The sequence below is a fragment of the Melospiza melodia genome, chromosome Z (assembly GCF_035770615.1).
Source record: "Melospiza melodia melodia isolate bMelMel2 chromosome Z, bMelMel2.pri, whole genome shotgun sequence".
Classification (NCBI taxonomy): domain Eukaryota; kingdom Metazoa; phylum Chordata; class Aves; order Passeriformes; family Passerellidae; genus Melospiza; species Melospiza melodia.
Window position 1 is genome coordinate 78,737,406 of NC_086226.1, and position 123,965 is coordinate 78,861,370.

A 123,965-nucleotide genomic window follows, 5' to 3' on the forward strand; every position below is an offset into this window, starting at 1 on the left:
GAGCTTCCCTCTAAAGCACGCAGATATATTCAAGCACCGAGGACAGATGCAATGATGATGAGAGAGACATTTTTGGTGTGATTTTCCAAGGGGTTTAGTCTCAGGAAAGATCAGAGACGAAAGCTGAAGAACACAAGTGTGCAAGGGTTTATATACAAGGGAGGTCCCAGGGGTGGGTTCAATTCTTTAACCAATAGAGAGGAAATGGAGAAGGAACAAGGCAGGGATTACACTACTTAAGCCACTGGGGAGACACAAGTAAGGGGAACAGTTTAAATGCACCACCAACATACACAAGCCCAGAGGCACATCTGCAACATCCAACATGCAACGCAGAAGCAGCCTTACTGGCTTCCCTGGGCAGCTCAGCATCAGCACAGCAGCACTTCCCAGGACAAGCAAACCAGGGACTGGCTGTGAGCACTGAGTGACCCAAGCAAGATGTGCCTCAGCTGGGCCCTTCTGCTCCGACCCTCCTCCCCAAGCTAGCTGGAGCTGGCAAACAGCCCATGTTCACCCCAAAATTGCTCTTCTCTCAGTTCTCTCCCTCATTGTGCTCACTGCCTCCCTGGCCCAGGAACGTGCCAGCATTGCCTCGGCCATGCCTCTGACCTCCCAGTGCCCGGCCTCGGCCACACTCCCACAATGGGGCTCTGCTGCATAATGAAGGGACACGGCCTCAAATGCCCCAGCAAGACCCAGAGCCAGGCACTGCCTCCTCCTCTGATCGTCCCCTTTCCACCTCCTCCACAGAACAGAGCACAAGAGCCTCAACACAGAAGGCACCAGGGCCTGGGCTGACACTGCCCTCAGGCCTGATGCCTGTCCACTTGGAAGAAAAACAATCCAAGCTCTTGGAGAGTCGGATCCCCACGGTGAGCAGTGCCCAAACCAACCGCTCATTCTGCTGCTGGCATGGCCAGGAGAAAATGCCACGCCAGCAGCATGCCAGAATGCAGAGCTTGTCCCTGGCTGCAGCTCCAATGGAACCAAGCATCACATTGTGCTGGGCACACCATGGTTTACAAAGAGCCTGCACTGCTCACAAGCTCCAAGGAGATGACGCACATCCTCTCTTGCTCTGGCCAGGCCTGCACCCGCTGCTGAGAATGCAGCACCCGCCACAAGAACCTGCAGGCACACAGAAAGGAAGGACAAGTGCCAAGGTCTCTGGCACTTGCCCCAGCCATGCCCACCAGACCACAGATGCTGCCCAGGAGCCACAGCTTGGCCACAGGAGCTCATATTGCTTCTGATGGCATTGCTGATGTTTCCATGTTCTGTCTAGAAAAAATGATATTCCATTCCCTTTTAGACCTACATTCCCACTATGGTTGCACCAAATCTTCACTCCTGTCCAGTCTCCATCTCCAGCTGCATCTCCCTTGCTGCTACATCTGCACCTCAACTACCACTCTGCCCATCCAGGGCCTCAGCAAGGACATATCCCCTTCCACCTGCAGCTCACACATCACCTCTGCCACCAGCTGCTGCCTGTTCCTGGGGATACAGCACTCGACACTTCATCTCCAAATGGGGACTCACAGGCCAGGTCTCCATCTCAGGGCCATTGGGGTCACCAAGCTGTACTGCGTCCCACAGTCCCCACTGACCATCTGCCTTGACATGAGTAAGAAATCTCCGGTGCAGCGGTCTGCGGCCTTAGGATGGCGACGGTCCAGCTAACGAAGCAGCCAGTGAGCTGCTGCAGCAGTGAGGAGTCGACCCCGGTGGCAGAGCCCCAGGGTCGCTCCTACGAACACCCCTCAGCGTCAGTGGCTTTGGGCTGCGTTCGTGTGGACGAGATCGCTGCGCTGAAAGATGAGACACAAAGATGAACGCTATCTGGGGACAGTCAGGTTTTTTGCCCAACAATGGTCTGCTAGACAGTGACCAAGACACACAGGTGAAAGTAACTTATATAGTGGGAGGAATCCAGGGGAGGGTATTACAATGGGACCAATCATAGTAGGAAAGGGAGTGGACTTTGGATAACTGACATACCAGGAGAGCCAAGAGTTACATATTTAGGGAGGGATCCCGGTACCACAGGCAGTCATATCTCCCAGAGTGTAGAACATTCCGGAAAGAAGGGTGGAACAGGGAGTGACTGACTGGGCCCAGGGAGGGAGGAGTATGCTCCCATATAGGGAAGCAAGGGGAGGAGAGCTTACATAACCTGGGGACTGACACAACATAAGGCAGGAGTAACCATGGCAACAGAGTGACTGGCATAACTGAGGCGGGAAAACCAGTTGAGGGCAGAACCATTATGCAAAATGGGGGAGGAATCAAATAAACTAACAGAACACACTACAACACTCCGGGACCCCCAGCCCCTTGACACCAGCAACCTGACAGCCCCAGGGCAGCAGCAGCTGCTGCCCCACCTGCTCATCTTGCAGGTGAGGGCACCCCCATCATCTTGCAGCGAACGAAGCAGTGCTGAAGACACCACAGCAGCCCCTCAGCAGCACGCTCGCGGCTGCGTGGCCACCCCACTGCTCCGCACTGGGGCAGGGATGGGGCACTGCCACAGCACAGCCCCAAACACGCCTGGTGCCCCTGGCTCCCTCTCCACCCAAAGCTTTAGGGAGTGCCATGACAATTCACCTGGCAGCAGGTGTGGCCACACAACTTGTTCCTCACAGCTCTGCAACCACAAATACCCACATCCTTCCCCTCACCAATACATCACACAAACTAGAGACACACAGAAATTAACAGAGCCAAGGCCACTGGGCATACGCCCCTCTGTAGGGCCAGGAAATTTTCCATGCAGGATAACCCCAAGGCCCTCCTCTCTGCCTGCCAAGCTGGCTCAAGGGCACAACAAGGTAATCTTAGATGACCCAGTAGGTGCCCACAGCACAACCTGACCCCACTGCATCCACACAGGTGACTCACTGAGCCCAAGCCTGGCACCCAGAATGCCCACAGTGTCTGACAACAGCACTCCCACGCTTCATGTGCATGGGGACAACTCACTATTGGCATTTTATGGGGCCACATTTTGCTTGTCTGGAGAACTACAGAGATTGTTCTTTCAGATGCTGCTGCTGGAAGCTTCCACCACGTGCCCTACAGGTCCACAACACCTCTCAGCCAGGCCCCAAACCACAAACACACACAGGCCCAGAGACACATCTGCAACATCCAACAGGCAGGAGCATCCTCAATGGCTCCCCTGGGCAGCTCAGCATCAGCACAGCAGCACTTCCCAGGACAAGCAAACCAGGGACTGGCTGTGAGCACTGAGTGACCCAAGCAAGATGTGCCTCAGCTGGGCCCTTCTGCTCAGACCTTCCTCCCCAAGCTAGCTGGAGCTGGCAAACAGCCCATGTTCACCCCAAATTTGCGCTTCTCTCAGCTCTCTCCCTCATTGTGCTCACTGCCTCCCTGGCCCAGGAACGTGCCAGCATTGCCTCGGCCATGCCTCTGACCTCCCAGTGCCCGGCCTCGGCCACTCTCCCACAATGGGGCTCTGCTGCACAATGAAGGGACACGGCCTCAAATGCCCCAGCAAGACCCAGAGCCGGGCACTGCCTGCTCCTCTGATCGTCCCCTTTCCACCTCCTCCACAGAACAGAGCACAAGAGCCTCAACAAAGAAGGCACCAGGGCCTGGGCTGCCACTGCCCTTGGCCCTGATGCCTGACCACTTGGAAGCTCTTGGAGAGTTGGATCCCCACGGCGAGCACTGCCCAAACCAACCGCTCATTCTGCTGCTGGCATGGCCAGGAGAAAATGCCACGCCAGCAGCATGCCAGAATGCAGAGCTTGTCCCTGGCTGCAGCTCCAATGGAACCAGGCATCACATTGTGCTGGGCACACCATGGTTTACAAAGAGCCTGCACTGCTCACAAGCTCCAAGAAGATGATGCACATTCTCTCCTGCTCTGGCCAGGCCTGCACCCGCTGCTGAGAATGCAGCACCCGCCACAAGAACCTGCAGGCACACAGAAAGGAAGGACAAGTGCCAAGGTCTCTGGCACTTGCCCCTGCCATGCCCACCAGACCACAGATGCTGCCCAGGAGCCACAGCCTGGCCACAGGAACTCATATTGCTTCTGATGGCATTGCTGATGTTTCCATGTTCTGTCTAGTAAAATGATATTCCATTCTCTTTTAGACCTACATTCCCACTATGGTTGCACCAAATCTTCACTCCTGTCCAGTCTCCCTTACGTACATCCTGTCTCCATCTCCAGCTGCATCTCCCTTGCTGCTACATCTGCACCTCAACTACCACTCTGCCCATCCAGGGCCTCAGCAAGGACATATCCCCTTCCACCTGCAGCTCACACATCACCTCTGCCACCAGCTGCTGCTCGTTCCTGGAGATACAGCACTCAACACTTCATCCCCAAATGGGGACTCACAGGCCACATCACCATCTCAGGGCCATTGGGGTCACCAAGCTGTACTGCGTCCCACAGTCCCCACTGACCATCTGCCTTGACATGAGCTCCCAACCCTGTAAGAAATCTCCGGTGCAGCGGTCTGCGGCCTTAGGATAGCGACGGTCCAGCTAGTAAAGCGACCAGCGAGCTGCTGCAGCAGTGAGGAGTCGACCCCGGTGGCAGAGCCCCAGGGTCGCTCCTACGAACACCCCTCAGCGTCAGTGGCTTTGGGCTGCGTTCGTGTGGACGAGATCGCTGCGCTGAAAGATGAGACACAAAGATGAACGCTATCTGGGGACAGTCAGGTTTTTTGCCCAACAATGGTCTGCTAGACAGTGACCAAGACACACAGGTGAAAGTAACTTATATAGTGGGGGGAATCCAGGGGAGGGTATTACAATGGGACCAATCATAGTAGGAAAGGGAGTGGACTTTGGATAACTGACATACCAGGAGAGACAAGAGTTACATATTTAGGGAGGGATCCCGGTACCACAGGCAGTCCTATCTCCCGGAGTGTAGAACATTCTGGAAAGAAGGGTGGAACAGGGAGTGACTGACTGGGCCCAGGGAGGGAGGAGTATGCTCCCATATAGGGAAGCAAGGGGAGGAGAGCTTACATAACCTGGGGACTGACACAACATAAGGCAGGAGTAACCATGGCAACAGAGTGACTGGCATAACTGAGGCGGGAAAACCAGTTGAGGGCAGAACCATTATGCAAAATGGGGGAGGAATCAAATAAACTAACAGAACACACTACAACACTCCGGGACCCCCAGCCCCTTGACACAGGCAACCTGACAGCCCCAGGGCAGCAGCAGCTGCTGCCCCACCTGCTCATCTTGCAGGTGAGGGCACCCCCATCATCTTGCAGCAAACTAAGCAGCGCTGGAGACACCACAGCAGCCCCTCAGCAGCACGCTCGCGGCTGCGTGGCCACCCCACTGCTCCGCACTGGGGCAGGGATGGGGCACTGCCACAGCACAGCCCCAAACACGCCTGGTGCCCCTGGCTCCCTCTCCACCCAAAGCTTTAGGGAGTGCCATGACAATTCACCTGGCAGCAGGTGTGGCCACACAACTGGTGTCCTCACAGCTCTGCAACCACAAATACCCACATCCTTCCTCTCAGGAATACATCACACAAACTAGAGACATGCAGAAATTAACAGAGCCAACACCACTGGCACGAGTCCCTGTGCAGGGCTAGGCAAGTGTCCATGCAAGAACACCCCACAACCCTGCTCTGTCACTGCCATGCTGCCTCAGGGCACAGCAAGGCAGCCTCAAATGACCCAGCAAGTGCCCACAGCCCAGCCTGTCCCCACTGATCCTACACAGGAGGCACACTCACAACACTTCCCTCACTTTACACCTGTGACACGCAGAAACACCCAAAAACCCTGACATCTTTCCCAAATGTAGCAGCAGCAGCCTACAGACCTCGTAACTTCTCAGCCCCCAAACCCACAAAGACCCAGAAACACATCTCTGACATCCAACATTGCCCCATGGTCTGCAAGAACCACCACATAGATCCCCAAACCAGAAACAACAACCAAGCCAGCAAAAAAGGAGCAAAATGCTGCTTAGCGCTTTGCTCCAGGCTGGTCTGACACAGCACTCTGATGCTGAACCCAAAATGGGTCTGGTGAGCACAAAGAAAACGTAACACCCAAACTTGGAAGAGCTGCCAGTTACAGTGGGGCCGTGAACACAGCAAATGGAGGTGGAGGCCCTCAAAGTGGAGAGAGGACCCTTCAAATGGAGGGGGGGGGACACCCCTGTTGTCGTGTCCTCTTTGTGACCATCCTGTCACTCCCAATCAGCCCTGACACAATGGATGGCAGGGGACACTGTCCTGTGCCCCTGGCTACAGGAGGATGGCTACGGTTGTAAACCACTAGTCAGAGGAGGCACTGGCAGATGATGGTGGAGGAGGAAGGAGTTGACTCTTCCCAGGGTTTTAGCCAAGGTTTATTGGGAACTCCGGGGCAGGGGGGAAGCCCTATGCCTCAGCATGACCAGGTACCGAAGCGCACAGACTGAGGTCTTGCAACAAGTTTTAGACGGGGGGGGAAGCAAAGGACAGATTAATACAACGAATGGGAAGAACTGGGGGCGTTGAAAATGGGGAGATAGATAGGAGGAGGCACAAATTGGGAAGCACCCTGACCTCTGACCAATCACGCTATGCCCCTGATGGAAGGTTCTGGAAAGAGGAGATGTGGGTCCATGTGAGTGACAGAGGCCCAGGGAAGACACTGGGGAATGAATTCAGCAGAAAATTGGGGGTGGTAGGTGGGGAGTGGAGAGGCTTGACATAGAGGAGGAGGGAAGCAACTTGGGGGAGTACATAGATGAAACCATTACAAACTGAAATAAAATAACACAACACACACAAACAACTCTGACTGCCATACAAACTAATGCAATTTAATTAAAACCTTAAAGGATAATCCAAAACCATGGTTATAGAAGGTGGAACAGTCATTTTCTGGACAAGCCTCCCAGCACTGCCCTTTCTGCTTCGCTGACTTTTTGTGAGTTCTCAAGAAAACCTTTTTAGCTTATTGTCACTTGGGGTCCAAGTCATCTAAAACAGTAATGCTCTAGAACAGTCAGAGCTTATCTCAGGATAGAAATCCATCAGAAATGGACACTGGATATACAGCAGTGACCACTTGATCTGCAAACACAGACTTGGTGGTCAGGTCTCCATCTCATGGCCATTGGGCTTACCAGGCTGCACTAGGGAGTCACGGCCCCTAATGACACCTGGCCTCGAGAAAAGCTCCCCAACCTTTTAAGAAATCTGGAAAACCCATAACCCCTTTACACCCATATGGGACCTACAACCTGCTTCAAAACACTTTGCTCAACATCCCTGTGGTCCCTGCAATCCCCCCAAAATGCAGGACATTTCAGTGCCAACTGAACCCCACGGCCATCCCAAACCCATGCAGTCCCTCTGGCCACTTGGTGTCCCCACACCTCTATGGTGTAGCTGTCATCATCTCCCTCGACACCACACCAGCCCAGGTACCCACACAGCGGACACTCGCAGCCCCGAGGCAGCGCCCACAGCGCGGGCACTCTCGGCCTCCCCACACCCCGGGCTGGGGCAAGCCCGGCTCCCAGGAACCCTTTCCACACCACCCTCAGCATCCCCACGCCTCATGGGCATGGGGAAAAGCTGTATGGGGCAGCATGGTCGGGTTTAACAGCGTGAGGTCTGGTTTAACTTCTCAGCTTCTCTGGGAAGGTGCTGGAATGTTCCTCCCTGTCCCGCAGAGCCAATGGCGCCGGCTCCAGGACGGGCCCGCCGCTGGCCAAGACTGAGCCAAGCAGCGTCCGTATTAACGCCTCTACAACACTATGCTCGAATACGGAAAAAATAAACCAAAAAAAGGAACAATGCTTCTTGCAGAGTAAAATTCTTCAATATACTTGAAAATACTTTAGTGCCAAAGTCACCATGTCCTTCCTCTCCGTAGCAGCTCTGGAGAGGAGCACATGACGTTTCCTTTTCTGTAAAAATGCGTCTCCTGAGGGAGGTGAGGATCGGCCCCTCATTGCGGGACTTAAGCTTTCAGCCGTTCGAAAAGACGATTTCCCTCCTCGATCATCTGCTGGGTAGGTACCTATCTTTCACTAGACCGAACAGAATGACCTGTGAGGTCCCTATGGAGCTCGCACTTGAGTGAAAGGCGGCGAGTCCGGTTCTGAGGGAACGCGCCGCCCGCTCAGCTCCGCGCCCCGAGAGAGAGTGGCGCTGGTAACGCGGGTAAGTGGTTAAAAATGTCGGTGGGTCTGCCCGGGGGCGGTCCGGGGCAGGCGGAGGTGGGGCTGATCCCCGCCGGCCCCTTCACTCACACCGCCCCTCGCTCAACTCCCGACGGCGGCGGCTCCCGGCGGCGGCGGCGGCTCCCGGCGGCCGGTCGGACGGGGAGGGCGCCCGCGGGACAGGTAGGCACCGATCGGTCCCGTCCCGTGCCGTGCCGTGCAGCAGGTGCCGGGTGCGGCAGCCTCGGGGAGGCAGCGGGGCTGAGGCGGCGTCGCTCCCTCCCGGAGCGGGCTTTGCCCTCGGCAGAGGCATCCTCTGGGGAGCCGGTGGGGTGCGCGGCCGCCCGCGGTGCCTCCGCCTTTGCGGAGCCTCCCGGCGTGTTTGTCTCCGCGTTCGTGCGGGGTGATCGGGGTGGTGGGGCGGGATGCGGGAGCGCTCCCGCGGTCCCGAGCCAGAGCGAGTCTGTTCAGCTTCTCCTCAGAGCACTTTTATTTATTTATTTATTTATTTACTTTCCGCAAAGTGCCTGTTTTTAAAGGTCATCCTTTTTTCTTGGAAGGCTTTTGGCAGTCCTGGGCAGAGACAGGAGCAAATGTACGCCCTGGAATAGAGGGATGCTTGTGTATAGATGTAAATTAGCGTGACCTGCACGTCAAAATGCACATCTGTTTAATACCTTGATTTCGTTCCAGCATATGTCCCTCAGCAGAAGCTGCCTAGAGAAATTCTCAGTTGTGTGGTATCCTGCGCAGATTTTCTTTTGGCGACAGTAGTAGCAGCGTAAACATTTCCTACTTTGTCTTTCAGCCAAGGAGTAGGTTCAATCTGGAAATGTAGGCACAGATCAATTAGGAAAAATACGCAGCTGCTTTTCCTAGAATGAGCTGGGAATGGACAACTTTCAGTAATCTTATTAATTACTTAAATGTTGCTGCCAGTCATTGAGTACTGAAGTGTAGTCAAATTGAGCATGCATCTCCTAGAATCATGCACTGCTCTGAAGTTTTTCCAAAGCACCAGCTTCTCGCTATAGAATGAGTTTAAAACCTCACTTGGAAAGTGTCTTTGGTATAGAAGATGCTTCATAGATTATTTTATCAAGTTGGTAACTGAGCTTTGGCAGCAGTGTTTTAGAAAGCTGATTAACATAATGACTCTGTATAGGAAAAATGTTTTTTTCCAGCATCTTGGAAGAACAAAGGGAAAAAATCTGAAAAGACAAGTCTGGAGAGTAACATTTGTTTCCCAGCAGATAAGCTGCAGACCTTTGCAGAAAAGTCTTAGATTCTTTGATTGAGCAGCATGTCTGATGTGAGACTGAAACTGAAAGCTGGCTTCAGTTGCCTTGTCAACATCCCTAAATGGTATTTTTCCCCACAGCACAATACTTGGAGGAAAGCATATGTAATTAGGTATGTGTGTTCTTCTTGACGTGGAGGGAGTGGGGGTGCAGCCATCTGAGCTGGAGACAGAATTTAGCCAAATAACTATTTAGGCCAAATAACTATTGCTTGCTGGTTACTGGCCTTGCAAATGAAGCAGTATTAGCATGTCTAGTTTGATTTCCCATCTCAAATCAGAAAATCCAGCTGGGCAGGTGTGCTCCAGATTTTTAATAAGCTGGACAAACTCTAATTTAGGACCAGGTTTCTACTTGTTTGCCTTTGTAACTCATGCACCTGTGCAGCATCAATATATGGCACCCTATGTAATAAACTTTATTTAAATTTTCTTATAGAGCCAACCATGTGGCCTTGTCATACAATCAAATTTAAGCATGTGTTGCTCCCACAGGGGGTGAATCAGTGGCATCGTATTAGTAGTGGTTGTTAATGTGCTGTGGAGATGCCCTGGCTTTGTGTGTGGTTCCTTAGCGTGTGGTTTGGAGTCTGGAGTGTTCAAGTCTCTAACAGAGCAGTTCACAGGACAGGCTATGAAATTTGCCTTCTTGCTCACTGATTACAGTCCATATCGGGCAAAAAAATGTTTCTGAACTGCAGGCAGCTCGGTGACCTGTGTGAAGTCAGGAGGCTGTGTCTCTCCCTGGAAACAGAGCTCCCCTTTTCTGGTGTGTATCAGGTGGTAAAACGGTCCGGAGGTGGCACAGCTCTCCAAGGCCAGGGCTGTGCACGCCAGGTTTCAGTCCCCACAGATGGAAACGGTACTGCCCTTGCCTTAGGGGAAGATGCCTTAGCCCTTGGTATCTGAATTTCAGCATTTAGATGTCTACTTTAAACTGGGGCAGCTAATGCCGTCATTTTGAATGTGCCTGGTTGGGTGGGAGTGGGCACCTGGAGGACCTGTCCAGGGGTTTCACTGTTAAATGAGCTGTTCTAGGGTGAGCAGAAGGGTTTAAGCAAGTGAACAGTCCCCCGGTGACTTGCATAACCATGTTTTCCACAATCAGCTGTTCAGCTGTACGGGTACACTCACCCCCCCAAGGAAGCAAGTGCAGTTAACAAAAGCAATTAATTCATCTATGCAAAGAACACAGGAACTGTGCATTACCATACTTAAGTTTGATTAACATCTAGCACAGTTTGGAGTGGGCTTTTGACTGCAGCTGGTGAGGGTCCCTTGAATTTATATTCAGATTACTTGGCAGGAGTTTTGCATGGTTTCTGTATGTTGCTTTTTCTTGTCTAGGCATTTTCATTTCTTGTTAGGGAAAGCAAGTGGCTTTTGAGGGAGGTAAAAACCAGCTTCTTTGTCCACATGCCACAGTTTTAGTCTAACCAAAGATGTGTTGGTTTAAAAAACCCAAAGTTATGTAGACAGCACTGTAAAATGGATGTGATCCTATTTTTTATAAAAATTATTTTGATGGAGCACGGTGTAGATGAGTAGTGTTTCTTTAGGTATGGACAGGAATGGTGTAATGAAATGACAAAGTTCTTACATCCTTACTCCTGTTAAGTGGTGTCTTCCTTGACGAATGATGCCAGTGGAATCAGATTTCAGTATGTAGTAGTTATGTTACTGACTCACTGCCAGGAATTTGATCCTGATTTTTAATACTAACAGATTAGTTTGTCAGTAATTAGTACTGACTTCATATGCTCCAGTCAGCATAGCATAAACGTAGATATAAGTGCAGTATTTTTTTCATCTGTGAGAAAAATCTGTGTCTTGATATTCCAAATGTTGGGGGTTTTTTGTTTTTTTTGGGGGGGAGTTTTTGGGTTTTTTTTTTACTTGTGAAGAGAATATGTATCATCTAAAGCCATCTGTCAGAAAACAAGGAGAAATATTCTGGGGTGGGATTTGCTTTACTGGAATAGCTTTATTGATTGTGTCAGCATTCATGTTAATTAACCCATTCAAACTGTCTGGTCTATAATTGATGTTTTGCCTGTGTAAGGATTTGTGGTTCATGCCTTTGGTTGTACACATTAAGCTTACATTAAAATGTGGACAGCCATCTCTTCCAGTTTTATCAGTGTTTTGTATCTGATTGTCAGGGAAATTAGCCTATAGTCAGCAGTGAGATACCAATTCTGAGCTCTTTTGATATGCAAGACAATGAAAACATACAACAGAAAACATAGTTTTAACTTTGACATTGACTTGCTGTGTGATCTCAGAAAAGAAATGTAATAATTTTTCTGTTGCTGTAAAAGAACACCCTTCTCAGCGTACCAGATAATTTTGGTTGAACATGCAGAGGTGCAAGTGTGCGCAAAATTATTTTTTCAAAGAAACGTAAAGACTTCACATTGGTGTGTCATTTTAGACTTAGGATCACTGGCACAAAGAGCTGCAGCTTGTATGGCTCTAGTGTCCACCACTGCAGCCACAGGAGATGTACAACAGCAAAAAATTGTCTTTCCTTTTATAATCTACACCCAAGACAAAAGGCAAGAGGAAGTAAGGAGAGACAACAAAATAATGAAGGCAGGTGTCAAGCTAAAGTCGTGTTATTTTTCATCAAAAGTCAACTGAAATTCATACAATTAAGGGAATTAACAATAGGTGTTTTTAGATGAGTCTTTAAATAGAAAAAAGTGAAGAACTGTTTCTCTGTAATGCAAATATATTGCCAATGATGGCTAGAACTAAGGCTTCACCAAAACAAAGGGCCAACATCTTGTGAAGTACCAGGAATGCTGGGCGTGGGTGGAGACCGTGAAAGGCAAGGGGCATCTCAGAGAAGCCATGACCTTAAGGATGATGCCGAGGGTGAATTTGTCAGGCTGGACAAGAGGGGACCAGCAGGGGTTTGTGGTCTGGGTAGAATTGTCCAGGAAGGAGCCAGGGTGGCCCTGACCCGTCGTGGTGTTGTCTCTGGGGCAGCGCTCATCTGGAAGGGTCTGCTCAAAGCGGCAGTGGAGGGTGTGGAGAAGGAAGAAGGCTGGCTCAGGCTGCCTAATGAAGAAAAAATATCCAGAGGAGGGTAATATGTGTTTAGGGCCTGTTTATGAGCAGTACCAGGGTGGAACGCCACAGCGGGGCTCAGAAGTTGCGTTACTTTGATGGACTGCAAAGGAAAGAAGAATGAACCAGACAGTTTGCTGTTCCGAGCACAACCCCATTTCTTTTGGGAAGAAGCCACTGCTTCCCAAAGTTTTCTGCACATCACAGGTGTTATGTCATGAATTCTTCCCACGCAGTGCCTGTTTCTTTGGGGGTAGGTCCTGTAAGTCCTCTTCAGAGTGAGTGGTGCTGTATTTCAAGCGCAGTACGAGACAAAAGTTTCCAGTACAAAATTATTCAAGGGACAGTATGGGCAGGAGGATGTTTTTCTTAATATGGTTTGGTCTCAGCCCCGTGAGACTACTTTTCATTAATGAAAACAGAGACATCCGTATAGGGTTTCAATGAGTTCAGCATGTTTAAAGCAACTTTTGAAGTTTCTCCTATACAGAAGTCTTCCCTATCTATTTTCTTGGCAGGGGAAGGGTTGGGTGTTCTTGGTGAATTTAGAAGATTTACAGAGCAAGTAGTAAAATAACATTGTCACCTGGCAAGTTACTTGTCTTTGTCCTGTGGAAATGTTTTGATTTTATCTTGCAGACGAATATTCAAGGTGGAGATAACTTGGACTTGTGATTTTCTTTTTTCCCATCCCCCACTTTTATTTGGAGCACAATTCTCTGCTGTCAGAGGGCATAGGAAAAGTGATTTAAAGTGACGTAAATAAATGATGACTATGTTACATTACTTGCCCCGCTCTTCATGTGGCCTGTAGAGAAGCTTCATAATCGTTTGATTTGGATGAGAGCTTTTGAATCCTGACTTTTAAAGTTTCAGCGTTGCCGGGCTGATGAACTAAAGAGCAGCACAAGAGTTTCGATCGCAGGGCTCTGCCAAAAGGAGCCCCCAAAGTGAGTGTTCTGTGTGAAAGCATGCCTTGCAGTTTGAGCCCAGAGTGACAATGATTGTAACACAATGCTGCTCATGTGACAGTGAGACAAAGAGGCCATTATGCACGGCTGACTGGCATCAGATCCTCCAAAAGCCAATAGTCAGACCAAGCTTGATCGCCCTGAGAATGTGAACACACTGGAAGCACTTGCATGTTAAAAAAAAAAAAAAAAAAAAAAAAAAAAAAAAAAAAAAAAGAGAAGGACATGTGTGTTTGTGTGTGTGCGCGCCAAAGCCTGGTTGAGTTTTAAGTACAAAATGACATAATTGGTTTGTTTATGTTTATTTGGAAGCTGCTGTCAGGAATCAGCAAAAAACATGTAACATATATTTGAGAGCAGACATAGTGGGAATAAGACGGAGTATGCCAACAGGCCAAGTGGATCTTCCACTTCCTTTGCTTCTTTGCTCCATTGCTTCCTTCTGCGTGCTTTTGAGCATGTCTAGCTGAGTTTTCATTTCCTCTGAAGTGTTTACAAAATTTTGGACCACACTGGTCTGTCAATACACACATCTCATGATCACTGGAACTTAAGCACAAATAATGACTATGTGTGTTTGTGGGAAGCATCTGTTTGGTGTCTTATAAACCCTCTTCAAAGGGTTCAAGAGCACTTGATACATGAAGAAATGACCCTGATGAGTTGTGAGCTGTGGCAGTCTTGGTCCCAAAGGCTGCAGGGCTGGAAATCTACTGAGTAAATAGGATACAGCAGCTGGAGTGGAGAGCTCTTCAATTAGAGAGGTATTTGTTTAAAAACCACTGGTTTGCCTTTGCAACCTTGAGGGATGGATTGACTTCTGCAGCACATCCATCACATGGGAGGTGGCACCTGATGATGGCCAGAGTTACTGGTGATCACACCCTGCAAAGAGGTTTGGCCGTATTCCCTGACTACTGCTGTATGTCACTTTTCCTTTTTACTGTTTTCCTACCGTAAGAAAAATTTCACAATCTGCACAGGCTGCCTGAATCCATCACTCTGTCACCACCAAAAATCCGAGGCTGCCTCTTTCATATCCTCTTCTTGCCTGTGAAAACCCCACGTAACTCTCTGGCCTCCTTCGCTCCCAGCTCCCTCCTGCTCAAGCAGTGAAAGTGTGACGGCAGACTGATGATTTGGGGCCCTTTTTTGCAGAGCTGTGTGTGGGCCCCTCCGGATCGGGGGAGCCCCCTCGGGAGGGAGCCTGGACAGGATATTCACCGGCAGCTCCCCCGTTCAGCTCGTGGCTCGGCCCGCCCTGTGGTGGAGCTTTCCTGCCTTTCTAATCCGCGCCACATGCGGCTGACCCGAGCAAACCCTGTGGGAAGACAGAAGCCCTGTTGTGTGTTCGTAGAGCAGTTGCTCGGAAGCTGATGTACAGCTGTGGCTGGGCTTGTTTGGAAGTCAAGAGTAACTTGATCTTTTAATCTTTTTTTTTTTTCCCTTCGTCTTCTTTTTTTTTTTTCTCCCCCCCCTCCCCAGACTGATACTGCAGACAACAACTGTTTCTGAAGGATACCTGCCAGTGAGATTGAAATGTGTATTTTAAATTGAGGGGTGGAGTTCATGAAGATTCTATAAGTCTCCAAAGAATGTAATTTCTGTTTGTTTTTTTTTTTAATAAATTAATTTTAGCTAGTTTCATTTCTTTTAAAATAAAAGGTGTAACTGTAGAGAGGCTGAGAGTCCAGTTTTCTTACTTACATTGAGTAAACCAGGAGTGACTCAAGTGAGATCAGAGTAGCTGAGGTGAAGTTCATGATGCCAGACCCATTGTTTGTGCACTTTAGGATCTGTGAAGACACGCACATCTACTTTTTATCCAAGTATACCAAAGCTGCCTCTACCAAAGCCAGAACAACTGGCCTCTTTTAACAGATAATTAAATTAATAGATAATTAAATTTTCTTTTAGCAAAAAGCTGAGCTGCCAGCGCTGTGATGGACTCTGCTGAGAGCGCATAGGATGCTCTCTGTGCTTTGGGGTTGGTTTGGATTAAAGGCACTACATATGGCAGGTTCTTTAAAAGAGAAGATAGTCCTGAAGAAAAAAATCACTACTTCCAGGGAACTTGTTTACACTCTGAACCCACAAAAGACTGCATTTTTAATTATTGAGTAAGAAGATAGGGTGAGTAGTTGTTGAAAGAGTAAAACAAAAACACAGCAAGAGAAAAGCTTCCTTGTTTTAAGTATCCCCACTGCTTGTCAGTAGATTTTTCAACCTCCATAACCCATTTCAGGGAGCTGGGAGACTTAATCTCATCTCTGGAACAATATTGTTGTTCTGCAACTTTAATGCACTTTTTAGAAATGCTCCATTCTTTCTTGCTGAACACTAGTTCATGCCAATTTGCATTATGTATGAATAATGACAGCCAGGATGTGCATTCATGGTAAGTGAACCTCAAAGGATGCAGTGGTTTGGGGTTCTGGTCTGCACCACTAATATGCAGGAGAAGGGGGTTATTTTTGTGCTTCTGCAGATTGCCAAACTTTCTGTGCGTATTTTGACAGTGTATCAACTTCAGAAAAGAGATTTTTGTTTGGCTTGTTTGCTGAAGTAGTGTGGGGATGCAGGGAGGAAATGCCCTCTCTCATCTAGCAATGAGACAAGTTGTGAAGAAACCCTGAGGTTGCTGCTGCTGCCTCTTGGTCTGTACAAGGTTTTTTTTTTTTTTTGGAATTAAGTAGAAATCCATTGCAGTCACTCCAAAAATGTCCAATGCCACTGAGTAATGTTTCTGGAGCCTGGCTTCTAGATACACTCTTTAAACTTTTATCTTCTCTTGTGGGAGTCTCTCCATAGACTTTTGAAAATTACCCTGCTTTGTGTTTCATGGCCTATCTTCAGGGAAATAGCAAAGCTTTAGTACACTGATGTTTGTTTTCTCTTCATTACTGTTTCCAACAAGAACACCAGTGGGAAAAACAGGCAAAAAACCAGACTGACGAGAGGGCATTATTGGCCTCTTCAGAGGTGACCCAAATCTGTAAAAAAAAAAAATTCTCTCAGTCGTGACATTGGGTGTGGTGGTTCCTTTGTGAATGTTTAGGACCCAGAAGTGTGTATTTCATTATTTGCTATACCCAGTTAGTACCATAAGCACGATGCTCGTGTCATTGTCATCGTGGCAGGATATCAAACTGGAGGCATGGGTCCTGGGCGTGGGCTGAAAATGGAGACTAAAAGATCTAAATTCTGTTTTCAGCCCTGCTGTGGACTTGTTTTGTGAAACAAGATTAAACACTTAGACAGACTGGAGCCGAATACTTTGCATGTACAGTGTGGTTAATAAGAGTAGCCTCAAGAATAAAATGCCTTGCAGTGTTAGACGAAGAGTTGTAGATCTTATAGGGAAGTATGTCAATTAAAATACTGTATGTAAGATTATTACATAATGTATATCTTAAATGAACGTGCTTAAGTGAGTGCTATTTTTTGCTGTATTCACTAGGATGAGGGAAAACAGATATTTGCAAAAGAAAAGAGATCTCAGAGTAGAGTGCCATGTGGAAACTTTCTGGACCCCTGTGTGGCATGGAGCAGCCTTGAACTGCTGAGAGCACAACAAAAACCTTCAAACAGTGACAAAGAGCATCTGCCCTGGCTTGTCTCACCCATTGGGGCAGACTCCTTCCAAAAAACAGTCACTTGCTGTCCCGGAGGGGGAGAATCAGTGTCTCAATCTGCCCTGCAGAGAGAAGACAGATACACACATGGGTTAGTGCAGTGGGCAGCTGACAGGTTGGGTCAGGCTGAGTGCCCATTGCTTGCCCAGCCCATGGAGGACAGCTTTGCTTCAGCTTCCAGCACAGAACCATCCTTCCACCTTTCAGAAGTGGGTATTGGTGTATTTTTTGTTGCTCTTCCACATATATTTTTACCTTTCTCTGCGCTCTCTGGAGCAGCAGAGAAAATTGGTAAGGAGGGTCAAATAATCCCTTGCTCCTTATTGGATGAAGTGGATGAAAAGTAGTTTTCAGCAATACTGCAGCTGGCCTGTCTGTCTTCATGCTCACAATAGCAACACACATTTCTGTGCTCTTGGTAGAAAGCCTGTGTGAAATTGGAAAAAAGAAGTTAGCTGAGGGAGAAAGTGTCATTTTGCTATGTCAGGACAGTAAATGCTAAGAGTGTGGGTTCTAGAGCCAAAAGAAAATCAGCTGGTCATAAAACCAGTTATTGGCAGCTCAAGGCAGGTGGGATTTTCACCAGGTGTCATGATCTGTGGATTTCAGAGAAAGGCAGTTCCTGAGCTCAGCTTTCATCCCAAGTTTCCATGCAGATCAGAGGAGAGTGTCCATTCCATTTTTGCTCTTCCCTCACTGTGATTGTCCAGTCCCTTTGCAAATGCTGTGCTGTTTGTCACTGTCCCCTCAGCCCTTTGCTCATCTGCTGGCAAAGTGAGGCAGCAGATGCACCACTTAATGTGAAATTTCACGTGGTGCAATTTCCAAATTCTGGGTTGCTCTCAATCACTAATGAGAAATGACACATTCACACATTGAGGTAACCACTGCTCTTCCTTCTGAAAATAGGGACTGCTTTTAATTTATCTTTAAGAAAGGAGAAAAAAAAAAAAAGAAAAAAGGAAGAACAATTTGCAATACTTACTTTAGTTTTTAATGAATGACTGAACCAAGGCCAACGTTCCTGTAGTTTTAACTGAGAGGCAGCAGAAGCTGTAACAGAGATGCTGCTAGTGCCAGTTGGGCTATAAGTTATAAGTCTACTTTACAAAGTTTGCCTGTTTTCTGGCACAGTCTCTGACACATACACTCCAGTCAATCAAAGTAAAGTGCCTAATAACAGATGTGGCAATTAAGCTGAAGAATTCTGTCTCTCTCGTTTAATTTTTATTACAGAGAATAACAGAGTACCTCATTAAACCCAGCATCATAGAGTTGGGCTTTTTTTTTTTTTTTAATTTGGCATACAAATGTCTGCAAAAATTAGATCTCTGAATAGGGTGCGTTGTTACGAAAGGTGCTTTGTCTGAAAATGATATGGACAGACCATTTTTGTATGACAAATATGTGCTTGTGCTGCTGCTGTCCTTTTGCACACTGCAGAGGTACAGGCTTAAAGAAGTCAACATGTGTCCTGAAGGATGGTATTTTTTGGGATTTAGGGCCTTGTGTTCAAGTTGATAAGAACATGGTCTTGATTTTTCTGGGTTCAAATTACACTGCCCTCAACTGAAATCAGCAGCAGGCATTTAAAAAGATTTCGGATAATCTGTAATGCAGGTAAATTAACATATTAAAGTAAGAGAAATTTTCTTGATGAACAGTATTAATTGCAACCTGAAACAGTTGTCTTCTGATTGTTGAAGCTTCTAAGGCATTTGCCATCATTAGCTTCTTCTACTGATGTATTGGGCACTCTTTTTAAAAAGGCCTCTGCTTCATCATTAGACAAAGTTAATTAAGGAATTCAATGATTTGAGGTGCTCTAAAATTTATGGTTAGAGAAGACTGATACTGATATAAATCAGAACAGGAAGCTTTGTTATGAAATTACTGTGTATGAAAGGCATAAAATTACAAAGTTGTTTACTTGGTCATTCTTAGAAAGAATCTGCTTTTTTACTGCCTGCCACAAGTGCTGGTAGCAGGTTTATTTCTTGGAGGTTTTATTTATCCACTGAAGCACAGCATCTTGTCCTACAGCTGCAACTGATACTATAGGAGTGTATTGAACCAGTTTGTGCCTGTGTACGTTCTTTGTCCTTTTTGCATTCTACATATAAAAAATGTTTATATATTCTTAGCGTGCAGAAAACTTGCAGACACCACTGGCACCTGGCAAAGTTGAATTTCTCCCCAGGAATTATTTTTTCTTCTGCTGGCACATAGGGAGTGCTAGTATTAGGTACTAGAATTACACAACTGCAAACATGGTTTTAAATTTGTATTAGTGTTTACAGAGGATGTAATGTGTTTAAGCCAGTTTACCATGAAAACCACATGTTTTGCATGTTGCTCACTCACCTGTTTAGGCTGTGTTGTAATCCCTGTGAAAGTTCTTCAAGGCAGAAGTTCTTCAAGACTTAAAGACAGGATTTATCCCTTTAACTGTGGGTTTGTTAAAAAACTAGAATTAATCAGTCACTTTCAGTTTTGAATTATGTTCTTCCATTTTCCCCTTTGAGTGCAGGAGTACTACATCCATTCCAACCTCTGCAAATCCCCAAGATAAAAGATGGAACTGAGTGAATGAACTGTCAAAGGAAATGCTTTTGCCTTCCCTATTCTTCTGCTAAAATGTTTTGAATTTCCTTTGTAGGGTGGTGGTTGTGGTGGCATGTGAGGCTTTGTGCAGTGAATCACAGATGCTTTGATTGCTGGAGGTGGACAAACTGATCCATAATGCCCTGAAAGGTTTCAGAAGCTGTTAAGGGGAAATGGCGTCAAAATGAATTAATTTTGGGGTTTTTTTGAACAGATCATTTGAAACATTAAGTTTTTAAGCTGTGATAAAGATTTACAGAAGTGTAATGCTTGGTGTAAATCATGAAAACAGGAGCTAGCTGGAAAGACAACTTTATTTTCATCTGGCTGTTACATGCAAAGTGGCATTTTACTGGATGATTTACAAGGACAAAGGTTCTGAAGCAGAGTTGCCAGCAAATTTTTTTTCACAAACTCTAGCGTTTTGTTAGCAGATAGAAGTTATAAACAAATGCAGGAGTGCATATGTCTGATTCTCCTAGCGAGAGGGTCTGTCACAAGTGCAGGGAACTGCAGATTGAAGAATTTTGCCAGTGATAACAGAGGCTGTGTCTAGGAAAGGGTAGAATGTAATGCATGGTGAAAATGTGTGTGGAAAAATAGAAAGTGCATGTCATGGGGGAGGGAAGGCAACAGAGGCTGTCTTTGAAGAGGGCTGGAAAGCAGAAGGCTTTCAAAGGAAGGTGGGAACATTTGAAATTGATCCTAAATTGCATAGGAAGCTCGAGTAATTATCTGAGTCCTTTGACTGTGCTCTTTTATATCCTGGCAATAAACTGGAAGTGACACGGTGTCTGGGAGGCTGGTAATAGGAAAAGAGGGGTCACAGAAACTTTGTTCAAGAGAGGGTAAAACCATGAATGATAATTTCCACAGCAGTGGAACCAGGGCATTGGTGTATTTAGGCAACCACAGGATTGTCCCAGGCAACTTGTCAGCAACCACAAAGTTTTCACAGTTACATCCACGAGTGCAATGTCCTTTTTTATTATTTGCATTAGGGAAAAAAACCCATCAGAAATGTACATGCTATATGGCTGAGGGACTATGACAGAAGTTTGATACAGATATCTTTGTTGGGTAACTCAGTAATAAAGCTTTCATGCATGGTAGTAATACCTTATTTCAGAAATAATTCTCCTTTGAGACATGCATTTAGCCATTTTTACTTAATTCTATAGTCTTCTAGCCTTGTACTATTAAAATTGACTTGGGGTTAAAATAAAAAGATGTTTCAGTTAGGAATACATTTTTTGAAAAAACATTTTAAAATATATTAATTTAAAAAAAGAAGGAGGGGGAAGCAGAGGGGGATATGATTTTTGTCTCAAGCCTATAGACTCTATTAAATTATGTTATTTGCCTTTTCTGCTGAGAACTAACTATCAACTCCCAGCATCTTCCCTGGGAAAGATGCCTGGGGCTGAGAGGTGCCATCTGTGTATGGACCTGACACAGTTTTTCATGTTTCACCTGAAACGTCTTGTGTCAAACAGGCAAATCAGGATTTATGGTCAAGGTGCTGTTTCTTCTTCTCCAAGTGTGATTTTCAGAATCTTTGGTTTGGATTCTACACAGTTTTAAGTGTCTTTATTTGGTAAATTTTCATCTGGGTGGGGAAAAAAAAAAGCAGCATATTTAGTCAAAAGATTTTTGTTAACAGCTCATCCTGCTGGCTACCTGTGGAAATAATCTTTAAACATGCAATACCGTGGGCTGTAGGTAACCTTAATGGTTCAACACCTGTACTTGTTATCTGCCTGAAAAAAAGGAAATACTTTGAAGTGAAAGGGCCCTAATTTATCAGACAATGACAGCTGCAGTGGAGTGACCCCATGTTTGTGATGTTTGGCAGCCTTCCTCTGAGGAACAATAATGTGTCCATCTGCAAAGTATCTGGCATGCTGGCATTTTTCTTTACTGTGCCTCCTTGCCTTGTGCAGACTTGACTTGCACTGAACTGTCTTTCCTGCCCTTTTAATGCTAATTTGAGGGAGAAGAGGACTGATAAGTGGATATATGGTCCCTGCCAGCTTAGCGGCTTCAGAAACTCGCTGAATGGCAGCGAGTGAAGTCAGCAGGCCAAAGACAATCTTGCTTTTCAAGAGAACAATTCCTAAAGCAAACTCTCATGATCATTTGCAGAAAGAACAGGTCTTGTAAAAGATACTGCTGAGTGTTCTGCAGGGAAGGACAGGGCCCTTGAGGACCTTGTTGCAATATTCCTGTGCGTTTGGGTCTGTGCTGCAGCATGATCCATGCCATCCAGCCACCCATTGCATCTGGAACTTTGTGGCTTTACTAGTGCATATCCACATATTTGCTGGGTGGTAAAGTTTCCTGTTTCCTCCCGTGTTTCCAGTTATCTTACTTCATTCTGTGCTTGTAATTACAACGCAAGAGGTTGGTTGATGCTTACAAAACAATGTGCGGTGTGGCAGCTCCCAACCTCTCCAGGTTTCCACCAGAAAATGTTTAAGGAAAAAAAAAAGTTTAACTCCAAAATTAACTCTAGTTTACATTTTTAATACAGTTTGAAGGCTGCTCTCTGTTATTTAAGATCAGGTCACATCTTGTTGCATTTATATTTAGTAGGAATGGTAGAGAGATTCATTCTGTGAAATTACAGCACTACCATGAAATAAAGGACTGTGATGCTGTTGCTTTCAAAACTGGTAATTCCATCACTTAGGGGCAAATAAAGCCTGGTCTCCTCCAGACTTGTGCATTATCACTGGATTCTCTAGAATTCCACAATTCAAGACTTCTTCCCCACTCCTGCTTTGAGTGACTGATAAATTTACAGGTTATTGGGCACGAGGCCAGAACACACAGACAAACACTGTGATTACATAAACCTCATTTTCTTAGAAGCCTCTGATAATTAAAGAGAGACTGAAAAATAAAAATGACCTAATCTAATAACCAAAGAAAAATGGTCATTGATTACTGATTTATTTTTCTTTGCAGCGTAACTTGAAAAAAGTAGCAGCATATCTGTCTCCATCAAGGAGACTTGTTCCAGCTCACTCAGCCTTTGATTTGTTTATTCTTCAGACATCAGTCTAAATGAATTGTTTTTCCCTCATCCGTGCTTAGCCCATCTTCAACACCTCTGCACTCTCCAGCTGTGTCAGTCTGCTTCACAGTGAGGTTTGAAAGCAGAGCAGCCCAGGTGAAGAGGGTCAGATCTGATTAGGCTGCATCAAGAAGGGCTCTTATCATCTCTGACCGTGGAGGGTGTGAATGTGTAGAGCCCTTCCGTGTAGGGCACTATTGGGTTATCCTTTAGCAAACTCTCATGCTGGCTGTGCAGATCCCATGCGTTTTCTGTCAGCCCTGCCAGCTTGGCCTGTCCTGAGCTCCCCGTGACAGTGACAATCAATGCTGCCTTTGGAGTGATATGTTCTGAGGATTTGGGAAAAAAAGAACAATCAGCTTGCATTTGCTGTGACTGTACATCTTCAGCCAGCCTAGGGTCTGTGTGATAATGCTCGTAATTCAGGTTATTTTGTATTTGCTTTATGAGTGAGATTTCATGTGACAAGGTGTCAAACTGATTTACTGATTTCCAAAGGGAAAACGCCTTCTGCTCTTCATCCATTAATTCCCTAACGTAATCGATAAAAGCAATCAGTTGTGGATTTATTTTTTTTCTCACGGAAGCTAACCCGGGATTAATCATCATTGACAAGATTAGGTCAGATTCAAATTTTGCTCTGCCTGACATCAGTTGTGAGAGAGATGTTTTTATTAGCAAATTGTGTCTCTGATAGAGGAGCTGAGCCTCCAGAGTGAAGAGTGTTAGGAAGAAGACTGTAGGAAGTGAAAGACCAAGCAATTCTTCACTCAGAAGTGCCTAGAAAAACTCTTTTATCTCACGCAAAGCTGTAATTTCCAGTTGCAGTCACCAAGTCTGTGTGGGGAGCTCTGGAGCGAGTGAGGGCACGGACACCTGCAAAGGCCTTTGCACAGATGACTGTGGGCTTCACAGTTCAGTCTGAAATTTGAAGAAATCTATGACGGACAGAGAGATGATTTTCTTTGAAGTAGCACTTGCTATACATGTAGGTTGATGCCATATCAGTGCAATTAAGAATAGGTTTGCAGCTCAGAAAACATTTTGATGCCCCTGTGCCCTACCACTGTGTGTAAAACCTTTGAGATGCTGCAACAGAGCACAGAAGGTTCTCACTGCTCTGGAGTTTGTCTTCTAACTGAATGGCCCATTCCTGCTGCATTTTTCATGTTTCAATGGTAAAAATGCTTCTGCAACAGCAATGGGAAAGCTGCATCAGCATTTCCCTTGGTCTTGGGTCCATTATGTCATGTTAGCAACTGTGTCGTACTATTCTCTGTTGCTCATGCAGGTCTAATCTTGGTTAATTCTCTGGAAGCACTTGATTTTGCTGACCAAAAAATATTTGTTTGCAGCCTTGAGCAACCTTCGCTTCTTTTACAGTGTCCATCATATCTTCTCCTGCCCCCCTCAGTTCCACCTGTATTTATTTGCCTTTTATTACAGGAAATCTGAGGGAGAGCTGTGCGCCCTCAGCTTTGCCTGTGGCTCTGCTCTGGGTGGGTGGAGAGATTAACTTGTAAGCATGTTGTAATTTTCACCTCATAAAGAAGAAGCATTTTTTTGCCTCTTTTTCTTCAGTTATCTGTTCTTTCTCTGGTTTTGATCCTGAACTCTCCATGGGGAAAAAAACTCTCAAACCAAATAAAAACTGTCAAGACAGTTACTAGTGGCAGAGAAAGTGCCTAACAATCTCAGATATTAGGTATTAATGGTTAACTGTCTGTGTTTACACATACATGGTGCACATACTCATATGATTTTGCATCAGCTTACTAGTGAGAAAAATGTAATTTATGTAGTTGCTCAAGTTTAAATGTATTTTAGGGGAGTAATTTATAGGAGTATATTTTGTACTCTTTTTATAGCATTTTAAAATGAGCTTGTTAGTAGTTATAATAAACCTTGGGGTGTTCAGGTTTATTTTTTAAAATTACTGTTACTGATTATCTGTTTTTTTATAAAATAAATATAAAACTAGTTTAATTTCCTTAATTAGCTTACAGAGATCAAAAGAAGTACTCTACAGTTGTTTAATGCAGCTGCACTGCTTTCTTGTTAAAATTTTTACATCATGGGTATGGATTAAAGTTGAGGGAAACAGGGAAGTCTGACCTGAACAGACAGTGGCACTGCCTTAAAGTTCCTGCCTGAAATAGGAATAAAGATACAGCTTTGTCAACGAGAGGTTTTGCCTCAAGTGCTGCTGAAAAAACTAACAGGCAATAAAGCCTGTTTAATGTTCTGTTGTGGAAGGAAGTCCTGGTGGTGAAACACCAAGGAATGTCTTAAATTTGTTGGGGTTTTATTCCTATCTCATGTATGTACTAATTTGCACAGGGAAGGCATTCCTCAAAATGAGCATTTTCAGTACTTAAACTACAGGTTCTGTGTACGTGTAGATAATTGAAATACTCTTGTGTTATTGGATGAGATAATTTGAGCAATATATGGTATGAAAAGTGAATCTCTGAACAGTTGTTCTTGGTGCAAACTGTAGGCAGCAAGAGTTAAATGAATCATCTACATCTTTTATTGCTAATATCAACACTTCAGCAATGCTAATCAGCTGTACTGATTTTCTGTTTTGATTTTCCTTAATAATTAAGCAAAAGATCTGGAATGCAATCAAGTTTTACTCTAGGGGGTTCATGCAATTTTTTTTAAATTTTAAATTTTGTTAAATGTATCCTGGAAAAGGAAAGTTGCTGAAGTTGAGAATAAAAGGAAGAAAAAAAGGGAAAATACCATTTACAGTGTGCTTAATCAGAGTGACTATTTTCAATGAAATCACAACTTCATTGCAATTATTAGGTGAAAATACAGCTGCCGTTGAAATAACTGCACGTTGATTGCTTTGCTGCATGCAGATAAATAGTTACAGACCATGAAATACCTTTCAGCAGCCTGATTTTTCAAGAACAATTCAGCAAAATAGGATCATCTCTGTATCTTCAGATAAATATAATTGTTTCATGTTGGGAGCTTTTTTTCATGTTGAGTTCTGAAGTGAGAGTTAAGTAAAGTAAGACTACTTTGTCTCTTTTTTTCCCCATGGTCCCGTGGTCTTCTTTCTCATATAACAATGTGATTGATGTAACTTGCTTTATTCTGTTGCATAATATTTAAAGTAAAAAATTACTATTTCTGGATTAATTTACTATGTTAAAAATATTTTTATTAAATCAAATGTATTTATTAGAAATTATTTTCTAATTATTTTCATTTATGACATTACATTCTTTTAGAATTATTTTCGAATTATTTTCATTTATTACATTGAATTATTTTCATTTACTATAGATCAGACTCAAGAATCTCATTTTTTTGTTACCTCTGTAACCACATAGTGTTAGAATCAGTGTGAAAGTGAGGAAATAAGGTCAAATGTTCACTGAAACAGAAATGTAGCTTAAGTCATTACAAATAAATTACATGTTAATAGCATTCATTCTGGCATTTGTGGATTAATGACCACTTGGATTATGAGTGTTTCAGCATGCAAATTAAAACAATTTGCTTAGTAAAAGTGTTAAGATAATCTTTTCAGACCTTGATGTTACTACAGCAGCTTTCTTTAATGAATGTTTAGTCTGTTCTGAAGCTGTACAGCAGGCTGAGGTGGGGGAATTAAGTTTTGGGGCATTCAGGTTCGAAGAGCAGTGGCAGTGCAGGGTGCCATGTGAGGCTGTGCCGGCCATGGGGAGGAGGCACAAACCCTTCCTGTGAATGAGGGCCATGCAGGGCTTGGGTGCTTTGTCCCAGCTGAGCCTCTCGGCTCCTGTGGTCCTGAGCAAGTGGCGGCCTTTACTGCAGAGCTTGGCTCTGGCTCTGGGAGTGGGCACAGCATGGCTGAGCACTCCCAGCCTTTACTGCAGGCCTCGGCTCTGGCTCTGGGAGTGGGCACAGCATGGCTGAGCACTCCAGGCCTTTACTGCAGGCCTCGGCTCCGGCTCTGGGAGTGGGCACAGCATGGCTGAGCACTCCCAGCCTTTACTGCAGGCCTCGGCTCCGGCTCTGGGAGTGGACACAGCATGGGTGAACACTCCCGGCCTTTACTGCAGGCCTCGGCTCCGGCTCTGGGAGTGGGCACAGCATGGCTGAGCACTCCCAGCCTTTACTGCAGGCCTCGGCTCTGGCTCTGGGAGTGGGCACAGCATGGCTGAGCACTCCCAGCCTTTACTGCAGGCCTCGGCTCTGGCTCTGGGAGTGGGCACAGCATGGCTGAGCACTCCAGGCCTTTACTGCAGGCCTCGGCTCTGGCTCTGGGAGTGGGCACAGCATGGCTGAGCACCCCAGGCCTTTACTGCAGGCCTCGGCTCTGGCTCTGGGAGTGGGCACAGCATGGCTGAGCACTCCCAGCCTTTACTGCAGGCCTCGGCTCTGGCTCTGGGAGTGGGCACAGCATGGCTGAGCACCCCAGGCCTTTATTGCAGGCCTCAGCTCTGGCTCTGGGAGTGGGCACAGCCTGGCTGAGCACTCCCAGCTTGGGTGTGGGATGAGGGACATGCAGGGTTCTGGTGCTGTGTCACAGCTGAGCCTGTCCGCTCCTGTGGTCCTGAGCACTCCCAGCCTTTACTGCAGGCCTCAGCTCTGGCTCTGGGAGTGGGCACAGCATGGCTGATCACTCCCAGCTTGGGTGTGGGATGAGGGACATGCAGGGCTCTGGTGCTGTGTCACAGCTGAGCCTGTCTGCTCCTGTGGCCCTGAGCGAGTGGCGGCCTTTACTGCAGAGCTCGGCTCTGGCTCTGGGAGTGGGCACAGCGCTCCCAGCATGGCTGAGCACTCCCGGCCTGGCGGAGCGCACCCAGCATGGCTGAGCACTCCCAGCTTTTACTGCGGAGCTCGGCTCTGGCTCTGGGAGTGGGCACAGTGCTCCCAGCCTGGGTGTGGGACACTGGAGGGGACAGCAGGGCCCCTGAGGTGCCGTTTGCCACCAGCTCACCTCATGGGAAACGCCTCTGTTTGGGCTCTCCTTCCACAATGGGCATGGTGTTGCTGCTTCCTTGAAGTATCTATCCATTGCTTTACATTAATCATACGTGGGTCAACATTATTATCTTCTTTAAATTCTCTATGGTATTACTAATGTACTATTTCTTTTTCTCCTCACAGCCATCTCGTTGGAAAGATGGTTCTTCATTTCAACTCCCTTTTTGGCTTCCCTGTCATACTCCTGTACCACTGGATGGGTTCAGCTGTGTCTTTGAATCTGGAAGATCCCAATGTGTGTAGCCACTGGGAAAGGTAATGCTTTCCTTTTGGAAAAATAAGTGATGTAAATTCTGATGTCATAATTTTGCTTTGCTTTGCTTGGCATGCTTCAAATTATTGAAGGCTTTTAGCTGTGTTTAAAAACAAGGGAAAAGAATTCATTTTACTGCATGGGCAGGTGAGTTCTTGGATAAGTAAAAGACTGTTTGGCAGTGGGCTAAATGCATCTTTGCATTGGGGGTTAGGATGCAAAGTACAGTGGTACTAGCAATGTTACACAACCATCTGGGTACTAGAAGTGAGTAAAAATAGCTCTTTCCAATTTAGGTGAAAAGAAGTTTTACATATGCAAAATATAATTAACCATATTGGAATTTGGCCAAATTTGATTATGCTGATTCCTTCCTATTCAGCACTCACAGGATCTGAATTAAGATTTGTTGTTTAATTATTTTGATGAGGTTCAGAAATTTATAACATGCAAAATGAAATTCATCATCAATGTAGTTGGTCTGTTTGTTCATCCAATTTCATGTGAATTGCAAAAAGCCACAGTGAGTTGGGAGAGGTTGAGCCTCAAGCATCTGCTGAACTTCTTTCCTTGTGTGAAGGTTATGATAGTGAAAACAAGACTTCTGGTCTCATTATAACTGTTGTGCCTGTAATTGATCAGATGGTCCATGAGAAAGTCTTAATTTTCACTTTTCACTTGAGGACATCAGTATTTCCTGCACTTAATGTAAACTCTGTTTTGTGCTTAGTCATGGGGAGTGCTGCTGAGCCACTGTACATTCATTTTTGATTATTGTGGCTGAATCTTTACAAAGAAAATTGAAACTTGTATTTACTTTTTTATAAAGTCTCTATATTAAAAGAAAAGAACAAACCCAACACGTAAGAACACTCTTTGGGAATTTACCTCAGCTTCATGTAAAGGATTTGGCGCCTCTGCCTCAGCTGCTGTGTACAGTTCATGCAAGAATGTGTATATGAAGTAGTCACCATATTAAATACCTGTTTGTAGTAGTCAGGAATTTGTCTACAGTGTTACTGTCCTGTATTGTGTGTGCTTTGTTTACAGTTTTTGTAGCTAGAAGTGGTTTTGGGGAAAGCTACAACATAGTGAAAACAAAATGGGAAAAATCCCCGAATATAATTATTTACACTACATAATGTAATTTAAAACTAGCCGATCAAAGTCTGCAGAAGGAAAAATATACCCAAAAATGCATTTAGCAAGCATGCCCACTTTGTTGCATGAACTTTCTTTTCCTTCTTGTGCTATCTCACAATCAGGGCAGAGCTCCAAATAAACTCAGTGCAACATTCTTGCTGCTGCCCAAAGCAGGTGACAAAAGGACAGAAGTATGAAAGGGCAAAGCCCCAGACAGAAGCTCCTAACTGCCACTGTCACTGATGTGTGCTTTAAATAAAAAACAGACCTCAGTCAGTGGTAAAATGATCTTTACAAGTGGTGAGAAGGGGTAGAGAGTGCCCTGCTGCCTCAGGGTGAGAGCCCGGAGCCTCAGGCAAGCGCCAGCATCCCGCTGGAATTTTGTTGGGCTGGGACAGCTGGGTGGATTAGGGCTGCTGATTCCTGCTTTGCCTTCTTGCAGGAAAACAGGGAGTAGGGCGTGTGCAGTTAGGGATGAGCGGCTCTGGAGGTGCTCCCCCTTGGCATGGATGATGACAGCAGGATGAGGAGACCTGGCTGTCACCCTGCACTGGGGGCTCAGGCTCAGAGAGGGGCTGAGTGGAGGAGAGGCAGAGCTGGGTGAGCTGTTCAGTGTTCTGCTGCTCCTGGGAATCAGTCCTGCTGCAGGAGCTTGCCATGCATTCCTGAATTTTCAAGCTCCCTTGCGCAACCCAGGACTGGCTGCCAGCACAAACAGCTCTCAAAGAGTTTTCTAGGATGATTCAATATTTTCCCCTTTTGAGACAGGGTTCTGCTCCTCTTGTGTCCTACTGACAGCTTTGGAAGCTCTCAGCATGGATTTGTTTCTAGGACACTGTATAATTGTGTAATTTGGCAAAAAATAATAGTAGGATTTTGTATTTCTGGGGGTGTGGTGTGGGTGGTTCTCTGTTAAAAATTATCCAGTAAGCAAAAGAAATTATGGTCTTCAGTATTCATTAATTTCTGATTGCTGAGTAGACTGACTGGTGGTGTGCCTGTAATGTAATTTTCCAGTAATTACTACTCAGGTGTATTTCTGTGTTAACATTCATTTAGTATTTAAGTGCACTGGATGTCTTCCTATAGGCCCAGTTTTTTTCTTGTAAAAACTTGATCCCTATAGGGGTCAAGTTTTTAAAAGAAATTTCTCAGAAAGTCCTTTTTTTCTATTTTGAGTGATAATAGAAGAAACCTCATTTTCTGTCTCTGTAACTAGTTGTTCAGTTATCTAGTTGATTAATAAAAGTTTCTACAGGAGAACACCTAAAATGCACTACTTCCATTTGCTGCCTGTTTGAGTTACAGCCATTCTCACTTTAAGAAAAGTTAGGCTGACATTACATTTCTTTAAATGTCGAGTAGTGGAATTTCATCAAATGTGTTACACAGTATGAACATGATGACTCTCTGCATGCTTATTTTTCTTTGCAAGCTTTCTGTGTCACTTTTTTAGGCATGAGTATTTTGTTATATTTTTTCCATTCTGTAACAGGATTCTGTAAAAGACCTAAGTAAATGAGACTGTACTAAAAGGACTTGCTTGATGATCTCCCTTTTTTCTCTCTGTCTCTCCCCAGTTACTCAGTTACAGTGCAAGAGTCATATCCACATCCTTTTGATCAGATTTACTACACCAGTTGTACTGACATCCTAAACTGGTTCAAGTGCACACGACACAGGTGATGTATAAATCCTAATATTGTCAATTTGCTTATATTGTTAAGAATCTTGACTCAAAATCAAGCATCATATGTAGGATTTTTTAGCAGTACTGTCCACCCTGTCTAACTGCTGTGATTTGTGTCAGCTGGAAAATGCCTGTCCAAGCAATGTCACCATGAATTTTAATAGCAGGTTGGGGTGTACCATCCCATGGAGTGCCAACAGAAAGCAAACAGCTTGCGAAAAACTAAATTCTCCAGACCCTGCAAGGTGTATCTGTTCAGAAATATCACAGGGAACCCTTGTGTTCTGGGGGAAGTAAGTTTATGCTTCTTGAAAGAAAAGTGAAAGGATTTGTTAAAGGAAACTTCCTGTGCAAGCAGAAAGCAAGCAAGGGTTGAGTGATTAAAAACTGGTGACATCTGTGAAGAGCGTTTTCCTCAGAGGAATATGCTGATAAGTATGAACCATCACAAGTGACAAATTCCCCATTCTTTTCCTGCTTTCTGACCACCCCTGAACCTAAGGCGTGTCAGGAAACCCCTTGGACTCTTAAAATTAGCAACAGATAAATCAAGGCAACTTGGAACACTTTATTTCTTTTCTTGTGACACCTGAATGTTTTTTTTAAGATGTGTAAGAGCGCATCCTCTGGTGCTTCTGAGTCAAGGTATGTGACAAACACTCCTTCCTCTCTTTAGGATCAGTTACCGCACTGCCTACAGACATGGTGAGAAAACGATGTACAGGCGCAAATCCCAGTGCTGCCCTGGATTCTATGAGAGCAGGGAGATGTGTGTCCGTAAGTTCAGCTTCTTGTTACCATTGTTTTGGCTTTGAAACTGTGCTGGTGTGACTCCCCTCTGATGGGTGGTTCTGTGGAGGCTGGCTTGCAGGAGCTCAGTTACTCGCCAGCAATGTGTTTGCAGCTCTCGTTGGAGCCAGCTGAGGCTGAGATGCAGATGCAGGTGACAGGATGGTTGGATTTTAGGTGTCTGCACGGCCAGCCAGCTTTCATGTGGTTCTAGCTAATGACCGTGTGGAAAATGCGTTGTGCAAGCATCAGTGTTTTAAACACAAGGTTTAAAACCATGAGGGACGTGGAAGTCTTTTCTCCTTGGAGCAGACCCCAGCAGATCCTCATGCTGAGCCACTCTTGGGGGTACAGAGGTCTGTAACAAATCTTTGGAGGTCTCAGCACCTTTTTTGGGTGGCACATACCTCTGTCTAACCCAAAATTGGGAAAATTTGTGTCTGGGGAGTCTGGAGGCACCCTTGGCTCCGTTCCTTGTCTCTCTCGTTTGGCCTTGTGCAGACCTAGGGAGGTCTTAAAATGGTGTTTGATAAGAACATGTTTTATGTCCTGGAATTTGAAAAGAAGAAGCTTTGATTCAAAACATTTTCTGCTTGTGCAAAAGCAAGGTCAAAATATTTTTTAGAAAACTAATATATCTGATAATAATAAACTAATATATCAGACTGGTAATCCTTTTAGCTTTTTTTTTTTTGGTAATATGTATATATTAGACTTACAAGAACCAATTTCGGACTACATTTGGTTATTATACAGCCTGTGTGAATAATGATATTTAATTTTTTTATGAGGTAGAATATTTTTTGAAGTGTGTTACAGTTTGATTTGTGATGTGATGACAGGTGTGATGGTGATTCTCTTATGTGACTGCAGCTTTTACACAGCTATAGCATATGTAGTAAATTCATTGTGTTAACACAATGACATTCAGAACCTGAAAAGTTCAAATACCATTGGACATACTAATTTTTCCTGTTATTACATGAAAATATGCCTGATTATGGTACTCAGGACATACCTGCTCTGACTTCTGAAGTGATTGTGCAATGCCTTAGACTTTAAATCATGTGAAAATACAGATCCTTCAGTGTAGCTGAGTTTGCAGTTATTTGACCTTGGAAGAAAGAGACCTTCAGTCTTCATCATCTCCAGCTGGAGCATTTTCATTACTGCAATTTTATTTCCATGCTGTGTAGATTATTTTCTTTACCTAGTGGAAGGATGTAAGGTGCCTCTAAAAGGCTAAAATTCTTGTGTTGTTGTTGACATTTTGTTGTTTGTTTGTTCCTTTATTTGACTTCTCAATTTAGAAAGGTAAATTAGAAAAGTCTACTGTTTAGATAGTTTTTGTATGACTCGACATTGCATTAATTGAAATTTCATCGCTGCTTCTCAAAAATAATAGGAATCTGTGTCATTTTGTCTTTAGGTGGGTTGACATGAAAGTGTATTTTAATTTTAATTCCAACATTATATGCAGTCAGTACTTGGACTGTTTATAAGAGTGTAGTTATCTTGTTAGTGAGTACTAATTCACTTTCACTAAAAAAATGTGCTTTGTGCTGTCCTCATGAAACTCCTGTTCACAGAGGATACAAATAATGCACAAATTTCTCACCTGTGTCTCCACTACTGCCAGCACCTCTGTGGAGCAGTAGGTGAAGTGGACCTCAAGCTGTTATTTTACTCTTACGTTTAGACCTGACACACTTTCTGAGATAATCTAAATGCAGTTTATATGCGGATACAAAGGCAGAACAGTAATTCTGTGAAGTTGTGTTAAGGAGCTGAATCCTGGCAGAGTGGGTGACTGAATTTCTTAGTTACTCCAAAGAATTTCCTGCCACTTGTCTGCTACTATCAGTGGCAATCCCTAGGAGATTTGGCATATGAATACTAGGCTTAGCTACAGACTAGAAACTTTTTCAAAAAGTGCAATTTTTTTTTTTTTTAGTGTGTTTCTGAAAAGGAAGATTTCAAATGTTTTAAGACATTTTCTAGTGGCTTTCTTGAAGATGGACACACAAGCAAAGGCTGATTGTTCCTGGCAGCTTGAACATTTGCCTCACTTAGTTTCTAACAACGTAGTACATTTCTAAGCATCTTAATGGAGAAGTTTTTATCAATCTTAATACTGAATTTCCTCAAAACATGAAATAGGAAATGCGCCATTCATCTTAAGGTATAACTGGATATCATTCACTTTACTAGCAGTTAGCCATCAAGCACAGGAAACAAGGATCAAACAAGGGATCAAACAAGAACACTGTATGTTGTAGCATACAGTGTAAAAGTGAAGGATATATTTGAAGAAAACATGTTTATAGTGTTGTTTAATAAATGATTTATTTTTTCCCACGACAAATGCTTGTTTCAATTAATTTGGAGGAAGTTGGAGCTAAACCTTGCAGTCATTTAATTTATGTGCATAGGAAGTGTTTCAATTTTATGTTAACTGGTTTATGGCTGGCTTTTCAAAGTGAAAAAGAAACAGATCCTAAAATGCATGCATAAACTTACATCAAAGATAAAAATACATTTTTTCAAGTTTTCTTTTTAACATCAGATAATGAAGGCAAGAGTGTAGAAAAGATCCTGAAAGAACAATAAGGCACAAAAAAAAGGGGAAATAAGATGTAAAAGCCAATGTGCAAGACTAAACCCAGATTGCTTTTCTTACAATAATTGAGGTTTTTCTTGCAAAAAAAGAAAACATGGCAATTGCTGCCAGGGAGTTTTTTCACACTCATCAGTAAAAAAAGAAGGCCCTTCATGTTAAGTTTGTCACCTACACCTGCGTATAAGCATTTTTTTTAATACCATGCCAAACAATTCCATAGAAAACCAACAGAAAGTATTTCATCTGTTCCTGGTGTTATTCACATCTTTTCAGCTTCATCTAGGTCATTTTTCTGTTGTCCTCACCTCTTTGTAGCTCTGTGTAGTAAATTTGGACACGGTTCTCTCATCCCCATATCCACTGCAATCTTCTTTTTTAACATGTGCTGTCTCTTACAGATGTAGGATTCACTTGCCAAGAATCAGTTAGCCCAGAAGGTGTCTGGAGAATAATTTCTTTTGGTTAGAGAATAGGTTTTTGTGTTTATCCAGAGTGTGGATCCATGTTCTGAGCGCGGCATGAGGGGCAGCGCAAGGAGCTAGGTCTGGTTTCTTGCAACGTCTTTATTTTTCTGCCCTGCTCCAGCTGCCTCACAGAGGAGGTGGTGGAGCGTTGCCTCATTGCATGTAGGGCTCAGTGCTCAGAAATGCGGGCTGGGGATGTTTGCATTCCCTGGGTCGTTCCTACGAGTGCTCACACTGCGTGTTTACAGTGACCTGCTCCTGCCTCACGGCTTGCTGGCAAGGGTTTCACACATTTGGTTTGTGGAGAGCCTCAGGGCCCAAGGCAGCACTAACTAGGAAGGAATCTCCAGAGATGCAAGCGATTCACGTCAAGTTACAAGACTAATGGAAAATTGTGATGTATTATTTAAACTCAGTCTTTCCATAACACATAAATAGGCAACAGCGCTCTGTGTTGATGCCTTGCTTCATCAAATGTTTAAAAATTATTATTGTCCCTGTTGATTTCTAATGAAGATCATTTTAATGCACGTCTGAAAAGCAGCTTGTTAGAAATAGTTGAGAATTAAAACTGAAGGCTGTAAAAATAAGCAGTTAATGGCTGGGATCCCGTATAATAAAAAATTTTTTATTTTATTGATCTTTGTGTGGTTTTCCTTTTTCTTGGACACACTAAATGTAAAGATGACCAATGTGCTTCATCATCTTTAATTGAGAAAAGCCCAGAAGTTGCAAGTGTTTTACCTAAATACCTAATTACTCTAGAATATTTTCGGTCATTCAGAACCCCAGTGATTCATATGTAGCCCCATGAAATTTCTTTTTAACATCCGCTTTGTCTTTTTCCCTTTAACTTTATATTCATTTATATAGCAGTCAGATTTCCAGTTTCTCTGGATATGTTGGTACAAAGAAAAATCTCATCCTGCACACATTTTCTAAGTTTTATTGTTGTTTAAAGTGGAAGGAAATTATTACAGCACATGTATTTTGGAAAATTAGGGGTACTTTGTGATTAATATGATGACAGCAAATTGTTGCTGGTCAGAGGTTTTTCCTCTTGGGTGTATTATGTTCTGGCATTGATAATGCTGGATATCAAAGTAATTTCAGTTTTTTTCTTAGATGTTTCAAACAAAAGGTCTGTTTCAAAGGAGGACTTATCTTAGAAACGTGTTTGCAATTCATAAAAAAGAAAATAAATTTAAGTGCACCCTGTTTAGCACTTAGAATAAAGGCTGCAGTGATTCATAAGTTTTATATGTCATGCTTTACTTCAATCACTGTCACTGTTTGTTTTGTTCTTCAGTTGAACTGTGCAATCATTTGGAAAAGTTGATACTAAAATGTCAGTGTGTTGCAAATCTTACTTTATCCATGCTGTTGCAGAAGAGCATTTCTTTGGATGCCTGCTGAAGTTCCCCTCTTTTTTCTTGGCATGAGGGTCACAGGATGGCTGAGGTGGGAAGGGACCTGTGGAAGTCATCCCATCCAAGTTCAGGCAGGGACAGCCAGAGTGTCTTGCCCAGGACCACAGTCAGATGGATTTCCAGCCCAGATCATACTTTGACTCTTTTTTCATTAAATTTGGACCACTTCCTCTGAACTATTTGCGTAATACTAACACATTTTTAGCTGGATTCTTCAAACTTAGGAGAAATGGAAGAGACTGAAGTGAAATATATTTTTAATAGACGCCACCAAATACACCGGTATTTATTTTGCTTTTAAGAGGTACTTGAGACACGAAAGAATTGGGTTAGGACTATTTTAGAGTATTTTAAAAGAATATTTTTCCCGGTGGTAGGAGTTCTGTAATTGTTTTTTTTATTCCCTTCTCTGACAGCTCACTGTGCTGATAAATGTGTGCATGGCCGTTGCATTGCGCCCAACACCTGTCAGTGTGAGCCTGGCTGGGGAGGACCCAACTGCTCCAGTGGTGAGTTTTCACCTGCTTCTGCCTGTCTTGTACTTTTTCCGTGGTGTTGTCCTCTCTTTTGGGCAGATAATCATCAGTTCTGTTCTGGGCTTCTGCTCTCTGATCAGGGCTTTTTTCTGAGTTATCAGGTTACTCGGTGTAACCTGATTTTTCTTCATTTACTTGCAAACACTGTTCCCACGTAGCAGCACTAATGAGCTTTCTTTTTTTTTTTTTTTTTTTTTCTTTATGTACTCGGAGACATGCAGATTGCACAGTATCTGGAGTAAAGACATAGTTTTATTTTACATGTAAGAAAATCTCACAGTTTTTACTTCACTAATGTGTGAAGTTTGATGGTGCCAAGTCACATTTAAAAGCTATGAGGAAAGCCTTCCTAGCAACTCTGTCCTCCTTTTTCACTCTGACACTGACTCAACCATTTTTCCCTTCTCTCTTCACTCCCTGAACTCTCAATGTCTTTCCATTGTACTCTGGTCAAATTTCTCCCACATCCTTCCTTCTCCTTTCCCTTTGCATGTGCAGGAGATGAGGAGAGTAGAATTGTGTGGAACACAAATCATTATCTTTTCTTCTGAAATACAGTTTCTCAGAGTAATTTTCCAATTCATTATACTTCTTTATTTATTCCAGCCTTGTGGCTATCTTTTTAAGATCTTTAAAAATGTATTTTTGAGGCTAACATAAAACCACATATTTTGATAAAATCAGGTTCAAGGTGGGTCTCTGCTAGTGATTGTGCAGTTGAAAGAAATGTATTTTAGCCAACAATAAAATCAATTGTATTTACAAGTTAAAGTCCATAGACCTTGTAAATCTCTAACAAACAAATTGCAAAGATACTACACTGCTAATTTCCTTAGTACATGATTCCTATAAAATTAATAACTCCCATTATCTTTCTTTTAAAAAAGGGGAAATGTTCTTCAGTTTTCAAACATGTTGCTATCATAATTCATCTGGAACTGATCTGTTGCTCCAGCATCATATTTGTTGGCATGAGGAAGAATTTAACTCTTTTAAAATTAACTACATTTTTTATGTAGTTTTTTTGCACGCTTACATGGGATTCATGTATAGCTCCGAAGAAACACCCAAGTTTTGCATAAGGCATAAAACTGAAAGAGCCATTGTTTCTTCACAACGGAGTGTTGCTGTAAGACTGGTCTTAATCTAATGTACTGAATTGTCAAAATAAATTGTCAAAACATGCTATCTTTCTTTCTGAAAACCTTATGCATTAAGCTCTTCTGTAACTAATCATACATGCAGAAGAAATGTGAATCATTAGACAGCACAGATTGCAAAAATACTGTTATTTACTGAGATTTTCAAGCCTGAAAGTGTGCTTTAGATGAGACAGGAACCTCTAAATCTGCCTTTGGAAGTAACCCTTCCTCTCGCAGGATTTCTGTCTGGTATCATTCACTCTAGGTACACCTCCAGCTCTTTTCCTCTGCTTTTTTCTCAGCTGGTTGCCTTTTGTGTACCTTTGAACAGTGATCTCTGGAGAGGCTGGTGATCCTCTAAAGGCTCCTGAGTGACATCAGGGCTACCTGGAACTGCCAGAATTCGTTTGGGATTACTGCTGTAGCCTTAGGAGAAGGGGGTAGGCTGGGGAAGGGGATATTCCTGTGCATGTGCTACAGGAATATTTGTTCTGGGATTTATCCCCTTCTGCGTGCACAAACCTGAGAAAGTTGCTGATTTCCCCCGTTTGTCCTTCTGAGCTTGAGAGCTGACGTTTGCTGCTATCTGTCCATGATCTCCTTATCTGAAGAGCTACAGCACAGGTCAAAGTAAATTGAGGAGTAGTGGATAGTGTTGGAAATAACAGAAAGTGAGAGGGGCTTGGCTTTCTGAGCTTTTCTTGTTGCTTGCCCTACACAGAAGATTTTGGTGCTCTGCCTTTAGTTGTATTTTCTGCATGATCCCCAACTTGGTTTTAGCTTTAGTCACAGAAAGGTGCAGTGATACAAAATAAAGATATGTGCTTTTTTTAAATAATGTTTTTTTATATAGCAAGTTATTAATTCAGTAGGAATATGTGCATGTTGCCCTACTGTAATAATGTCCATCAAATAATCATTTTCATTACTTACCTGAATGGTGGAACCATATTTGAAAGACAGGCCATTGTCTTTGCAAGGCAAAGGTTCAGGGATTTTACGGCTTGTGATGACCAGATAAAATGCCCTGTCTCAAAAAGAGATATTATCCTCAAAGTGTGAGGTATTAGGCCAACTTCCAGATGCAGTCATCTGTTCATTTTCATGGATTCACACATATGGGAAGGAACTGTTCTACCTAGGGACCAAACATTTTATAAAACTGCACAAAGAAACATTTTCTTCCAAATTGCTGTCCCATCTCTATTGGAATTGTTTATTCTCCTTACAAAGGAATTTTATCTGCAAGTATCTGAGAACAGATTTAGTCCTGTTACAGCATCTGCCAACCCCCAAACTGATTTTTATCTGTTGTTTCTCAGGAGGGAATAAATTTTTTGGGTGACTCCCATTTCCTTTTGTAGCAAATATTGCCTCCTTATTGCTGTGACTCCTTGCCAATTCCTGAATGGTTTAGGTTAGTGGCTGCTCTCAGTTTAGGGAGAGGAGGCTTCAGGTTTGACCGGAGTGCTGAGCCTGTCTTTTTTCAGTGCTCACTTCTAACCCAGACTATAACTCTGCTCCTCACCGCATCCTCTGCCTTTCTGAAAAAATTACATCCCAGCTGAGTGGGAAGCAGGATTGGATCTATTCTTCAGCAAGGAAAACCTGAGTTGTGGCTTAGCAGTTTTGTTAATTAATGTTTCCTTGGGGAACATTTCTGCACAAGGTTTAATTTTTCTTCAGGTGTTTTCTTTTTATCTAAAGGAAATAGAGTGTATTAGAGAGTGTTTGCTTGCAGTGAAAGTCAATGTGAGGTGGGTCAAGAAAGTGATGATAATGTGGATATATCTGAGAGGAAACACCACTTGGATCAAGAGATCACTCCTTTGCAGAACATTGCATTCTGGTGGGAGAGATGACAGTCGTGCTAAACAATTTATTCCAATACAGATTTATTGACTGAACACAATAGTCAGGATAAAGGAGTGGACAGAAGATGTGTTGAGTGAGAGGAGCAAGTGAATCAGCACAATCCATAAGTTATCAGTTCCCCTTTGAAGAAATACTTTTGAATTCCAGGAATAGAAGTTGGTAATTTCTGGGCTAGGGACAAGTGCAGTATTAACAAAAGTGCATAGAGTGATAAATGTAGGTTAAACAAATAGATTTTATTGAAGAACAAACAAACTGAAACAAACTTTTGCCTCCCAAATGAAACTGTTTTCTCCAATTTTTAACTGGCACGTGTGTGATTGGGTTGTTTTTAAGAATGCTTTTGAGTACAGGTTGAGAATAGAATAGTCTTCTGTAGAACTTGTGCTAATAGTTGAATTATGTGCTAATGTCTGTGTAGATGTGGAGATGATCAAACCCTTTTGTACATTTGTAATTTATGTTTTCTGCTCACACTCCTACAACACTACTTTATCTCTATTTATAAATGTTATTTATTTATATTATTTATAGATATGTGGTATTATTTATATTTATACTATTATCTATATTATAATGGATTATACATGAACCTGATTGTCAGTTTTGGGTGAGTGTGAAGTTCAGATTAATTTCCTTTACATCTATTTATATATGTTATTTATTTATATTATTTATAGATATGTGATATTATTTATATTTGTATTATTGTCTATATTATAATGGATAATACCTGACCTGATTGTCAGTTTTGAGTGGGTGTGCAGTTCAGTGGGTGTCCTGTCCACAACCAGGACACTCACTTTGTTTTTTTCTTCTCATGCCTAGCAGTCCGCAGATAATTCCTTCAAAATCAATAGGACACTTCTGGATAAGCTGGAGCAGAGGCAGAAATCAATATTACACTGACTAGTCTGAAATGGTTATAGCCTTGTGATCCCCCCCAGCTGGCATGAGTGGTAAAGCAAAAAAGGGAAAGACATGTCCTTGATTTATGACCAAACAATGTTTGTGAATATGGGAGTGGGATTTTTCCATTTTTATTGTGCTGAAGTAATCTTGATACTTGTTTGAATCACTGGGTTCTAATTTGTAATTTGATTCTGTTGGTGATTAGCAGAGCTTTATTGGGACTATAGTCTGAAGTCATGGGAGTAGAAAAAGTGGTGTGAAGACATAATTTGTCTCCGGGGTTTTGTGAAGCATGAGAAGAAAATTGGATTTTTCCTTAATACATTAAGCTGCAGGTCTAAGGCTGGCACCTCAGAGAAACCTTTACCTTTAAATGGGCTTTATTAAGGTAACTTTTAAACCACAGCAGCTCTGCTACTATCAGATTTCCTTCACAGCTGTGGGTGTTTTGTAAAGTCTGCAAATTCCATTAAAATCTCGCTGTTTTCTCCATGGGCCTTGGCAGATGCAGGCCGTGGCAGAAACTGGATCCCTTGGCACTGCTGTGTGTGGGACACTCACGTGAGCCACGGCAGTGCCAGTTTCCCAGTGCAGCCCTGGATTTCCTTTAACCCTGCAGAGGTGCATGTGTGGGTTTTCCAAGTGAGACAGCCTCCGTGGAGCCTGCCTGGAGCCACCTTGCACACTGATGGCACAGAGTCCTCCTAAACTGAGCTGCTTTTTCTGGGCCAGGGCATTGCTTTCCCTTTCCCTTTTTCTTTCTTTCTTTCTTCTTTTTTTTTTTTTTTTTTTGACCAATGCAGCTTGCAAGATACGCTAAGGGAGTTAGCTCATCCCTGAGTCTTCCAGGCCATCCAGCAGGCTGCAGAAATAAGTTCTGGTTTTAACCACATCCTTGCATTAGGAAGGCGCTTGGTTCCCAGAACTGGGAGCTGGTAAACACACAGGCAAAACTGCAGAGTGTCCTGGCAGACAGCTGTTTTACTTTTATGGAAAATGTAGAGAAATGACTTGTTCGAGTAACGCAGAAATGCCCCCAGCCCAGCTCCCAAACAAAAGTGCCAGCAGGTCATAGACAATCTTAACCTTGACCTGTTCATATTTAATGTGTCTTCCCTGTGTTCACTGCCCATAATTCTTCTGTAATTATTGCTGCTGTAACTTCCCTGACTGACTTCTCCTCAGTTTTTCCAGCTGAACACTTCATTTTTCCCTTTAAGGAGGCTGAATATCTTTGAGTTGAGAAACTAACCCACCAGCAAGTCAGATGAGGTGCAAATAGGAAAAACAGATATTAATGGAAGTTGCCATCACCTTCAATTTTAACAGTCACTGCAGTGTCACTGTGGTAGGTAGCATCAGAATTTCCAGGGCTACATAGCACGTCTGCTTGTTTGGAGGTTCAGTACAGCTATGCATTTGAAATAATAATGTTCTTATGTTTAGCATATCTTTGGTGCTGTGAACCATTTTGCTTTGGAAGTCCTAGGGAAATTAATAGATTTTATGGCCATGTGTTAGAATTTTGCTTAATTACAGTATCACTCTTTAAGCAAAAGTAGAAACAAAAAAAAAATGCTTTCTACAACACAGAGTTACTAAATTTACTTATATTGAGATATACTTAAAGGAAGGCATTCCAGTAAATGGTGGTAGTTTTATTGCTTTGTAAATTTTTTCTGGACCAGAGAAACTTTTCATTTCTGCTTTTCACCGTTTTGGAAACCCAGTAATTTGTACTGTTTGCCTAAGCTGATTTTTTGACTAAGGTCTATGTTGGGTTTTTTTTTTTTTCCCTACTAACAGTGCCTAAGTATTTTTAGTGCTGATTTCATTTCAATCTGCCTTATATATTGGTGAGCTTATATATTTTCAGTGGCTTGCTTAGTAGGTTTTCAAGGATGTGAGGGATAACATTTGTGGCCAATTTAAATAAAAACCAAACAATTAAGATGACCTTCACGTCATTGCAAAAAAAAAAAAAAAAAGGAAAAAAAAAGGAAAAAAAACCTAACCTATGGTTCTACAAGGATATCTGTGCAAAATCAGGTCATGGGAAGGATGTAGTACAAGCAGGTTCTTAAAATTTTTCCTATAATAATAATTATTTTTAACAGGTTTTATCTCAGTAACATGATAAAATGAACACCAACAACCATCTGTGTGTGTTTTCCTTATCAATTATCCATCCTTGTGTTCTGCTGTCCAAAGCACTTTAAAGAGTCTTGGAAATTTATGGCATGTGAAAGGCATATAGTTCCAGTCTTTCATGAGATCTGAAAAACACATTTTCATTGTTCTTCCACTTCACGGATCAAAAGGCTTTTATAAAGTAAACAAGAAAAAACCCTGAATTAAGTTTAAGCTTAGCGTTTTGAATAAAAATCCTTTCTTATACACAAAACAAAAAGTAACAATGAAAAATACGCCACAGGCTAAAAGGCCTACAGTATAACAAATGCAATCAGAGAGAAACAAAGGACTGAAAGAAAATTCCAGATCCAATAGACATGGCATTCTGAAAAAAAAAAAAATTCCGTGCATTTTTGTGTCTGGGATGTAGGTAAAGTAGGTCTTTTACTGAAAGACATTGGTATTTTGTAATTATTATGAGTGCTTCTCTGAAGGAAAATTAGGAGTTTTTATTAATATGCATGTGTCATTTTCATAGCATTTTGAGATGACTAGAACAGAGCAAAATTGAAAAAAATTACATGGAGAATAATCCATGGTTTTATGAAATAACACGTTGAAGGTTTTCTACAGGATGTTTTTATTCTAGTTTTCAGAGTAGCTGGCTTTGTTTCCTGGCTTTTTTGACTCATCTCTGAAGTTTTTGTTTGCCATGTTCCACATTTGCCGTCCAGGCTGACAGACAGGCTGATGTCACTGGGGAATTTGTGCATCTTGTCAAATTTAAAACACATTTTGAGTATTTATAGCTTTCAAAATCAGCCGGAATTTACTTTTACTTGGATTAAATTCCAGTTGGGAGAATTATTATCTGTTTCCTACCCTGCAGAATTATCCTAAGGGAAAAAAGTACAATCCATTTAGATCTGCAGATGGAAGTAGCAGAGAGTAGTTTCAAGAATACTCTCTAAACTTTCCAGTAGGTGTGATGTGACTATAGATCAGTGATAACATCCATATTTTTGTCATTTTTTTGCTTATAAAATCAACAGATTTCCCCTCTGTTGACTCTTGGAAGTCTCACCTTGGGGTATGTCCAGGGATTAGCAATCTTGTTTGTAGTAACAGGACTGTCAGTGGAGTACTCCTTTGGATAAATCAGTTTTCTCAATAATGTTCTTTTTTTACTCACACTCTCTATGGTTGGTCTTTGGGAAGGTTTGGGAAGGGAAGAGAAGGTTTGGGAAGGGAGGGTTTGGGAAGGGAAGGTTTGGGAAGGTTTGGGAAGGTTTGGGAAGGTTTGGGAAGGTTTGGGAAGGTTTGGGAAGGGAAGGTTTGGGAAGGGAAGGTTTGGGAAGGGAAGGTTTGGGAAGGGAAGGGAAGGGAAGGTTTGGGAAGGGAAGGTTTGGGAAGGGAAGGTTTGGGAAGGGAAGGTTTGGGAAGGGAAGGTTTGGGAAGGGAAGGTTTGGGAAGGGAAGGTTTGGGAAGGTTTGGGAAGGGAAGGGAAGGGAAGGGAAGGGAAGGGAAGGGAAGGGAAGGGAAGGGAAGGGAAGGGAAGGGAAGGGAAGGGAAGGGAAGGGAAGGGAAGGGAAGGGAAGGGAAGGGAAGGGAAGGGAAGGGAAGGGAAGGGAAGGGAAGGGAAGGGAAGGGAAGGGAAGGGAAGGGAAGGGAAGGGAAGGGAAGGGAAGGGAAGGGAAGGGAAGGATGTTGAAGCTATGGGCAGCTTCACTTTGTTTTCCATGCTGAAGCAAGGAAAATCACCTTTCACTTACTAAAGGCTGTAATTGCTTGAAACTTTCTGCAGAAACTGTGTTGAGACTTTTGAGGGCAGAGAGACAGCAATATGTATATGTGCCAGTGTTGGGTTATTTTAAATTTATACTTCACAATATTGCATTCCAAGGGAGGGAGTATTTACTCCCTGCTGTCTGTGGTAGGGAGTTTTGTTTTCGTTTTTTTTTAAAGGCCATAAAAATACATAAGCCTAATGAAGTGATAAGAATCTCCTCTGTTTTCCAACAGTGGTATGTATTTCCAGGAACACACTGCAATGTGTCTTGCAGAAAGATGGGTAAGATAGACTAAAATCTCATTTAGTTGTCTTGGTACTGCATATGAGACACCTGCAAGAAAATGACAGCAAGGACTGTAAATCTTAGTTTTGCTGTAGTTCTTCTCCCTCCCCAATGGCACAAAAAGAAGTTATCTTTAAAAATAGCATTGCAATAAACATTGTCTGGCTTGAGTATGAAGTTATAAGGGAAATTGGGGCATAGTTAAAAGGTAGTTGCAAGTTAGAGTTTCTAAGGAGGTCTTTCTTCTAAACTGTTTTTTGGCTTGGTCTGATAGCATTATTTGTTTATTATAGGCCAGTCTTTAGAGGAGTGCAGAGTTTTAGATGATCAAGGTGGGTTTGTCAGGATGAACTGGGAATTGTTTGAAGTTCTTTTGTTGCTCTTTAATGAAATCAACATTTTTAAGAAGCAGGAAAAAAACTTACAAGCACATGACCGTATTTAGTTTAAAAGGTTTTTTGCTTATAAAGAGCAATAAAGTAGTTGCCAAATTCTACCCATGTGTTTCAGATTGTTTGAAAAAAATAATTTAAAAAGATAAATTAAAATATCACAGCTCCTACCATCCCAGCTTGTAAATTACAAAAACCACTCGCACAAAACCACATTTAACCCAGCACAATAACAATGTGTATTACAGTTATTTTACAAGGAAATCATATGCTATACAGGAGAACTTTACATCTTCAAAGATGCTACGAAAGGCCCCAAACTGGTGGCATTTTCCATCACAGTTTTCAATTTTTTCTCAAAGATTGTTCTTTTACCATTGACTCCTTAAGCTTCTCCCTGCTTCTCAAGTCACTTGGCCCTCAGTGTCACCAAGAATTTTTATGATGGTAGACCTTCATACTTAGAGATTCTTACCATAGTGTTCATGTTAAATAGAATTTATGCAATGCAGCGCTTTTATTCCAATTCCTGCTTTTGCTCAACAAAGCAGAGAGCAAAGTTCTCCTTCAGCTGTCTGTGGCGTTGTGTGATGTGCTTTGTGCATACTGTGGTGAGAAAAAAAAAGATATTCCCAGATGAGTAGTAAAAGAAAAAGATTATAAGAAGATGTGACATTAATACCACAGTGTTAAAAGTGGTGTTTATGTGTATTTTGTTTTTTTCCCCTACAGCATAAGATGAAGGCAGAAAGGACCCTGTGAATCTGATACAATAGCTGACGGGGGGAGGCTAACTTTTAAAACATAAAAAATACCTGAGGGTGAATATAATGTGTGAAAGGTAATGAAGGCCTTTTGTAAAGCAGGTGTTCTGTGTAAGACGGAGCAACAATGAGCCAGTTCTCTAGGATCAACACAGAAAATTAATACTGGTTTCCTGGCTGGGTTTGGCACCTCTGAGTAGTTCAGGCTTTGATTAGGGCTGAGATACACCATCCTTGTGCTGAAATAAATCTGAACCTTCCCTTGTCTCTGTGCATTGCTCCCCTTTCCCCTTGTGCTGAGAGAGATGGTGTGACAGCTCTGGATCTGTTAGAAAATCAGTGTATGAGGATTTTTCAGGTGCCTGCTTGTGGAGTGTGCCCTGTGGCCAGGTGCAGCCAGCACAGCTCCGCTTATTAAACTCCTGCTGACACTCTGCAATGTGGCAGTAGTCATTAGCTAACTCCAGGGATATCCCATTCCACCAAATTAGCAGATATGTGTGACTTCCAGCCCAGCTTTCTCAGTGTTTGAATCCTAGAACTAGTCTGATGTAATAATTGTATAAAAGTAATCCAAATTTGCCACAGGAAATATTTCTGCCCTTTGCCTTCTTTTCTAGTAGTAAACTGAGCATCAGTTCCTGACAAATCACTCTGATTTCCCATGGAGAATTTTATTGATGATCAGTCAGGGGAAATAGAGTTAAAATACATGATTTATCCATCTTGTTCAGTATTATTATTTATTCCCCATAATTCTGCACATTTCTCCACAGTTCTGCCCATAAGTCACAGGTGGATGGAAGGCTGGTGACAGACCTTGTGTGAAGGGTTGTGGCAAAAGTGCACTGTGCTGGGGCCGCCACTGGAATGTAATGAAAGATTGCAAAATCAATATTTGTTGTTCACCTGATCATTGCTGGGAGAGTGGTCCTGAGGCTGGGTGTTTGCCAGCCATAGGATGTGCTTTTATTTTAATGATTTCCTGCAAACATAATGAGAAGGTCGTGCCAGGAAACTAATTAATGGTTATGTACTGGGCAGTGCATCCTGCCCAAGTGAGGCTGGGTGTTGGATGTGGGGACAGATGCTTTGTAGGAGCAATCACAGACTCATTGCACTGGGGCTTCAGGAAGCTGCAGGAATATTGCTGGCTGCACCAAACACCCCATTCCCAGCAGCTGGTAAAAGAACACCACCACCAAGAATAAATCTCTTGCCAGCCCCATCTTTGTAGCCAAGGGCATGTTCTGGCTGCTTGCATCGTTGCCTGAGCTCTGCACTGGAACAGTTGGGGTGTGGCAATCAGTCTCAGTTCTCCTGTTTATCACACATGTCTGGACAGGGCTTGTTGGGTTTTGGTTGGTGGTTTTTTAATATTATTATAATTACTTGTTTGATTTTTTAATTAATATTTCCATGAGGAATTGCAAAAATTGAAATTTTGTCTGAAACAAAGAAGACTTTCATCTGAATGCAAACTAATATGTTTAAAAAAAAAATTAGGGGTTTCTGCTCTGCCGTGATAGAACACATAACTGTCTCAGGCATCTTGACAGCCATACATGTATTTTTTATACCCAAAACAGTTAGTTTCCTGCCCGGTTGAGCAGGAGGGTTACACATTCTGCTCCATGCAGACATGCTGAAAATGTTTAAAGTTATCGTGGCAAAAGGCAATTTGGGAGATGCAGTGTGCATCTCTCAGTGTGTTACAGAGTGTTGTAGGCCTGTTGTTTGTCCACAGCAAAACCCACACATCTTTAAAGACAGAGGCCAGTAATAAGATGGGCAGTTGTCCTTACAGCCCAGCAGCACTGCTCAGTGTTTATAATACATAACACTACTTTCTGCTGCTCTCTGTTTTATTCTGTGTAAGTGCTCACAGCATCTCCATTTATGGATGCATGTTCTAGTGACCTATACTGGGGGGAAAAAGGAAAAAAACAAAACAACCTTAAGGAGTAGATTCTTGAAAAGACCCTAATTCCTTTTTATTAGTGTAGCCTGGGTGAACAGCTCTTACAGCTGAATAATTCCTACCCCGAGGAGCATTCTTGAATTACTTTGCATTAGTCTAGGAAAGTGTGGCTGTTCTCTGCCTGGCTTTTTTGCCCCAAGAGAGGACTGGGAGAACAATGGTTGTCAGTCTCCAAGAGGAGAGCCTGGGCTTACAGTCCCTGCAATTGAAGCTTTCCCATTGTGCTGCTGTTATCAACAGAACATAAAAATAAAATCAGATCATTTGACCATATGATTAACACATTCCTGTTGAACTCCAGGTGACCCTAATCTCCTGGCTCTTTACAAAACCTCCTGTGTTTCTTAGGATAAAATTTCTTCCTTAACATTGAGTTCTTCTTTTGATGCTGAAATACCCTCTAAATGGTTTGCTTATAGAGCTTTAATGGGATGCATTGGAGCAGACAAGAAAAGATGGATTTGAGTGATTGTAAAGACGCATTGGATAATCAAATTTGTAACATCCAGATGAAGTTTAACCATGTAGTTGTTAATTTCCTATTGCTTGGTGAAGTGCTTCTTGTGGGTTTTTTTGCCCTGTCAGTATATTTGAGGATTGCAAAGGAAATATTTGCAATTACATGAACAAGTAGGAATTCTATGATTTGCCCAAAATCAGAAGTCTGCTCTGAGCAAGATTTGCAACTTCCTTGTGGGATTAAGAGAGTTGTTGGTGGATTTAGAATACATTTTTTAAGTTAGCTAGACTTCCCTCTGTAAAGGGAAGCTCATGGCTTGATGGTTGAGAGTTACAATGAAGTGTCCCAGACATCTTTTATGAAAAATCCTTTCCTTAGGATTTTTCCTCCTGAGAAGCTGAAAGACCTCAGGAACAAAATGTAAACAATGGTTATCTGCTGCTGTGGAATGCAACAGGTGAATTTTTGATTGGGCTCACATGGTTGTTTCTAATTAATGGCCAATCACAGCTGGCTCGGACTCTCTGTCCAAGCCACAACTCTTTGTTATCCATTCTTTCTTTTTCTATTCTTAGCCAGCCTTCTGATGAAATCCTTTCTTCTGTTCTTTTAGTATAATTTTAATGTAATATATATCATAAAATAATAAATCAAGCCTTCTGAAACATGGAGTCAGATCCTCGTCTCTTCCCTCATCCTTGGACCCTTGTGAACACTGTCACAAAGAAGAGTTTTGAGAATTAAGAGATTTGAACTTGTATTTAGTTTTCCACCTCGTGTTTATAATGTTGGCTTTTCTTGAGAAGAATGAATTGCATAAATCACATAAACCACGTCTGATCTGCCTGCCACAGTCCTTAAGTCTCAGGTTTTGGTTGTTAATTGCTGCCCCAATATGTGCAGGGTGTCTCTGTTTCGGCCCGCATGTTTGAAGAACGAGTCTGGAATCTTCACTTTTTGGTGTTGAGGTTGTTCATTAATTCTTATCTATAAAATTTTCTCTCTGCCCAGCTGAGATCTGCTTAGCAGGGCAGCCACAGGCACTCTGACTGCCCCTGAGGCGGTGTTGTCCTTTTATACTATAAACTACGTATAACATATCTACACTTAATTCCCAATACCCATCACCTATATTAGACAGTGCACTTCTACTCTAAACCAGTCCCAAAGTGCCAACATCACTGCAGAAAATGGAGAACAAGAAGAAGAAGGAGAAAGGCTGGACACTCCCAAGTTCCTCCACCTTGTCCCCATAACCCCCATACCAAAAATCCTAAAATCTGCATTTTCACCCTGTGATAATTTTATTATTACGCCATTCAAACCTGTGTGACTTTCAGGTCCCCATACAAAGTTGGCAACTTGCTCCAGGGGTCATAAATCAAATCCCCAGGTGTTCTGGGCTGTGTGCCAGGGTCTCCGAGCCCCCCAGCAGGGTCCTGGCAGCTCTGGACACCCGGAGGGATGCACTGAGTTCTGACCCGTAAGGACCAAGGAGGAGAAACCATTCCCCTTCCATAACTTCTTTCTTATTGCTGCACAGCCAGCTCACTGCGCTGTAACCACAAAAACTCCTTCTAAAACTTTTCTCCCTCTGCCCGTTTAGCGTGTGACAGCGACCACTGGGGACCCCACTGCAGCAGCCGCTGCCAGTGCAAGAACGGGGCCCTGTGCAACCCCATCACGGGGGCCTGCCACTGCTCTGCAGGCTTCAAGGGCTGGCGCTGCGAGGAGCGCTGCGACCCCGGCTCCTACGGCAACGACTGCCAGCAGAAGTGCCAGTGCCAGAACAGAGCCACCTGCGACCACGTCACCGGCGAGTGCCGCTGCCCCCCCGGATACACCGGCGCCTTGTAAGAAGCGCCCGGGTTGTGGGGTTTGTTTGGGGTGTTGGAGAGGTTAGATTCCATTTAGGGTCTTCATTCTGAGCTGGCGGGTTTGGGCAAAGCCATGCTGGAGGGTGCATTCAGATGTGTGGCCAAGAGGAAAAAGATCCTTGATGCGGATGGGTAAAAACGCACAAAAAGGAGAAGCAGTGGGTTCTTCGTGGCCGTCAGTCTGGCCACAGGTTTGGGAAATGGCATTGAAACATGGAGCTGTTTGGCCTTGGTCATGCCAGAGCTGTGTGAGCAGCAGGGAATGAGTGCCAAACTGCATGTAAAATTACTTATTGGGAAGGAGTAATTCCTGGAGTTCTGGGTCTGTTTCCTTAGATCCATTGTGTGGGTACCGCACAGCGCTCGGGGCGCATCTCTCTGCTCTCAAGAGCATCTCTCGGGGCGCATCTCTCTGCTCTCAGAAGAGCTCCACGCTTTTTGGCTGGCAGAGCTGATGGTGATAGCACTGGAAACAAAGCTGAGGCCTGTGCTAACGGGTGTCTGTGCTGTCCCCACCCTGTGCCCAGCTGTGAGGACCTGTGTCCCCCCGGGAAGCACGGCCCGCAGTGCGAGGAGAGGTGCCCGTGCCAGAACGGAGGCGTGTGTCACCACATCACCGGGGAGTGCTCCTGCCCGCCGGGATGGATGGTAAACAATGCTCCCTGAAACCCCCACAGCCCCCCAAAACTCCCAGAGCTGTGCATCTCCACAGGGGGAAAAGGAACAAGGTAGCAAACGAGGATAGCAAATGTGGTCTGCTTGTAGCCAGGAGTAATGAGAAACATATTTTAGCGTAGGGGATTGAAATAAAATGCTTGCGAAACCATCTGTTACTGAAAATGCTCCAGTTCTGCACTGCCTTTTTAACTGTATCAGATTCTGGGAAGCAAAAGACCTGAGTTTTGCTGTGACAAGGCAATATCCTTTAGATCTTGCCTGGGAGTCTTCGGTTTCTGCATGTAGGTTGATATTATAGGGAGATGACACTATTGTGGTTATGGATAGTGGGGTTTGTGCCTGTGTTTGTATGTCTGGTATGCATGGAAAAAAGCCCAAAACCTTTGCCTAGTGTGTTCACTGCTGGGGAGGAGATGGCACATCGGATCTTTGACATTATCTTTAGGCTTCCTTCCCTTTTATCAGAGGATAGGGAATTAGGAACTGACCTTGCAGCTGCAAATTACCTTCCCTTGCTATCAGGCTGCCTGCTCTGAGTTGGAAAACGATGCAATTGGAAGGTGATCAAGGCCCAAATAAATTCTTTAAGTACATTTGCTGATAATATTGATGGTGAGCATTTGATAATATTTTTCATTTAAATGTTTCTTTTGTGTGAAAATTCATATTTACTGATCATTTAATTACATATTATATTATACTGAAAATAAGCTGTGGCAGAGGCCAGTTTTTCACCAACTAGAGAGCATGCTACAAAATACAATCTCTGGTAGTGAGATTCTGTAGCACACCTGACTACCCAGCTGGTACCATGGCCATTTTTACTTTCTATTGCATTTCATGCTAGAAGAGCAAAATTATTGGTCAAGGAATACAGATGTTTGCATAAATTCTTCACTCACCTTTATCCACCTAAACAGAGCTACTAAAAATGAGATATAGCACATGAAGCAGTCAGGAAAACTTTACACTACTAGTATGTATGTTAAATTAATACATGACTATTTAGACCTTTGATTAATTTTCCACTCCAAGTAACTATTTAAGGGTAAGTTTTAATTGTAGAATTTTCAGTTTCGTGGAACATTGTTTTGTCAGTGTAACCTTTTTTTTTTTTGCTCTTTTTCTTGTAAGGGAGGTTTAAGATAGCCAGGTGCAAATTCTGCAGTGACTTACATTAGATGAAATACCTGGATGTCTTTTGTCTGATGAATTGCCTGTAAATACCTTTTTCTTGAAGTGGCTTCTTAAAAGTCTTAGGTTCTGATGTTTCCCTCACCACCCAGGTGCAATTAATTCCAAGGATGTAAAAGGCAGTGCAGAAATTCAAAACCCATGAAAGGAGCAATCATGCTACTTAAGCTTTTAGGATGTGCTGCTTTAAGTGAAATTGCAAACAGCTTTTTCATTCATCAAAAAAAAAACCCAACTTACCATAAAGTAGAATAATTGGGGCATTAGAGCAGCTGCTGATTCTTACACCTCTATTCACTGGAGGACATTCCTGGGTATATTGATATATAGCACTCCTGGTAAATAAATTGGGAAGAGATTGACATCAGTTAGCCTTTTATGTGTAAGTGTTTTCACAGGTGCTTAGAGGGAGTGTTTTTCATGAGTGTTTCACTTCCAACATGCAAATCCAGTGCTGGAACATGCCCCACATTTAAAGCTGGAGAAGGGTCCGGCCCTTCCAAGATCAGCACTGGGAGAGTAATACAGCATGTCCTTGATCTTCCTTCACGTCTTCCTTGTCTATTCAAGCTTCAGTCCCAACTCTAAGACTTCTCTTGTGCACTGCCAGGGCATGGTGTGTGGTCAGCCTTGTCCTGAGGGTCGTTTTGGGAAGAACTGCTCCCAGGAGTGCCAGTGCCACAACGGAGGCACCTGCGACTCGGCGACGGGCCAGTGCCACTGCAGCCCAGGCTACACGGGGGAACGGTAAGGAAACCCATTCCTGCCAGGCTGCTCAGCCTGCAGGGGTCTGCCACAGCAGGGCAGCTGCAGAGGCTGCTCGGAGGAGCAGTGGAAGCATCTGAGATGTGATTGAAAGTGCTGGTTTTGGTGATGAAGTGTTTGCCGCATCGCTCGGCTGAGGCCAGGTTGCAAGTTGAAGGTCCGTGTGAAAGAACACTGCGTGTGAAGGAACTGCTGGGTTTTCACTGTTTCCCTGGCACTTGTGTGAACCTTCCTCCCGTGGAGTGTCTGCAGAATGGTGCGGCCTGGGCTGTGCTGGCAGGCTGAGGAGGGAGGCCCGTGGGTTTGTGCAGATGTCTGGAACTCACAGCAGCGAGGGACGCTCGTTCAGTCCCTCTTCAAAGGCTGCAGGCTGCAGAGCTGTCTCCTAAAAATGCTCCGCTCAAATGATACATTGCATCTTTGGATGTCTGTTAAGTCAGCTTTGGCAGATTGGAAAGATAGTAGAGTGAGACATCCCTTTTGAAGGCGGTGGAAAGCGATGAAAGAACATTTTCCTGTGTGTATTTTAAGCAGCACACAGCTCATTTTCAGGAGTCAGCAGCAGCCTGATCTCTGGGGTCAGTGCAGGGGATCCCTGCCAGCAGCTGTGGGTTTGGTAACCATGTGCACTCCCCACACCAGCATTCACAGGACTTGGGAAGGGCTCTGCCAGACATAATGTGGAAAAAGACCTCAAGAAGAAGAGGAATAATTAGCCCAGAGCCATTTGCATGCCAAAGTTATGTTTGTGTCTGTGAAGAAACAGTGCAGAAGGTGGCAGACACATTTAGGCAGACACAGACAGGGGCTCCACGGAAAATCAGAGGAGTAACCACACAAGTGTCTGTGCACTGCTCTGCGCTGGTGTTTCTAAAAGTAATTAAATTTTTCTTATTGTAATAATTTAAATCTGACTTTCGTCTGAAATGCCTTACAGTTTGCAGCATTTTGATCACTTTTGCAGATCTTAGCCTCCTTTTCTTGCAAAAGAGGCTGTATTTTCAATTCTTTCATTTTTCGAGAGGGTTCCAAGGGCAGGAAGGAGTCAGTGGCAAGGTTATTATTTAAATAAGGACCTGGTCCTTATTTCATGTCTGAGAGCTATGTGGCTATTGTCTGAGTAGCCCATACATACCTCTTCCAAATAGATGAGTTTTGCAAATGAAATTTTAAAAAAAGAAAAATCTGGGTTAAATTTTGTCTACTTTGGCTGAGGTTCCTGGTTGCCATTTGAAGAAAATTCTTTCACATCTGTATTTGTATAACTTCGTCAGGACACATTGATACAAGGTAATTTGCTCTATTATTATGCTGTTAGCTCTACTTTTATGCTACACCTCCAGAGAAAAGAAGATTTTATTGCTAAAAAGTTAGGACAGAGTTACAAATACCTTGAAACTTCTGGGTATCAGCATCAGATTGAGAAAAGTAGTGTAGAAGCATGAAACAAACATGTTTACTCATTTTACTTCAGTCAGAGGGCTTTGCTAATTTCTGTTACATTTTGCAGTTCCTTGTATCATGTGTCTTTGAAATTCTCATGTAATGAGGGAAAAAACCAAAACAAAAAATGCCAAATCTATAAGAAAAACAGAAAAAGAAAATAAATAAATAAAACCATTAATAATGTGTTATATTATCTAGTATTTTTTTTACAACCTGTAACTTGACTGGCATTCAAATTTAACAATTCCTTTTTAGAACACATGAAAGACAAAGCTATAAACATCAAACTCAAGACACAGAGAAATGAAATTGCTATCCAGAAGATCATTAGTTTATGAGTTGCAAATTTGAGAAGCAGGATACTGAAATTTTATTTTCTAGTAGTCAGATTGAAGATAGAGACTGATCTTTAGGTTAAACAATGTGTTCCATCTATGAAAAATTAAGGCAATTAATCTGTTGGCTAAACAGATAAATTTATGTCTGTTGTCTGTCTTCTCAAAACTCTGTGAATAAGGAAGGAAAAGTTTGGTGACGTTTCTTTCTTAACATATATTTTCCTTAAGCAGCAACAAAAGTCATTGCTAAGCCATGTGGTTTAAACTCAAATTTTTACTGATTTTCATTTTCACCTGTCAAAAAAATGAGATAAAAAAACCAGGTTTGATGTCCTGAAGGTTTCCCCAAGTTATGTGGATTTTTGCTCTTGTTTAAGCGGCATTTTCAACCAGCAGAAGATATTCCTCATACCCCAAATTTCCCTTAGGCCTCCAGCAGCTGTCGTTTATGCGAAGTCCACAATTGCATTGGTTGTCGCTGTTGTTTTTCCCCCTGGCAGGTGCCAGGATGAGTGCCCGGTGGGGCGCTACGGGCTGCTGTGCGCGGAGAGCTGCCGGTGCGTGAACGGTGGGAAGTGCTACCACGTCAGCGGCGCCTGCCTCTGCGAGCCGGGCTACACCGGGCAGCACTGCGAGACCAGGCTCTGCCCCGAGGGCATTTACGGCCTCAGGTGTGACAGAAACTGCCCCTGCCACATGCCCAACACATGGAGGTACGCTCTGCTCCCTCTGCCCTGCCGCGGTTTTTGCCTAAACACAACACAGAAATCTAAATATGTAACCTGAAAAGGGGTATTTCCTGATTTTTCTAACACTTCCGTGCAGACTGAAGCAGGTGAAGGCTTGTGAGTATTCGGTGTTCTCTGACAGCAATGAGAAAGAAAATCCCAACCCAAAAGATGCTTTGCGTTTTTGCTTGCAAGCGCGTCTGATCGTAATATTCACTGCTGTGTTTGGTCTCTGACCCATGAAATAAATATTAAGACAAAGCATGACCTTTATCTATGTTTGCCACCTGAATAAATCATTATGTTGTTCACCGTGACTGAATAAAGTCAGTGCACATGGGCTGCCTCTTACACACTGTGGTTTACTGTAGATGAGAAATAACTGGATTGAAATCAATGGATGTTTAAAGTCTTCTGATTGGACATTTCTCTCAGTCTCTTTATATAAGAATTTCTGTGGGTGACTTATTTTAGCACAAAATTCCAAAAGCCTTACCTATTCTAAATCTGGGAAAAGTACATTTTTTGTCATTTAAGAGCTTTTTTGAGTGAGCAGGTAAAATCCAATCCCTGGAAATCAAATGAAAATAGTTTTCTCATTAGCTTAGCTTTTACACATCTCTCCTCATTTAGGAGGTGATGAGCCCTGTTTTTTGAGTTTTTGTGAATTTTGACAGCATTGAAGCGTATTGTTATGAAAATATAAAAACTGCTTATTTGCAGACAGAGTTTCAGCTGTGAGGAAGGGATGTCAGATGTCAGTTGAGGCGAGCCAGCATATTTATAGAACAATTGTGGACAGCTTTTTCTTGTTACAAAACAGTTCTTCTGATTAGATACTGTGGTCATTGTGCATTCACTTCCACTTAATTGCATTACTAATAACAGTACCTTGGAGAAGGGTCGTGAGCACAATTTAAATTTTTGCTATTGAAAGTAGCTGTGAGGGTAATTTGCAGGAGCTACTGAGTGTCACATAGAATGCTGCTCTGCATTATTATAAGAGGCACTTTTTCTCATAGACAAAACAAAAGCCTTTAGTCAGAATTTAGCAGTGATGTTAAATCCATGCATGGAAATAGCTACTCTGTTAATTGTTTGTGAAAAATTATTTTGTGTTTTGTTGCAGTTGTCCAACACACCTTTTGTTGACAAACTGAATAATTTTCCCCTTCCAGTCCTATAATTTTACAGTTGTGTATTTGTGCTCTTGCTCATCCCATTAGCCTGAAATACCTTGAAAAAAATACAGAGTTATTTTGATGTAAAATCAAGCAATTTATTATTTGGGCAGTGTGTTCAGGAATAAGTGGCATTATAATGCAGGGCCCTCCAGCTCTCAGATTAGGCTAGCACAGCAAACACTATTGTGTTATGAATTATAGTTAGCTACTTCCCTACAGAAAATCTGTCTGCAGACTGTTGCAGCAGCCTGGTTTGACAGGAATGCATTGCACTGTATACCATTTCTAATATTACAGGGATTACTTCTGATTCATGTCCCACACAGCTGTTCCTTCATGTATACCACTGGAGGAGACAGCTCGTGGTCAAATCAGATCACAAATGTTCACAAGTAAACAGCATTTGGCTGGTCTTTTTTTTTTTTTTTTGGACATTTCCCCCTCTGAATGACAAATCCAAAGGCACTTAACAGCCCTGAAGGTGCTGGAGCATATTTGCCAGAGCATCATGATGTGTGAGAAAAACAAATATTTTCATTGCTTCCCAAGAACATTTTACATATGTGTAAGTTCCTTCCCTCTGGGTCAGGATGTGCCCAAGACCATAAATATCAGGAATAAAGGTAATGATGTAGAAGACAAAACTCCCTGTGGGCACTTGAAGCTTTTGAGTATCTTTTGAAAATGTTTTCAGAAGCCAGTTGTGCCTGGTTGTCCTCGCTTCTTGATGTCAGTCAGCCACGAGGCAGCTCTTTAATCATGTCAGGGAATACCCTCTGCCCTCTGCTTGCCTGCCACAGGCAGTGCACTAATTCATTTAGCAGAAAAGGAATCTCAGGGCATGCAAAAAATAAAAAAGGGGTGGAATTCCTTCTGCAAATAAACTTTGTGTGTCTGTAGGTCTGGGGTTCTGTTTTGGGGGCCCTTGATACCATAACAGCTTTTGTCATCTGGGTGTGATCAATGATTTAGATATCCTCAAAGAGGAGCTCTTGATAGGTTTAGAGCTCTAGGTTATTGGTATTAATCAATACAGAAATGAACAGAAACATTAATTTTTTAAAAATATCTTAGCTCCAAAAAATACTGCTCTAAAGAAGGTGTACATAAGTTCCAGAATACAACTATGTTTTCTTCACATACATCTCCACGTACACAGTTGGATAATGCACATTCTGTGTTTTTATTACTGTTTTGTGATTGGGAAAAAAGCAGCTCTGACAGTAATTCATTATTTGCATTTAGGGTAGGCTGAGCTGTAGAGATTTTGCTGCTGCTGTTGGTTGATGGCAGCTCCTGCAGATGAAAGGCAAGCCCTTCCTTGCTCTTGGTCTTACCAGCAGCCTCTATTAAATGCTCTGTAGAGCATAGAAATAGCTATACTTGAGAGATTTTAATCTGTTTGAGGGGCCCAGAGGACAGCAACAGGTAAAGACCTTCTTGTACCAGCACCCTTGGTGCAGTTCAGCCTGCAATTAAGATTTATTCATGACATGAGCACTAGTGGGGTTTCTTTTCTTGTCTAATGCCCCTTCTGAGATACCCATGTAGTTTTATTGGTGGAATTCATGTTTGGTTCATGTAGTTTGGCTCTATTTTTAAAGTAAAGATTATGGCTTTTTACATTTCCATTTTTATAACGGGCCTGTATGTACAGGTGCAAAAGCTTTTAATGGAAATTTTGTGCTTATTCATATTTATGTTTATACTTATTTTTTAGAGTACTACATAATTTGGTTGGATACTTTGAAAGCAAAACACATAAATTAAGCATATAAAAATCATTATTTTCACCTAAATCCTTCAAATATATAATATGAAGTGCCCACAATAATTTATTTTTGTCTCTGTACAGAGTGGGGTTGTATTTCCAGAAAGTGTGAACAGACAACCCAGGAATAAAATAGGCTATATTGCCAGTATCTCCCAGCATCTCTTTATATCCCTACCTTAACATTTAGACATTATTGCCAATTAAGGTAACTGCGTGAGAACCCATCCAAAGCCTCCAGAAGTGCTCTGGCCTCCTGCATCTAATTGAAAATCACAGAGTGCTAATTTCAGCGCCGGTCAATACGTGGGCAAGGGCGCCTGGGTGACACTCGCTGGGGGCACAGAGCATCAATGCCTCTGCCTCATACCCAGGGCTCCCTCATGTCCTGCGAGGGGGAAAAAAGGAAAAAAGCCCAACAACAAACCACATTTCCAACAGGGAATTCACAGGATTCCGTGAGCGCCGGGATTTTTGTTGTAAGGTGCCCGTGCTGCTGAATTTATGTCATGAATATATTCTGGTTCTTACCCTAACAATTATCTAGTTGTGAATTGATTTTTTTTTTTTTTTAATCTTCCCTGCTCTGTATTCTTCCACTAGTGAAAGCTCTGGGGTCCTGCAGGAATTTAGGACAGGAGACAAACTTGATTATCTTGCTGCATCATGTGACTTCTTAGTTTTGCCCGTGTTTTATATGAGAATATCTCCATCTTGTTTCATGGCTGGTATGCACATTGCTAACAAATAACCAGGTCTGTTCAGTCTGAGCACCATGAGTTTTGAACCATTTCTATATGAAAAGGCCTTTCCTCCTACTTTATGTCAACACTGTCAAAGGTATTTTAATATTCTGGAGACCCACGAATTTTTATGGTGCCATAGTGTGTGCATTAAATATGCAGAAAGCAGAATACATGGTGATGTTCCAACTTTCACAATCCTTTTGCCTTCCCTGATTAGCAATGGTTGTTTTCAGCAATTTTAAACTCTTCCTTGGACAAGAGCAGCCCTCAAGTCCAAAAGCAGTTGTAACTAATGTTGTGTTCCCACGTTACACTGCATCTCTTTCAGAGATTCTTGTTGTAATGTTATAAACGTGCAGCAGGTATTTTTTCAGATTTTCAAAAGGTCAGAAAAATACTCAGTTTCCAATACACCCCCACACACAAAGTCAGCAAGTCTTGCAAAACCAGGCTCTTGTCATGGGTCATTTAATTTGTCTGGAGGAAGGCTTCTCTTGTTGTTTTTTTTTTTTCTTTTTCTTTTTTTTTTTTTTTTTGGTCCTTCCAGCACTCTTAAAGGAGCTTCACTTCAATCAGTGGGAGGCAAATATCTCCAAACAGTCTTCCCATTGTAAATACATTGGATTTGGATACTGAGGCTTTCCTTTGGTGAGAATTAAGCAAATGCTTTGTCTGCCAGAGTGCTACAGAGCAGCCCATTGTGTCCCCTCTCCCAGCCCGTATATCCTTGCACAGCTGATGATGTCCATGTGTTCCCAGGCAGCAGCTGCCTGCGTGGCCCTTCAATGGAACTGCTGTTCCAGGTACGGGGCAGCTGCTCTGCCACCAGGTATGGCCAGCACAGAGGGGAGATGCTGCCCAAAGGTCACTGCCCTCATGCTATAGCTGGCTTCTGCCCAGGGCTGGGGGGTTTTTTTGCCGTTCTCAGTCCTCTTCCAAACTGGCTTAATGAAGAGAACGTTCTTGCTTGGCTGATGGGGTGCTGTGGTTTTATTTCCTCTTGGATGCTGCCATGCTATTTTTCTGCTTGATCATGTTTCTCGGGCAATATGCTGCTGAGCTTCTGCAGGGTTAGGAAAATGGTCCTGTCAGAGTGGGAATCTAACAATAAATGTTGAGTAATTTAATGGTTTGATCCTCTTAGTATTTGTATCCGTAGATATCTGTCTTATGGTAAAAACTGTGTTTCAGCGAGGCTTCTGCTCAAACAGAGAAAAATTACACCCTTTATTTCTTTCCATGTCATCCCAAAATGTCTGTATGTTGCATAATGTTGCATTTCCCATCTTAATTGGAACATATTTTTATATAAATACACCAAATTGTGTTGTGGGAAGTAAAATCATCTCACGCAAGGCCCTTCACACAACTCATCTCCAACGAGTCTGGGGGTTTGGGTGTTTGTTTGTTTTTTTTTTTTTTTTTTTTTGTTTTGTTTTTTGTTTTTGTTTCATTTTTTTGTTTGTTTGTTTGAGTTGGTTTGGTTTTGGGGGGTTTTGGGGGGGGTTTGGGGGTTTTGTTTGGGGCTTTTTTTTGTCTTATGTAGAGAAAACAATACTTATGCCACATGTAGTCCTGATTTACTGAGTCAACCTTCACTTCAGCTGTCACCCCATGTCTGGGGAGTGCTCCTGCAAGCCAGGCTGGGCTGGGCTGTACTGCAACAAGTCATGCTCGCCGGGCTTCTTCTTGTTTTGGTTTTTTTTTTTGGTTTTTGGTTTTGTTCTTTGTTTGTTTGTTTGGGTTTTGGGGGGTTGTTTTGGTTTTTGGGGTTTTTTGGGGGGAGGGTTTGAGGGTTTTTTTGGGGGTTTTTTTTGGGTTTTTTGGGGTTTTTTTTGGTCTTATGTAGAGAAAACAATACTTATGCCACACGTAGTCCTGAATTACTGAGTCAGCCTTCACTTCAGCTGCCACCCCATGTCTGGGGAGTGCTCCTGCAAGCCAGGCTGGGTTGGGCTGTACTGCAACAAGACATGCTCACCGGGCTTCTTCTTGTTTTGGTTTTTTTTTTTTTTGGTTTTTTGTTTTGTTTTTTGTTTGTTTGTTTGGGTTTTGGGGGGTTGTTTGGGTTTTTGGGCTTTTTTTGTGGGAGGGTTTGAGGGTTTTTGGGGGGTGTTTTGGGGTTTTTTTTGGTCTTATGTAGAGAAAACAATACTTATGCCACACGTAGTCCTGAATTACTGAGTCAACCTTCACTTCAGCTGCCACCCCATGTCTGGGGAGTGCTCCTGCAAGCCAGGCTGGGCTGGGCTCTACTGCAACGAGACGTGCTCGCCGGGCTTCTACGGGGAGGCGTGCCAGCAGATCTGCAGCTGCCACAACGGGGCCGACTGCGACAGCGTCACCGGCACCTGCACCTGCGCCCCTGGCTTCGAGGTAAAAGGGTCTCACTGCCACATCCCACAGCTTGTGCAGCAGATTCTGCAGGGCGCCACCCCGGCCCTTCCTCCTCCGCTGCGGTACAAGGGAAGTGAGGGTGTTTGGGTGGCACAGCTTGTGCTGTGGGATCCTGAAAAATCAGCATTTCTGGTCGGGTCTCACTGCTAAAATAAAGGTATTATCAGAAAGGGAAGTTACTTGCTTTATAAGATCTTGGTAAGAACAATTTTTAGAAGGAGAAGTTACTTGCTTTGTAAGATGTTGAGGGCGTGCTGTTGAGGTGTAAGTAAAGGCAGGAATGATGGGTTTCAGTCATCAACTCCTCACGCTCCATCCACAGAAACTCCAGCCAAAAGCACTTCTTTTTATACTTCAGGACAGATTATTCTGCAACTTTTACACACATTTGCTGTTACATGTGCTTTGGATGCTAATCTAACATTTTACAGTATGACTGTTCTTGTGAAAGTAATAACTGAAAACGTCAGCCAAATTAGCTCTTAAAAATATTTTACATACTCACATAATTTACCATTAGACTTCTTTCTTACTGTGTTTTGACTTCATAAAGAGCTTTTCTATTATTGTCCCCTGATCCACCTTATCTAACCAGGTGCTATGTGACTTGAGCTCTCAGAGCAAACAACAGAAAGCTAACACCTACTGAAAATAACTTTAAAATACTTCAAAAGCATGAAAAGTGTCCCTCTCCCCTAAATTAAAGAAAATTTAGTGACAGTCTGGAACATGCATGGGCTGTATTTTTGCTGGCTTTTGTATCACTTGAGTCAGTTGTATTTTCTGAGCCTCCTCAGTTGGTTTTTAGGCTCTTTTTAGACTCTTCTTTTATAATTCAGGGTGCATCTTGTGGTACCCCTTGTCTCCCTGGGACATATGGAGTGAACTGCTCCTCCGTGTGCAGCTGCAAGAATGGGGCCACCTGCTCACCTGTGGATGGCTCTTGTGCCTGCAAAGCAGGTAAGTGTCTCCTCAGATGGGTTTCATTTCCCTGTAACTGTAAAAATCAAATTGGGTTTTTGAAGCAGAGAAGAGGAAACTTAATGAGAAGCAGACACTTGATGCTTCTGCTGCTCTGGGAGGTGAAAACAAGGAAAATGGGAAGAAAACTTGTTCTCTGCTCTGTCAGGAGGTCTGTGGGGTGTACCCTTTATCTGATGTCAGCATTCCTAATCAAAATCAAACGGAATCCCAGAACGGTTTTGGAATTGGAATTACATAACTTTCGTATATTTTTTAATTAATGGTTTTCATTAAGTTTTAATAACTTGTTTTTAATTAATCATAACCCGTATGTTGACTATAAGCAGTGTGTTAGTTTTGAATCCCTTTTAGCCACAATTCAGCAAAGTTTGTCATAAGCAGCTGTTGTGGGAATACTTGGGAGGAGTTACTGAAACTTGATGTTTTCCATGGCTAATTTTGACATGCTTCAATGAACAAAGCCTGGGGGAGGGAGAGAGAGAGAGAGAGAGATGTGTTGTTTAAAATTAATACGAGAAGTGCAGAATTTATGGGCTACAAATACATTTTGCAGAAACCAGATGATGAGGAAGACAGCAAGATAACTAAGACTCCATATATGTGTATTGGAAGCTCCCTACCTGTGCAAAAGATAATAAAAAGAGTAAAAAATACAGATTAATTAGCCTGAGAAGTGAGGAATCTATTACCAATAGAGGACAGAATGCTATGTAATGAAAGAGAATTACGTAATTTAGAACCAATGAATAATAATTTCTTTGTTTGCTAAAAATGGATAAATAAGTGAAAAAGTTTTGTGTCTGCATCTGTGTGGAGGCCAGAATTTTGTCAGCCACACACACACAGAGACCCTGACCAGGTAAAAACCAATGCCTACTTTGCTGACACAGAACAGTGCTAGAGGCGTTTAATTGTAACAAGGATTTTGGAGGATTTGGTAACATTTTGGGTTGGAAGGGACCTAAAGATCATTTTGTTCCACCCCCAGCCATGGCAGGGACACCTCCCACTGTCCCAATGTCCAGCCTGGCCTTGGGCACTGCCAGGGATGCAGGGGCAGCCACAGGGCCAGGGCCTGCCCACCCTGCCAGGGAACAATTTCTAATCCCCAATATCCCATCTAAACAGAGTTTGCTAGACAAATATCCACTAAACTTTTCAGAGACTGACACTGTTAGATCAGTTATGCAGCAAACGTAGAACTTCTGCTCTTTCCAGAGACAGTGTGGCTGCTTTAACCCTGTTCAGGTTGATACTGCAAAGCAGCTAGCTGATGAGGATAAAAATATTCCTTGCAATGCAGAATCCTATGTTCCTGGTCCCCATGCAGTTTTAATCACACTACAGTGAAAGAGGACAGCAAAAAGTAAAATTAAACCGAACCTAGGTACTTGTCATGTAAACAAAGGAAGGTAATAAATCCTAGGAAGACAGCTGAGGGAGAGTGACTCAATTTCCTAGTCAAATTACAAAAAATACATTTTTTCCTGAAATGACCCCTGAATTTGAAGTTATCAATGAAGCACGAGGCAGCCTGATTGCTGTGCATGTGTTTTGCATAGCCTATTGATCAGTCTCAGTGCAGAATTATTTTTCCCTCCACTTACTGTAAACAAGGTACAAAATTAGAAACTTGGCCTGTGTCACTGGTGATGGTAATATGTAACTGACTGCCTCACACTGTTCCTCTTGAATCTGATGGATGATCACATTTTAAAAAATCTATTCACATCCCAGTCTATCCAGTCTGCAGACCATTGGTATTGGGCATGATCAGTGGTGAATGCTGCATTTTACAGCTATTTTCCATTACATTTCTTTTTGTATTTGGGGAGAAGTATACAGAAATCCTCTAAAAGGTCTTCTGTGTTTCCTCAAAGGATCCAATTTATGCAATACTTTTATTTTTTTGTCTTTTTTTTTTTTTTTTTGTTAGATACATGTTAAAACCATATTACAGGACTGTCTGAGTTGAATGTTGGTGGAACAATTATGAAAGCAGCAGCTTGAGCCTGGGGAAAATATTCCTAATTGTTTCCAGGCTACACCTTAACACTCTCACTGTAGTTTAGAGCTTCTCAGTGAAGTGTCAAGGTGTCTCTATTTCCATTTCAGATCTTCCATCAGTCTCTTTTGCTTGTTGGCACGCATCTGCAGATGTGTGCTGTGCACAGATGTTACAAGGTGCCCTTGAACACCTTTGTTCCAACCTGGACAGGCCCTCAGCTGATAAATCCTGCAGTGAATTTTACCCCAGTACTGCCCATCTCAGAGACATGAAACATCCTCTGAGAGGAATGGGGGAAAACCTGGTTAATTTCTGACTTTAATCCCTTTTATTTTTGTCAGGTTGGCATGGTGTGGATTGCTCCATAAATTGCCCCAGTGGCACGTGGGGACTGGGCTGTAACCTGACCTGCCAGTGTCTCAATGGAGGGGCTTGCAATGCTCTGGATGGAACCTGTACCTGTGCCCCAGGATGGAGGGGAGAGAAATGTGAGCTCCCGTGCCAGGTAGTTTAATAATTCCTCTGAATTTTGAGTTTTTTGTGGGAGAGTATTGGGCAGGGAGGGGCATCTGCCATTCTTTGTCTCCATGGGGATGAGTCTCTTTGGACCACACAGGATGGGGTGCTGGGTCAAGGACAGGCACTAAAAATTCTTCTAGCATTTCTTCATCAAATGCTATCAAACTGCTACTTTTAAGTGTAAATAATTAGAGAAAAATGCAAAAAATACACCCCAAATCAAATAATCTCATTTTAATTACTTTTTTCTTTATGTCTGTGTTACAATATGAACAAAGAATTTTTATTCCTTCTCAGTCAAAAGTGAGAAGCTACTCTTACCACCAGTTCCATCACAGGTCTTCATTTTTCTACTGGAGCTTTGGCTTTTGCTCTCTCCCAGACTTTAGAAAATCAGAAATCATTGTGAGGACAATGGAATGCTCCTTATCAGTTCTCTTCCACCTTGTAATCTGCAGTTTTGGGGAAATAAAATACATTAATTCAAATACATAATATCAGAAGTTTTTAAATCTTAAATTTCCAAGTAGATTTGTTTTATTATGTAACTGTTTGGTTTCACTTATATTTTATACACTGAAAAGAAGTATTTTATAAAAAGTGGGTTTTTCCAGGGTCCACTGTTTTCAGTGATGGACATCAATTTTCTGGGAAACTTTTAACAAAACTAATTATTAAAATAAATTGCTCTCTGCCCTTCTTTTCCCTTCCCCTGTCAGTTGTTAACTTTTGCAATATATCTGCAGAGCAGGTTGTTGGTTTGATGTAACTACAAAGGAATCACCTGAAGGGAGCACACACCCTGTAAATATCACATTTAAGCTTCTTTCAGTTTGGACAAGCTCTACTGAGCAATGACATGATGAGAGTAGCTGAACTGCAGCAGAAAACTGGAAATCACCTCATTTTCAATGAAATTTTTTTCTGCTGAACTGCACTAGGAACGCTCAGGAGTGATTTTTTGGGTCTCTGCTTTTGGTTTTAAGATGAAGCACTCGTGTAGTGAGTAAAGTGGCAAAGAAAATGGAATATATTCTGGAAAGCTGCTGGCAGTACCACCTGTGTGCAGTGTTTCCAGCAATGTATCTCCATCAGAAGACTGATCTTTCTGTTTCCTCAAGCAGCTTTGTTTGTCACTTAGTGCCTGATTCTGATGAGACCTCCCAAGCTGCATTAGCTCTTCCAAAACTGACATTTAAAAAATATATGTATCATTTCAGAGCAATTGCATCACTATCCCAAACCTTTTCTGTATCAGACAACTCAGCATGCCCAAGCTCACTGTCTTCCTCTCCCTCTCTGCATCTGTATCAAACAATGTCCATAAGCATTTACCTATTTCAAATGCAAATTCTGCTTCAAAATTCCAGAGCAGGGGAATAAACAGAAATTGTTTATTCAAATAATAATAAATATAATAATTTATTAAAAAATAGTTCAAGTACTTCCAGTTGTCTAAAATGTTTTTCATGTCTGAGCAGAGACTTTATTTAAATCGGTGTATTTCAATTTGCTTCGGTAACTTCAGAACATTATTATCACTGCTCAGATTGTTGTTCCAGATTTGAACTACAGTTTGGACTTCAGTCCAAGTACATAGCAGGCTAAAAATACTGCTTTTCAACAGCATATTTGAGGATTTCCTTTCATTCCAAATCTGATTATATGCAAAGGAAACGCTTAATCTTTTCTTTCTCTGTATGTAAAAATGTATTGTTGAGATGAGTGAAAGGCTCCTTACACTGAAGTAATGTAAGATTTTGTTCTACTTTAGACTTGAAAGACTGGCAGTTGAATAGCTAAATCCTGTGGCACTCGGTTGAAATGTATGCATGAACATCAAAGAACAGCAGATTAATTTTCATATAGATTTTATTCGTGTTTTTAATGTGACTGACACCAATTTTTAGCTTTGAATGTAAATTATTGGGGTTTAAACCTGACATGATTTTTTTTCCTTTTTTGCCTTTGCTGTGGGTAACCCTGAAGTATTACTGTAAATTATACTGGCTTTTTTCCGATGCTCTTTTTTTAAATTTTGTTCTGCCACTTTTTATTCAAGATCAATTGACTTCTATAGTTTTCCTTGTTTGGAGATTGTAAAGAATCTGCTCTTCTTAGTTTCTTGGGTTGATTTAGTGTGAAATTATCCACAAATCTGTATGCCAGCTTCCATGGAAGCAGCAAGAAAAGCAAATACAAATGTTTAGATGTTTCCCATGAAAAAAGAAATACACCAACAGAGTGATTCAACTTGTGACTTTCATCTCTTGTTGGTTCAAAAAATGTTGCATAGGTAAAAATAAAGTTTCATTTTGTGCACTGTTCCACAGCCAAAGATTATCTCTTTTTGATGGAGTATTCGTTGTAGTGCAGAGAGAAATGTTTTTAATCAAGAGAAATGTTTCTAATTAAAAGAAAGTGATAGTTTGCTTTATTTATGCAGTGAACCTCACACTGAAGGTATCTTGTAATTTAATGGGTTTCACTCATTTTCTTTAAAATTAAACCTCTGTGTGGTACCCATTTTGACCCTTAAGCAGAGATCTCAGAGTCTGATGCAGAAGGGAGACTTAATTCCTTTAGTCTGGTATTTTTCAAGAGAGCATAATTCATTCTTTATCTTCCCCCCTTTAATGAAAGAACGAAAGCGAAGGATGCTGACACGATCCAAACGCCGCAAACATTTTACATTATTAACAGCCCGGGGATTCAGGAGAGGTCTGTGGCTGACCCTGCCTTGTCTCTGCTCTGGCTGCCAGCTGCCCTCACCTGCGGGCTGTTGTGTTCTCTGTTGCCACAGGATGGTACCTACGGGCTGGGCTGCGCCGAGCGCTGCGACTGCAGCCACGCCGACGGCTGCCACCCCACCACGGGCTACTGCCGCTGCCTCCCGGGATGGTCAGGTACACACACACACCTGGGGAGCACACCTGGTCACATGGTCGGGTACACACACACACACCTGGGGAGCACACCTGGTCAGATGGTCAGGTACACACACACACACCTGGGGAGCACACCTGGTCAGATGGTCGGGTACACACACACACACCTGGGGAGCACACCTGGTCAGATGGTCAGGTACACACACAGACACCTGGGGAGCACACCTGGTCAGATGGTCGGGTACACACACACACACCTGGGGAGCACACCTGGTCAGATGGTCAGGTACACACACACACCTGGGGAGCACACCTGGTCAGATGGTCAGGTACACACACACACCTGGGGAGCACACCTGGTCAGATGGTCGGGTACACACACACACCTGGGGAGCACACCTGGTCACATGGTCAGGTACACACACACACACCTGGGGAGCACACCTGGTCAGATGGTCGGGTACACACACACACACCTGGGGAGCACAGAAACAGAGCTCCCCCCCCAGGGGCACCTGGCTTTGGGGGAAAAGGAGGAGTTGGTGAGGCTGCAACGGCAAAGAGCCCCCCGCTCTGTAGCCGCTGTGCTGCTCTTGTGACTCAGAGGAGGGGAAGTTTTCCAGTGTGATCTGCACAAAACTGGGAATGGAAAGGGAGAACTTTAAAGCTTGGGCACCTCCGCTACACAATTCCTTACAAAGGCGGTGATGAGCTGTAAATATCCATGGTTGTTGTGGCAGCTTGGGGGTAAAGCATCATGTACAGGAGCTCAGGAGGCTTTGTTCAGGCAGCCAAGAAGAGAACAAACCATTGTCCCGACTTGTCAGCCTCCTAACTTGTCTCAAACCAAGACAGCTGTGCTGCCATTTCAGTGTCTCAACCCTTTTTAAGTTTCTCTGCAGATATTTTGTCCTCTACAAAAATTTTCTCACAATTTTTTTCTTTTATAATAAGATTTTAAGGACTATTGTCAGTGGAATCATTCACCAAGTTTTTGTTGGGCACTGTTGTTGCACCCTCTTGCTAGTGGAGAACAAGATTGGTTTTTTTTTTTTGAAAACCTGGGACTGTGCAGAAAGGCAGCTATCACAAAATGTTCCCTTTATCTCTAGGAGGGAGTTTTACGTCTCACAAGGATTTCTAAACTTTAAATTTGGAAGAGCTCTTTGATCTTCTGTAAAGTTTAATTAACACTGTAAGTTTGCCCCTCTTGGAGTGTTCCAGCTGCCTCTCTGTGATGCTGCAATGTTGCAAGGATCACACAGGTCTCACATCACCTCTCTGTGTGGGCTTCTTCCATTTAATCATGAGAAGTCAGCATGAAAAACAAACCTTAAATGAGCAAAGCATGTTTGTGCTCTGAAAATCAGTGATTTGTGTTTTATTTGTGATTTTAGGCATTTTCCACTCTTCTGTAAACTAATGTTTAGCCTAACTGATTATGTAGGTTCATAATAGAATTGTTTTTTTTTTTATTTATGGTGCTTTTAGACAAAGTAGGTAGAGGTGAGTTTATAATCTCCTCAGGTAGATAGGTACAGTCTTACTATTGTTTTTTTCCCAAACCTTTATTTTTCTATGCTCTTTCTTCCTAGCTCTGTGGATGGATTGTCAGCATCTTGTTTGAAGTACATAATACTTGGTGTCTGCTATTCAGGTTGATTAACTGTAGCTGATTACAGCTTACCTGCTGTTTTTTCTACTTTCTGTTCAGATGAACATGACTTTTATGATTACTGGGGGTAGGAAGTGGAAATCTCTAGGGGATGCAGATACACAGGCACATGAAAAGCTCCTGCTTTGCTCTGGAAAACCAAACCTCTCTGTTGTTTACTCATTTTTTCTGTTTATTTTCTCTTTGAGAAGGCTGTCTCAGCATTTCTTGTGAGTGTGAGTGAGAGGAGCTTTAAGAGCCAGCACTCACCTAACTGAGGCAGGAATTCTTTGAGTTCAGTTCTCTTCCCAGAGTCTGCAGTGTGATTTGCATCAGCCACTCAGATGCCTGAGTGCAGAAAATAGTAGAAGCTACCTGAGTGAATTATCAAAAAATACTATTAGCCTTATACCAGCTATTGCTGTTTTCCCTGACACTACTTTGTGTTTATTTTGTTATGATGTCAATGTCCTTGACTTTCAGGTAGTTTTCAGGTAATTGTATGTGTGTTTGGACACATTTCCACAAAGTTACATTTGAATCTGCTGAAAATGTGATCTCATAAATTACTAAATGTATTAATCAAAGAATACCCACCATAAAAACATGTGAAGAGTTGCTGATCCTTAATGGTGCACGTAGGTTCACAAGTCCTAAGGGCACAGCTTGAAGTACATCCTGTAAGTCTTCTAAAATTGAGACAGACAATCAAGGTCAAAATGTGTTAATTAATGGATCCAGGTTAAAACAGGCAGTTTTGAAAGGCTAGATTAAAAATCTAGCAGCATTTTTTATAACATGTTATAAGAATTACCTGGCCAGTGTGATATAACTAACCCCGGGTGTGACAGAGGCTTCAGGTGCACCTTGACTATGCTTGGATTCAGGTATGGGAAAGCATAATGTATCAATAATGTAGATTAGATAATATATAATAAGATAAGGACATAATATAGTAATTTTTTGTAGTGAAATCTTACTTCGCCTTTGTTCTTAGAAGGAAAAATACTTCACAAGAAAGAGACTCGAGGCCTTATTATTGATAAAATGGAGCCCCCCATCCCTGGATGATGTCACCAGAACAGCATGTGTGTGACAGACTAGTTTTGACATGTTGGTGATGTCTAGACACACTTTACAACATCCACAGCATAGCTCACTTTATACTCAGTGTCTGGAAAAAAAAATCCTCCTCCCACACTTCACATGTCAGAGCAATACCCAGAGAGGAATCCAGGCTTTGTGCAGATGCTTATATTTGGAATGATTAAAAAAAAAAGGAGGGAATGCTTCAGGAAAGAGCTCTCAAATAGCTGTGCTGTAACAGTGCATTGCAGGAATAGCAGAAGATTGTAGGATTAAGGAGGGAGGTTGTACATAGGGTTGTGTGGAGAAGCAGGTGGAGGTTGTGGGGAAAATACAGGAGCTTCTAAAATGACAGAATTATGTGGCTTGGCCTTTTTTTTTTTTTTTGTTTTTGGTGTTGGATTTGTGAAAGGAACCATCAGAGATACAGATATATTAGTTTTGGGCGGGTAGTGTTACCTACCTAGTTGAACAACAAAGAGAGGGAAAACCAGATTTTGGGTTGGTTTAATGCTTCTCTTACCCAAATGAGGGATTTAGTTGCTTAAAACCATTGATGTTGAACCAGTTTTAAAAATAAATACATACTAAAGAAGCTTAAAAATGTGAACCTGTGAGTATCTTTTGGTTTTAAGCACAAATAAATCCATGACGCCCAGGTGAACTTCCCAAAACGTTCTGATGCCATCAAAATAACACAGACTTTCCAAGAAGGTGCTTTAAACGCAGCATTTTCCTCAGCCCTGTGGGCAGAACAGCTATCTGCACTTCCCCCAGGGAATCCCATCAGAGGGAACAGTTTATGTAACTCTTTAGGAGCAGATGAAGGAGTGACTGCACAGCTGTCCCAAAAGGCTGGGGAGCAGGAAGCGCTGCATGGGAGGGAGGGTTGGTGACCCTGGGGTGTGAGGGAGCTCTGGGCTGCTGGTGTGGGCACGAGGGCTTGGCCTCAGCTGCCCACTGCTCAGCACTGAGATGCTCTAAGGTCTGGTTTTGTTAAGGAGTTTTTTAGTTACTTTTTGAGTATGCTCAGGGTGTTCTCCTTATTAAGTTCTGCATAGGAGTAAAAGTTCAGTTTTCGACGCAGCTATTTTTTGTTAAAATAGTTTTAACACTATTATTGTGTTAAAAGAGTCAAGAAACAGTTAAAATTGACTTTCATTAGATCTCTGTTTTTATTTGGGGTTGCTGGTTTTCATTTGGGTTCTGTTTCATGCTAAACAAAAGCGACTTAGGTTTACAGGACCCCTGTTAGAAATCCTGTGCTCTTTTGCAGTTTGCAGAGTGTTTTCCCTCTGCAGCAGCTCAATTCTGCTTAGGGAAGGAAGAGTTAAGGGTGATGTTTTTTTCCTGGCAGCCTGACCATTCCGTCACGTTCCAGGAGCCACATGACAGGATGGCACAAATGAGAAACATCCGCCCACACAGAGCATGATGTCTGCCCCAAACTCCCTCATCCCTTGACATTTTCACTGTATCTTATAAATAACTTCTTTTTCATTTGGAGGGAAAGTTCTTTTTCATTTCTCAGTAACCAGAGAGTGGAAAAGAGTAAGAACTATTAAAATGGAAAACAGAAGAAACACACAGAAAATATACTCTCCTGATAGTTAATGATACTTCTCCTATTAAATTATACCAAAACTTTTGGGTAACTTCCACTATAAAGGTATATCCAACACTTCTCTCAACAAGCAAACCAGCAAGCACCATGATAGTTTCACCCCTTAATCTTATCTGTTCTGCAAACAGCTGTCAAAATAAATTTCTCCCAAATTTCCTGAAAGATTAGGGAACTCATATTCTTGCAAACAGAGGTTCCGCATTAAAGCATTAATCAATTAAGTAAAGCAATATGATTAATTAGTTAAAATGGCAAAAGCTTTTTCCCTCCAGACAGTTTATTGGTGTAATTGCAGGGATGTGGGTGTTCCTGATCAGACACCACTGCTCTGCTGCCCCTGCTGCAGCACCTTTGCATTTGCAAGGAGACGTCACGTCAGGGTGGCGCCACACTTGTTACTCTCAAAATCGATTTAAAGGCTGTGTGATGCCAGGGATTATGAAATACCACCAGTCTGCTATCTGGTACCAAAACAATGGCAGTGGTTTGTGGAAAAGACAGATGCAGTAATACCAGCCCACATTTCACCAGCGGGCAGAGCGTTCACCCACAGGCTGCAGCAGGAGGGGTGTCGGTGACTTTTTCTGTGCTGGACACCTGCTGGCATTACTCAGCTCACCCATCACCAGATGTGTTGTTTCTGTGTCCTTCCATGTGCCCCTGACAGTATTTCTGAGAGGCACATTTGTTGCTGGATTATGAAGGGGAGGTCTGCCATCTGACACCCACCCTGCTGGTGGAAACGCCCAGGTCTGCAGCTCTGCCTTCACCCTCAGCTTTCCATGAGTATGCATTTTTCCCTGTCCTACAAAGCAAAAAAAAAAAAAAAACAGAATTAGAAGGGTTCTGTCTCACCTTTGCAGCAAAAATGAGCTGCTGCTGTAGCACCATGCACCCAAGCCAAGATTCTCTTGTAAAACATAACTTTCCCTCCATTACCACCAGTTCCACCTGGCCTGCTGAAGGATGAGGCCCCATTGGGAGGAATACTCAGTGAGCTGAAAAATGAAATTACTTCTGAGCACTCTCCCATGATAAATTACAAATTTGCTTTTCAAGCTTGGGGAGAGGAATTCTCCAGTAAGAGTTTTGGTTCCACGCTACATCTGGGTTTTGCTGTGTCCACGTGTCTGTTCTCTGAGCGCTGTCGTGGATTTTTATGTGGAAGAAATCCCACCCTTTTAGAAAAAAAAGTAGCTTTAAATCACTGATTAGATGTACCTGTTTTCTGCCTAGAAGAAGTTGAAAAAGGGAGAAGTCTCATTTGCTGGTGGCTACATAGGGATTGATAGATGAAAAGAAGAGCACCTCTGGAGTGGGTAACAGTATGCAGCAAGAGTGTGGCCTTCAGAAGGATACTGCCAATACCTCAAAAGGGATTCTGCTACTAAAATTTGCAGATAAGGATTTCTGCCTTTAAACTCAGATGTCCTTGTTGACAACCTTTTCTAGCTGGCTTCTGAACAAAAATTCCAGCCATGGCTCTCCTGCTGCTGCAGGGAAGCAGCTGAAGTCTGAACTTCTGCAGAAAAAACTCTGATCCTCCCATTACCTCCTCAATTTGAGACACTTAAATTAATTCCTCTGGCTACCTGCAGCAGTGGAGTAAGGTACCACCCTCCCTCAAAGACAGTGAGGGTACTTTGAAATAGTGCCTGTGACATTTTTCACCACCTCCCTTTCTTTGGGCTGCCCATTATTTGACAGAGAAATTAGGAAAGCAATTCCCACCATCAGAAGTTACAGCTGCCTTTAACAGAAATGTTAGGTTTTTTTTTCAAAAATGAAGGGCAAGCACTTGGACCATAATGAGAAAGCATCATGAGCTTTAATGACACCAGGCTTCCTCCAGCTTTTCAAAGTCTTGTTGCTTCTTTACTTTGGGCTGCTACATACCCAGTTTTGCACTGGCACACGGGAAGTACACCAGTATATAAATAGTTTTTAATGCTGAGGGGTTATACTGGAAAGTTCCATGTGTGTTAACATAAATTGAACAGCAAATAAAAGTTCTTCACAAAAAAAATATTCTTCGTGAAGTTTGGGTAACCTTTTCTCAGACTAATGGAAACATAGTAAGGTGTAAAACAGCACTTACTCCAATAGTAAATTTGCCTGGGAAGATAATAAGAAATAATTGGTAATTTCCCTCCCCCCCCACTTCAAGTGCTAAAACAAACCAGCTCTTTGTTGATGTGACTCGGGTGGATCACGGAGTCTCAGCTTAAAAATACAGCATGGGGAGTGTGCAAATGCTCTGCTAGCATGGGCAGAAGGAGTGGTATCCCTGAAGAATTCTTCACTTCATTCATGCAATTACGAATGCTGGGGGAATGCTGATTGGGATGTGAGGCCCCCAGCATAAAGCACTGGGCATTAAATGCACGAGCATTTCTTCAGAGCAGCTTAGCTGAAGTTTATCATGACCATTCAGCTATTGCCTAGCAACTTGTGAGGCCATCAAAGAGCTCTTTGTCCATAGCTCTGGCAAAAACATTTTCTCAGATATCCTTATCAGTATCAGAACCAACATGAAAACTTAATAAAAACAATTTTATTGGGTCAGAGATTAATACTTGCACGAAACTGTGGCAGTCATCAACCAGTTGGTAACACTGTTGTGAAAAGTGAGTCTAATCCTGCTTTGCAAGTTCTGGTAAAAATGCTTTTTTTTTCCTGAATAATTTCTGGCTTTTCTATCAAAGCATAGCTTTCTTTGCTGAAATTTCATTAAAAGCATCACTCTGGAAATTAATTTTTAATTTTTTAAAATCCCTTTAATATTTCTGACCTGTCCTTTCTCAAAAATACACAGTTGGTTTTTACAACCATAAGATATGAAGCTCAACTTGTTATTTTTAAGTGCCTTGTGAATAATAAAAAAATAGTGAGACTGAAAACTATTTTAATAAGTAGAGATGCAGCAAATAACTAAATGATTTTGGCCTTGCTGCATTGGTTCTTTACACTCAAGAGGAGTAAAACTGATTTTCCTAATGATCAAGAGTGAATATAATAAAATTACAGTGAAACAGAGTAGTTGCCAGCAGTCTTTCAGTGTGTTACGTTGTCATCACTGTTACCCGGTGACATTTAGTGCACACTGTTTATTTGCTAAGTAGAATGATGCCATTCTTCACCTCCTCGTAAGGGATGAGAGTGGGAGATAAAAAGCAGGTTTTTTCAGTTTCCCTAAGGGGTGGTTTTCCTTGACACATACTGAAGGAGCCTTTTTCCCCCTTTTTTAGTTTTTAGTGGTGTTTTTTGTCTGTTTTAAGCCCCGTGGCTCTGTGCAGCATGGGACCCATTGTCCTCCCCATCCCAGCGTGCCCGCATCACCCTCGGACACTCCGCTGTCATAAAGCATCCTCTGTGCACAGATCAAGGCAGTATAATTGAGCCTGGTGTTATTGTATGTCACTGGTCTACATAATCTCAGATAATGCACTTTGGTAGCTCTTGGCAACCACGGGCATGTTAATAGTGACCATTATACACTGGGCGCTGCTGACACCCATTGAGGCTGTGAAAAATGGCTTTTCTGCAGCAGGGTGCACCCAGTGCAGCTATGTGGGATAGGGCAGATAACCCTCTGAGGGGCTCTGCCTGTGCTTGCCCAGACTTGGAGACCCACATTCTCGAATTTGGGAGCACCAGGAAAAGCAGCAGCTGGAAGAAGTGGTCTTGTTTGTGGGGGGAAAAAAGGAATTAAATGCGGTGATGTCAAAACTGCCCTTGTGCATCAGCATCTATCAAAGTCAAACCTCTCTCTTTAATTTGCTTAAATGAGTTGATGAAAAGTTTGAAATAGACTGCTGAGAGCCAAGTCAGCACTGCCTCTCAAATGTAGATGGAGACAGGAGAACGGCAGACACTGTCTAGGCAGGCAGAAAGTGAAAAAGGAGTGATGCAAGCAGCCTTTCATTTTCTGATAATAGGTTTGTTTTAGGTCAGTGCTGATGACCATGGTGCAGTTAGGGCTTCGAGGTGGCCTGGGTACCGTCTGTCAGTATCTGGATTTTTAAAGGCAGGTGTTGTTCTGTTGTGCTGGCACAGGTTGGTGCAATCTGTTGAAACACATATTTGACTCTTCAGTCTGTTGATTGTCCTGCAGAGAAAAACAGTTCAAGAGTCTGGAGTTGTACCTTTCCTCTAATTAGAGGGTTGTTTTTTAGATATGGGCAGCTTTGCGAGGCACATGCTGGGGGTGATGAGGAATCACCTCTTAGTCTGATCTATCAGCAAACCATGTAATTATTTCTCAGTATTTTTACAAGCAGTGGGTTCAAAGTTAAAAGATATTTTTTTCCTTGTCACATGTAAAACTGTTTTGCTTTTTTTAGGACCCTGGCAGCCATTGAACCTGTGGCATATTTTGCTGGAAATACTTACAAAGCAAGACATGGTTGTGGTTGGATCCAGTCCACTTTTCCCTTAGTGGAGGGTTCATTCAGTGGAGGCATTACAATAAAACTTGATTGTTAATGCAAAGTGCTGCAGACACAATAGGGTCTGAGTTCCACGGTGGTGCCTGCTGGCATTTAACATGCACAGTGCTTCTTAAAAAGCAGGGAAATTATATTTAATGCTGCTGCGTTGTGAAGAAAAATGACAAGCAAACAAACAAAAGAACCCAGCAAACAAATTGTGATTGGATGATTGTGATGGGTGGTGTGTGTTAGGATCTATGCATAGAGATTCAGGTTGTGGCCATTTTACAATCAGTTTTATACTGAAACAGGTTAAACAAAGCACTGGCTGACCAGCATCCTTAACACTGTGGCAGCTCAGCATTTTGGAATGCTCACGTGGTGTGTTTGGAAACCCTTTGTGTGCACTGCATTTTTCCGTTCAGTACGAGGCTGAGCAGTAATCAGCTCACCACTAATTAGAAATCATTCCGTGCCCTGCACCCCATTATTATACACAAGTTATATGAGACACAAAGAATGCTCAGAGGGAAAAGTTCCTGCAGTACCTTCTGCCGTGCATTTCCCAAACATAAAATCTGAAACAAAAAAAACCTTCTGCTGTTTTGAAACAGCCGTTATGGAGGAAGCAAAAGCCATTTATGTGCCTCTCACCAAAGCTGGAATATGGGGGAAATTCACTGTTCTGGAGAAGGCAGGAACAGAGAGGCAGGTTTATCTTGTGGTGCTTTCCTGATTTAGTGATGTTTTGATAAACAGGTTTGAAGTTCAGCAAAGGTTTAACCTAACTGTGCACAAGAGCTCTTCACAGATATTTTGTTTGTTTGTGGTTGCAGGTATTCACTGTGACAGTGTGTGTGCTGAGGGACAGTGGGGTCCAAACTGCTCCTTGCCTTGTTACTGCAAAAATGGAGCATCCTGCTCTCCAGATGATGGCATCTGTGAGTGCGCACCAGGATACCGAGGCACCACTTGCCAGAGAAGTAAGGACATCATAAATGCTCTAAAAATCTCTGTTTCTTCCTCAGTTGCTTGGTAAACATATCCCAAAACATCCTAATGCTTTGCTAATTGCAGTCTGAAAGGGTAGGAAACCACTCCTTGATTGGACATTTTGTCAAAATACATGAATATTCAGAAAAAAAAAGGATTACCTGAAATGAACAAATGTTTCATCTAGTAGTGCTCTTCTTGTTATGGTACAGCTTTCCTTTTATTCACTGTGTGTCCTGTGGCACTGTTATGAACGTGACTTTCCAAGACATTCATAGGGGATTCCATTCTAAAGCATTTCCAAACATGCTTGATGAGTGTTAAGTTTGTAATACAGGTAAATAAAACATACTTGAGTTTCAGAAACTAAAAGCCTTCCCATTGTCTGCTAGGGACCAATAGCTTAGTTAATATTTGGGGCTTCAACACTTGTTTTGTAAAAACAGTCAGTGAGATCAGGCCGCACAGTAAGCAGAGAATGTCACATGTACCCATGGCTCCTTTTGAAAAACTTGTCTGGGTAAAGTACAAATTTCACAAAGAGAGATACAGATGAACTAAGGAAACTCATGCCAGAATTAGGGAGGTAGATAATAACTCTGCCCTCCCAAGATTTGTCACATTTTTCCAGCTGTCTTCAGTTTGAATCACTGAAGCTATGAGGGAAAGGTGTTCAGGGAAGAGAAATGTGATTTGTCTGGAACTGGAGGGGAGCCCAGTTTCCAGAGCAGGTCTCCCAGAAACAGGATCCAGAAGCAGGTGGGTTAAGGGCAAGCAAAGATGCTGCTGGCTGCTCCAAAAGAGGCTAAAAAGGCAGGAGATGACCTGCAGTGGTCACTGCTAGGAGAAGGAGAACCAGAGGAAGGTGAAGTTCTGTCAGTCCAGGAATGGCAGCATTGCCAGCTGAAGGCTGTGTCATGGCTCTGCTAAATCCCATGTCAGAGTGGCATTAGTATTCCTTGAGCATTCCTGACTGTGAGCACTAATTACTCTCACTATCTAATCTCTGTGGGCCCTGCAGTCAATCAGTGCATCCAAAGTGCAACGCTGCCATGTAAAAATGTTCCCTGGTGTTTTGGAACTGTGCCTATAACCTGGACAAGGGGCTCCCAGTCCAGTGCCCCTCTGAAGCACAGTCTGCAGGCTGGGAAGACAAAGGTCATAGGAATAATTTGGATCCTGGTCAGAAACTGCCTTTTCAGTAAACAGGAAGACCTTTTGGCACTGTTTCACTTGGAGAAGTTAATCTCCCTGGAGAGATCCTGGCCATATAAGTTGTATCAAGTGTGTAATTAAAATACTGAATCTTGAATGAAATTGAAATATTGAAAAGATTCCAAGGTAGTTCAGTCAGTGCTAATTGCAGCTGTTCAGGTATTTCTCTTGGTCTCTTACCTAATATTCTAATTTATCAGGAAATAAATGCCAAAAGGGATTAGCTCAACAAAGAAGGAGAAGCAGCCTTTTTTCCTCCCATTTTTTTCTTTTTCTTCTTGAGAAACTTGTGCTTTTAGCATCACAATTAACTGCACAACTGTATTTCTGGTCTCAGGTTCCCTGAAAGTTAGAGTGACTCTGTAGAAGAAAGGCTGATTGGAAAACATCTGTGCTTTTTATCCAGTGAAGTTGTGGCTATTTGAATTCCAAGTTAGAAAACACATCAGGAATCAAGGTCTAAGATGACCTTACTCATCTGGAGATAAAACTGTTCTCTCTCTCTGTTACTTCAGATGGGCTTCAAAAGATGTCCTTGTTTGGCAAAAAAAAAAAAAAAAAAGAAAAAAAAGAAAAAAAAATTTGCATTCCAAACATTATCCAAGTTCAGGGTGGCTTGACATCCAATGGAACGTCAACAAAGCGGCGATGAGCCAGAGTTACACCAAACCCTTGAGGAGAGGGAGCAGGTCTTGTTTGGGGAGTGTAAATCACCGAGCTGCTCAGATAACAGCAGCCACCTCTGTGGCTGGCAGGCAGCGCCAGCCCCCGGCCAGGCCTGCGGGGAGGCAGCAGAGCCAGGCAGTGACCGCCCGTCTGTCCCCTCTGTTCGCAGTCTGCTCGCCCGGGTTCTACGGCCACCGCTGCAGCCAGACGTGCCCCCAGTGCGTGCACAGCAGCGGGCCCTGCCACCACGTCACCGGCCTGTGCGACTGCCTGCCCGGATTCACAGGAGCCCTCTGCAACGAAGGTACCACGGGGAGCCCCCCATCCCATCACCCGGGGGGCTGCCACGCCCAAGATACTTGCTGTTGTGGAACGCTCAGTGCGTCAATCACAACTGTTCATCCTTCCAGTGGTTTCGTCCTCTGTACTCTTAGTTGCATTGTTTGAGTGGTGAATATGGATGTTGTGCCCGCTGCGATTTATAATACCTCGCTTTTACCCTTATACCTCTCTCAATCCAAATATTAGTCGTTTTCTCCTGAAATGAAGAAAATGAAATCTTGTTCTGATCACTAAGGAGTTCTCATTCTGACAATTTCTCCTCAGTATGTCCCAGTGGCAGATTTGGGAAGAACTGTGCTGGAATATGCACCTGCACCAATAATGGGACTTGTAATCCTATTGATAGATCCTGTCAGTGCTACCCTGGATGGATTGGTAGTGACTGTTCTCAGCGTAAGTACCAGGAGTTTTTTCACCTTTAATTTTAGAACAAATAATCAGGGTGCAGCCACTTAAAATACCTTTCTTTTTTTTTTTTTTTTGGTAAAGAAACACTCTCTTAAGTCAGAAATTAGGACTTCATGGTAAATAATGGAGAGATAAATAATCCCAAACTTCTCTGGCCTAGGCCAAGAACAAAGCTGAAATTTTCTCAGGCATAGGTTAGTGCTCTAGCTGCACAACCATCCTTGTCCTCACTAAGCATTTAAACATTTTGTTAAGAAATTTTTCACTGTGCCTTTTTTTTAAGTGCTTGTAATTCTGTGATGCATTTTCCTCCTTCTTCCTTTTATAACAAGAAAGAGATAGACATGTTTCCACAAATAGACATTTTTAGTATCATTCTGCCTCACTCAATGAGTATTTTCCTGTGCTGAACACACTGGACTCTTCATTACTGCTTTAAAAAGGAGAAGGGAAGGTCCTAATTTTACTGTTTTTTGTAAAGTTACTTTATTAAGTAGTCACTCCCCATATGCCTGGATGGGTCTAGGAGATTTACTAATTAGAGGAAAGAATTGTTTTAAGGAAGACTCTCACAAGAAGCATACCCAATCCCATAAGGTGCTAAAATCCACACAGTCTGAAACACACACTTGCCAAAATTTCACTCAACCCGCTTTTGTGACTAAAAGAAGCTGCACCATACCCTGAAATGTCAGGCACTGTGCTGGGGTTTCCAGGGAAGCGCATTTTTTAATAACATGGCTCATTGGTTCATATCATTTACGGTTTGACTGGCCCAGGTTACCAGGCTCTGCACAAGTGCAGGGTAACATCTGGTCAGTTTGGGAAAAGAACCCGAAAAACAACTTTCCTGGCTAACTTCTGTGAAGTGATTAGCATGCACAGCCCAGTACGATACCAAAATAAATCCTGGGCCCATTCCTGTGGAAGCCTGTGGCTACAAAGGTCCCTGTTTTTATGGTAAAATAAGTAGGTAGTTGGGAGAGTAGCAGAATAGGGGTATTTAGGAAGAGGAGGGACTTACTCACTGCATCAATATCAAGAAAATGGTGCCAGCAATATGAATGGAAGTGTTTATTGAGGCTGTGCTCAGAGACCATAACAGAGGAAGTTTATTTGCTTTGTATAAAGGCCTTTCGTTCACATGGAAAATAATGATTCCATTAATTTCTTTCAGAACCAGCGACCTTTTTTAAACTTCTAACCTTTTGCCTGTATGTGATTTACATTCCTTCCTAGCTGACCACTAATTTCAAACACAAAACAATAACAAAAAAAGCAATTACAAGGCACAGCTGAGGTGAAAGTAATAAAAAACCAAACTTAGTGGGGTTTTTTAATTCATCATAATATAATTTTTGATGAACTGAAATTTGGGGAAAAAAGGTGATACTTTGGAAAAATACAGCCCACGTACACATGACTCATTATGCAAATGTTAAAGGATTCAAGAGTTTTATTGGTCTCAGGCAATCAGACCAGTACAAAACAATAAGGAGTAACTCTTTTAAATTTACACAGGAATAAAACCAAGGCTTCAGTGTCTGACCTCTTCCTTCTCTCCTATGAAATACTGACACTGTACTTCCATAAAACCATTTTTAAAGTACTAAATAATTATTTATTTTACTATTTATTTTTAAAATATTAACAACTACTTAAAGTACTTTGCTTTCTTTACTAAAGGAAAAAACTCCTCAAGATGAGAATCTACTCAACAGAAAGGGTCTATTCTTGAGTACCCTCTTCACTTAGTGATATTCTACCATGAAGAAAATTATCTTTTGCTGTCTCTGAGTAGTAATTAGTATTTTGGAACCACTTCACAGTTCTAGTGGCAGCACATAGCATCAGATTCATCCATCATGACATTTCCAAAGCAGCCAGTAAATTCTGTCTCATAATGAGTCTACATGATTGTGCAAAAAATAATCTCCATTCTGTGGATAATTACTTGGTGTTTAGAAATTTTATATTGATTATTGGATAATTACTTGGTGTTTAAAAATATTTTATTGATTATTGGACCCACGGAAGCAACTGAATTAACCAGATTAAGGTACAGACCTGATTATCTTCACCACATTTAGGCAAATACATGAAATTTAACAGCGGAAGTACAAGAAGCAGGCTCAGTATAGGGTCTAAATCTCTAGGCTATATATGAGTTTCCACCTTCTCTGTTTTCCTTCAGTTATTGAGGTTTAAAAGCTGTGTCACCTTGACTGTTTGCAGAGTAAAAAATGAGTGAAGAAAGTAAACCTAATGGCTTTCTCTGTGAGAAAGCTGCTGTGAATGCCCTATTTACTGAGTATAGAGTATGCATTTTTCACCCATTTAATATTTTTAAGCACTTTTTACCTGGAGTAAAACGATGCCTTAGCTGAAATAAATGAATAAATCTATGGCTGTTTGCTCAGAGCAGAGCGGCCCAAAACATGAACTCGGGAGAAGTGCAGCGAACAAAGCAGTGCTCGTGTGTGAATGGAAGCAGCTCTATTCATGCGCATCAAGGAACCTTTGTCATCTGAGGTTAATTAATTGCTCTGGGTTGTTGCAGCCTGCCCACCTTCCCACTGGGGACCAAACTGCATCCACACGTGCAACTGCCACAATGGAGCTTTCTGCAGTGCCTACGATGGGGAGTGCAAGTGCACCCCGGGCTGGACTGGCCTCTACTGCACACAGAGTAAGTGAATTTTGTGCTCATCCTTAGTCTGAACATCAGTGACACAGTTACCCTCCAGAACAGCTTGAACCTGGAATCCAAGTGCTGATACAGAAGCTGTTTCTATTTAGAATCTTGAAAGATTATTTCACATCATAATTTCTTCTGGAATTTTCTTCATGTAATAATACATTAGTTCTGATTATTTTTTTTTTCCCTAAGAGCTTTTTAAAGTGAAATAGTATGCAGTGATTGGGGGTAGATATGTGTCATTCATTAAGTGCAAACTAAGAGTTCATACAAAGTTTAAGAAATAAACATTTGTTAGAAATAAATATGAGTAAAGCTGACTTCTTATCTTTTTTGCTTTACACTTTCAGTTTGGTTTACCTTCAGTTCAGGTTGCCATCACTGACTGTGATCCTGGCCACAGCCCCTGCATTTAACCTCAAGAAAAATTGGACTGCTGACTGTACTTTGCATTCAGTGTTCAAATACATGTTTTTCATAAAATCAGAACTTTGCTGTTTCAAATGAGTAATGTCATAGTGGCAGGAAATAACAGATACATTACAGGACCATATGGGTGCAGTTCTGGGAGACATTCACTATGCTGGTTCAGCTGTCAGCTCTCAGGGGTTTTTTGCTTCCTGCTGGTGAATAATGATCTCTTTGCAGTGGTGTGTCTTCCTCATACTGAAATGGTTTCTTTGTAAGTAGCTCAGGTGCAATGTGTTGTTGTTTTGGCTTTTTTAATGCTTCAGTACAAACCACGAAGGAAATCTGGCCAGAGAGTCACTGACTGATGGGCAGACTCCCAAGGTGCCCTCAAATCTCTTTGGAAGCCCATTTCTTAAGGAGCTGTCTTTTCAGAACCTCTGCTGCCAGCACCATTTCCCAAATTCATTTTTGCCTGATGTGTGTTTTACACCACTCCACAACAGGAAGGTTTTGGTCCCTTGGGCTTGCAGAACTCTCCATTTCAGGAGCTGCAGGAGCAACCCTCGACAGCACACCAAACCAGAATGTTTGCCTTCACTCCCAGAACAGCTGTTTCACCCCTCTCGCCCTCCCTCTGCTTGTGTTCCAGGGTGTCCCCTGGGCTTTTTTGGGAAGGACTGTGCCTTGATCTGCCAGTGCCAGAACGGAGCCGACTGCGACCACATCAGCGGGCAGTGCACATGCCGCACGGGCTTCATGGGGCGGCACTGCGAGCACAGTGAGCACACCCTTCCCTCCTTCCCTCTGCCTTGGGACACAGCCTCTGGCCTCCAGGGCCACGTCCCATGGACACACAGCTGGCCAGAGGCTTTTCCAAACAGTTTAAGACCCCACAGAATTAAGCTGTCTGTCACAATTGTGGTTTCTGTTCCTCTGCGCTGTGTTTTAGTCGCTTTGGGCGTGACGCTAAAGGAACACCCAGTTACTCCATCGTGTAAAAGCAGCAAAATTAATCCAAGGGATTGTCACTAGAATCCTGTGAAAGTAATGAAATGTATCCATTAGTACAAACCACAGTGACAGCTCATAGCTGGAAAACTGGAGATAAGAACTAACACATCAGTGCTGGCGGATGAAATGAACCGTTGCAGTGTGGGTCTACAGCACAGCTGGTTTGTTTTGTTTTCATGTTTTCACACGCACGTGTGCTGCTCTCCTCAGGAAGATTAGGGATAACACCACTGACATCACTGGTGGTGTAATGTTGTGCAACATTAAAAGAATAATCAGGCTCGTGAGCACAGCACTGTTTGTCCAACCTTTGCTGACTTTACGGGACTCTGCTTCCAGATTTGTTCATTCAAATGACATCTGTGTTTCTCCTCAAAACATCACTAATGTTCAGGAGAAGGTAACTTTTTAAGATAGTCTCTTGATGTCAAAACATCTCTTTGAATAATTTGGCAAATCTGTTACAGATTTTGTATTTTATCCTTCAAGTTGATAATAAAGATTTAGCAGGGTTTAGCATGTTTTGATGTTCATACGAATTCAGATCTTGAAATGCAAAAATATATTGTGACATGATGGGTTTTGGCCACCCATTTACCTCAGTATTTATAATCTTGTTTTATTGAGTGTAATCAAGAGAAGGAGGAGGTACATGAACATGAATTTTTTCACTTGAGCTGGGATTTGTCAAGGCTGCAAGACTCTTCTTTGGCATGCTTTGTGTTATTTTTTAAATTATTCCAAATTAGGAATGCATGAAAGATGAGTTAGATTCTTTTAAAAATACAAAAGGAAATAAAGATGAGTTAGATTCTTTTAAAAATACAAAAGGAAATAAATATAAGTGAAGAACTCTCAAGAAATTTCAGAAAAAGTGAAGAAAGACTGCATTTGCTAAAACCATCAGAACTGCTGTAATGTGCCAGGCCACACAGTACCAAGTGGTGGCAGTATAAAAGAAATTATTTTTGTCAGTATAGGGTAATTCTCTACCAGGATACCTACATGAGGTAGGAGACACTTTGATCAGTAATTAAGTATTACATTCAAGTAATTCAAATAATTAAGTACAACTTCCCCAGTTACCTTATTCTCCATAATTTAGCATTTTTCTCCTGTTGGTAGTTTCTCAGTGTATACATTGCAGTATCAGAGCATGCAATGGGCAGCAGCTGTATTTCTCCGTAAATGTGTGGTGCATTTTGTACTCACTGTTAGGGTCCTTTCCTTTTGCTGTTTTACACCAGCACACCTGTCACACCACAGAACACCATCCAGGTGTCTGGCTCCACCTGTATGACAATGAGATTTTTCAGGCGCTGGGATCTGAGTCTTCTGGCTCTTTATTCACACCTTGCCCATTTCTTCACTGCCTTCTAATTTCTAAGAATTTATCTTTTTTTGCCTTTTTTTTTTTCCCCTTGTTTCCTTGCTGCACTGCCTCGGTGGCATTGCAGGTGAAGCATGGACACCCATCCGAGCACAGCTTCTCTCCCTCCTGCCCCCCGAGGAGGATGCTCCTCGTGGGAGCAGCTCCAGGAGAGATCTGATGCTGGTGACACATTGCCACCTGCTGCCCAGGGACAGGAGCGTGTGGGGCTGGGCTCCTGTGCTGCTGCAGACCTGGAACTCCAAACTTTAATGAGGTTTTTGTTGCTTTTTGTCGTGTGCAGAGTGTCCCCAGGGCACGTACGGGTACGGATGCCGCCAGATCTGCGACTGCCTCAACAACTCCACCTGTGACCACATCACAGGCACCTGCTACTGCAGCCCGGGCTGGAAAGGGGCCAGGTGTGATCAAGGTAAGCCCAGACATAATCACATTTATTGGCATCTTTTCACACGGAAACTGGCCTCAGCTAGTGAACGCCATCTCTGTGTCGTTCATTAAATAAATCTGACAGGTGGAGTTTTTTGTGTAGCCCATTCTGCAGTGTTAATTGATGTAACTTTTTGAAGCTTTAAATTAGATGAGAGATAATTAAAACTGTAGCAAAGTAAGTGGAGTGTGGATTTGCATGAAATTGCAAGGCAGTGCTTCTCAAAGGTGCTGATGGAGCATGGGTTTTACCTGCCCTGTTCTTTTGCCCAAAGAACGTTGTTACTTTTTCAAATTCATGAAAACATCTCTTTTCTGAGTGAAAATTCTGAGTGTTTTTCTTTTCTGTGAAGATTCTAAGTTTGAAGATTCTAAGATTCCTTAAATTTAGGATTGGTTCCTGACAGAGTTCTACTCTGGCCCTACTAAATACAGTTATATTTAGAAGTGAAATTTCGTCTCCTGCTCCCGACACGTGGCCCCTCTGGGTTCATGGCATTTATTTTCATTGCTTCCTCTGTTCCAGCTGGTGTAATTATAGTGGGGAACCTGAACAGCCTGAGCCGTACCAGCACTGCCCTCCCTGCTGACTCCTACCAGATAGGAGCCATAGCTGGCATCATCATCCTTGTCCTGGTGGTGCTCTTCCTGCTGGTGCTGTTCATCATTTACAGGCAGAAGCAGAAAGGGAAGGAGACACACATGCCCACTGTCACCTACACCCCTGCCATGAGGGTCATCAATGCAGACTACACCATTTCAGGTATGGCGTGTTTAGAATGCTTTTCTCTTTTTCCCCCCTCCACCTCTTGTCTTTGTGCTCAGATCTGCCCCTAACAGGGCTTGAATTCACATATTTCTGCTTTTTGAGATCATGAAGGTGGCACACCCTGGAAAAATATCTTAACTCTAAAGAAAAGTGACCATTTACTTCGCCTTCCTGTGCAACAATTTACACCCTCAAAATTTTTTTCTGCATTAAACATGGACATTTCTATCCTCTGAGCCTGCTTTTATACATATATATACAGTTGGAATGTGGCAAAATCTGGTTTCTACAAGGGACTTTAAATTCAATGCCAAGAGCTTGAATAGAGGAAGAGTGTAGAAAATCAGGATTTCATGCTATCTGTAGCAAGATTCTGCAGAGAAATAGACAGCAAAAGGTTTGAAACTGACTAAGGGAAGGAGCAGTGGAACAAACAAGAGTTTTTGACCTACTGTAGTGCCTGTGAGTTGGGATTCAGTGGGTGCATGAAACCTGAGGCCATTGTGCCTTCTCAACACCGCTGTCAAGGAAGGCTGAAGAAGGCAGAAGGAAGACTCATCTGAGTTAAGGAAAAGCAGATAGCAAAGGTCCTGGTGTTCTTGGAGCACCAGAAAATATTGATGCAGACTTGATGGTACGAGTGACTACAATGATGGCTAGAAAAGAAAAACTGAGCAAGGATCCACAGCAGAGAAGAGGGGTTGAGTTAGCAGGCTACACTAGAATGCTCCTTGCTAAAAGTGAGGACATGACTTGTCACTCACTGCCCTGCTTCTCTCATTTCTTGGAATGAATAAAAAATACTTAGGTTTGTGTTTGTTGGGGGTTTTTTAGGAATCTCTAGGTCAGATTCGAAAATCAGTGCAGCACTCTCTCTCAAAAATTTACCTTAAGGAAGAAATTCTGTGTTTTTGTTCATTTTCCTTTCTTTTTATTTCCAGAAACCATCCCCCATACCAATGGTGGAAATGTCAACAGCCACTACTTCTCCAACCCCAGTTACCACACTCTGACCCAGTGCTCCAGCCCACCTCATGTCACCAACATGGAGAGACTGACCTTGGCAAAGGTAAAGCAGGAAAACGTGGAAACTTCTGGCAGTCTTTAGTTTATTTTACATCGTTCCCTAATCTCTCCTATTTGGCTTGTTTTTGCTCTTCCTGATCACCACCTGGAAATTCAGCATCTCCCCTTCAGTTTCAGTTTTATTGCCTCTCTTTCTTTGGAATAGGCAAAAACCAGCCAGCTGTTTGTGAACCTGAAAAACATGGAGCCTGGAAAACGAAGTGCTGTCATGGACTACACGGGAACCCTGCCAGCAGACTGGAAACATGGCGGCTACCTCAATGAGCTTGGTAAAAATAAAAATTAAAAAAAAAAGAAAGGAGGAGAATGGGGATGTTATTCACTGGATGTGGGATGCATCCCTTAAGGCAGGAAGAGATTAACAAGTGACCCCTTGTGAGGAATGGTGGAACAGTTTTTGATGCCCAGTGCAGACATGGCATGTACAATATCTCATTTTTTTTTAAAGATTTGCTTATTCACTAGTTTCATGGAACAATGGGAGTTTGCTTGGACAAAATTACAAATTCCTATCAAATAAATGAAAGGTTGCATATATTATTTTTTTAAAATCACCACAAGATGCAATCAATGGCTTAAAAAGTATTTTTGCATAACCTGAGCCACTACAGATGTAAATAGTAGATCTTCCCAGCCATGCGTCCTGTTTGCTAAAAGAGCATTGTCTTTAAGGAGAGAAATTCCCAAGAAAAGGTGAGAGTTGCTGTATCCTGCTTGTCACCCTTTTCCACTCTCATGCATTCCAAAAAGGCTGGACTGCACTGCCTAGTGAAAGCCTTAAAGAGGACTTTTAATGGCATTATAATTCAGAAAATTTAATTACTTTCATTTTTGGTACTTACATATATCAGATCCTGGGATTCAGAACAACAGTATGCAGCACTGGTTTTGGTTTGTTTTTCCCTGCTCTTCCCCAACCTTGGTCAAACCACAGTTCAGGCTCAGATCTGTTGTGTTTGGTTTGGGATTTGGTTTTGGTTTTTTGTTGGTTTTTTTTTTTTTTTTCAGGAAAGGATTTCAGTCATAATGCTCAACATTCAGCTTTATATTTTCTTAGAGCATTTGAACTTGCACTAAATGCTCCTGAGAGACACTTGCTGCGGTTAACCCAAGGCAGGGGCCCATCTTGAGCAACAGGGAGGTTCCAGAGGACTGGATGAATGCTGATATTGTGTCTGTTTCCTAGAAAATAAAATAGAAATACTTGGGTAACTCGAGGCTGGTGACCTGAGCAGTAAATTTGTGAAAACAACAGCACAGCTGACATGAGATCTAGTAAATAAAGATGGGGTAGGAATAAAATTAATTATGTGCAGGTCTCCTTAAAATAATACCACTTAACTCTTGAAAACTACTAATTTTGTTTAAATAGTGCATGGATAAAACCATTTTAGGCTTTTATAATGCTTCTAGCATAGTACCACAATACAGCCTAATTAAAAATGAGCTCTCCACAATATCAGTGAAAGCTATTTGAATAGATCAGTAACCAGGAAAGTGCCAGGTCTCTGCAGACAGCAGTTGTGCTCTGCTGTTTACTTTTATTGAGGGAAATCAGTGAGTAACAGGCAATTGCAGAGCTGTAGGTTCAGGTGCAAGGTGTTCAGGCCACTGGGGCTGGGACAGGCTGACCCGGATTTGGGAGTGATTGCATTTGGAAGCAGAGAAATAACAACTGGAGCAAGCTCTGCGTGCCCTGAGATTTTCAGGTCAAGGTGGGATGCCTTTCTGGTAGGTAGGGTTTATCCAGATCAAAAGAAAAAAAAAAAAGGCAAAAAAAGCTTTAGTCCAACAGCATTTAATGGGATTGTTCAAGAGTGAGTAACTGGTGTTATGTGAGTTCAAACTTGAGATAATTTAATGGTCCCTCATGACCCACCTCCCCTGTTCCTGTTGGAAAATGTGGATGCAAATGATACAAGTGTTTCTGTGCCCCCATCCTGGGCAGTTCCACAGCCCTTGTGAGAGAATTATTCAGCTAGGGCAGAAATGAGTCCCAAGGCAATTCCTAAACATTTACAAGCTGTTGTCTAATCACTTCTGTTTTCTTTGGTTTTAAAACTACCCTTTTTTTTTTTGTATCATTTTCTCCTCAGGTGCTTTTGGACTTGATAGGGGATATGTGGGGAAGTCCCTGAAAGGTGAGGTTGTTTTCTGATGTATTTAGATGAAAGTACATAGACATGCCTTTTATTCTTCCAAATTCCCTTTGGTTTATAGGTGAAGAAAACATAAAAAATCATTCTGGAACTAAATTTTTCCTAGGCACTGAATCAATGCATGATTGGTTTCTTTGCTGGTGTGGGTTATCTTTTTTTGAAGGGAGGTTATTGGATTTTTATTTTTCTTTAAACCAGCAAAACCACAAACCCAAGCCATTTTAAGTCCCCTGTGTGTCGCATAAACCAAATGGTTTCTGTCATTCTTGAGTCACAAGAGAGCTCAATTCTAGACTGCAGAACACATGCTGCCTCTGGTGAAAGGATTTAAAAGGCAATTCCAACTGCAGCTGGCCTTGGTCTGCATGACCACAAACCTTCACCACATCCACTGCAGGCCCCTGGAAAGGATATCAGCATTAAAAGCTTCCAAAATTTAGGGTAGTGGTGATCTGGTATTTTGATGTTCTGAATTATCCAGTTTTCTCACAAGACTTTCCATTGTACCACCCTAGTCTGGCACTTAGGAATGTGGTTAAGTGATGGATTTGGCAGTGTTTCATAAACGGTTGGACTCAATGATCTGAAAGGTCTTTTACAACCTAAACAATTCTACACTTCTGTGATTACAGAAAGCCCAGTTCAAATGAGCCACAAAATCATGAGCACTCATCCATTGACAGGTCCACCAGCTCAGTGTCATGTCGGATATGGAGTCAGCAATGAGCTAAGAAGTGTCATGTTAAATAACATATTACATCACAAACCAACACAGAGAACAAAGTAACACAAACACCACAAAATCACTTCCCAGCACCAGCAAATATATCTCTGAAATTATTCAGTTATTCATCCTTCAGTCTAATCCTGACGTCACAAGCCACCTGTTGTTTCCTTGCCAGTTTTCCTGTATGTGCCTTACAGAAACTTAGAAGAAGCTGGTTATTCTTTTTGTGTACTCAGATACCCAACCTTTGCATCACCCAAGCCATCCCTAGATATCAATCATGCCATTTGCTGTTCACCCAGAGACTGCTCTTGGGAACAGTCTCAGATTTTAAGTGTCCTGACTTCAGCACCTAGAGGGGCAGGAAGTGTTCTGAAGTGCTTGTTAAAAATTGATTCTTCAGCCTATCCGTATAATTGTCCCTGTATAATGCTAGGCACTATTTAAACCAGAACTGAAGATGCTTGGATTTTGCAACAGTAATTTACTGGTGGCAAGAGGAAGTCCATTAAAGAGCATAGCAGCTGAGATGCTTTCATTGATTGTTGCAAATAATTTTGAGGTGTTACAACTGGTTTGCATTTAAATATTCACTTCTGAGTGACTTTTTAGAACTCAGCATGAAACAAAACCCTTATTTTTTTTTTTTTGGTAGCCACGTCCATAGCACGCAGCACGCTCGAGACAGTAACATGCTTCTCTTTTTGCAGACCTGGTGAAGAACTCGGAGTACAACCTAAGTAACTGCTCACTGAGCAGCTCTGAGAACCCCTATGCTACCATCAAAGACCCACCAGCTCTGGTGCCAAAGAGTTCAGAATGTGGCTATGTGGAAATGAAGTCCCCGGCGCGCCGCGACTCCCCCTACGCCGAGATCGCCGGCTCTGCCACGGCCAGCAAGAACGTGTACGAAGTTGGTAGGTACAACATCCACCTCTGGGAGCTGGGGGGCAGCAAAAAAGAGCACAGGGCTTTTTAATCTTTGCTTCAGTTTCATCAAAACACATGGAAACCACCGGGAAAACAAAATTACGCGTTCCGATTCCATGTTCTGCCCAAAAGCTGTAATGAAAGTGTTTTTACTGATTTAGTATAATTCACACAAACAGGGTTTGAAGTACCTTCAGATCTGTTCTGTCACCTACAGGTACCTCTGAATTGCCCTGGTGTGAAAGCTTTCCTTTAACCAACAGCATAAGAAAAGTTTAGCATTTGACTGCAATGTAATTCAGGTCTAGGTTAGACTGAAGTTATCCATGGGAGGGTAGAAGTTCTGTTTCCTTCTCTTGATGAGAATAAAATGGCATCTTCGCCCCCAAACGTAGTATTCCACTAATATGGGCCATACCCAGTTGCCATATTTCTTTAGTTACAGAGATCTTTGGGGTCCTGTGGAGTGGTACTATCCTGATCATCCCTGGGCTGTAATAAATTGTGTCCAGGGTCACGGGATGTGTTTTCCTTTTCTGCATGCAATTAGAGAGCACTGAAATCCATCAACAGACCCATTCTGCTTTTAAGGACTGTTACAAAGTCTTGACTGAAACCCTCAAATTCAAGTTGTTCTTTTGTTTGGTTTTTTAAAATTTGTTGAAATTGGAGACACATAAAAAGAGATGCTGTCTTGTCTGTCAGTAAAGACACTCATGGCAGGGCCCTGCTGCAAGTGTGAAGCAAAAACACCAACCTGTGCTTCTACAGGTGCATTTCAGGACTCAGCAGGATCAGGAATCTTCCTGCTGAAGCAGAAACTGAAATAAAGCATGACTGTTTTCCCTGGATTTGAGTGCATGCTGTCTCTCCTCACAGAGCCCACGGTGAGCGTTGTCCAGGGCGCGTTCGGCAGCGGCGGCGGGCGCCTCGGCCAGGATCCCTACGACCTCCCAAAAAACAGCCACATTCCCTGCCACTACGACCTGCTCCCCGTGAGAGAGAGCCCCACACCCTCCACAGAGGGGCTCAGCAGCAAATGACCCCGCAGGGAGCTGATGCTGCAGCCCTGGGACTCGCGAGGGGCAGAGCGGCGCGGCCGCGCTCCCTCCGCTCTCGTTTACCATCGCTCTGAGCTCCTGACCTGTCCTGCAGATAATTGCTGTACCTTGAGCAGAATCTCAGCACGAGGTCTGTATTGTGTATACAAGTGACAGATGGACAAATGCCACACTCTGGGGATCCTGATTCTTCTTCTTGTTTTGTTTTTTTTTTTTTTTCATGGCAGTAAATTTTATAGAAACAGGTATGCAACACATTTATACTGTAATATACTGGCTTAAAAAAATAGTAGTTTGCAGATTAGTATTGATAACATCACATTTTAGCAACTTCAAATATAGGCTTCATGTCTGTCATGTTCCTGAGTAGTAATACTCCCAGGACAGTGCAATTTACCAAATACCACTTTGTACAGGTGATCTGATTCACCAGTTACTCACTCGTAGAAGGAAAACTGCCTTGCCAAATTTTACCTTCCATTCTTATCTTTAGTCAAGACATATTACAAGAAACAAGATCTGATGGGGATAAGGAAGCACAGTGTTGCAGTTGTTTGGGAAATCCACCATCAGGCTTTGCTGTCTCCATTGCAGGTGGTGGATGTACTTGGCTTGAATAGTTCTGGAGATAAATGATTGCATACATCAATATTTATATGATGCTTCAAGATCTCTTAGTACTGTAGACCCAGCACCAGTCTTCAACAAGTATTTTGCTCCAGTTCAGCTTCATACGTTGCAGTTCTGACCACTGTTTCTGCCACACACAAACTAATAATCCAAAACATATCAGTTATTACTTCAAAAAAGATGTAAATTGAATCAGTTTATTTTTGTCACCACGGACTGATTACGTAAGGAGTGGACAAAGGTGATGACTTCTGTAAATCTTAACTGCAAGGAAGGGTTTACATTTTATAAAAAGGTAGTAATAATTACTGTAATATAGGATAAAGATAGTCAAGTGTTCTGACTTTTTTCTTCTTCAAAATAACTAGGCAAACTCTGTGCATACTTGCTAAAAAGGCACCTTTTCTTTTTTTATAGTTGACGTAGGGAAACACATGCTTAAGCTGGTCTTTTGCATTGCTAATAATGTGACACATGTACCCCCCCTCACCTTCATTAACTTCTCTCTCCATTTTTACGCTGTGTGTCTGTGTTTTTAGTGAGCTAGCTTGTAACTGAAAAAATATTCTAGTGTGTGTGTGTGTCCATTTCTTTTGCATTTTTGCCAACTGGCCTTTTGTTTGTCCGGTTCAAGGGACCTCTGGGCAGAGCAAGAGTATCCAAGTAAGAATTCACAGTGATGTCAATCAGGGTGATTAAAAAATACCTAACAGTTCAGACTGATTCATTAATTTGGGGGAAGAAAATGAAGGTGTTTTGTTGAGAATGACAACAAAAACACAGAAATAAAGTAAAAACCAATTCCTCCTTAAAATTTAGCTTATTCTATTGATCATGTGGCTGGAGATCATCTTCCCAAAACAGCCCCTTTTTCCCAAAAGAGGCTTTCAGTCCTTCCAAAATAATCTCTTACGAGCTGCACAATTTGGTGGAAATCAAATTCACCAAGGGATCCATCCATTGGACAGAATTTTCCCCCAACGCATCAACCTGAAGATTACATGGTTGTTATAGATGAGATATCCTCTCTCAGTGAAAAGTTATTTTTAGGAAGCTAAGAGTGAGGTGCCAGCATTTAACGTGACCTGGCAGTGCCTCTGCAGCACCTGGTCCTGAGGGTTGCTGTGTCACTGATGGATGGGGAGAAGGATCCTGGCTATTCTGCAGTTCCCTGGGCATTTCTGGTACATCCTTGGAATAAAGAATTCCATTACCTTTGGATTTTGAAAGTACAGGTATTAGCTAGGAGATTTCTAAGGCTCCTTGCCATTTAATCCCTGTCTAAGACGAAGTATTGATTGGGTTTGTATGCATCTAGATAAAATGTAGAGCTACTGATATATACATTTTTTTTTTGTATTGTGTGAAACAGACTTTAAAATAAAACCTTTCTTCTCTAAAGCCATGAATAGAAAATGCTGCGTTTAACAACTGGGAGTTCACAAAAACTTCTTTCTATTTTCGAAGACCACTAGGTAAATTATCTTCATCACATAAACAATTCTTTAAACATGGAAAAGAGAAGAGCTGAATAAATGTCGGGATGTTTTTTAAATTTAGCCAGCACTCAGAGAATGGGCTTCACTTCACCACAGACAGGAATGGGAAGGGATGCCTTGCCTCTATGTGTTCACACTGCAATAGGGACAAAATGTGGCATTGAAAATGGAGGTGGCTCTCCCCTAGCAACATGTCACCATTTCAATAAAAAGCTGCACCAAGTTAATAAATAGCTGATTTAAGTAGTGAATATAAACTTTAGGCTTTAAATACTGTAGGCATTATTAATTCAGGCCACTTAGAAGCATAACAAACCCCACAGCTTTCTGCTATGTCCAAGATTTTAATCACAACACACTGTTACACATAAAATCTGTCCTTATCTTGATCTACCCAGAGAACTTCCATTAACTTTAATTGGAGATGCACATGCAGATTACAGGAAGAAAGATTTCATTGTGCTCACACTTTCTGCTGAGACAATCTGCAAGTTCATAGTGAAGTGCAGTTAGGATAAAATCAAAAGCAAGGAATGTGTTACTCTAAATATATTGGATTTTCAAGTACACTAACAACAATTTTTTATCCAATATGTGTCCAAATCGTAATTCTTACACCGAAGCTCCAGAGTCCAGACTGAAGATCACAGAGCTAGTTTTGACAAAAAATGCTTCATATTAAAGATTGTATATACAGTATCTGAAATCACTGAAAGCAAATGAGTGTATGTAGAGAAAACCTTGTCATTTGATACTCTCATCCTAGTGCTAGAGCACTGAACATAACTTTGCAGTTTTTTAGCCCACAAGACTTCACTTTGCTATGATTGAACTGTATTATATTTTTAAAGAAAACCTATCAAGTATGCCTGGCTTTTTTTTTTCTTAGTTGTAACAAAAAAAAAAGTGTTTTGTTGTGAAAACATATATATTTTCCAAAGATGACTGATGTTCATCATTCTCCCTTTCACTACCATATATTTCACTTCACATCCCTGTAGGTTAATACAATAAAGTTTCTAATGAAAGATAAGAAGTGCTTTGATTTTTTTTTTTTTACTTTGTTTTTCATTTGCCTTCAGGAGACCTTGAAATAGCACAGGCAATGTACAAAATGTCATTTTTGCTCTCATGGTTGCTCTCAGCTGGCAGCTGGGTGCCATGTGGGTAGCAGGGAGGAACAGAGGAAATGAAACTCCATGGATTGAAATAAGAACAGTTTAATAACTGGAAGAAAATAAATTACTAGTACTGATTGTAGTACAAACCCAGAAAAATTCATCATAGATGTCTAATGTTTCAGATTTAAAAAGCTACAATCCAGTATTGTAAAAGTACAGTTCTACTTTCCAGGCCTTTCTGTGCAAATCTCAGAAATGTCCTTCACTGCTGTTGAAATGGAGCTCAGTCTTAATCCTAAGTAATTCACTTGTTTTACATTTAAATGGCCACCTTATTAATGAAAAAGTTACAAAGACTGATCCTGTTTAACTACATAGGGCAAATGATCATTGGTCATAAAGTAGTATTCTCCATAAAGAGTCTGCATGATTCCACATAAGGAAAAAAAGGGTTGGGACATTCACGGAATCAATCAGGTTGGGAAAGACCTTGGAGATCATCAAGTCCCAAGATGCGACCTAACACCACCTTATCAACTAAATTATCCTAAATTGAGGGCCCCAGAGCTGACACAGCACTCGAGGTGTGCCCTCAGCAGGGCCAGTACAGGGGCAGAATCCTCTGGACATGCTGCAGCATCCCAAGGTTCTTCCCAAGCCGAGGGCCCAGAGCTGGGCCCAGCACTCGAGGTGTGCCCTCCCCAGGGCCAGTACAGGGGCACAGTGCCCTCGCTGCTCCTGCTGGCCACACCATTCCTGATCCAGGCCAGGAGCCATTGGCCACCAGGGCACACTGCTGGCTCATGTCCAGCCTGCTGTCCCTCAGTGCCCCCAGGTCCCTTTGTGCCTGGGCACTGTCCAGCCACACCGTCCCCAGCCCGGAGCACTGCAGGGGTTATTGGGCCCAAAATGCAGGACTGGGCACTTGGAGTTATTAAACTTCATCTCATGGACTGTGCCCATCCATCCAACTGTTCCAGGCCTCCCTGCAGAGCCCTGCTACCCTCCAGCAGATGGACACAGCTCCCAGCTCAGAGTCTCTGCAGATTTACTGATGAAAGCCTCAATGCCCTCATCCATGGGGTCAGTGCAAACACTGACCAGAGCCCAGAGCCCTGAGGGACAGCCCTGGTGCCTGGCCCCAGCTGGGTGCAGCACCATCCCCACCACCCTCTGGGCCATCCAGCACAGAGTGCTCCTGTCCCAGCCCTGGCTGCAGCTTTTCCAGGAGGGAGCTCTGGGACACAGCGCCAAAGGCCTTGCTGGAGCCTGGACAGACACATCCACAGCCTTTCCTGCACGCACCAGCAGGGTCACCTGCTCATGGAAGGAGACCAGCTTGGTCAGACATGACCCAACCCTCCTGAACCCCTGCTGGCTGGGCTTCATCCCTCAGCAATCCTGTGGGTGCCCTGTGATGGCCAACATGCCACAGAAAAAACACACTACAACACTGTTCCTCAAAACCCATGGGAATGCAGCTTAGAGGAACTGCTCCACGGCACTGATCACGAGGCATCGAGGGGAGAGGCGAAGATGAGGGAGGGATATTTTGTGTATGTTCCAAAAAAATTATTCTCTGAAGGCTCTAGGGACAAAAGACACTGAGCAAAGGGGTACATCAACTTACATATGGGGCACATCTCAGAGGGAGGGTACAATTCTTAACCAATAGGGGAAGGGATGGGGAGGAGAAACAGGCAGGGTTTACAATCCTTAAGCCAATGGGGAGTCACAGGAGAAGGGAATGAGGTCAAATAAACAAATGGAGCCTCAAGGATTAGGAGGTTTCCAAAGGGGTGGTCCCAAGCAGGGGGTTGGCACAAGGAGGGACTGACAGGGAACATTTGGGAGCAGAGGGCAGGGTCTGGACAAGATTGACAGTTGAGGAGGAGGATGCAACTTAGGAATGAACTAACAATATAGGATGAAAGGAACAAACCCTTTAAGAAAAAATACACTGCAACAGGGAACGTGCAGGACGCCACAGAGGTTCTTTTAGTAGTTAGATTGTAAAGGTTTACCCCCGCCAAGTCCCAGAAATCTGTTGTAAAGATGTTAGTTTCTGTGGTGTTGGGGAAATTACGAAAAATCTGGAGAGGGAAAGGAGAATGCAGGCCTAGTGGACCCCATTCCCTTGCCACACCACTAAGGAGTTGTGTAAAGCCCAAAAAGATGTTTTCTCAGGAGAGTGAATACTTCGGGGTCTCCTGAGGGCGACGTTACCAGCATCAGAGATCACCCCAGCCAACTTAATTATTTTCACACCTGCTCTCCCCTACAGAGTTCCTAATGTGGGAAGCAGCATGGAAAAAAGAACTGAGGGGAATTCTCCCATGATTATGGGACAACCCTTGCACAGCCTCTGATGTCAATGGTGATGACATCTCCATAGATCATCTTTGTGGGGAGGAGGAACGGGAAGATGGTGCCAAGCAGGCACTGGCAATTCCTATGGAGGTACTGAGGGAAAATGCCAAACAGAGAAAGTTTTAATCACCTTGCGACCCAAGGCACCAGTTTGTAGCCACACCAAAATTACATAAACACCAACCGAATCTTTTCTAACCTTTGTTGAGAAACTCTGCAGAGCAATTGAGCTGCAGGTGCAGAGTGAGGATGCATGGCTGAACATCCTCAAGAAATTGGCACTAGCCAATGATAATGCAAAATGCAAAGCTGCAATCTCCTGAGTCTGCCCCTGGATCCTGCTCTGACTCTGCAGCACGTGTTAGAAGTGTGTGCTTGTGAAGTCACTGCCCTGGAGGAACATGACAAGAAGATTTGGCCGCCTTGGAGGATCACCGCTGTCAACTCTGCTGCTGGTTCAGCTCCAACACCAGCCGCACATCAGCCTTGCATCCCAAAACCTTCCAGGAAACCCACAGACCCAGACAAGCCGTGCCACCTGTGTGGGAACAAGGGACGTTGGATGCCTGACTGCCCACTGAGGCAACAATTTTTAGACCTTAAAAGGGGGCAGAAGGCTCCTGTGGAGGCCCAACAAAAAAGCTAACTGAAGAGCACAGTCCCTCCCTGCACCATGACAAAACTGAGGTGGGCTTGTTCACTTCACAGGGGGAGAGTAGTGGAGAAAATGTTAAGAAGTAGAGCCTACCTGTGACCACAACTTCACCTGACTTTGTGGAGGGACAGAATGTAAGAAAATAAAGATAGTGCAGAAGGCAGTCTCACACCTGAGGAGTTGCAGCTGTACTAAACACCAAAGATTAGGAACAGGCCTGCTCTTAATAGGTCACAGCTGTGTCCAATAAGAAGACGAGTGCTACAAAAGAGTGGGTTAGCTGGGTGAGGAGAGAGTTGGAGTTTGTCAGCTGTGCTGTGCAGGAGTCAGTGCTGTGAGGAGCTGTCCATGAGAAATCACTGTGAAGGTATGGGACTTTTGCAATAAGATGACAACAGGACTTGTCTCGCCTTACACCTACTAAACAAAGACCCATTTTGTGCACTCTAATTTTGAACCTTTCCAGTTGCAACTGACAGAGCCGCTTCATCTGCAGAATTCCGACTTCCACTTCGTGTCAGTGTGCCCAGAGTCTCAAGGTACTTGGAACAGGATCTGATATAGGTACATTGTCATCGGAGATGCAAAATACACACCTCTAGAAATCAACATTGTTCGGGGTCTCCTGACATCAGACCCAGAATAATTCTCTCTTGGGCTGTACTGGATCCACCCCCGCACCTACCTCCCAAAAAGCCAGATAATAGCACAGGCCATACCAGTGCCTGAGCTGATGTGGGATCCAGAGCAAACCCATCTGCTCCAACGAAACATTCATCACACTGTCTCATGGGCTCAGGTGCTGGGAAGGGAGAAGCCCTGTATTATGTGCAGAATGCAGAAGGGTGGGGGACATAGATACCTAGATGGACTTTCACGCTCAGGTGCAGATGTGATGATCGTTTGCTCTCGGGAGTGGCCGTCATACTGGGAGCAGCAAAACGTGGCTGGTCACGTGCAAGGTACAGGGGACATTCAACTGGCTAGGCAATCAAAAAGCACCGTACAAATTGAGGGACTGGATGGGCAATTGGCATCAATATGTCCATTCGTTTCAGATTATGCAGAATCCTTGTGGGGGAAAGACCTCATGGCCCAGTGAGGGGCCAGAATTGACCTAAGACCAGCCCCCCAGGTTTGTGTGGCAGTGGCCACTGAAGAGCGCTCTACCCAAAAACTGAATTGGAAGATTGATATACCAGTATGGGTAGAACAGTGGCCGCTCCATAAACAAAAATTAAAGGCACCTGAGGAGTTCACAGAGGAGCAGCTGCGCAAAGGAAACATCATGGAGACCACGAGTCCATGGAACTCCCCTGTCTTTGTGATCAAAAAACCAAAGAAAGACAAGTGGTGGCTCCTCCATGACCTCTACCAAATTAACAACATAATAAAAGATATGGGCTCTCTCCAACCAGGGATGCTGTTGCCCATGATGCTCCCCCAAAATTATCTGTTATCGATATCAAATACTGTTTCTTCCAAATTCCCCTATAATCTGACGACGTCTCACGGTTCGCCTTCTCAGTTCCTGCCATCAACCGAGAAGCCCCAAGGAAGAGGTACCACTGGAAAGTCCTCCCACGAGGGATGAAGAACAGTCCAGTGATTTGCCAGTGGTACGTCTCCTCTTTGCTGTCCCCTGTCCATGCAATCACAGAAGATGTCATCATTTTACACTACATGGATGACATCTTGGAGCGTGCTCCGAATGACGACCTACTTAATCATGTGCCTGACCTCACAATCAATGTGTTGGTTGTTGCAGGGTACGAGCTTCAAGAAGAGAAGATTCAATGGATGCCACCCTGGAAGTACCTAGGCTTTGAAATCCGAAAGCAGACCACTGTTCAAATCAAAAATAACATCAAGACCCTGGTGGACATCCATGAACAGTGTGGGTCTTTGAACTGGGTAAGGCCTTGGCTATGCAGTCCCGCTGGCGACCTAGCCCCCCCTTTCAATTTATTGGAAGGGAGAGAGGAGTTCTCCCTCCCAGGACACTTACCCAGGAAGCAAGGAGCCGGGAAGCACTGGAGAATGTCCAGGAACCCATCTCTGCCCAGCAGGCCTTCCGGCATCAGCCAGGCCTGCCCTTCAAACTCACTGTACTGGGGAAACTGCCACTCCTCCATGAGGCAATTTTTCAATGGGACATAACATCCAAGGCCAAGGGCCAGAGGGATCCACTCTTAATCACAGAGTGGGTTTTCCTCAGCCACCATCGGTCCGAAAGACTGACACAGCCACAAGAGCTGGTGGCAGAATTGATCCACAAAGCAAGATCACAGAACAGGGAACTAGCAGGGTGTGCCCTTGACTGCATCCATATGCCTCTTCAATTAGAGTTGAGCCAACTAACCAAGGCAACTAACTTATGTAGTATCCCGAGCAGAAAACGCAGTACTGCAGCAGGTTTCCAACACGCCTGTTTTCCAGTTGCTCTCAAAACTAGTAACCCTAGTCTCCCACTGAGAGCAACCATTTCTATGTGCTACATGTCAGGTCACACACAGACCTGGTGGGGCTCATTGCGGAGGGCAATTGCTGAGCCAATGCCCTTGCTGCCCCTGTCGAGATGGCCCCGCTCTCCAATGTGTTCCGGCAAGCAAAGATCAGCCACCAGCTCTTTCATCAGAATGCACCTGGCCTGGTTCGGCAGTTCCACCTAATCCGAGAGCAGGCCAAGGTGATTGTAGCCACACGCCCCTTGTGCCAGTCCCACCAGTTGCCATGTCCAATCTCAGGCATGAATCCCTGTCGGATGCAAAGCTGCGACGTGTGGCAAACAGACGTCATCCACATCCCCTCTTTCGGCAGAGTCAACTATGCCCATGTCTCAGTGGACGCTTCCTCTGGCACTGGCTATGCCTCAGCTCATGCAGGGGAGAAAGCGGCTAACATGAAAAGACATCTCATGCAGGCTTTCTCTGTGTTGGGTGTCCCCAAGGTGATCAAAATGGACAACAAGCCTTTGTACAAGTCATGGGAGTTCCAGAGCTTCCTTCAACAGTGGGGAATTGAACTAAGACCGGCATCCCCTATTCCTCAACGCACCAAGCCATGGTTGAGAAGGCCCACCAGAGTCTCAGAAGAACCCTCCAACAGCAACAACAGACAATGAAGGTGGAATCCCCTCAGGTCCAGCTCTCCAAAGCACTTTTCACTTCAAACCGCACTTTCGACAACCTAAATCTACCCACTATCCAGCACTTTAAACAAAATTCTCAGTTCCACCTCAAGGCCAGGCCTCCAGTCCCGGTGGAAGATCCAGGGTCTTGGAAGACAGAGGGGCTCTAGGATCTGGTTACCTGGGGGAGGGGCTATGCCTGTGTGTCCAACCCCTCAGGTCTGAAGTGGGTCCCCTCCAAATGGGTCAAACCGTACCTCTCTAAGAAGCAGCCCGAAATCAGACTTGGGGTGTAGACAGAAGTGGCCTGCTGGAGAAGGAGGTGCAAACTCTAACCCCTTGATGCAGTGGCAGAACTAAGTCCTTTTAGGTTACCCTTCTAACTTCCTATGCTTTCTTTTAGTGACCCAAGCCCAATGGCCCTGATCTGAATGGTGGAATTCGCCTTTGTGGTTATCCTGTGTTCCATCATCCACCCTACGGACCAGTGGATTGTTCCTCAGCCAAAGGCCAATGTCTGGACAACCCTCGCACACGTCCTCAGCCAGGATCACATTTGCCCCGCCACCACCTCTGCAGAAGACCCAATGTCGACCTGCCTTGTGGGGATCCGGATCCCTTTTAAAGTGAATGAGTTTCACCCTTTTTTAGCTGACTCCCTGACTCCCCAGTGCCCCCAAAGAGCCATATGTTCCTTCGTGATGCAAGAAATAGAAATTCCTGTAGCTAACCCAATGGTTGGCTGAAGGAGCATGGTCTGAAAATTAACCCCACTTAATAATGAGCCGCTAGAATTTAAATTACTCAGTTTCTCCAAAGCTTCCTATTGTGTTCTGCTCATATTTAATCCCAACCCTCCAAATAAGTTTTTTTATGCTGTCCAGCGGTACAGGAGAAAATACACCGCAAATTCCTGGTGTACTAGAGTGGCCCACATGAAGATTGCTTCAACCTTTAATTACGAGCCTTTAACTCTCCCCAGAGAAATATTTTTAATTTGTGAGAACTGAGCATGGGCAAGTATCCCCTCTTGCCTCATTGGAAGTCCATGCACTTTCTCACGCTGACCCTGTTCACACCCAACCAGACCCAAATCACAGACTGGTGGACCAAAAATAGCACCCATAATTCAGCACATCCTAAAAGTGACCCGAAAAATTTGGACCTAGATTGTGATTCTGAGATTATTCATTGGTGAAAACCAAAAGTTGTTGCAGTCACTGTGTTTTTGCCTTGGGTGGCTGCAGCCAAGGCTCTAGGTGAATTGGCCCACGTAGAGTGCTGGGTGGCGAAACAATCGAACCTTACATCAGCTGCTCTTTCAGATCTCCTATGAGATGAGAAAATAACAAGGAAGGCAACTTTGCAAAATATGGCTGCTATTGACCTTCTTCTCCTACTGCACAACCATCGGTGAGAGGAGTTTGAAGGTCTTTGTTGTCTAAACCTGACCACCAAGGCCGAGAACGTGCGAAAGATGATTGACAAAATGCAAGATATGGTCCGAGACTTGAAACAAGAGACTGCAGACTGGCTGGGGAACATCTCCTCCGCATGGGGTTTGTCAGGATGGGCTGCAGGAGAACATTGCAACTGAGAGCCAATGGACCTGTCACCAGGTCCCAAACAAGACCAAGCCACCACAATGCCAACACTTCCCAAGACAAGCAAAGCTCCCTCCCCATCCCAATTCCAAGTCTCAATGCTATAATACCTCTTCTCCCAATTCAGTATTCCTCTGTGGAGCCTTCCTGTTTCTGAGTAGGCTGTAATCTGATATCAAGACTCCTCCCATGAGACAGAGTAAAAATCCCCCAGAGCAGAAATCCCCCAAAGTAGCAATACATTTGGGTGAAATGTACACCTTAAGTCTTTAAGGCCCAGGCTAAAGGGAAAACTGCACCAATGAAAGACATAGATAAAGGGGAGACAGGGGGAGACGGACAAAGAGAACCAGAAACTGCTACAGGAGCAGGTCAACCTGACCTAGAAATTCTTTCTGATAAAAAGAACTAGCGGCAAATGTCACGTGAAATCCATAAAAATGAATATATATGAATCTATTGCAAAACTGTATGCATATGTATTTAGGAGGGGGGATAAAAAGAGATCTGAAGTTCTCAAGACACACGCGTGCCTTTTTGAGGAGAGCAATCTCCGCATGCGTCCAGCACTGTAAAAACATACCAGCTTTACAACTTTCACAAAGTTGTGGAGTTATTTTTCTTTCTCTCTGCAAAACACCCATGGGACACCTGATAAAACCTCTGCCACGGGTCTGCTTTGCTCCCTTTTCCCTCTGCTCTCGGCTCTCTGGGGCTCTGCTCGGACTCCCACGCCTCCTCCTCCTGCCCCGTCCTCCCCCAGCAGAGGGTGGGGAAGGGAAATAAAATTGACTCCTGTGCTAAACAATGAGGAAACTTGTCTCATCTGTTTCTCCTGCTGTTGGCTGTGGCCTCCCTGGACATGATCTCATCTTTCTAGCCACACACTGCTACATTCCTCATTCACATGGCCACACTTATTACCCTCCCTCCCTTATCCTCTTTGTCCTCTTTCTCCTCCACTCCCTCATCACTTCATCCACCAACAGATAACGCCAATGCACCTTAATGCAAGCCATTTTCAACCTACAACAGCCGACGTTTGACTATATGCCCCCACCGCACAAAATGGTCCCACCGGCCATCATCTACCTCATTAATTGTTATCCTGTTATTAACATTGGGTTTTACTCAGTTATAAATTTATAGAAGAAAGGAGGAGCATGGGAGAGTTGAACGCAGGAGCCCACCCCCCCCAAGACTAACTTTTCTTTTGTTAACAACTGTTGTAGTGTATTTTTATACTTGGTGATATTCTGAAGAAGTTTCATTTTTGTATCCCTGTATTTTTCCCATGGTTTATCCCAGATTGTACCCCCCTCCCTTTACCTGTGAAATCCCTCTCCCCTGCTGAGATCATTCCCAAATCCCCACCCTGGCTCTCTGTCAATCATTCAGCATCCCATTCCTCCATCTAGAAGCTCTGGTCCAGGACATCAAGTGATTGGCCACAGACTAGCTCCCCAAGCCTTGCCCCATATGCTGTCCTAAATGTCTATCCCCCAGTACCCATCCCTTAGGGTCACTTATTGGTCAATAAAATGTTATCTACTCTCAGTTTCCACCTCCCTTTAAATGTAACCTTGGCACATCTCCCGGGGTTCTCTGCAGAAGCCCCCTGATGTGTGGGGGCTCCTTCAGGACTCCTAGAATAAAACCTTGGATTAACCCCTGCTAAGAGTCGGCCCTTTATCTCCTACCGATGTCTCTGGTGTCTCTTGCGCTGCAGAGGCGACCAGCCCAAGTGCCCTCCGTACCCTCGGGGCACAGAGATAGTCTCCCCACTTTCGGCCCTATCGGGGCTGCCCCCTGGTGTCTGCTGACTCGGGACTGGCAGGGGGATCCTGAGAGGCTCCCTGAGGGACAGACACAAACAATACTCCCTCCCACAGATTACCCAGCTACTCGGTACCATGGAAAATAGAGCCCATTCGCAGTTCCTGACCCACTGGATGCTTCTCATGATTGCAACGTGGATGCCCGGCTTGCAGCACAGCCCAAGGAGAACGTATGGATCATCCTCGCAAAGTCTCTCCAACGGAACAACACGTGCTTGTCCATGGGTAGTGCCACCAATCCCCTCACATCATGCCTGATAGGTGTTGTAGTGTGTTTTTTATTTGTCATTTTTATTATTTGATTTGTGGTTTTGTAGTCCATTTGTATTTTTCTCCCCATTTTTAGTGACATTTAGTGACACAGACCTGCCTTTGTTATTTAATTGAGCCAGGTGTTGGTTTATCTGTTTGTTACTGAGCTACTTCCCTGTCAAGTTTCAAACCCCCTTTCCCCCCATCCAGTTGTTAACCCCTCCTATCCCAAGCTGTTCCCCTCCCTTGAAATCCTTCATTGATTTACACGTTGCATTCCCTGCTTTGCGTTTCACCCACAGCTCTCCTGATTAGCTAGAGATTGTATCCTCCCCTGAGACCTCCCCCAGTTTATAAGCTGGTTTTTGCCCCCCAGTTTGGCATCTCGGGGAGTTTTACCATCAAATAAAGTAAGTTGTATAATTTCTCCTCCCATGATTTTCCTTTTAAGTAAACTTTTCCTCCTCCCTGGGCCCAGTCAATCACCCCCCACTCCTCCTCGTCTTTGAGAACCTTCTTCTCTTTGGGGGTTGTGGTTGGCTGTGGTCCCAGCGCCCCTCCTTTACTTTGTATTTATTGGTTGCTTTTGTATGTCAGGTTATGTACCTCCCCATACCTTTCCCTATTGGCTAGCTGGGCATCCCTCCCTTCTCCACCCCTTGCCTTTAAAACCTTGCCTCTCCCTTTGTTCTTGGCCATTTGCTGGTCGGTGCCTACCCTCTGTTGGTGCCTACCTGCCATCAATAAACCGACTTCCACCCCCAGCAAGTGGTCCCTCCTTTCCTCGTCTCCTCTGCATTGCGAATCCGGTCCGCCATCCAGCCCAGCCCAAGGCCAAGACACCAAGGGGGGCTGGCCTTCGATGCAGCAGAGGCGTCGGCCTTTCACCTTCTGCTAGCCAGACCTTTGGCCACATACGCCCTTGCGCACCCTAGTGTCCTTTTGTTCCGCGCTGCGCCTCCCCTGGCAGCGGGATTCTGCAGAGCCCAGGAGAAGGAGACTGTCACCCCCCCGTCACCATCTAGCCGGGAGGTGTGACAGGTAGGGATTCCCCTGAAGCCCAACGAGTATCCCTTCACAGGGAAGGAGCCCAATCCAGTGGACACATGGGATGAGTGGATGAGGATTTTGCCACATGCACCAGAGGAGCCCCAAGAATTGGAGCTTTTGGGGTCTTCCAAGGCCACATATTGCATTAAGTTTCACTACCACCCACCAGGTAAGACATGGCCTACTGCAGAGTATCAAAAATCTATTTATATGAGAGATGCGTCACCAAATGAAAAAACATACAATCAATTTGATTGGTGCAATTACACCAGCAGCACACTTTCCATCTCCACCTGTCATCCCAGAGTGTTACCCCGGGCCATGTTCCTGATCTGTGGGGACAGAGTGCAGGCCAGGACTCCTTCCTTCCTGCAAGGAGATCCTTGCACGCTTGGCCAGCTTACCATCTGAACTCCGAACTCCACAACTATTACCGATTGGCAGAAAAAGAACTAACTGGCCTGCCAAGAACGAGAGCTCACTCAATTAGATGAAAATTGTGACAGCAAAATTATTGACTGGTCATACACATTGTTGGTGATGTCCATTTTCCTACCTTCAGTTTCTGCCACCAAAGCCCTCACAGAGCTTTCTCACCTGCAGTGCTGGCTTGGTAAGCAAGCCAACTTAACATCCGCTGTGTTAAGTGACCTCCTGACCAACGAGGAGTGTTGTAGTGTGTTTAGTTAGTTTACTTAATTGCTCCCCCATTTTCTGTATTTGTTCCCCTTATGTTCTGTAATGGTTCTGGCCTCCCCAGTTTTTCCCGCCATTGAGTTGTCATTCATTCTGTTACCCTAGTAACTCCCGCCACTGGTGTTGTCAGTCCCCCTTGTTCCTCCTCCCCCTAACTCCCTTATATGTATGCCTGTTTCTCCTCCCCTGGCCCAGTCAATCACCCCCACTCCTCCCAGTTTGCTAGAATCTTCTTCTCTATGGGGGTTATGATTGGCTGTGGTCCCGGGGCTCCTCCCTTGCATTGTATGGATTGGGTTTTCCCTGATGTCTATTATGTTAAGTTCACTCCCTTGTCCTCCCCTATTGGTTCTATGTAAACCCCTCCCTGAGACACCTCCTCCCTTTATAACCTTTTTACACCCTGGCTGATGTCTTGGGTTCCTCAATAAACCCGACTGTCCCCATCGAGTGTCCAGCTCCTTCATTCTCGTCTTAATAGGAGCGAGCCTGTCCGCAGGGAGCACAGCCCAAGACCACCAGATGCCAAGGGGTGCTCCCAGATTTGCAGCTGGATGTTGGCCGCCCTCCTGCTGGCCGGACACTTGACCATAAAGGCCACACCTCGCCGCAGAGGAGACCACCTGTCATGTGACACTTCAAAATCGTGCCACCATCAAATTTTACTTCTTGCCCACAGACATGGCTGCGAGGAATTCCACAGGCTGGGCTGCTTCAATCTATCTAGTCACGGCAAAGGCATCCATGCCCACATCCAAAAGATTCAGGACATGGTCAAAGAACTCAACAAGAAAGAAACCCAGTGGTCCAAGAGCTTCTCTGCAAGCTTGGGACTCGAGGGTTGGGTTGGTTGCCTCTGTTGTGTTGTGTTGTTTAATTTCCCCAGTTGTTCCCCCATTTTATGTATTCTCCCCCCTGTTTCTGTACAATGGTTCCTCCCTTCCCTTATTTTCCCGCCACTGCCTCGCCTGGCAGTGCAAGGTTGGTTTCCTTGGTTACCCCCTTCCCCCTCAACTGCCAATCTCCCCCTGTTATGTAATTATCCCTCCCTTTTACTCCTTATATGTAAGTTTTCCCTCCTCCCTGGGCCCAGTCAATCACCCCCCACTCCTCCCTGCCTTCTAGAAGCTTCGCCTCTCTGGGGGCTGTGGTTGGCTGTGGTCCCGGGGCCCCTCCTTTATGTTGTATCAATTGGCTAGTCCCCTATGCCAGTTATGTTTGCACCCCATCCTGGTTGGCTAGTTGGGCTTCCCTCCTCTCTCCACCCCTTCCTTTTAAAACTTTGCCTCTCCCCTCACTCCCTGACATTTGCTGGTTGGCACCCTCCCTCTCGGTTCACGCCATCAAACCTTCAATAAAGCGGAGTTAGCCCCCAGCTTTTGGACGCCTCTTCCTTCGTCCGTTAGCGCTTCAACCCACACGGTGCATCCAGCCCAGCCCAAGGCCAAGCCGCCGAGGGGAGCTGGCAGTACATGCGCCGGGGGTGTCGGCCACCTCCTTCTCGCATCTGCTAGCCGGACTTCAGGGCCAAATACGCCCCAGCGCAGGTTGGCGCCCAACGTGGGGCCTGCGAAATGGACGCCGGACGTCTGGACCACTGACCGGACCCCGCGGTGTGGGATTTTACAAATTCCTTGGCCGTCGACCTACCCCAAGGTAGTAGCAGGCCCGTTCTAGGGCAGTGCTCCCTGGGGACCGGAGTCGGGACTCCCAAGCACCCGCCGGGACGACTCCTGGACGAAGGCCCCTCGCCTGGGTTTTTGTTGCCGCTACAACTGGATTGGTAAGTCCGGGCCCCTTTTCTCCCTGGGGACTCTCTGGGCTTCCCCTTCGCCTTTTTAAACTTTCCCCTAGGGGTACGGGCCCTGCCCTGGGGACCTGCCCCCCACCCTCTTTCCTAAACCCCGAACCTTTGTTGTTTTAATTTTCCCGTGGGAGCCGGACTTTCCCCGGACGCGGGGGCCAGACCCACCACCCTATTCCCTTGCCCCTCGCACCTTCCCCCGGACTTCGGGGCGGTGGGAGGGCGGAGGCTGGTTGTAAGCGGCTTGTTGTTTTAGTTGGCGTTTTTCCCCGGGCGAGAGGGGTGCAACATCAGCTACCTTTCCCCCTTTCTAGTAGTAAAATTTTTGCTGCTAGGAAGGTGCCATGGGTGCAGGCTTGGGAAAGGAGCAGAAAAAGGTCTATTACTATGTTAAAGGTTTGCTGCTTACGGGTGGGCATAAGGCCCCCAAGCAGGAGTTAAAGTTGTTGGTTAAGTGGGTCTTTTCAAAGTTCCCCAATGTCTCCTCAGAAGTTGTGAAACAGCCACGTTTTTGGGCAGCCGTTGTGGCAAAATTAGATAAGACCGTGAAGTCTGGGGAGACAAAATTAGTCAACGTGGCATACTAGGCTGGCACTGTGCTTGCCATTCTCCGCCCAGTAGGGGAGCCTAAGAAGGGACCCGCAAGTTCTGTGTTATCCCCTTGTTCGCTTGCCCTTGTCCCTCATTCCGCTCCCCCATCCCATAGGCAGGAGCCCTCGAGGGGGATTCTAAAGGCCGAAAAGAAGCAGGGAGTTCGACCTGTCCCTGCTCCCCCTCGACCTGCTCGGCCTCCCCCTTCGAGGAGCCCTGGCCAGGCTTCTTTTCTTCCCGACTCCTCTGTCCCTGTCCCCAAGTCCCCAGTTACAAAACCTCAAGTTCAGTTTGTTGAAGGTTGTCAAGATGGCTCCCAGGGTGCCCAAAATGACAGCGGCCACATGGCCGTTCCTGCCAGGGCCCCTTCCCTTCCCCAGAACCCCTTTCTCCCAAATCCCAATCCCTTTCTCCCTCCTGACCCAACCCCTTTCTCGGTTGCCCCTCCCTCGTACCCCTCCACGGTCCCTCCCACTGCTCCTCCTTCGACTCCTCCCGTTCCTCCACCCTCGGTACAGCCTCCTGCTGATCCCGCCCCTGCTCCTCCCTCATACTTGGCTCCTCCCTCGACCCCTCCCATTCCTCCGCCCCCGGAACAGCCCTCTACCGATCCCGCCCCTGCTCCCCCCACTCATTCGGCTCCTCCTTCGGCTCCTCCCGTATCTCCTCCCCCAGTCCAGCCCCCCGTGGATCCCTCCCTTGATACTCCTTCGTGTTCGGCTCCGCCCCCATGTTCCACCCAGGGGGCGTAGAGGGGTGGTGTGTCGTGCCCACCCCCTCGTCCCGCCTCACTACCAGGCCCCGCCTCAACCTCTTCCACTTCCGGTTCCCACGCCTTCCCTTCCGGTTCCCACGCTTTGTGTTCCGGGGGGGGGGGAGTGGATAACCGGAGGCTGGGGCAGGCACCCTTGTTGGAAGCTGCCCCGGTTTCGTACACCCTGAGCGGAGAGGGGAGTTCTCTGGCGCAGTGGGTGCCTTTAGCACCGGCCTGGATCAAGGAGCTGTGCAAGGCGCAGAAGGACTACTCCCGGGAGTCCGAATACTTCCGGGGGTTGCTCCGTAATGCCCTTGCACAGGGAGATCTGGTGCCTGCTGACCTGAGGGCTCTCTTCTCCAGCTTGACAGGCCCCATGGAGTTCCGGATTTGGGTGGCGGAGTGGAACAGGGAGATTTTGGAGGTTCTCCCAAACCCTTGGGGGAGTCCTTCAACTTCTCACGACGCGGATGGCCTGATAGTTCAGGAAGAGCATCTATTGGGGGAGGGGCAGTGGGCGACTGGGGCAGCCCAGGCTCGGACTCTCTTTCCACAACATCTAGTGGAGACGGCTCAGGCTGCGGAGCGAGCTTTTTTTAAGCTCGCAGTCGTCACTTCCCAATGGGAGGAAGACGCGGTGCAGCAGGGTGCGCAAAAGCCATACCTGGCCTTTATCGAGCGCCTCTACCGCTTCGTTGAAGCACAGGTGTCCGGGGAACAGGGAGAGAGAATGCATGCTTAGGAAGATGGTGTATTATAACGCCAATCCTGAATGCAGGAAGGCGATCAGGACTCTCCCCCGAAATCCCCGGCCCACGGTGGAGGCAATGATGGAGGCGGTAGTGGCTCACGTCCCTCTTTCTGCGCGCCCACGCAGAACCTCCGTAGCCTTTGCCGATCTCCCCGAGCCCGAGCCGTTCGACCTTGAGGCTGCCCCCGCTGCCGGGCCACCAACACCAGGGCCCGGCAGAAGAAAAACCGACACCCACCCCTGCCACTTATGTGGCGAGATAGGGCACTGGATGCCCCAGTGCCCCATGAGGCTGGACTATCTTAATTACAGGAGGCAGAGAGAGAGAAAAAAGCTTCAAAAAACTAAGCCAAGAGCGCAGTCCCTCCCTGCACATTGACAGAAATGCGGCGGGCAAAATAACATCACGCGGGGAGGAAGGAGACGAGGGAGTGCCGCCGCCAACTTACGTTTTGCCGGACTTGACTTACTTCATGGATTTGACTGATACCTGTGGTGCAGTTCCTGCGCTTAACACCCTGTCCTCTGCTTCCCCATACAGGCTGCAGCTAACTAGGGATTTCTATATCCCTAGTAGTAACATCCAGCTGGTGTCTGTCGACCTCCAACATCCGGGTCGCTGGAGGAAACTGGGACGTTGCAGGTGGACTGTCGTCGGTGACACTAAGCACACGCCGCGAGACGTGCACATTGTTCCCGGTCTGGTCACTACCGACCGGGATCGTTTCGCGGTAGGGCTGTACTGTGTCCGACCCCCACTTCTCCTTCCCAAGGGACAGGTCATCGCCCAGGCCATTCCGGTTCCTGATAAAGACCATTGGAGAAACGACGTGGAGAGGACATCGCCTCCGTCAGTGGCCTGGGCGCAACTCGTAGGGAGGGAGAAGCCCCGCCTGACATGTCAACTCTCGTTGGGCGGGGATCAAAAGGTCATCAGGGGTCTCTTGGACACGGGTGCAGATGTGACGATCATTCCCTCTCGGGAGTGGCCGTCACATTGGGATTTGCAAAGTGCAGCGGGCACGATTTCAGGTGTTGGGGGTTTGCAATTGGCTAAACAGTCAAAGAGCATTGTCCAAATTAAGAGGCCCGACGGGCAATTGGCATCAGTGCGCCCGTTTGTTTTGGATTACACCGAGCCTCTCTGGGGGAGAGATCTACTAGCCCAGTGGGGGGCCAGAATTGACTTACCAAAGGCTCCCCAGGTTTTTCGGGCAGTGGCCACTGATGAGCGCCGGACTTGGAAGCTGGACTGGCTTTCTGATAGACCAGTACAGGTCCAAAAGTGGCCACTTAACAAACAGAAACTGAAGGCGCTCAACGAGCTCATACAGGAGCAGTTACTTAAAGGCAATATCGAGGAGTCTATGTCACCATGGAACTCCCCGGTTTTTGTCATCAAGAAGCCCAATAAAGATAAGTGGCGGCTCCTGACCGACCTCCGCCAAATTAATGATTTAATTGTTGATATGGGATCTCTCCAACCAGGGATGCCATCCCCAGCAATGCTCCCCCAAAATTGGAATCTGGCAATACTTGATATCAAAGATTGTTTCTTCCAGATTCCCCTTCACCCGGACGATGCCCCGCGCTTTGCTTTCACAGTTCCGTCCATCAACCGTGAGTCCCCGGCCAAGCACTACCATTGGCGGGTACTACCACAGGGCATGAAGAACAGCCCTGTGATCTGCCAATGGTATGTCGCTTCGCTGCTGTCACCTTTGCGTACAGCCCTCGGGGATGCCGTCATCATTCATCATTATGTGGACGACATCCTCGTGTGTGCGCCCGACCACAGTCTGCTTGCCCATGCGCTTGACCTGACAACCAATGCGTTGGTTGCTGCAGGGTTCGAGCTCCAGCAGGACAAGATTTAGCGGATGCCACCTTGGAAGTACCTGGGCCTCGAAATTACAAAGCGGACCATTGTTCCGCAAAAATTGGCTATTCGGACGAAAGTCCAGACCCTAGCGGATGTCCATCAACTGTGTGGGTCTTTAAATTGGGTGAGACCCTGGCTAGGCATTCCCACCGAAGACCTGGCCCCCCTTTTCAATTTGTTGAAAGGGGGAGAGGGGCTTAGTTCCCCTAGGGCTCTCACCCCAGAGGCAGAGGTGGCTCTGGAGAAGGTTCAAAAACTACCAGGCAGGCCCATCGGTACCACCCGGGCCTGCCGTTCAAATTCATTATACTGGGAAAGCTGCCACACCTCCATGGCATGATCCACCAATGGGACCAAGACCTGAAGGACCAGGGCCTGGGTGACCCCCTCTTGATCACAGAGTGGGTGTTCCTCAGCCACCATAGGTCCAAAAGGATGACACGGCCACAAGAGTTGGTAGCCAAACTGATCCTCAAAGCGAGATCGAGGATCAGGGAGCTGGCAGGGTGTGACTTCTCATGCATTCGCATTCCAATCAAATTGGAAGCGGACCAATTAAAATTAAAGACCTTTGAAGAACTGCTGCAAACTAATGAATACCTACAGTTTGCACTAGACAGCTACACTGGGCGCGTCGCAGTTGATCGGCCGGCCCACAAATTATTTAATTTGGATTTCAAATTGTCTCTCACTAAGGTTCAAAGTAGGGAACCACTGGATGCCGTGACTATCTTTACTGACGCGTCTGGAGCATCCCACAAGTCTGTCATGACTTGGAGGGATCCTCAGACTCAGCAGTGGGAGACTGATGCTGTTCTTGTGGAGGGTTCTCCACAAGTTGCTGAGTTAGACGCAGTCGTCAGGGCCTTCCAGAGATTCCCTGGACCTTTCAATTTGGTGACAGATTCTGCGTACGTCACAGGTGTAGTGTCCAGAGCAGAACATGCAGTTCTTCAAGAGGTCACAAACAAGAGATTGTTTGAATTATTAAATAGGCTCGTCGAGTTGGTCTCCCACCGCGAGCACCCATTTTACGTGATGCATGTGAGGTCACACACTGACCTGCCAGGGTTCATAGCGGAGGGCAACCGCCGTGCTGACTCCTTGGCCGCGGCTGCCGTTACGCAGGGCCCACTCCCGGATGTGTTCGGCCAGGCTAAGATCAGCCACCAGCTCTTTCATCAAAATGCGCCCGGCCTGGTTCGGCAATTCAATCTGATGCAGGACCAGGCCAAGGCGATCGTGGCCACATGTCCCCAATGCCAGCAACACCAAATGCCCACCGTGGCCTCAGGAGCTAATCCTCGAGGCCTGGCGAGCTGCGAGGTGTGGCAGACGGACGTAACACATGTTCCATCTTTTGGCCGGTTGTGTTACGTCCACGTCTCAGTAGACACCTTCTCCGGAGCTATCTACGCTTCTGCCCACACAGGTGAAAAGGCAGCGGATGTTCAGAAGCATCTGCTTCAGGCATTCGCTTTCTTGGGCATCCCTAGGGCCTTAAAAACTGATAACGGCCCAGCGTATACTTCTAAGGAACTGTGGAGCTTCCTGCAGCAATGGGGAATAGTCCATAAGACCGGCATCCCCTATTCCCCAACAGACCAAGCCATGGTGGAGAGGGCCCACCAGAGCCTTAAGAAGACACTGTCCCGCCAACAACCGGCGATGAAGGTGGAGACCCCCCACGTCCGGCTGTCGAGAGCCTTGTACACCCTCAACTTTCTTAACTGCTCTTTTGACAGCCAGAATCCTCCAGTGGTCCGGCATTTCGGCAGTCGGCAGCCACCAGCAGCTGCAGCCCAAAGTCAGGTCTCCGGTTCTGGTCAAGGATCCGGAGACCTGGCGGACGGAGGGCCCCTTCGACTTGGTGACCTGGGGAAGGGGATACGCTTGCGTGTCTACCCCCTCAGGTCCCAAGTGGGTACCATCAAAATGGGTAAGGCCCTTCATCCCGAAGCAGGGGACAAAAGCAGGGACTGTACCGCAAGTTCGGCAGGCGTGTTGGTGGCGACGGAGGAGGCTTCACCATCTACCATCCACTCCTCCGGACCTTCCCTCAGTGGAGGAAGAGCCTTCCCCCCCAGCCTCTCCTCCACCACTGGACCTCCTTCTCCACGCTTCTTCCTGTTCTCCCCCTGTCCCTGACATGTCACCCCGAATGTTTTATTTAAGTTGGCTTTTCGGGGAGGAACCATACTTATGATTTCGATATGCGTTTACCGTTCTTTGTCGTTTCAGTTACATCTCCCCAATGGCCCCCGCTACACCACCGCTGGCCCCAAACCCCGGGATGCTGCTCGTCCTGATGGCGACCTGCTGGCTCCTGATACCATCTACGGAGCCGTGGGTTGTCCCCCAGCCCAAGGTCAATGTCTGGCGTGCCTTGGCTCAGTCGCTTGGGCAGGACAGCATTTGCCTGGACACCGGCGCAGCAGAGGACCTGATGTCGTCTTGCCTTGTGGGGATCCCTTTCTCTCCAGGCGAGTTCCCTCCCACTTTCCAATGTTCCTTTTCCCCTATTCTGGCCCAGAGTCTCACAATCCTCCCCAGTTTTGACCCCTCAAATGCCTGGCGAGACGGAGTGTTCAGGCTGGCTCCTGCAACCTCCAAGCCCACAGAACTACACCTACTCGGCTCCGCCAACGCCTCTATTTGCTTTCAGTTCGATTATACCATCACCCCCGTAGAGAAGGGCAGTGAGGTGGTCCTTCAGTCTAAAAAAGAATACCAGGCCAAACAGTGGTGTCAGGCCGTCTTGAAAATCCTCGGCCCCACCACTACTGGCCGGACCCCTTACTCCCTTCCTTGGGGTGTGTTTTTAATTTGCGGAGACCGAGCGTGGGCAGGCATCCCCTCTGGCCTGGTTGGAGGGCCGTGCACCTTTGGCCGGTTGACGCTGTTCACACCCAACATGTCCCAAATTATTGATTGGAAACAATCTAACATCACGTCCGAATTGGGCAGGTCAAAAAGAGATCTTAAAGATCTCACCGAGGACTGTGATGCCGAAATTACCCATTGGTCTCACTCAAAGTCCGTCGCCTTTACCATTTTATTGCCTTGGGTATCGGTGGCGAAGGCTCTAGGAGAATTGGGCCGCCTAGAGTGTTGGGTGGCAAAACAAGCCAATTTTACATCAGCCGCATTATACGACCTCCTATCAGACGAGGAAATTACAAGGAAGGCGACACTCCAAAACAGGGCAGCAATAGATTTTCTATTGTTGCTTCACCATCACCACTGTGAGGAGTTTGAGGGCCTCTGCTGCTTGAACCTGTCCACCCGAGCCGAGGACGCCAGACAATCCATACGTAAACTGCAAGACCTGGTTCACAAGGTCCGACAAGAGACCTCGGACTGGCTGGGGGACCTTTTCAAGGGTTGGGGCCTGAGTGGGTGGGCCACCTCTATCATTGAAACTATTATTAAAGTTATCTTGAGTTTGGTTATGCTTTTAGTTCTCGTCATGGTGATCCGCGGTCTGGTCCAGAGACTGATATCTAAGGCCACCTCGCTCAACATCAACCATGCCGCACTGCCCACCGAAGAGCACATTGAGCTGGGGGACCTCTCCTCGGAGGCCGAAGAAGCTGCAGATGAGGAGGGGTCAACTGTGCCGCCCGCTGACCACCCATGGGCGGACGAGCCCCAGCTCGAAGAAGGCGAGGATTGGCCGGACCAGCCGCGGGTCCCCGAAATTTAAGTTTATATGGACTCCTAGGTTTTTTTATTTTATTTGTTAAGAAACGGGGAGATGTTGTGTTGTGTTGTTTAATTTCCCTAGTTGTTCCCCCATTTTATGTATTCTCCCCGTTTCTGTACAATGGTTCCTCCCTTCCCTGATTTTCCCGCCACTGCCTCGCCTGGCAGTTGGTTTCCTTGGTTACCCCCTTCCCCCTCAACTGCCAATCTCCCCCTGTTATGTAATTATCCCTCCCTTTTACTCCTTATATGTAAGTTTTCCCTCCTCCCTGGGCCCAGTCAATCACCCCCCACTCCTCCCTGCCTTCTAGAAGCTTTGCCTCTCTGGGGGCTGTGGTTGGCTGTGGTCCCGGGGCCCCTCCTTTATGTTGTATCAATTGGCTAGTCCCCTATGCCAGTTATGTTTGCACCCCATCCTGGTTGGCTAGTTGGGCTTCCCTCCTCTCTCCACCCCTTCCTTTTAAAACTTTGCCTCTCCCCTCACTCCCTGCCATTTGCTGGTTGGCACCCTCCCTCTCGGTTCACGCCATCAAACCTTCAATAAAGCGGAGTTAGCCCCCAGCTTTTGGACGCCTCTTCCTTCGTCCGTTAGCGCTTCAACCCACACCGTGCATCCAGCCCAGCCCAAGGCCAAGCCGCCGAGGGGGGCTGGCAGTACATGCGCCGGGGGTGTCGGCCACCTCCTTCTCGCATCTGCTAGCCGGACTTCAGGGCCAAATACGCCCCAGCGCATCCCTCCTTCAAAATGTTTTCTGGTTTTTCTTACTCATCATTATTTCTACATGTATGTTTGGATGTTTAAAAGACTGCTGAACAAGTCTCTAGAAGATGCTTTTGTATTGAATAAAGAACAAGGAGTTGTGGGGGCTGGGGAATCGGCCAGCAAGGGACTGATTGCTCTCCCCTGGAGAGCCAACCCTTGAAAGAAGCACACTACACTTAGGGTGAGGAAACCCTCCTGCCCATCATCCTTTGCAGTTCTATGTTAATGTTTTGTAATCCCATTGGTTTCTACCCTGTCCCTCTCCCAAGTTTCATGTATGTCTATCACAGACATCTTTTCATTAAAATTCGTACATTAGGATTTTTCCTGCTGAAGCTGAGAAGTTTCAGCAGTAAAAAGTAAACAATGGTTATCTGCTGCTGTGGAATGCAACAGGTGGATCCGTGACTGGTCTCCTGTGGATGTTTGGATTTACTGACCACTCACGGCAGAGCTGTTCTCGCCTTCTGCTGGGACACAGAACTTTGTTATTCATTCCTTTTCTATTCCTAGCTTACCTAGCTTCTGAGAACTTTTCCTTCCATTTCTTTTAGTATAGTTATAATGTTATATATATACCATAAAATAATAAATCAAGCCTTCTGAACATGAGGTCAACACTCTTGCCTCTCTCTTCATCCTGCAGCCCTTACAAGCCCTGTGACATATCCCTATTCATTCCTTGTTTCTCCCCGCCATTACAGTTCCCTATATAAACCTGTTTTCCCCTGTGACGCACAAGCTGCTGCCCCTGGCTCCCTTCACAGAGGTCCTGCTCTAATAAAACCCTCCAACTCTGTGGAACCAGCCACACAGTGCTCAAGTCTTTCTTCACATCGCTGGCACTGCCTCAAGATTGAGAGCTGAGAAATCACTCAACTGCCAGGATTGTGCCTGTCCCCCTAGGACATCTTCATAAAGGCGCTTCTTCAGGAAGGTCACAGCACTCCTGCCATCGACACCGCCATAGCAGCGTAGTGCAGAAAAGGACTCGGGTTGAAATGAAGGGACTAACAAGAATCCCAGCAACGCAACACTGCAAAGCATCTGAGTACTCTGTCTGAGCAGGACCCAAGACAAGCTGTGTTCAACCACACCAGGAGCATGGCTGCAACTCTACTCATTTGCCCTGCAGGTGTGAACTGCACAGAGCATGGTTCCCAGGGCTGGGAAGAAAGAACAGGGGCTCGGTCTTCCCAGCGTGGCAGAAACCCAGAGCGGCTCTGGGGACATTTCCAGGTGCCCCAGGTTCCTCCTCCCTTCCAGCCAGATGTGCTCGGAACGTGTCTCACTTGGGCTGGCGCAGCACCGAAAAGCGCTCAGGTTGAAATGAAAGGACTAAGAAGAATCCCAGCAACGCAACACTGCAAAGCATCTGAGTACTCTGAGCAGGACCCAATACAAGCTGTGTTCAACCACACCAGGATCGTGGCGGCAGCCCTGCTGGCTTGCCCTGCCTGTGTGAACAGAGCGTAGTTCCCAAGGCTGGGGGAGAAAGAACAGGGGCTCAGTCCTCCCAGTGTGGCAGAAACCCAGAGTGGCTCTGGGGACATTTCCAGGTGCTCCAGGTTCCTGCTGCCTCCCAGCCAGATGTGCTCATAATGTGCCTCACTCGGGTTTGGCCCAGTACAGAAAAGGGCCCGGGTTGAAATGAAGGGACTAGGAAGAATCCCAGCAATGCAACACTGCAAAGCATCTGAGTACTCTGAGCAGGAGCAAAGACAAGCTATGTTCAACCACACCAGGTCTTTCTTATCTGCAGAGACAGGGCATATCCAGGAATCCCCTCTCGGGGGCCCATGCACCCTGGACTGCCTATCCCTGACATCACTGAACATGACCCAAATACCAATTCAGAGTGCCAAATTAAGCTCAAAGATTGTCAAAAGGGGTGCAACTCAATTCAGTGAGCATTGTGACAGTGAAATTTATCACTGGGCCAAATCTAAGTGTGTTGCTGTGTCCGTTTTTCTACTTTGCTGTTATCACACACTGCGCCTGTATTGGAAAACTGAATCGCCCTGGGATTCTGGATGTAATTACAAACTGGCCGGAAGGTGAAAACTTTGGTCTTGCTGATGAAGGGGAACAAGAAGGGACCACAGCATCCCAGAAATCTCATTTCTGGTCCAAACCACCACAGGTAGCAGCTGCAAAAGCTCTTAGTGAGCTACAAAATCTTAAATGCTGGGTGACTCACCAGGTGAACTTAACATCTATGGCCTTAAGCAATCTCTTAGATGATGAGGAGATAACCAAATTGGCGACCCTGCAAAACAAGGCAGCTACTGATTTTCTGCCACTGGCACACAGGCATAAATGCCAGGAGTTTGAGGGGCTGGGTTGTTTCAATCTGTCATCCAAGAGCCAATCTGTCTGTGGGAGGAGGGGACAAGGGGGAGGTTGCAGAGAAAGTTTGAGGTAAGGTTGATGTCAAAGGGGAAAAAACCATTCTTTTTTATTATCCATTTCGGCTGTTTGTCTCTGCATGGACATGCGTATGATGGCCTTGGGACAGCCCGCGTTTCAAAGGACGAGTCTGGACTCTTCAGATTTTCAGTCTTTGAATTGTTTATTATTTCTTCCCTCCGAGTCCTCCTTCTGTCTGGCCGTGCCGTCTTTTAAGCATCCACGACTGTGCGTGTGTTAGCGGCAGAGACGCTCAGCGACAAGACACTTCAAGAACAAGGTCTGCCCGCACCCACCCAGTATCGGGGTTCCTGGGAGCTAGCTGGGCCCTGAAAACCTTCCACGCATCCATCCAGGAAATCAAAGGCATGGTGGGTAACGTGCAACAGGAAGGCAAGGACTGGTTTAAGGGCCTGTTAAAAAACTGCGGCCTTTCCGGGTGGATGCTGTCCCTCATGAAGGACAAAAGTTATTTTATTATCATCCTTTTTCTGCTGTCCTTGTGCTTCGGTGTCCTGAAGCGGATCATCACTGCCTCCACCACAAAGCCTTTCTCAGCATCCAAGATAGTGCTTGCCACCGCAGTCACGAGAAATGACAGATGACGGAAAAGACAGAAAGCAGAGAGCACCGAGGCGTAAAAACGACTGAACTCCGTTCTTTTCCACAGTGCCCTTCTCTTTATTTTTAAAGAAAGAAGAGGGAAATGGTTTAAAACATTTATATGAGTTGTTAAGCTGGTTATACCTTTTAGAAATTAAAAATATGGTTTGGTCCTCAGTTTCCCCCAAGTACTTCCCTCATAATGGTTTTTCCCTAAGTTGTTTACCCCTTGTTTTCCTGCCAATGGCTTGTCCCTCGAGGTGACTGATCCCTTGATCCTTCCTTTATGCCCTTATAAGTTTATTTCCTCCCTCCTGGTGCTGCCCACTTCCCCTATCATTGTAGCCTTTATTTCGACAGCTTTCCGTGTCAGTCATCCCTTACTCGATGCATGATTTGCCTCTTCCCTCCTCCCCATGTAATCCTTACGGGTGTCCCACGCTCCTTCCCTGAGCTTCATTTATTGGTCACCTTGTGTCTCCTGCTGTCACACCCATTTCCTTTATCACTGCCTCCCCAAGCTGTCCTCCTCTGACACCCGTCACCGGTTCTGCCTGGGAAATAAAGCGCCCTGGCATCCACACAAGTGTCCACTAGTGGGAAGTTAAGATATCACAATGTTACTGTCAGGCAGAACCCCTCCCCTTTTACCGTTACCTTTTACCGTTAACTGTTGCAGTGTGTTTGTTAAGTTTATTGTATTGTTCCCCCATGTTCTGTATTGCTCCCCCCATTTTATGTAAATGGTTCTGCCCTCCCCAGTTTTCCCGCCATAGCCCTGCCACTCATTCTGTTACTATAGTTACTCCCACCCTTGGCCCTGTCAGTCCCTCAAGTCATATAATTCCTCCTCCCCTTCATTTCCTTATTTGTATACTTGTTCTCCTCCCTGGGTCTCGTCAGTCACCCCCCACTCCACCTAGTTTTCCAGAAACCTCTTCGCTCTGGGGGTAGTGATTGGCAGTGGTCCCAGGGCCCCTCCCTTACTTTGTATCAATTGGGTTTTCCCTTATGTCTGTCATGTTATGTTCACTCCCTTACGTTCCCTTAGTGGTTCTTTGTAAACCCCTTCCTGATACACCTCCTCCCTTTAAAACCTTGCTTCTCCCTCTTCTCTGGGTCACTCCCTGGTTGGCTTCTTGGGATCTCCAATAAACCTGACTTTACCCCCAGAGCGTCCAGCTCCTTTCTACTCGTCTTGGCAGCAGCGAGACCCGTCCGCAGCCAGCACAGCCTGAGGCCATTAGACGCCGAGGGGTGCTGGCAGGATTGCAGCTGGGTGTCGGCCATCCTCAGCTAGCCAGACACTGACCTCTAAGGCCAGATACACCTCGCCGCAGTTAACCCCTGTTATAAATGACCTGGTCTAACCATTAATGAATGCCATTTACCGTCTACCACATTGGTGAGTGCGTGTACTTGGACCGTGTGGCAAAAGTGCTGCCACCGAGCCGTTCTCAACCCGGGACGCCACGCCTCAAGTGGAGGCAACATCCACTCTCTCCTTCCTTTATCTCGGGACTTCGAAGCTATGCTATTGCCTGCACCACCCATGCTGCAGACAGCGCCACTATCCGAGAGATTTCCAGAAGAACCTGGAAGTGGCAGATCTTGTGGTCTCCTCTGGCCACACACCAGGAGCAGCTAGCCGGCATTTGTCCAGCTCCCAGGGCCACAGAGCAGGCTACAGCAGCGTAGTGCAGAAAAGGACTCGGGTTGAAAGGAAGGGACTAGGAAGAATCCCAGCAATGCAACACTGCAAAGCATCTGAGTACTCTGTCTGAGCAGGACCCAAGACAAGCTGTGTTCAACCACACCAGGAGCATGGCTGCAACTCTGCTGGCTTGCCCTGCCTGTGTGAACTGCACAGAGCATGGTTCCCAGGGCTGGGAAGAAAGAACTGGGGCTCGGTCCTCCCAGCGTGGCAGAAGCCCAGAGTGGCTCTAGGGACATTTCCAGGTGCTCCAGGTTCCTGCTCCCTCCCAGCCAGATGTGCTCGGAACGTGTCTCACTTGGGCTGGCGCAGCACCGAAAAGCGCTCAGGTTGAAATGAAGGGACTAAGAAGAATCCCAGCAACGCAACACTGCAAAGCATCTGAGTACTATGTCTCAGCAGGACCCAAGACAAGCTGTGTTCAACCACACCAGGAGCGTGCCTGCAACTCTGCTGGCTTGCCCTGCCTGTGTGAACTGCACAGAGCATGGTTCCCAGCCCTGGGGGAGAAAACAGGGCTCGGTCCTCCCAGTGTGGCAGAAACCCAGAGCGGCTCTGGGGACATTTCCAGGTGCCCCAGGTTCCTGCTGCCTCCCAGCCAGATGTGCTCAGCCCTGTTTCTCCAACCAGGCCATTTCTCCAACAATGGCCTTCATGCTGGCCCTGTTAGCCACTCATGCAGGGCTGAAGGTGTGTCCTAAGTTTTATTTCAACTTGATATTTCAACTTGACCAGGATGAAGTTGAGCAGATGCAAGATGCCAGGAATATCTCCATGGTTTCTCCATCAGTTGTGGTTAGGATTTCTTGGCCAATGCACCAGTGATCAGCACAGCCATCACCTGGGTTTTGTGAGCAGCACAGTGTCCACTTAGTGTGTAACAACTCAGAGCATGCCTCACTTGGGTTTAGGATAATGCAGAAAAGGACTCAGCTTGACGTGAAGGGACTAGGAAGAATCCCAGCAACGCAACACTGCAAAGCATCTGAATACTCTGTGTGGCAGCTTCGGCTGAGCCCTCCACCTT

The 123,965-nt window shown here is 44.6% G+C and overlaps 1 protein-coding gene across 2 annotated transcripts; it reads left to right on the forward strand.

Moving 5' to 3' along the window:
- Positions 1-7,950: 7,950 nt before the first annotated feature.
- On the forward strand, positions 7,951-96,276 carry MEGF10 (multiple EGF like domains 10). Of its 2 annotated transcripts, none has more exons than XM_063179961.1 (25): positions 7,951-8,040; positions 27,970-28,101; positions 30,823-30,924; positions 31,609-31,709; positions 36,652-36,744; positions 50,112-50,358; positions 50,910-51,030; positions 52,865-53,001; positions 55,304-55,516; positions 61,434-61,608; positions 62,469-62,589; positions 64,963-65,126; positions 67,944-68,046; positions 77,659-77,805; positions 79,866-80,000; positions 80,303-80,431; positions 83,007-83,135; positions 84,205-84,333; positions 86,240-86,368; positions 86,912-87,148; positions 88,096-88,223; positions 88,386-88,509; positions 90,337-90,381; positions 91,837-92,043; positions 92,936-96,276. In XM_063179961.1, the coding sequence occupies exons 2-25, from the start codon at positions 27,986-27,988 to the stop codon at positions 93,097-93,099; spliced, it is 3,396 nt and encodes a 1,131-aa protein (XP_063036031.1). In that variant the 5' UTR covers positions 7,951-8,040; positions 27,970-27,985; the 3' UTR covers positions 93,100-96,276. The 2 variants fall into 2 exon arrangements, with proteins under 2 accessions (XP_063036031.1, XP_063036030.1); XM_063179960.1 differs by lacking the exon at positions 7,951-8,040 and adding an exon at positions 8,313-8,373.
- Positions 96,277-123,965: the final 27,689 nt, after the last annotated feature.

Coding starts and splice junctions, on each gene's coding strand:
- MEGF10 (XM_063179961.1), top strand. CDS start 27,986: ATGGTTCTTCATTTCAACTCCCTTTTTGGCTTCCCTGTCATACTCCTG. Junction 53,002..55,303: donor CCAGGCTACACGGGGGAACG/GTAAGGAAACCC, acceptor TCCCCCTGGCAG/GTGCCAGGATGAGTGCCCGG. Junction 88,224..88,385: donor AGAGACTGACCTTGGCAAAG/GTAAAGCAGGAA, acceptor TCTTTGGAATAG/GCAAAAACCAGCCAGCTGTT.